The sequence below is a fragment of the Drepanopeziza brunnea genome (genome assembly GCF_022702325.1).
Source record: "Drepanopeziza brunnea f. sp. 'multigermtubi' strain 214-2 chromosome Unknown ctg16, whole genome shotgun sequence".
NCBI lineage: Eukaryota > Fungi > Ascomycota > Leotiomycetes > Helotiales > Drepanopezizaceae > Drepanopeziza > Drepanopeziza brunnea.
Genome location: NW_027094079.1, coordinates 248999 through 365688, shown reverse-complemented (window position 1 = coordinate 365688; position 116690 = coordinate 248999). Strand labels below are relative to the sequence as shown.

The following is a 116690-nucleotide window of genomic DNA, read 5'->3' as shown; positions in this document are numbered from 1 at the left end:
AGGTCTTCATTATCAGGCTAATATCCGTGCCGAGATATTCTTCGGTATCGGTATCACTTTGCGAAGGTTTAACGCCTTTCGTCGATTGGATATTGGGATCAATCGATTTAACATGATCTGACCGCTGCACCGGACGCTTGCTTTCGTATGCTTGTGTAAAGGTGTGAAAGGAGGAGGGAGTCAAAAAGAAAAAAAAAAAAGAAGAACGGATGCAAAGGACCGAGAGATAGAAGGCGGTAAAGATATCTGCTTATTAGTATCAGCTTTCGAACAAGGCTTTTTTAAGACTATCCGAAGACGGTCTTCTACGAATCTTTTCACGAAAAGATGGACTTTGATAAACGACAATTCGATCAATCTAAACCTTTCTATTCCAGTTGCGATCTCATCGTGGGTTACCTTGGATTTTAATTTCTAAAAGATCCCGACCTGGACCGAGGCGGGATAGGAAAATTTGCCTTTCTATCGTGAAAAGGAAATCAACCGACTCTTGTATCGTAATGATTTTTCTGTATGGGAAGATGCACCGTACTGAGGTAATCAATTAATCAAGTTTGAATTATAGGTTGTTATTCTCTTCTTATATTTTAAAACAATAAAAATAGTATTTTCGCTATACTTTCATTATACTTTTCGACCTGACTAGTCCGTGTATTGAAAAGAGTGTATATGAGAATTGCCGTGTACATGCTAGAATAAGCGAAGAATGCGAAAATCGGACTTCCATTAAAACATATGAAAAGATACGTGCATTACTATCAACTTCAATTTGATAATTAATAATTTTGTAACATATTAGATTAGATCATTCGTTTTCAATCTATAAAACGCTGGTTTTCATTACGGTTGTGGTTGTTAAGATATTCAAAGCAGAGGAAAGTAAAGTTGAATTATTTAAGATGGTTTTTTTAATTATATTTTCATTGCGTTTTAGTATATTAGGTCACTACAAATGAATGCATCTTTATACTCTTTGTACACACTCGTAAAGTAAAGTTTTCTAAGCATGTAGAATTTTTATTTATTTATATTAGTAGTTATTGTTTAATAGGTGGTATACTATCACTATCCCGCCCCGCCGACTTGCTATAGCAAATCGGTCAGATCTTTCGAATTAAATCTAAGATAACCGACGACTAATTCACTTACGCCGTCATTTATCAGATACGATCTTATCTTAAGTCTTGATAGTAAGTAGTCTATTAACCGTATTAAATAATAGTAGGAGTAGACCTTACAACTTTTCGGGCCCTTCTTTATTAAAAGTCAAACACCATCCTACATTTAATCTCTGAAGACCCTTTTTAAACAAGAAGCCTTTCGAAATAAATTGTCTGGTTACCTTCCCCTCTTGACTTCCCTCCTTGACCTTCCCCATCACCTTCTGAAAATCCAAAAACATACAACAGCAGGTATTCGCTGGTGGTCACCCACCCAACTACTAATCTGCCGATCTGAGGCTTGTGTATGGCAGAGCGAACGGGATGCCCAATTCTCCTCAGTCTATGGTCGTATGTGCCAGACATTCCTGGACTTAAATTCATAATCCTAATTCTGCCATGAAAATATCTGTGCCCTGCTAATTGAACACGACTCTTCGTACAATAACTCAATAGGGCCTTAGCAGCCTGCACCTGCCTTACTCTCCTTTGTACTTTCTTTTCCTTCGACGAGAGGTCTTCTTCTCACTGTGATCCATCCTATCTGTAAGGAAAAGGCGCAGACGACAGTAGCCCTTTTGCTGCACCACTGCGAACTGCTTTCTAGGGCTGTCATGTATATTGACTCCTTAGCTTAGCACGTCGCCGTACCTGATGGGAGGTCCCAGGGCGGCAAGGCTTCGCTTGTTACCCGCCACCCGCCCGACGATAATAAATACAACAGCAAGTCAATAGGGCCTTTTGAGTCGCCCACGGGTTATATATCACGAAGGGGTTTATGCAAAAAAAAAAACTATAGGCGTCAAAGCCGCGTCTATTTTACTACCTAGGTTTTAAAATCAGGAAGTGGATGGTATAATCGGATTACACTACCTATTGAAACTATCCCCTATACAAATTCCACTAAGGATACAAGCACCACTCTTGATCACACTCTACCTCTTCCAAACCCGAGATCCATTTTCGCAACAGGCTTCTCCTTGACGACATTGCAAATCCCATCCCCCTTTCCCTTCTACGTCTCCTTCTTCTTGTGTGAAATTCGGGTCTGCAAACCCTCTCCAGTCTCGAGCCCCATCATCCGAATCTTCAGCGCTGTGAAACCCACGTGAAGTTAAATCATGCAAACAGATTCCCGTGACCGGAAGCCGAGCTTTCGAAAACCTGCCGACGAAAGCTACTACTATCTATCGTTAAGGGTTTTGTCGTTTCCGCAACGCGCTATTTCAGATAAGACCTCAGGCTTGAAAGTCTAATGATCCGCGGGCGACTAGAGCCACCCTTGCCGGCCCCGCCGTCCTGGGAAGGAGACCATGTACTACGTACGTACGTATCTGTATATCTAAGGTAGGTATATGAACACAACCTCTACTCTATCTAATCGCTCGAGGGGTTTTCGCTTTTGCAACTGATATAATCCAAACATAATCCAAATCTAATCTAATCTAATCTAATCTAGCACCATCTACCAATTTAAATAAAAGCTCGATTCGATATAAAAAAAAACAAAAAAAAAAAAAGTAGGATCCTGAAACCAATCTTCTCTCCCTTCCCTCTCTCCACCCCCACCCCCCCCCCACACCCTTTCCAATCACACCTCCCCATCCAACCCACAACAAAACTCCCATCTCCAAGCCCAAGCCCACCTCAACCCCCCCCCCCCCCCCCCCCCCCCCCCAAACAGCAAAACAAACAAAAAAAAAAAAAAGTCCTTAATCCCTCCAAATCCCATCATGCTTGCTCATACACCGTATACCGTATATAAGCCCGGCAGAAACAATCCCGAACCCAAGCTCTCTCTTCCATCCCTGCTTCCTCCATAGAAAAGAAAAAAAAAAAAAAGAAAAAAAAAAAAAAAAAAAAAAAAAAAAAAAGAAAAGAAACCCCCTCACCACCCCCCGCCCCCCCAATTTACAACTTAAAAATATAGTTTCTTGTATATATTAAACCACCGTCCTCGAAATTATTAGAATTAGATAAAGACCGGCTAATTTTACTTTCTTTCTAAAAGTATTGATAATTGACCCTTATCAGTTTATGAGTTTGAGGACGGAAAAAAAAAAAGGGTTGATTTTATGCATCGGTGGTTGGTTGGTTACTTACGTAGTAGTAGTACTGTACCCTGTACCTACTACTGTAGCTAATAAATAAATAGATGAGGAGGAGAGAGCCGAAAAAGTCGAGGGGCAAAAACAGGTAGAAGAAGAAGAAGAAGAAGAAGAAGAAAAAAAAGAGGTAAGGTAAAGTACATAAAACTGCTGCTGCCAGCTAGCATCCGGAGATGTAGGTAGTAGGTGTATCCATCCCATCCCCCGCGCCGAACGCCAGGTCGTCATAAATCCATGTCCCATCCATCATCCTTACCGCTCAGCATTAACCCCGCTACTTGCAGCGCGTGATTATTCCCCCCACCCCCCCCTCACAGCTTCCCCTAGCATTAATTACGCAAGTATCGGAATTCTTTCTGCCCTGCCCATTATCTTCTAGTTTTTTTCCCCCCTCTCTCTGGGTTGTTCGGTGTGTGAATTGATGCGTGAGAGTCGTTCGTTTACTTCGTCTTCTTCATATCGTCTTCCGGATCATAACTCCGGTCGTCCTCGCCCTCGACCTCCTTGACCACCTTCTCCATCTCCAGTGCCTGGCGACTCCACTCCGCAGCCGTCATCTTCGTCTCGCGCTTGAACAGCTCCTCGTTCGGCTTCCGGTAGCTCCCTCCCAGCCGATCCCACAGCGTCGTGTACTGCCCGTAGTTGTAGTTGAAGTACAGATGGTGCATCGTGTGGCACGCGGCACCGTTCAGGATGGCGGAGTTGGCAACGTACTCGCCGTCGTGGATGAAGACGGTCCAGACCTGGACGAAGAAGAAGAGGGCCAGGTAGGCGAACTTCTGGAGGGGGAACACGAAAGGGAAGATGTGGTAAGGGAGCGATTGCGCCCAGCCGTCGACGGGGTGGAAGGCGATACTGGCGTACGGCGTCGGCATGATCCACTTGTGGTGCGGCTTGTGCAGGGTCTTGTAGCAGAGCGGGTGGTGCAGGCCGCGGTGGATGAAGTAGACGAACATGTCGGTGAAGAGGATGAAGAAGGGGAACTGCAGCAGGTTGTAGAAGCGGAAGGGCTCGTCACCCAGGAGGTCGTAGAGCTGGGAATGGCCGCGGACTTCGGCGAGGAAGAAGGGCATGGTGAGGAGCGACATGACGGGCATGGCATCGGTGGCCTGCTTGATCTCTTGGCGGATCTGGTTCTTGAGGAACTTGGGGTGGTTGAAGGTGGATTTGTCGAAGACGAAGATGTAGGAGAGGGAGGAGACGATGAAGTACAGGGCTGCGCCGGCGATCCTAGGAAGAAGGGGAGACGAGGTTAGCAGGTGGTCGAATTGGCCGAATTGGCCGAATTGGTCGAATGAAAAAATTGAAGGGAGAAGCAAGGGAGAAGTGAAGGGAGCGTAAATACCACATGATGAGGAAGAGAGAGAGGGCCTGTCGGAAGATATTGTCTCGAGGGACCTGGCTCAAATATGCGGCATCTCGCGGGGAGAAGGAGAGCAAAGTGCTGGCGGGCTGGAACTGCCATTGTGATGCCGCTTTGATGTCCGGGAGCGTCCAATTGCCAGCGCCGCTGATGGGACTGAAGGTCGCAGGCTTCAGAGGAGCGACAGCAGCATAGATATTATCAAAGAGAAAAGTATCCCAGAACTCAAGTGCGATGTCCATCGTGGCGGTCGTGGCGGTGGTGGCGGGTGGTGGTCGCAGCTTATTTTGAGTTTTCAAAATAAGAAGACGGGACGGGGGGAGACGAGAGGTTATTTTCGAAGTATATCTGGTGAGTCCCGTACTTTCGGGTAGCTGGGCGTCCACTGTCAGTACTGTATAAGTTGGGAGAGTAAGTGAGGCTCGGCGGGAAGACAAACAGCTCGCGAACGAATTTGTATCCGGCTTAGATTAGGTACAAGTAGTGCGACGAGTGAGGCGAATATTGACGTTGTCGATGTGGATATTATTGTTGACGTTGACGTACACATTCCAATCCCAAAGACGGACGGCGACGGGAAGAGACCGGACCCGGAAATCCTTGGTACAAGAATCATTTGATCACTCTCATCATTTATCCATCGATGAATCAGGTCATCAAGCAAGCAACTAAGCAACTAAGCAAGCAAGCAACCAACCAACCAACGATCCATCGATCGCCTCCTATCCGTCGAGCCATTTCCACTATTTCCAGCATGTCCAGCATTTTCTGTGCACATTTGTCGGGCCAGGCGTTGGGACCTGCGCTAGAGGGAGCTAGTAGGCTAGTCGGGGTGGGCATGAGCGAATGAGCGGCGAGAGCAGGCCTTTTTTACAGTGGGTCTCGCTTTTTAAGGTGGGGCTGGGCGGTGGTGGGTGGCAGAAGGTGAACGTTCGTGCGGCCCGCCTTGTCCCGACCGAACACCGAGAGATGATCGGCGAGGAGGGAGCGAGGTATGGATAGATGGATACCGGTAGAAGGATAGAAAGATGAAGATGAAGATGAAGATGAAGATGGATGTCAAGATGGAGATGGAGATGGATATAAATATAAATATAAACACCACCCGAAAATTGTACAGATACATATACATATGCATATCGACATAGATATACAGGTGCAGTCGGAAACGAAATACGTACCCGTAGTATGGTGGTAATTGCCTGGGCCCTTGTCTAATCTGATCTGATCCCGGGCGCGGCGGAAAGGGAGTAAACAAACAGTACCTAGGTACCTTACGCAATGATGCAGCCCGTCGGGTCGGAGATAAGCACCCCCCAAACCCCTATCGATTATTTTCCCTATTCTTCGGTCATCATCGTCTTCGTCCTGTTCCACTCATCAACGCACATCATCCGGTCCCTACACCACACACACACCTGACACGGCGGCCGTGGCGGGCCATGCGGCTATGCGGCGATGCTATAGAGCGAAAGTTGCCTCTTCCGAGTCATGCGAGCATATCAGGTGATGTTACTCAATCAGACGGTGATGCTTACCTGCATCCAGAGCAGCTGCCAGCGCGTCGGATGCTGGATGCTGGATGCCGGATGCCGGATGCCGAGGATGTTGTTTTCTTTTCCCGTCGGCTCGTCTTTTCTCCGTATCGCTCTCTCTTTTCTTTTCCTGTCTTTCTTTTTCCTGCCTTTGTTTCTCCTTGCCGAAGATAGTTGCAGATGGATACTCCGTAAGCGTCGGTTCTACTCCCCCCCACATGAGCCCTGCACTACCCACAACCCCCTACCGTGGTAGTCGGCGCATTTGAATCATCGTTTGGGAATGATTTGTCGCTTACGTAATCCCAATATCTGATTCTATCTTTTAGCGTGAAAACACGATTACAAGTACTTGCATTCTTATTTAGAACGCTGAGAATCGTAACCAGCTAAGGAAATTTCATTTAGTATGACATGATTATATAAAAATCAATAGTAAAACATAATATCCTCCTTTCATATCAGACCTACTTCGAGGAAAAAGCCAAAAGACAGTGGAGTTTCGGAACGCAATTGTATTCATATTCCAACCTCGTCGGCGCCCTTTGTCATGGCTAGTAAAGATTAGTGTAGTTATACTCCCCAACGTACGCTACATAGTGTCAAAGAAAAGACGAGGAAAGGAAGAACATAATATAGTACATGGCCGAGGTACCTATACCTATGCATCTGCGGGAGCAGTGTGTCATGTGACCTCAGCTGACTAATCCAAACCCAACCAGAAGCCCTAGAACCTTCCATGACCGTAACACCCTTTGAATAACCTTCCATTATAACAACAACTAAATAACTTAATAATTACAGATACCATAATATAGAGGCAAGTAGGGGTCATTTCAGCGGTCCTCTGACCCTCTTCTATCAAAGACGGTTGTTAGATTGCTTAAATTCAGTTCAAAAACAGCTTAGCTAATAGACCGTCCTATAGCCGTCCTACAGCCGTCCCCGTCTAATTCTTTAGAGCGGGTTGAGCTCGCTTGAAGATTCACAAGCGATCTATTGATCGCTCATATTTTGCGATTGATTCAAAATTTAAATACGAATTCTGTTTGAGAATATAGCTCATTAAGCGAGATCTCTGCCAAGATATATCTTCGGTATCGCACTTTACGAACGTCAACGCTGTCGTCGATTATACGTAGTATATTAAAATCGATCGATTTAGCAAAGTTCGTCTGATAAGTGATAGGGTCTCCCGCGTCCTGTCCATGTTGGGGTGGGGGTCTACCGAAAGGCGGGAATAAGGGGGCAGCAGAAGAGCATATATTAATCATTTGCTTACTAACATAAGTTCTCGCGGACAGTTTTCAGTTCGGGGACGGTCTTGGGACGGCCTTAAAAACTGTCTCAAAACGCCCGGAAACGGTCTCAAGATAGTCTTTTCGTAAGAACACCGACGTTTATCAATAACGATCTCATCGATTGAAACGGTCTTATTTTAATGCCACTCTTGTAACCAAAAGACGAGCTCTTACAAGCGACGATTCAATTGATTGAAATGTGTCTATTTTAAGTATAATTCCAATGATTTACGTAGTAAATAGTTTGTTTTCCGAATCTACGGAGTACTCGATCTCAGGTATCGGCCGGGGGTGATCCACTACCCTAGCCATGTCAACCTTTTACTCCGTAGGACCGTCTCCAAAAGAGATCGTCATCGGATAATCAGCTGATTGTCCAAAGGCCTTAAGTAGCTTCCCCTTTCAAGGTATTGCACGGATTAAATACTTGCTTAAAGATACTTTTCAAGGCTGAATCCCTAGAAGTTGATTGGTTGAAGCCCTGATAAGATCCCCTGCAAAATTATACTTTTGTCTTTTATTGACTCCGTAAGGGGATAAAAACGACAATATCATACCGGTGTTTGCACCAGCTACCACTTGGGGGGGGCTGGAATTGTGATAGGGCGTGAGTGGGGGCGCCGGACAACCGGCGATTACTCCGTAGCAATATCCTTGTTAGATGCTGAATTGAGACAGAGAAAGAGAAAGAGAAAATGAAAAAGAAGAAAGTATGCCAAGGAAAGACGAAAGAAAAAAACAGGCAAGCGAGGGTGGCTCTAATAATTGAAGCGAAAGCCACGCGTCTGACTGATAAATTCACCCGGGCGAGGCTAGAGAGAAGTGTCCAGTTAGGTATCTATCGTTGCTGTCACGTTACTCTGCAATGGTCAGTGCGCCTTGGCATGGGTAAGGTGAGTTAAAGGAGAAGGGGACTTTAGTTCGTGCGGGTAGAGAGGTGGAGAGCCTCACTTTCCATATACCACACGAGACCTTCAAAGTCAAAGGAATCACTACAGACCAGCTCTTGAATTCCATCATCCATCAGCCATCTCTCATCCTGTCATCTCCCATTCTCTGCCCGACCGACATCAAAACCCTTAATTTCAACTCACCCTCGACATCACTTATACTCCTTGCCCCCGACCACCACTCGCGTCTAATCGTCGCCTTCATCAAACCCCTCTAGTGACCGCGCCCTCATCATCCATCAATCTCCTCCTCTGCGGATCCTGCGGATTGCGATCGCACCCCTTGAGCTGGTCGCAATATTCTTCTTGATTAGGATCCGCCCGTCTGTGTATTAACCCCAACCCCCCCAGTTTGCGGCTCTCGAAACTCCACCGCGATCGCGACCGCGACGACCCAACTATCATGTCAATGTACAACCCCCATCGCGGTCTGGGACCTGCGCCTGGCGGACCTGGAGCCCAGAATGCTCGGCTGAATGAGCTTCTGGACGGCGTGCGAGCCGAGTTCGAGACCCAGGCGCGCTCCAGCCAGGAGTTCGAACACGCAAGTAAGTGATCAATCAGTCCGAAGCCTCCAGCGGCATCGCAGGGCTTGCACGCACACTCGGGCTAACCGCCTATCCCCAGTGTCGGCACAGATCAACGAGCTTCATACGATCAGAGAAAAGGTCTATGCGATGGAACAGGCCCACATCGCGATCAAGCAAAAGTAAGAGAGGCACCCAACAATCCTGTCAGGTGGGATATGCTGACCCGGCCAGCTACGATGAAGAGATCAAGCGTCTGCATCGCGAACTTGAGGCCCGAGGAGGCAACCCCCGCGCCCTGGGTGGTCCTCCCCAGAACCCGTCTTCGCAAGCACCACCCCCAGCCATCGGCCATGGTCCCAGCAACCTTTTTGGTGGTATAATGGCCGGGCAGGGAGGACAAGGAGCACCCGGTCTGGCGCCTCCTCAACAACAGCAGCAACAGCAGCAGCAGCAACAACAACAACAACAGCAGCAGCAGCAGCAGCAGCAGCAACAACAACAGCAGCAGCAGCAACAGCAGCAGCAACAGCCAGATCAACACGGTCCTCCGCAGCATCAGATGCCCCAACCTCCCGGACCGCCAAGCCTCCAGGGTCCTCCTCCACCTCCACCACAACAGGCCCCTTTCCAGGGCGGGTATCCGGGCATTGGACCCAATGGTTACACTCAACCTCCTCCCAACACCGCCTCGCCCGGTGCCGGTAAAGGCAGACCCTTGAACCGGGGCCCAGGTGGACCAGCGACGCCCCAATTGAACCAGCCCATGCCATACCCAGACCCGAGATCTGTCGCGTCGCCTCAAGTTGGCCACCCAGTGCCAAACCAGCATGGGGCGCAGTTCCGAGTCGGGAATGCCCTCGCTGAGCTCGATCTCGAGCGCCTCCCAGCACACCAAAAGAAGGTCGAGGCGGACTGGTTCGCCATCTTCAACCCCGAGGTTCCGCGCGTGCTCGATGTGGATCTCCTCCACACCCTGCAGCACGAGAGCGTCGTCTGCTGTGTCAGGTTCAGTCACGACGGAAAATATGTCGCGACGGGTTGCAACCGTTCCGCTCAGATCTTCGATGTCAGTTCGGGAGCCAAGATCTGTATCCTGCAGGACGAGTCGGTCGATTCCATTGGCGATCTCTACATCCGAAGTGTCTGTTTCAGTCCCGATGGCAGATATCTCGCTACCGGAGCCGAGGACAAGTTGATCCGAGTAAGTAGTTGCCGCTCGCGTCACCGATTAGGCTAACATCTGCAGGTCTGGGATATTGCGAACAGAACGATCCGAAACACCTTCGCCGGTCACGAGCAAGACATCTACTCCCTGGACTTTGCTCGTGATGGCCGCACTATCGCTTCTGGCAGCGGCGACCGAACGGTCCGCCTGTGGGATATCGAGGCTGGTCAGAATGTCCTCACGCTCAGCATCGAAGACGGCGTCACGACCGTGGCCATCTCGCCCGACACCAAGTACGTCGCAGCTGGGTCCCTCGACAAAAGTGTTCGCGTCTGGGATGCCAATACCGGCTACCTCGTCGAGCGTCTCGAGGGTCCCGACGGCCACAAGGACTCGGTCTACTCGGTCGCTTTCGCCCCCAACGGCAAGGACCTGGTCTCTGGCTCCCTGGACAAGACGATCAAGATGTGGGAGCTCGTTGCCCCCCGCGGCCAACACCCCAGCAACGCGCCCAAAGGTGGCCGCTGCATCAAGACCTTTGAGGGCCACAAGGACTTTGTGCTCTCCGTCGCGCTCACCCCCGACGGAGCATGGGTTCTCTCCGGCTCCAAGGACCGCGGCGTCCAGTTCTGGGACCCGAGAACGGGCAACACACAACTCATGTTGCAGGGTCACAAGAACTCTGTCATTAGCGTGGCGCCGAGCCCGAGTGGGGGCAGCTTTGCGACTGGATCTGGGGACATGAGGGCCAGGATCTGGACTTACAAGCCGTATCCTTGAATCGCTGATAGGTGGGGGAGAAATGAGGGAATCTGAGATTCATTCTTGGGATGACTTTCATGGCGAAAGGCAATGAATGATTGGCGTTGGGGCTTGGGTGTTCTTGTGACCAGGCTGACGAATGCTGTATGGCTGGGTGGCTGGGTTTTCTTTTTGTGGGCTGAAGGGTGGAGGCCTGGAACGAAATCCATGTGTGAATTTTCGGCCGTCGTTTCACGTATAGTGGTAAAGGATTGTCGATAGGGGGTGGGTGGACATGATTGTGGGGGAGCGTGGGGATCGATTGGTAGGCTGGTTGTATGAGCGCGGGGACGGTATAAGTAAGCTAGAGTATACAGCAAAAATGGAAGAGTGTTCTTATTCATGAGACCAAGTCTGAGCAAAGCCACCTGGACGCTGTTCGGCTCAGCTGGGAAATGTGCGGTGTGAAAGCGCGCAACCGTCCGGAACTCAGCACGCCCGGCCGACAGGGCATTTCCTCGACTGGGTCGACCCAGCGAAGGAGAAGCAGCGTGATAAGGCAAGGCCCGACGACCACGGGCAGGAGGAAGACCTGATTAGCTTGACACTACGGTACACCCACTACTGCATCAGGGCAAAAATGCTACAAGGGGGCTGGCTGGCTGGCTTTTGAAAGGCGAGGCGAGGCGAGGCGAGGCAAATCAAGTCATGATATATACACACGTACATATATGTATATCTTATATATATAGAGAGAGAGAGAGATAGAGAGAAGGGGGAAGGGGGAAGGGGGGAGGGGGAAGGGGGGTCGGGGGTGTGTGTATGCGTGTGTATGTATGTGTGTATGTATGTGTGTATGTATGTGTGTGAGAGAGTGAGAGAGAGAGAGAGAGAGAGAGAACCTACAAAGAAGGTCTCAATCACGCGTAGAATCTGAATGTATAAGGAGAAGAAGAAGAAGAAGAAGAAGAAGAAGAAGAAGAAGAAGAAGAAGAAAGGTATTCATTTGCAAGACTTTAGTTGTGAGGTGGAGAGTGAGGGGGATGTTGTGTTTTGTTGTGTTTTGTTGTATTTAGATTTAGGGGACAGGCAAGCAGACAGGTAGGCAGGCAGGTAGACAGGTAGACAGGCAGACAGGCAGACATGAGAGGGAATTATGTTCCGTTGAGGAATCGAGGAGGGATGGAGGAATAGGTAGGTAGGTAAAGAAAAGATCACGTCGCCACTTTAACCTACCTGTATGATAGATACGTAGAACGATTGACGGCTACGGATGAGGAAATGTCGACGAAACAACCAGTCGAAACGAGGAGGGTAGGTAGTTACTCCGAGGCAGCCAGAATCATTCATGACAGCGATGATTAGCATGCACATTTGATCAAGAATAAAATACAGTACAATTGGTCTGTAACTTATAAGGGTATACAATCATCTCCGATTCCCCTTTGAGCAACACAGATTCATCCATGCTTCCGTCTCCGCCCTGGTTCAGCCTCCAAAGTCCATCCTCAGGGCGATACTCGGCTCCCCGCTGCCCTGCTCCGTATCTTGCACCACCTTCTGCCGTCCCTTCAGAATAACACTCTCCATGAAGCCCTTCTGCTCCACACTCAACCCGCCCACCACATTCCGAAACGCCCCCTGGTCGCTGCCCGCAAGATCCAGTAACCGAGCACTCGTCTCCTTGTACACGCCTTCGCCTTCACTGCCGGCTCTCGCGAGCAGCATCGGCATAACCACTGACATGGCGATTGCTTTTTGAGGAGCGGGGAGGGAGACAGTGTATAATACAAGGGCGTGAGTAATAAGAGCGCGGGCAGATTCTGGGTCTTCGGCGCCGGTCGAGGTGGTGAAGGCTATGAGGCGTGGGAGCAGGTAGCGGGCGATGCTTTGGTCAGCAGGGGTTTTGGGAGAAAAAAGGAGGAGAGTGCGGATGCAGCCTGCGGCGACCTTTGCAGTCTGTTTTTTCACTCTAGTTAGCATAAATTCGAGAGGAAGCGATAGGGATATGTACCATGCGATCACTTAGACAGTCAATGAGTTCGTCTAAGTAGCGCGTGACAAGAGGCTCGCTGGCCGACATGTAGTTTACGCCGCTGGTGAGAAGGACGGTTGATGCTAGAAGAGTGTTCTTGACACAGGGAAGAGAAGATTCTGATTCTCGTTTTTGGGCATGAAGATAGATGGATAGGAAACGCTTCAGACATCCTTGAACTTGGAAAATGCTGGCGTCCGGCTTCCCGTTCTTCTTTGGGGGTGAGATGCTGGTCATGAATCGCTTCAATATCGGAAGGGATTGTGGAACGACTACTGCCTGACAACTTGCCGTGCCCATAATGGTGGCGAAAATGTGGATGATGCAGGCGTGGAGGTCCGTTTTGATAATCGAGGGGAAGACTTCGGCGGCATCAACGAGGGCGTTCAGAGAGGTGCGAACAAGACTGACAGCTTCGTCTGTTAATTGTTGACGAGTAGCTTGCCTAGCTTCGATAAGATTCGGGAGAAGGCCCGCGAGCACAAGAACGATGATGCGAGTCAATTCAAATAGCTGCTCAATATCTTCGGACAAATCACCGTCTTCTTTGTCGGAAGCTTTCGTCGCAGAAGGGTGAGAGATACAAAGTCCCCGTGCAATCTGTACGATAACACCCTGCACATCCAAGCCCTCGGTGAGGACAAGTCGATCAAGTAGATCCATAGTCTCGGAAAATATTGCTTCTCGATAAATGGCATTACCTGAGACACTGGGGTGCAAGATCTTCTTGAGCGCTTGGAGGATCTCGAGTGTCTGCTCTTTAGTGGCGAGAGCATCGTTCCCTGGTCGAGCAACGAGGGCCTCAAAAGCGATGCCGAACAAGACGAAGAAGAAAGCCACGGGCTCGTCGCGGTAGTTGATATCATTACCCTTGGAATGGCCATTCGTATTGGGAGCATCCGCCTCCTTGCCATCAAGTGCATCAAAGACAAATTCGCTGTCTTGCTCAATAAGACTGGCAATGGCATCTACAAGCTTGAGCCAAGAGTCTTGGTAGAATTTGAGTAGGGTCTCCCGGTTCAAGGCAGCATAGATAGTATCCAGACTTCCTGATAGGGATGGAGGGCCAAGACTCATGCTGATATCTGGCTCGAATCTAAGTCGAGCAAATTCTCTCAAAGAGGCGAGCCAGAGTGGAGTGAGAGTTCCGATATATGGCTTCAGAACATCGACAAGGTAGAGCTGCTCGGTACTTGCCACTTGAAGCTCAGCCCAGCCGGAATAGACAGCCATCTTTACCATAACTTGGGCATTGGAGCTGAGTCCTTTCAAGTCTCCAATTGATTGTACTTCAGACTCAGTCGAGAAGTTCTCAAGAGCAGTGACAAGAGTCTTGAGGATACGCCCCATTCGATCAACATCGGTAACGATTCCAGTCGCGATGAAAGCAGCGCAGACATTAACAGCTTCAGACGCCAGCTCTGGCGAAGAGTCGGCCGCAAAAGCAGGAGTGAGGGCGGAACTAATTTGAGCTTGGTACTGCTCCAGAAGGGGCGCTTCGGCAAAATCAGGATCGGGTGTCCTGCCAAACATCTTTAGGACCGCATCGATGATTTTCAACCCCCAGACTCGAAGCTCTACAACATTGGATGTCGAGGCAGAGAAGGCCATGCGAATGACATCTGCGATCTTGCGCTGCAGAGCCATCTGTGCCGGCGATGGCTCGTCAGCATCGGGTGGCGTTGCTTTGCTGACAATCGCGAACATTTCGGCTAAACAGCTCATGGCAAAAGTACGGACTTGCCAGCGCAACGGCTCCTGGCCTGATTCCGCCGCGTTTGCTCCATCATCCTTCGCGGCTCCGGCTGAAGCAGCAAAACCAGCCACTTCTTCGTCTTGCAGGTCCGGCATCGCACTGGCCTTGGCAGTTGGTGCAATGGTTTCCGCAGCTTTCGATCGGGTCATCGTCAAGACGGTCTGGCATCTTTGTAGCCATCGTGCGGTGTCGGTCAGACAGGATTGGCCGAGCCAGTTCCGAATAACGTTCCTGATGCCATCGTGATCTGGGGCTGAGTCCAGAGCTAGCCATAACTGGTCCTCGAAACCTGCCTCTGCGGCCTTTACGACATCTTCAGAATTTCGCTTCATCAAGTTGTACAGACCGTCAATCGCGATGTCTCTCAAATCTGGAAACTCAGAGTTGAGGTCTTTTTGTAAAAGAACAACGTAGTCTGCAAATACCATATGGCCAGGAGCATATAGAGCAAGATGCTCGAGGCACCGAAGACTCCCTCCTTGGATCAACTGATTATCCTCCTCTTGGAATTGGCCAACAAGAGTGTAAATAAGTTCTCTGGGTTTGCTCATGTCTTGCAAATCCGGACCCAGCACATTGACTAAAGAGTCTACACATTGAGCTATGACGACCGTCGTCGACAGCTCCAGCTCCAGATTTGATGTCGCAACTGATGCGACTTCCTGGTTATGTGTATCTCCAACATACAATTGACCGATCATACCAAGAGTGCTGGTGACATAGCCCGAGAAATTCAAGCCTGCGGAATCCGCCACGCCGGATAGCGCTGCCAGTGCCCAGAAGTGGACGGTCGGATGTGGATCATTACACAGGGACATCAGTATCCCAAGGATAGTCTTGAGATGAAATCCAGCTGCCATGCTACCAACCTGGGAATGGATAGCGCCAAGTGCCATGGCACAACCAGCTCTTGCGCTTGGCTCACGGTTCCCGACGATTGTGTCGACGAGGTATTTGATCTCGCCATTCGTGAACGAATTTCCAGAACTATTGCAGAGCCGAGCTAGAGCTTGGTACCCAATACTCCGAACGTACTGATCTGGGTGGATGACAAACGTATGCAATATCTCTTGCATGAGCTTCTCTACAGCAGGGTTTGTCAGGTCTCCAGCAGGTGACTGTGTCTCCCTTACAGCAACTTTCAGGGTGCTGAAAAGTGCAGTTGCAATGTTGACATTCATCGCAGCTTTCCGGCCAGGATCTCGTTGCAAGGAACCGGCAGACATGAAGGTGGCTACTTGCTCTAGGATGCTTTCTTGGATTTTAGGTGGTGTCACAGGGAACGCGATCGCAAATAGTTTGATGGCGATGTTGACGACTTCAGTAGCTGGTGGATCGGGCATAGCGTCCCCTTTTCCTATTTCACCTAGGTATAGCGCCAATGAATCGTGTTCTAGCGAATTGCAAATTGGAGACTGTAAGACGCTCGCAATCGCACCATCGGAGCCACTTTCCTTCATCCAGTCATCCTGAGTAGCACTCTCGTGCTGGCCTGCCAGACGCTGGACCTGGAAAGCCCGGACTAGGCCCGTAACACCAAAGCCGCAGTTATCACCCACGTCCCAGACTGTCTCGAAGTTCCCTGCAGAACTCGCAATGGATGTGCTCAGGGAACTTGGAGTGTAATTTTCCGGGTCCGCGAAGAAATACACCGCGAGGGTAAGGAGATTGGATTGTAGTAAAGTCTCACTCCCGCCAGGGGGACTGAGAGTCACGAGTTTTGCGTAGCACTGGAGAACTCGTCGTTGCACCATGAGATCCAAATCGAGAAGCTGCAGGGACGGGAAAAGGCGTTGCGTGATATCTTCTGTAGTCTTTTTGGAAGGCAGACTCTTCAAGAACGCTGATGTGTTTTGGAGCATGGCGGCTATGCGCTTGGAGACATCCACAGTCAACAGCCTACTGTTGAATTGGAGGAAAGCCAAGATCGAGCCCAGGGCGCATTCTCTCACATGGGTGAGAAAAGAAGATTCGAGATAGCTACGCTGCGAGGTGTTATCCTTTGCCAGAGGTTTTGGGAGAGCATTCTTCCACAAAAGTAAAAGTTGCGAGAGATGTATCTTGACGAAATTTGGTCCTAATGACATGAGACCTCCAATCAAAATCCAGGCCACTTGGATCTGGGTACTGGATATTCGTAATTCTGACTTGCTACTTGACTTGAGCAGACCTGTGGCAAGCGACAAGACACGACTGTTGACATCGACGGAGCCGTAAAGGGGTTGAAGCGGTGCTGTGCTGATCATCGCAGACAGTCCATTCGCATAGCCAACACATCGCCGCGGAGAATTTCTTCCTGTAGTGAGAAGCGTCAATTCTCGGTTAACGCTATTCATGCAAATGGTGAGGCAAGGCAGCAGCTGCTGGGGACAAGCGAGCGTAAATGTTCGGAGACAGAACGAAGTGTACACTTGGACTGTGTAACTCGGATGCTGGAGAACTTGCAACAAGCCATCTCGACAATTATCCGCAAACGCATTCGATGCGGACCCAAGCGTCTTGATTAGAGAAGCTAGCGCGCTCAAGACCGCAATCAAAGCATGCTTCCCAGGCTCGGCCCGCTCCTTGATGACCTGCGGATAGTTCTTCAGGATATCGTTGATCAAGGATTTTGCAGCATCAATTTGGCCCGGTTGTCCCAAAATCGTTTGCCCAATAACGTCTTCAAGAATTATCTGCACGAATTTTCGGGTACTGAGGAGCCGATATCGGTTACTCGTTATATTTGGGTGGCTCAAAACATCAATGGTCAAGCTGTCCACAATTTTCATGTAGTTCGTCTCCACGTTCCTCTCGCTCAAGCTCTTGAATATCCTCGTGTAGCAGACAGCTATTCCGGCTCTGGACCTAGTACTTGTCGAGCTCTTGACATAAAACGTTGACAGTTGTTTCAAAATCTCCGGCAAGGTAAAAGCGAGGACGTGGCTCTTTTTCAGCCCAGGACTTTCTGGAGACTGCATTTCCTCGTCGTCATCCAACTTTTTGGTACTGGTCCTCTTGGGCTTTTTAATCTTCGGCATTTGAGCCTCATGCGCCGATTCCTCCGAATGATTCTTGACCAAGGCCTCCGCCAAACACTCTCCCGCCGCTTGGCGTACAAGGGGGCTCGGCGAGTCGATCGTCTTGAACAGCGTAGATTTGAGATTGTCAAAATCGGTCGAATTTTCGAAATAGACCGTATATTTCGAGAATGTCTTCAAACACTGACATGCCGCCATTTGTACCAGCGCAGACTTATCAGCAGCAGCAACAGTCCTGGCCTGCTTCCACACGTCCCTGGCAATACTTTCGTCCATGCTGCCTTGAATCATCTTCACGACTTTACCTAGGGCCTTGAAAACCGCAGCTCTTAACCCTGCGTTGTTCGCCGCAGGCTTCAAAAGTTTCAAGAGGGCTGAGCATGCCAGTGAATGCAGGCCAATAGCGCTGTCCCCAGCTGCACCAAAAACATCTCCCAGACAGTAAACAGCTGCCTGTTTCGTCCGCAAATCGGCCTCTGTCTTTGCCTTGCCGCTGCTGATGATATTGACTAAATCGTTGATGCTCTCAAACAGCAGCTTCCGGTCCCCCTTCCCGAGTACATGCGCAAAGCACCGCCCAAGGTTATTCCGTATCACTCTCGTTGGTGGCGGCGCATTCAAGTTAAGGATTTGCATAAACTCCCTTTTGAGATAGAGCTGCTGCGCGGTGCAGTCGTCCGGCTCGAGGCTTTCGACATGTTTGGTGAGAGAGGAGACGAATGTCAGGAGGTATATGTCCTGCTGCTCTGAGGGCAAGGCTTGCAGCTTCTTGATGTCGAGTTCGGGGTTGGTTGAGGGCTCGCGGAGTGTGGGCGCCGAGGGATTGCCATAGTGGGAGCTGGGCCGCGGAGTCGAGGACATTGACAAGTCGGCTTGGAAGTGGTGCACGATGGGGGAATCTGATGTGTGTTGAGTGAGGGCTTGTCTCCTATTTCTTGATTCGAGGAGCAGGAAGTATCTCTAATCTGTTGAACTTCGGCAAATCAGCGGCCGGAGCGTTGGGAGGATTAATTTTGCTTCCGGGAACCGATACATGTGGATGGACAGTGAGTGCTCAGAGAAGATCTGCTAATAGTCACATACTACACACAGTATGTCTGCGACGTCTAGAGGCCTTCGGTCATTCGTATCTCGAGAAGTCTCAGTTTGTTCACGATGTCTCTTCTCCACCAGCTCATCTGTTCTATCAGGCCACAACAGATGGTCAAAGATCAAGCACGACAAAGGTGCTGTAGACGCAAAGAAGAATGTGCAGCGCTCTATATTCTCGAGAGAGATAGCTTTGGCATCTAAGCGTATGGTTCAAATCTCCACTGTCCCAACTATCCACTGAACCCAATGGCAGTGTACGGTGGGGATCCAAATATGAACCCTCGACTAGCAGCTATCCTAGTCAACGCAAAGAAAGGTACATAATGTTAGAATCCCTCAGATTACGAAGCCGATCGGAGTCTCACACATACTAGCTGGCTTTCCCAAAGCCTCCATGGAATCGGCCATCGCGCGAGGCCAAGGGAAATCCGCCACCGGCGCTGCCCTCGAGAACTTCACACTCGAAGTCATCGTGCCCCCCACGGTCGCCATGATCATCGAAACCGAGACCGACAACAAGGCGCGCACGATGATGGACCTGCGACACCTGGTGAAAGTGCATGGCGGCACTGTAACACCCACCACCTACCTCTTCCAAAAGAGAGGACGTGTAGCGTTCTCCGCCGACGATGGGAAGACCAGCGTCGACGATGTGTTGGACGATGCTATTGAAGCTGGAGCGGAGGATGTTGAGGCTGATGATGATGGTGGCATTGTCGTGTGGACGGAGCCGAATCGGACGACGGCCGCGGCAAATGCGCTGCACAAGAGCCATGGGTTGAAGGTAGAGAGTGCGGATATCATCTGGGATGCCAATGAGGATACGAAAGTTCCGCTGGATGGAGAACATATGGATGCTGTGAAAGGGTTGAGTGCGCTATTAGATGCGTTGCAGGATAATCCGAACGTGCAGGGTGTGTATGCCAACGCTGCGCAAGGAAGCTTGACGGACGAAGTCTGGGAGGAATTGGTTGGGAAGTTGGATGCATAGACGAAGATCGTGTGATGGATGTATTTACCAGTTGTATAGTATTGTACAAAAGCTATGAATGGATACCAATCTTCTTCTCTAGTTGGTTCCTAGACTTCGGAAAAGAGTGGTGCTTGTGCCACGATCCTGAACGCCTTCAATGCATAACGAACGCCCGTTCTAATGTCTCTCTCCCAAAGATGCCATCCTCAAATTCAATCCGCGCCAGTCATTCCAAGCTAGAGCCCTAGACAACCTCAATTCCTTTTGAGCCCTTTCTCGCTTTGTATTGCAGCCGCTCCAACACCCTGCATCCCATAGACCCTCACGCGCCCTTCCCCCCGACATCTCCACCTTCCTCCAACCTCCGATTCCTCAGCTCCAGCCTCTTCCGCCTCAAGCGTTCCAGCTCGCTGTGAATCTCGTCCTTCTCAAACGGGATGCGGTTCGTCTGTTCCGGCCGGGGCCAGAAGTCCGGCACCGCGAAGCGCTTGTCGAGGTTGATGCCGTAGTAGTACATGAATGCGATCGGGAACATCACGTACAAGCCGAACTGCAAGGTAGGTACAATTATCTCTTGTTAGCGATCATGCAAGAGACGACGAAGGCAAGAGGCAAATTGGAAAGTGAGAAGGGAATATGTACTTTGAAGACTTCCAGATTGGGACCACCCATTTTGCAATTTGTGTGCCCGTTCGTATGGGAAATTTGGCTGGGAGAGCAGTTGGTTTTTTTTTACAAGTAGTTGGGCGGGTGGGAGATCAAAATTATTATGCAATCTCAACTCGTTAGATACCTACAATTGTCAATGCAATTGTTTATGCCTTATATATCAGACCGCAATGATCGTGCTTTGAACAGTCCCCTGTCAAACGTTGTAAACAAAAGCCGAGGCTTGATCGGTTCAAGGAGAGCTTACAGTACCCCACGGCGCTCTTCAACTTCCAACTTCACTCCTTCACAATAACACCCTAGTAGTGTTCTTTTTCCCTAGTTTATAACTTCGTTCGTTTTGCTCAAAGAAACAACGTAAAATGGCTTCAGCAGTGACCCTCGAGTACCAAGGCAAGGTAGCCATCATCACAATCGATAATCAGAAGAAACTCAATGCTTTGACACAAGACCAATACTATGAAATGGCCTGTCATATGAGGGAAGTTGCTACGAGGACGAGATTTTTGTCACTATGTTAACTGCGAAGGGTAAGTTTGGAATTATCGTGTTATTTACATGCGTTCGCTAACCCTTATTCTTTTCCCAGGACGGTTCTTCTCGGCGTAAGTTCATCTACCTCTCGTTGCTTCTGATCAGCAAAATCTCGGTACTAACAAGCTGCAGCGGCGCCGATGTGTCCATTTCCAATGCCCAAGCTCCAGGAACTGACAAATCCCGATATTGGCTTAAAAACTTCGTCTCCAACAACCTCAACATAACCCAAGCCTTTTACACCCACCCTAAAATTCTGGTCACAGCTCTTAATGGACCAGCCGTGGGTCTCTCAGCCGCCCTCATCGCATTCTCAGACTTCATCTACTGCACGTCTTCCGCGTACCTCTTTACCCCCTTCTCCTCCCTCGGCCTCGTAGCCGAAGGAGGCGCCTCCCGCGCTTTCGTGCAGCGTCTCGGCATCAGCAAAGCCAACGAGGCGCTTATCATGAGTAAACGCATCACGGCCAAAGAGCTGCTGCAAGTCGGGTTCGTGAACAAGATCTTTGATCTTGAAAAAGGCGAGGAGGAGAAGATCAGGGGACTGGTGTTGGAGGAGATCGGGAACCGACTTGGGGACCATTTAAATGGGGATAGTATGACGAAAATCAAGGCGTTGATTCGGAAGCCTGAGATTGATGCTATGGACGCGCAGGGTGTGGCGGAGGTATTTGCTGGTTTAGAGAGGTTTAATGCGGGCATTCCGCAAAAGGAGTTTGACAAGATTGCCAGTGGGCAGAAGAGGCATAAACTGTAGGATCTTAGATGAGGGCTTCAGAAAAGAATGATATTGGAAATCTTCATACCGTACGAACCGGGAATCGAGGAAATTCGCTTGTAGGATGCAAATAGTCCAGTCGCATTTATTCGCCGCGACCAACGTGAGACCCCCTTGTCCCAAACGCCCATATGCTTCCCTCGCGGAGGAATCCTCACTTCTGCTCATCGTTCGCATCCCTCTCGGAGTTAGCCCTCAGCTTCTCCTCCTGCTTCTTCCAGTGACTGCCCTCTTCGTAATCCTTGCTGATGCCCAGCGCGCTCCTGAACCGATTGTCTTGCTTAATTTTCGCCTCTGCCAACTCATGCACTTGATGCATCTTCAGTCCCTTCTTCGCTGGTCCATTGCCTTTGTCGCTCTCTCTCATAAGGTTTCTTCTAAGCGCTTCTGTTCGGTCTTCAATTTCGTCTTCGTCAACACTATCATCAGATGTCAATACCGTAGCGAGATCAACGTGAAAGGCATGTAGAGGACGGGAGAATAGGCAGGTATACGGACCCCTCATCTTCCAACAAGTCCCTTAACTCAAACACCTTGAGCTCAATCTCGCGCTTCCGGTCATGCTCCAAGATGTCCTTATCTGGCTGTCTCTGGCGGTGCTTCAAGCTGTCCAGGTCGGTCGAGTATGGCTTGTCGCGGGGTCGGAGATGCGCCAAGTTGCGCTGGACATAGCCCGAGGTACCACTTCCTCTTGGAGTATTGAGACCAACGTTTGAAGACATTTTAGGGCTGTTTTTGTAAGATATGAGACAACGTGATGCTTCGGGGAAGTATCTGAGGGCTGATTTCGCCAGAGGCTAAGGACGATATGGATTGAAGGTTATGGCGGTGAGGGATTAGCGTCGGCAGAATAGTGTCCGCCAATAAATTGCCCCTCTTCACACAATCGCAAGCTCCAATTCCCCAGCATGAACATCCCTCCTACTTGATTTTTTATTTATTCCTGATCACGGAATATACATCTTCACAGATCTATGCAAAATCGTACAAGATGCCAGCAACAGACGCCTCAGCTGGTCCCAGACCAGAACCAGAACCACTTACCAAGCTCCCCTTCGAACCAGTCACCAAGTCACATATATTGAATTGCTCCTACGATTCCTGGCACCCAAAGTACGCTCGCTCCCTCTGAGATCTCCTCATGTCTAATATTCTCAGATACCGCAACTCAGCCCTCAAATCCCGCATCATTCCCCTCACCCCCGCCTTCCTCTCCTACCTTCGCGAAGACGGCATCGTCCTCCCAAGCGAAACACCTACCTTCCCACCCCCATCAACATACAAAGATGACAGTACAATTTCCGACTGGGACGAAGATCCAACACCAGATCCCTCCCTTGTCTTCTCCGCTATTCATCAACAAATCAAAGACACAATCGCTGAGTTCGGTGGTCTCGTCGCCCCGAAGCTTAACTGGTCTGCTCCGAAAGACGCGACATGGATTTCTATGAAGAAGAATAGCATGGAGTGCTCTACACCGAATGACATATACTTGCTCCTCAAATCTTCGGACTTCGTCACTCACGACCTCGAGTACGCTTTCGACGATTGCGCAGAAGACGATACGGTCAAGCAAGAAGATATAAACTACGTTCTTGTTCTACGGAAATGGTTCAGAGTCAATCCATCTTGCGAATTCAGATGCTTCGTAAAGAATAGACGAGTAATCGGGATCTGCCAGCGGGATTTGAATCATTTCGATTTTCTGTTCCCACTGAAAGACAGAATACGCGATACAATACTGGACTATTTCGAGAACACATTGAAGGAATCCTTCCCAGATAAGGACTTTGTTTTTGATATCTATTTACCGAAACCCTATGACAGAGTACGACTGGTAGACATAAATCCCTGGGCACCCCGCACCGATCCTTTACTCTTCTCCTGGTTGGAACTCCTCACGATGCCACTACCCAAACCGCTGCTGGGAATCCCAGATTCAGATTCAACACCTTTAGAAAAATCTAGCGACGAAGACACGACGACTGAGGACGAGGACGCAGAGGAAGTCGCTTGGAAGCCGGAGATGCGGTTAGTGAGGAAAGATGACCCAGAAGCATACAGTTTCGCCAGCCCGCAATATAGTGCGCATAAGCTGCCAAGAGATGTGGTGGATGCGAGTCTGGGTGGTGAAAGCGCGATGAGAGACTTTGCGAATAATTGGAAGGGCATGATGGAGGGGGGTGTGGGTATGCAGGGGCCTGGGGAGGAAAGCGATACCGAGGACGAGGACCGGGTCATGGGATTAATGCGGGAGTGCGCACTAGATGGCGGTAAATGAAATGAAAGCTGCAAGCCATAAGGAATATGTAATTGACCTCACCTCGTCGATTCGAGGGTATCATGCTAAGTGATCTTGAATTAAAGACGGCGGTGTTTTGGCCTAACCTGTCTTTTCAAACCACCAATATCCTCTTGACTTGATACCAATAATGCATAATATAATGTTACGCACCGATAGATCTAAAAACCAATTTTTTTTAAAAAAAACGAAGCAGCTGGTACAGCTGCTTCGCGAATTCAATTCGTGAAAAAACATTCATAATTATCATTGTTATTGTTGATCTCGCTTACGAAGCGAGAGAGCCCCTTTTCATTCCATTTCCTTTGCTATCTCCTCAAACCCCATCCCATCCCATTCCATCCACGCCGGGTAGTGGTGGCGCTAATTGTTGAGTTGAACCAATCTATCCAGCATAGTATCCATTTACTATTATTCATACAGAGGAAGGACATTATGCCATTTTAGCAAAAAGGAGGGAAAATCGAGCAGAAGATCTAGTCGAGCCTAGAAACTGTCTCTTAGCGTTCCCGCCTCTTTTGAAAGATAGCAAGCAAGCCGTTACAAATAAAGAACATTTTCTCTTATTCCTTCTTCGAAATGCTTTTAACAAGCGTGCTGGAAGCACTCCTTCAAGCCCCCTACTCCTAGTCGCTGTGGCTTACACTTGCCTTGCTCCCTGGCTTTCCACCTCATCAAGAGTCTTTCTTCCTGTGATCCATCTTATCCGTCGGGGAAGGGCGCACTTGATGGCAGCCACGCTGCACCACTTTGAATGCTTTCTAGGGCCCTCTTCTATGTAGCTCCTTAGCTTAGCACAGCACGTCGCCATACCCCATGGGAGGTCCCAGGGCGGCAGGCTTCGCCTGCTACCCGCCGGACGTAAATCAATACTACTACTACTACTCCTCCTCCTCCTCCTTATCGGTCCTTTTATCTGAATAATTTAAAAGGCGATTCAGCAACGAAGATAGCTCCGGGTCAAAAATCATGCTATTCCACTTTCGCCGGATAATTTCCGAATCAAATCTCATATAACCTCCAAAAACTCAAAAAAAAAAACAGAAAAAAAAAACCCCCAGAACTCTCTTCTCATCTCGTGTTTAAGTTAGCCTCGTTCATTAAACCCCTTTCTTCAAAGCTCTCTATTTTAAATTTGAGTACAACCCGGTACAAGTACGCGGCCACTATCCCAAGATTTCTTTTCTTTTTCGCAAATCGGTCTCGGCCGACGACGAATACCTCGTGATAAAAAAAAGTATTCCCGAACATTAATCAAGACATTTACCAATAAAAGCATGGATTGTGTCGTGTGTTTATCGTGTTTCGATCGCGGCTCGTAACCTTTACTTATCGTCGAGATGTGCGGAATCGACGTGGAATTTCGAGTAACAGAACGGGTTCTCTTTACGTATTCCGAAAGATAGAGAGCGGTTATCGATCGGGTCGAAAAAAAAAGAAGATAAAAAAAGAAAAGAAAAAAAAAGAAAAGAGGAAGTCGAATTAATTGAAAATAAACCAGAAAAAAAAAACAAGATTAATTGAGAAAGATTTCAAATTCGCCGAGATCGACAACCTCTTTTAATCAATCAATAAATCGGAAAAAAAAAAAAAAAAAAAAAAAAAAAAAAGGGGATTCAATAGTCAAAAGTAAAAAGCTTCGCACAAACTCTATCGTATCCTATCATATCGTAAACCCAAGACCCGTCTTTGAAATGCAAATGCAATATATTACCTATAATATCAAGCAGCGCGGCTGCGATCGTATCGTACCGTATCCCATCCTATCCTATCCTATCCTATCCTATCCTATCGTATCCTATCCTATCCTATCCTATCGAGTCTCTTTTCTTTTTTTTTTTAAAAAAAAAAAAGACAAAAAAAATCGCGAAATATTATCATCGAGTCAGATTAAGACCGGGTCGTAATCGTCGGCTACCTTGATTTGAATTTGTAAAAGATCCCGACATGCAAGTCGGTCGATTAAAATTAAGGTAGCCGAACGTTACCTTCTTCAACAATTTTTTTTTTAAAAAAAAAGTTGCTTCGATTGGATTTTACTTTCAGCGTTTCAGGTTCTCTTTGTCGCAGAAGAGAGAGAGAGAGAGAGAGAGAGAGCTGAAGGTTCGTAGCAGGCATCGCGTATAGCTGAAGACTCGCAGCCTCTTCTCAACAAGCTAACAGATAAATAAATAAATATCTCGCTCGTCAAAAATATACGGCTGAATTCTACGAACGTTCAATCAAGCATGTAGTCTGTCACCTGTCTATCATATAATAAATAAGTTTATAACGAAGTTAAAGACCGATTACCTAGCGAGAAAAGTGAAAGAACTCTCACGTTCCTTGGCTCTACTCCGTATAATTCGCGGTGAGAATTAAGATTTTAATTTTAGGATATAGCACATTTTTTATCTTGAAAAAAGGAAAAGATAACAGAGAAATATTCAAATAATAGCTTCTTTCAGTTGATAACATACCCACCATCCACCACCTAGACGTTTTTTTTTTTTGGATCATTAGCCAGGAGCGTTACAAAACCCAAAACCAATTCAACTCAAACATCCCGGACATCATCAATATTCAATATAAGAAATTAAACTTACGAGAGCGTGCCCCTGCACGAAAGTAGCCTTGCTACTGCATAGGAACAGACAAGCGTCTGCGACCTCCTGCGCGCTCCCCATGCGATCCATCGGCGCAATCGCCACCGCCGACTCTAGCACTTTGGCGAGTGCCGGATCGCCTTTTGTCATGGGCGTTCTGTTGGCGGGGTCAGCTGGGGACGGGATTTGCATCAAGGGGGCCCAGATGAAGGGGGGGAGGGATTGCATACGCGATAACACCTGGACAAACGCAATTGATTCTGATATTGTCCTTCGAGTAGTCGATGGCATCGCTCTTCGTCAGTGAGATGACTGCTGCTTTGGAAGCGCAGTAGGCCGCTATTGCTGTTAGTACACTGATCATCCCATCCCGTCCTCTTCGTGCCTGGATAGTAGTCGGGAGGGATGGAGACTCACGTGCATTCGGCCTCGATACCAGGCCCAACTGACTCGCAATATTCACAATGCTGCCTCTGCTGCCTAATCTTCCATCATGCGTTGGTAATGGTTCCTGCTTCAACATCTGCGTCAGCTCCGCCCTTGATGAGAGCCATGTTCCGCGATAGTTAATGTTGTTGATGAGATCGAAATCGTAGGCGCTTATTGAGGTCGAGCGGTCATTGTTGCCAATTACGCCTGCGAAAGAAATAAGTATCGGTCGTTCGTCTCCCACCCGTCTTCCTCGGATGTAGCATTGGAGATGGTTTTGATGGGTGGTATAGTGGAAACGGGGAGAGGGAGAAACGTACCGGCAGCATTGACGGCATAGTCCACCCTTCCCCATTCGTTGACGGTCGCTTGCACCATGGCCCAGACTTGCTCTTCCTCCAGCATGTCGACCGGGTAGACGAGAATTTCAGCAAAGCTCGAAACTTCCTTCATGTACTTCTCGGTCTTCCATAAGGTCAGATGACTTGCAGGCAGTGGCAAGAAGGTTCAAGAGGTTGTTGGACTGACCTCGACGAGGCCATCGCGATTTTTATCACATATTATCTGCAAGGTCGGGGAGTTTCAGCAAGTGCTCTGCTCTTCTCTGCTCGCCTTGAGTGTCTCGGCAGTAGCTGGCTAGCTGGCGAGCTGGCTAGCTATCTAGCTACCTCTCAGGAGTGAAACTACTCCCCAAACACTAGAAAGGGAGATGGAAGAATTACTGGCCGATGATTTGTCTTACGATTTGCGGACATCCCTCGAGGGCGAACGAGATGGCTACTGCACGTCCGATCCCTTGTTCACAGTCCCGATATCAACATTCTTCCATTAAGCGAAGTAGGTCATTTCATGACCGAAAGGATGAATGAAGACAAGAACGGACGTAAGAAAAGCGGAGGGCCAGCGAAGGCCATTGGGAGATCAGTCAATAAGTCGTACCTGAAGCGGCTCCTGTCACCAAAGCGACGCCGGGGAATAACGTCATACTTGGACGTGGAAGTTGGTGTTTCGGGCCGTTGTTTTTTCCACGCAGGATCTTCGAGGGGGAGAGGTGCAAGGTAAGGAAGAAGGAAGAAGGAAGAAGGAAGAAGGAAGAACGACGATAGGAGATACAAGATACAAGATAGAAGATGGAAGATGGAAGATGGAAAAAGTAGGAAGCCAGAAATGCAGGAACAAGCGCCAGAGTGTACAATGCATGCAACGGGGGGGATCGGGTAAGATTCATCTTTTGAAAAGGGCGAGGACGTGGCTGGTGATTTGGCTTTATTGATAACCGCTTTTACGTTTTCGGTGGAGGATTAGGGGATGGGGCATTGGGGGATTGGGGGATTGGGGACTGGGGGACTGGGGGATGGGGGATGGGGGATGGGGATGGGGATGAGGATGGGGGATTGCAGGAATAATCGATGTACGGGATGAATGTCGTGCAGTGTCGGAGAAAAGAATACCCGCCTGGACTCGACTCGACTCGACTCGACTCGACTCGATTCGGCTGCCCGGCGACGGCAGAATGCAGAATGCAGAATGCAGGGTGCAGGGAGTGAGAAAGGGGTGCCCTTATCTCGGCCCCTTCCGAGCGGTGAAGAAGGTGAAAGGGAAGAACCCAACAATGATTTGCTTGACATAATCACACCGGTCCGGTCGGGTTCCACCGCAGACGCAGATTGGAATCATCGCGAGGACATCTCGGATGCAGGATTTCGAGGATGCGGATGCCATCTGCTTACTGGGCCTTGCTTGATACTCTCTGTATACCTGTATCACCTGACTTACTGCATCGGACCGTCATTCAACCACCACCCATCCTCGACCGGCCATCTTCTTTTGCCTAACTTTTCGGGCAGGGAGCGGCCAGCCCATGCCACCACCACCACCACCAGCACTCCCCTCGGCCCGCAGGTAGGGGATCACCCAACACTCCCTCTCGTTGGCATCTCCTCCTCCTCCTCCTCCTCCTCCTCCTCCTTGGCCCTTCATCCTGGGCATCACATCCTTGATAGGCTTACCGTACTGCAGCAGCGGTGTCCCCTTGGCCAACGCAGCAAGCTGCCCACCAGTAATGTCGGTCAAGGCGTGCATCCGCGTCTTGGGATTCTTATCGGGTGTGGCGGCGGAGGGTGCGGCGCGTTGGAGATGGGAGTAGACAATGTATTCCGGGCATTCTTGTACGCTGACGTGCGCGAGGGGGGACGATGGGTGGATATAGACCGCTTTCTCCTCCTCCTCGTCTCGCGTGACGTGAGAGGGGAATAACGTGACATATGGCACATCGATGGCTCGCCGGGCCTTACGCCCAGTTTCCGGGGGGTTGGGTGACATATCGGCTCGCATCGCGATGTGGTCAATGAAGCCAGCTGCGACCATTTGCTTCAGTGCCTTGACTTGCTTCGAAGTGGGCGGTGGTAGCTTATCCTGGAACTTGAGCCCAGCAAACGCTGTAATATTGTCCCGAAGAAGAGCGGTGATTTGTTTTTGAAGCTGGACGATTTCCTTCAAGACTTTATACCGGACAAAATGTGCTTTACACCAAGCCTCCGTCGGCTCGTGTGCAAACTCTCCCACAACTTGAAGGAGCTTAATCGCATCAGACTTGTCGTCCAGGAAGCAAAAATCCTTCTGCACCTTGTTGAACTCGCGTCGGATGTTATTGCGAACATCCTCTTCGAGCCTGTCTGTAGCCGTGAAGTATGAGTCTTCATCTCTTACTGCCGCAGCAGGTACAACCTGATTTTCCGGGATGAAGAAGTCAGGTGCAGAAAGACCAGCCACGAGTGCGATGGTGTATGGTAGGCAGTCATGCAGGTGTCCAACAAGTAAGATTCGCGCGAATCTGGGCGCCACGGGGAATATTGTCATCGTTGACCCATTCGGCGTGATCTGTCCTGTGGCTGATATCGCGGATAGGTACGACAGAAGTCTCTCAGAGCTAGCGAGGCTTTGTCGCTCAGGCGGCGTAGGAAACGGAAAATTGACCACATGCTGAAGGTTCATGGCTTTCAGCTGCAGCACAATACCTTCAATTGGCGATCGTAGTATTTCTGGCTCGGCAAACTCCGGGAAGTCTCGCTCGTAGACAGCCGAAGAATACAGCCTATAGCAGTGACCGGGCCCAGTACGTCCAGCACGACCAGCACGTTGGCTCGCACTGGCTTTGCTGATCCAGCCTACTTCATATGTCTGGACACCAGTATTTCGATCATATTTCTTCTCCTTTGATCGCCCGCAATCGAAAACGAAACGAATGCCTGGAATTGTCAAACTTGTTTCCGCAACATTGGTGGCCAAAATCACCAGTCGAGATCCATCTGGCGGCGGCTGGAAGACCTTCATCTGCTCTTTCGTGGGCAGCAGCGAATACAGGGGTAGTATGTGCATCTTGGTCGGGCCTGTGTCAGCTTCCTCTTCGATGTTAAACTCCTCGTCATCGAGATTGATATCAACATCGTCCTCGTCCTCATCTTCCTCAAAATCGGCATCATCGCCCTCAGCCGTGTCACCAAAATCAACATCTTCTGCCTCAAGTGGAGCGTCTCTCCCAGATATTCTCACTTGAGGCCCTGTCGCCGTGTGGCCAATCTTGAACGCCTCTTTCAGCATTTTACTCAATTGGGTAATTTCGTTCAAGCCAGTCAAAAATACAAGAAACCCTCCCGGTGGGAGTTTCTTATGCCCTCTGCTAATCTTCCGAAATGCATCCTCGACGTAATCGTGATGTGTCTTTCGTGCAAAATGATTCACGACTGGGTACTGCCTCCCTTCTGCTTGAAGTACGGGAGGGGGTGTCGAAAACAACGTTGCATTTTGAGTGAAGTCAGTTATCCTCAATGTGGCGGACATGATAATGAGCTTCAAGGGCTTGAGAGAGGCGTCCTCTTTGACCATCTCCTCGCGCAACTTGACGACTCGGCTAAGCATTCCAATCAAGATATCGGTGTTGACAGTTCTCTCGTGAGCCTCGTCAATTATTATCGCAGAATACTTTCGTAGAGCAATGTCCTGTGCAACTTCCCGCAGAAGAACACCATCAGTCATAAACTTGATGGCCGTATCCGCACTAGTGTTGCCTTCAAATCGAATCTGGTAGGCTACACGATGCCCATGGTCTCCCATTTCATCTCCAACACGCTTAGCCATGCTGACGGCCGCTACCCGCCTAGGTTGCGTAACGCCGATCATTCCTGGTGTAGGCGACCCTTTTGATCCATACCCAGCTTCGTACAGAAACTGGGGAACTTGGGTGGTCTTTCCAGATCCAGTAGCACCATAGACCACTACCAGGTTGTTGTTGTGGATTGCTTCCATGATCTTTTGCTCTTCAGCAACAACTGGGAGCTTCAACCGCACCTCTTGGATCTCCGTGGTTCTGTTTACGGTAACACTGTATGCCTTGCGGCTGTCATTGGTTGTGGTTCGTAGCTCCAAGGGTAAAGGATCTTGCTCCGGTGCTCGAGGCTTGAAGTCTGTGACTTTCGGTATTTCCAGTATATTGGCGATGTTAGGGGTCGGCTGAAATCCAAGGGCTTCGTTCACTTGTTGCGTTGCCCATGCCTTGAAGGCCGAGGATCTTGGCTTCGAAGAAACGTCTTCCTCTCCATCATCTGAGGAAGAATCTTCTGAGTCCCCACTGCCACTATCACTAGACTCCGAATCCGAGCCTGACGACGAGTCCTCGTCCTGGCTCTCCTCGTCCGAGGCATCTGATATATCTTCGTATCCGTTTATGGAAGGTTCGCTTTCCGTGTCCATCTCAGAAGCAGAACTGAATCCTTCCCACTCCGGTTCCACAGGCGCTTCGTGCTTGAACGATAGCTTCGAATTTACCCCTCCTCTCCGTTTCCGCTTCTTCAATATAGGTTTCCCTTCCTCGTCCATCTCTAGAGGCCTCTTCAGACCACCACCCAGGGTTACAACGGGGTTCTTCGGTTTGATCGGTATCGTAATTGGCTTCTTGAAAAGACTGCCGCTTGTCTTCGTCTCGGTATCTTCCTTTTCGGAACCGCTCTCCTCTTCTGGTTTATTTTCGTCCCTTTCGGTCCTCTTCTCAAATAGAAGCTCTTCATTATCTCCGTCGATATCAATTCCTGCCTGGTTCTCCTTCAAAGCCCTCTCCAGCCTTTGCCTCTTCGTTTCCCGTCCCTGCCCTAGCCTACTGCTGCTCTGGTAAAGACTCGTATCCGTCTTCCCCTTCGCCAGCCGCGCAATCAGTTCCCGATTCTCATCCTTCCTGAGCTTCGTTTCCAGGTACTTCTCCAATCGTTTTGCCTTCTTCCCACTGATCTTCGGTCCCTTCAGCTGGATTTCCTCCTTCATGCGACGCTTCTTCTCCTCGCGCTCCGTCTGCGAGGCGGGGACGATTTCCGCCGCATTGGAGTCGATGGTTTGCTGCTGGGAGTGCGCCTCATTTTCTCGTCGTTCCCTCTCCTTGACCTTGTGCTTTCGTTGCCGGGGGACGAATTTGGCCATTTTCGCAGGGTATTTCAGAACATTTTCTGTATCCAGGTAATTACCGGTACATCAGGCGAAGACAAAAGTGCCCCGTATGCTCCCCACCGAGTCGAAAAAAGTATTTCCGGGGTGGTCCTGCCGCGGCCGGCTCAGGGCGGTGAGCCAACGAGGCTTCAGCCTTGCGCCCAATCTTTAAGAAGTCCTCTCAGACACCCAAACAGCTTCAGCCTCATCGCCACTATGTCTGTTCCCGGAATATCTCGAGGCCTCGAGAACGTCGATATCGGTGGTGGAGTAGACTCATCTCCGTTCCCTGCCAAGAGCAAGTATCATGCCGGACTTGTCAGCGGGATCGGAACGGATGTCTCTTCTATTTACTTCTCCGACAAGATCTTGATCACCATCTCCCAGGAAGGACGGCTGTCACAATGGGTACGTGCCATTCATAACGATTGGAAGAATGACACTCACCGAGTTTCCACAGGTCCAAGTCCCTCTCTCCTCAGCATCTCCGACGTCATTTGATACTGCGTTGCCATCAGATGGCGAGGACATGCTTCCACTGGGCCACTTGACCCCCAAAACCCTTCTCGGTGCGGGCGGCGAGCAACGAGAAACGATCGGCCATTTATACGCTACTCACATTGCAAGCTTGATCGCTACGAGGAACCCGGAAGACACGAGGACGGTCGTGGTGGGGTTCGGCTTGCCAAAAATCGATGTGGGCAGGGATGCCTTTTTTGATATGCTGGAGTTGGTACAGAAAGTCATCTGAAAATCATCGGCGACGGCAATGAGACAGTTGCTCGCCATAATTTTTTTCAAGATTTGGCAATGAGACTCAGAAGGCGATTGGGTGGCCGAAACAAGATCATACCAAGTTGAATGACTGACGAGCACTACGAGCGATGATATCTTGTGAATGCAGCCTTTAAATCTCATCTTCGGCCATCTAAGCTGCAATGATGGCTGCACTAGGGGCTTTCTCAACCTTTTCCCCAAAGTTCTTTTTGAATTGATTTTCCTCCAGCTTGAATCTCAACTGACACCAGTCCCCACAAGACATAGGCTCGTACTTTGGAGGGTTCTCCTCCGAGGTACACGAAGGGACTACACCTTCAACACAGTTGAAGTTCAGACCTAGAGTCGTGTAAGCCTTGTTGTTGCTTGTTGTCTGTATTGACTTACCGAAGAAAAACGGCATTGAGACTCGCTCTACCGTTGATCGGTTATAGACCCTGTGGACTGTGCTCTTATAAATGTCGTTGCAGAGTCGCATCATGAAGTCACCGATGTTCACAACGATAGTGCCCTTGACAGGAGTCGCCTTGATCCACTGGCCGTCACGATTCAAGACTTGAAGGCCACCCGTCATATCCTGCCAGAGCAGAGTAAACAGCTGCAAGTCGGTATGACTTCCCAAGCCAACAGAGTTATTCCTCGTCTCTTCCTCGGTGGCTGGGGGATAATAGTTGAAAACGCCATCAGCACCCGGATACGTTGTGCGGCTGTCGAAATAGTCTTCCTCGAGATCGAGACTCAGAGCAAAGACTCTCACCAGTCTTCTGGATAGAGTCAGGCAAGACGCCCAGTAATGGAGAACCTCGTCTTTGAAGCCCGGAAGATGGGAAGTCTCCTCCCAGACAAATTCTTCGCCTCGGATCCAGGGCTTCACTTCCTCCGGTGTTGCATCCAGATCCTTGGTATCCGGATCATATTGAGGAGAATATCTCCAGCCCAGCTTTCTGCAGTCAGCTCTGTCTCTGAACTCGTTGGAAATACACCTTACAGTTTCCTTCACATCGACACTCTCTCCGGGGCTGATATTTGTGCTTCTCGGACCAATATACCCGTTGAAATATTTCGATCTCGACTTGTGAGCTCTCATTTTCTGCTCCGACGACTGCCTGAAGAAGCTTCGTTGTTTGTTTCAGCACGACTATCTGAAAAGTCAGATGGCCTTTACTCACGCTAGAAGCTGCTTCTTCGCATCAGCGATAGTCTTGTCGTCGATTCCATGGTTCTTGATGTAGAAAAATCCGGTGTTGACCGCCGCCGCCCGGATCTGCTTCGATAACTCCTTGCGGTCGTCAAACCGGTCCGAAGCCAAGGGTGTCAAGTCGATGATGGGTATCTCTTCCGCGGTACAGTCTCGCGGGGGGGTGTCCAAGACGTCGCGGAAGATGGGTCCATAAGCAGTGCGTAGCTCCAGCTTGGAAGTCGACGACGACGGCATCGTCGTTTTGGGTGTCGACATATTGTCAGCGAAGGTCCGGAGTGGATACTTCTTGCATACGAATTATTCGGACACTGAGCTGTTCTAATATTTGACAGACAGACTCGAGCTGACGATGTCTCGCAATACATATATATATATATATATATATATATATAGCGACAGGTCGAGATCTCACTGTACTGCCTTATAAGCCGCTTGCTTGCTTCTCTAGCAGCTAGATCTTCTTCTTCTTCTTCTTCTTCTTCTTCGGTCCTCGCCGGCGACCGCGGTCCTACAGTAACATGAGCAAAGTCCACACATAAACAAACAAGCCTTATCGGCGAGGAGTCGTCGCCGCTACACCCCTCCTCCCACTCTTAGTCTATATTACCCGAGGACTAAACTGCAAGCTTGACGCATGGCACGTGACAAGTATCCCTAGAACGAATGCTCACCCTTACGATATCCCGGACCACGAACAATAACACACATCGAGGATTCAAAAACCGATCCAGAACGCAACTCGCTCATCTTTTCCATACGTACGTAAATCCTTTCTTCTCAGCCGAAGAAAAAGAATTTCTTTTTTTATTAAACCACCCATTTAAAAATTAAAGACATACCTCATCCTTCCCACCTATCCATCCATCCATCCATCTACCGGTATCTATCTTCTCCCACAAACCTACAAATAAGCAAGCACCCATCCACCCACCCACTCCTCTCATCAATAACAACAACACAACATAACACAACACAAACCATACAAACCATCAAACCACACGAACCACACGAACCACAAAATCTAAGCGCTAAGTACATAATCCATCATCCAGGAAAAACACACACACGCACACACAATGAACCCGCGGCAGAAAGATGACGAAAAAAAAACAACGAATACCAAGAAACCTGGCGCTCGGGATCTTGGTGGTACGTAGCTACCGGTATCTGTCCACCTATCTACTTCTACTTATCTACCTACTCTACCACTTCCACCGTCCATACTTTTTAGCGTTTCTTGAATAGCGTTGGCCACGGCTTGCGGGTTCGAGGTTTATTTCATACGTGTGGAGTGTACCGTATTGCCTCTCGCCGCTTGCTGATCAGTGGTCTGAGCCCAATAAGTATACAAAGCTCTTGGTTGGTGCAGGGTATGGGATTCTTGGAGAGTTAAAGTGGGAGTGCAGAGGCGAAAGGGGTAGGTAGGTGGTGATCAACAGTTCTCAAATAGCGTAAACGAGAGCAGAAATCGAATTAAAATTAGAAAATACAATTCTCTGCTCGATTGCTCTTCTCAATCTCAATTGCTCTTCTCAAGTTTCCAGTTTCTCTCCACCACTCTATTCCTCTCAGCATTCAAACACCGTATGCACGCACCCCAATCAAAATTCCACCCAGCGAACACCACCATCCCATCTTCCCAACATCAATTTGCCAGTCCCGCCACCCAATACCAGACGAGCGTAATGATTCCAAGCACTAAATCCCTCGCCCATGATCCATTCGTTCACTCAACCACGAGCCTCCTCCCCTTTGAATTTCGCCATAACATAGCCCGCGGGCCCCTTGGGGCCCTCGGGAGAAGGCTTTCCATCACTCCCACACGAAACTTCCGTCCGAATCCGCGCTTTCCTTTTACCATCTCTAAAGCCACTAAAGAAGTCCTCGTGACGCTCATCAGCAGGACTGGGGGTCATCTCGCCTATCAGCGATTGCTGTACGACCACAACCTTCCTCTCGATCTCGAGCTGTTCCAAGCTCCGGCGAAGGCGATCATTGACTTTTCGGATCTGGGATATCGCCACCATCAGTTTGCGACATGCAAGGATTGGGAGGAAGTATCAGGGGCGGGTTTTAGGGGAGGCGTTACCGAGTTGCGAATGGCGAGCCTGTTTCCTCTTATGGGCGTAGTTTCGGCCGCTTGCTCGTCCTCGGGCTCCACGTCTGCCCTGGACCCTCTCGAAGCTATGGAAGCAATGGATGATCTGGACTGCCGTCTAGAACGTCTCGTATCTAGCCGAGAGATAGGCCTTGGGTCTGTCTGCTCCGTGTGATGTCTGGTGCTGTGCTCTGTTGGCGCTAAGATGTTCAGACTGTATTCCGGAACACATGAATCCCTATTGAACTTGCGTTGCCGAATATGGCTCCAGCCGTGACGCCAAAGGTCATGAATCGGGGGTGCATTGGCGACGAGGGTCTTTTGCACTGTCAGTAAACAATCCTCGTCGTTTGAAGGTATGAAATGGTGGACGCACTGCGATAAAGCATTGGACCTGTCCGAAGATCAGCAATGTGTTCTCAAATGAAGAATTGAAAAACTGACCTGCGCCCATATGAACATATTCACAGACCCCAGGTTATCCAGAGCAACAATAATTCCAAGGGTCGAGATTGCGATCAACTGGGAGAAAAAAAAAGGATCAGCCGCTCTTCAAGTCTCACAGTATGAAAGGGAATCGTACCAAAAGACTACCGATATACACAGCCAACAGCTGCAACTGCATTCTAGGCCAGGCTTAGCATTCATATTACTAGAGTCGATTTGATCTATGTCCTACTTGCGTGACATATCCGATTGTATAATGAGCTTGAGGGGGATAGCCATGAGGAAGATGTTTGTGAAAGCATCTAACTATCACATCAATTAGTAATGGTCAACATCACCCAAAAGTGTTCTTACCGCTCTAAGTAGAACCGTCTCGTCCACCTAAATCCGATTAGAACCTGACATGGAGAGAAAGGCTCAACCCACAGCTTTCTGAACACAGTCAGCAATCCCCTGTATATCCCGAGCTACGGGCAGCTCACAGCACAATCTGGAGCACTTGGGAGCACCCGCCAATAGTCCGAAATGGGTCGACATCCGATGAAGAACGCGAGGAGACACACTATCCAAGTGACAGCGAGAATAGCCGCGAGGATCCTGACACTGAGCATTTCGTTCGTCCGTATCGCCAGTCGAGTGTAGTAGATCAGCTATTCAGCATCAGAATCAGTATCACTCCTCCTGTCATAGCCCGCAGTATCCCGCTCACTATACAGGCCTTCAAACACCACAGATACGTCATGAAGAGAACCCGTTGGACGATCACCAGCTTCGATGCAAGTTCGACTATGGTCCCGATCAGCAAACCCCTTTTCGCATTGCCCGCCCGTATAGAGCAACAGGACAGGGAGGGAGGAGGCCATCCCACTTCGAGCAACCGCATCCTCCTTCAGGTCCTCGGGTTTCGTCTGCGCAACATTGATGCCGTTCCAAGCCTGCCTTCTCATCAGCCACGCTCTGCCAAATCCCCCACCTCCACATCCCTTTCTGCCACCCCTCCCCCCTGCCTATCCCATCCTCAATCTCCTTCTCTTCTTGATATTTGAACTCCCGTTTCGTCTCGTTCAGCCGAGTCAGTCATAGCGGGTACGCACCACAACCGGATACGTCGCCGTCAGCGCCACGTAGACCCCCATACCGCCCAGCATGATCCAGTCGTCCCACAGGAGCTTCTCGTGTCTCAGTCTTCGCAGGAAGAGCCGGAAGAGGATAACTAGGAGGGAGAGGGCCGTGAGGATTACGGCGCTGTTGGCCGTTGCTGCTTGCTCCATCGTGCCCCGATCAGGCGCGGGAATAAATGGAAGGAGGGATACAAGAGGGAGATGCGTTATGGAGGGACGAGGTTCATGATGAGGGTAGAGAGAGTTGCTGGAGGAGAGATTGCTGAATTGTGTAGATGGTGGGTTGCGGTTGGTGGTGGGGAAGGAAGGTGCGTGGGGTGTGAAGACGAGCCTTGATCTGAGGAACTGCGCTGTTGTGGAGAGGTGAAAAGGAAGGTGCAAATAATGCAAATAGAAAATGGATGGAAGCTGAGACTCAGGTATGTTTAATACATATGTGTATAATGCTCGAAGCGCTCGGCTAAAATCAGATCGCAACAAACAACATAGAAAGAAGCGAGAACGTGGGCGACAGGTTCTCTCGATAGCCCAATAAAACTTACCAAGAAACGGAGAATACTCTGAAGTGACAACGTAAATAAGGTAGTTACTTGCAATCTTGATCGGAACAAGAGCAAGCCACTGTGCCAGTCTAGGACGCTTTTGAGACATACCACTCAAAAGTCTCGTACTCCCACGCCGCCTCGAATCCGAGCTGCTCATAGAATCCCCTGATCACAACCCAGTCGATCAGCACACCTTCCAAGCCTCTACTCTTCATATGTTCGATCGCGTTCACCAGCAACGCAAGCCCCACACCTTTCCCTCTCGCCTCTTTGCCGACCTCCACACATGATATCACCCCTGTCTTCTCGCCAGATGGGAGCAGGCTGATGAACGCGACATCTTCGAGGACGACGGCGGACGGCGAGCACATCAGTGTCCAGCCAAGTTGAGCATTCGTTTCAGGATCGAGGGCGACCATGATTTCGTGGTGTTGATTGGCGGCTGCAAGACGCTCGTAGACTTCGATCCAACCCTGCGAAGAGAGTTAAAGACTTGGGGGTTGAAGGGATGGACGAAGCGAGAGGACTTACGATACTCTTGAAGTTTGCGCGCTGTTTTGTAATGCATTCATCGTAGAGCTCTGGCGAGCAGGGAGTGAATTTCATATTACATTTGGCAACTCGGGCTAGGATCTCAGGAGGGGCGAGCTATCCTGTAATATCGCGGAAGAGATCACGGGCCATGTGCTCTGTAGGTTGGCAGAGATCAAGAAGATTTTCAGTAGCTATGTCATATGCTATACGATCAATGGATCATCATCCACGTACTCCCGTGCAGCAAAAAATTCTTCGCCTCCTGCGGAAAGTCAATAGGGACCGCAAGCCAGAATCGAGGAAATACAGATCCGAGACTCTTCAGTACCAACCCTGGGTCAACGCTTCCCCAGCCTTTTCAATAAGAGTGGTTCAAAGTCCCTTGCCTCGATACTCGGGTAAGACGCCGACTGCTGTGATCTTGCCGTAGTTGCTGTCGCCCAAGGAAAAGAATAAAGAGATCACAAATCCCTTCCCATGAATGAAATGGTGGCCGTGATCCTGGCGTAGGTATTGCGCGGGACGCTCGAGTTTCATCGGCCATTTGGGGAAGATTTGTTCCCAGAGAGCCCACAACTGGGGATGTCTTCGTCTACTTCGTTAATGAGCGGATATCATCCTTGGTAGGTGTTATCCCGACAGGGAGTGAGCCCAATGGGTCGGATTTGCCGAAGATAATGTCAACTGCCGACTTGAAAGCTGGAATTGTTGGCTCATAAATAGTGATATAGTTCTTGATTTCATTCTCCTCTTCGAGATAATCATAAGGACCGCAGGTAGCAATCACAATTAGTCTATTCCCTAGTTTCTTCCCAAGGGCGAGTCCATAGTCTTTTTGGTACGGGCTCAAGCTGGCGTTTATCGTTGCAAAAATGACAGTGTCTGCTTCTTCGATAGATTTCTCGGTTTTAGCAGAAAGTGGAACACCATCGTAGAGTCGGACGCCGATGATCTCTGGATCTTGAGCAGAGAGTATGTCGATGTACGTTGCTGGTGGTTCTCTCGTCTTCGCCTCGCCACTTTCAACTGCACCACCCCCAAGAGGCGGGTCTCCAGGACTGACAAACACGATCCTCTTACTGGAGTGAGCCGAGATAGGAAATGATCCGGCAACGCTTCGAACGACAGTTGTACTCTTGGCATAGATCTTTGAAGCCAGTGCAGTTTGCTTGCTAATTCTAGCTTCGGCATCAGAAAGGCTTGATGGAGGAATGGTGGCACTTGAGACGTATTTTGACTTTAGCGCTTCCACCCTTTCAACGGATGCTTGGATAGAGTCTTGGGACAATTCTCCCGACTTCACGGCTGCAATAACTCGCTCAATCGCCCCAACCTGAGCCGACATGGTATGACATATCATGACACAGTCGGTTCCGGCCTAGTTGATGTAAGCCTTCTTTCATGTTATAACACCCAAGGTTAGTTACCTTGAGCGCCATCACAGCACTCTTCTCCGTTCCGAAAGTAGCTCTCACGCCGTCCATTTCCAGGCAATCACTGACAATCATCCCAGAATACTTCATCTCCTCTCGAAGGATCCTAATCGCGTCCGGGTTCAGACTTGCGGGTAGCGTCTTCGAAGAGTGATCATCGCGGAAATTCGGATCTCCAATGCCTGGCATGGCAATATGCGCCGTCATAACAGAGTCCACGTTTTCGGAAACTGCTCTTCTAAACGGCACCAACTCACAGGCGTTCATCTGAGCCTTACTCTTGGTAATAACAGGAAGACCGTAATGAGAATCGACAGCAGTGTCTCCATGGCCCGGGAAATGCTTCCTAGATCACAGGGGAGTTAGTATTTGCCATTTGCGGATGTTTCAGAAAGGGATTTGATATTGCCTCAGGATCATATCCTTTGGCCCCTATTTCCTTACACGCAAGCAATGACGCCTCCTTCCGAGAAACCTTTCATCTGTGCAGATACGAATCTGCCAACAGTCTCTGGATCGTCGGAAGGAGACCGAACTCCAATGACCGGATTCTTGGGCTCTGAATTGACGTCGGCGACGGGAGCGTAGTTGGTGTTGATCCCGAAGCTCCTCAACGTTTCAGCCGTGGCAAATGCGATCTCGTATGCATTCTGGAGGTCCCCAGTGGCTCCCAGCGCCATGGAACCGGGAAGCTGGGCTGCCACTGGGGACTTAATCCGGGTGACCAGCCCATTTTCTTGGTCAATGGCGATGAAGAGTCCTTGTTTGTGACCGGCCTCCTTTGCCGTCTCTTGAAGAGAGTTAGTGAGATTCAGAAGTTGGGTAGCACTCTCGACATTCCGCAGAAACAGGATGACTGCTCCGACTTTGTGTTCCTTGATCAGCGTCTTGATGTCTTCGCTAGCCACGTGACCATGGAATCCCACGATGAAGAGCTGCTTTCTGTTAGCATGACCGTCCACATTTTGCTGTGCGTGTATCTGTCTATTCCACAACCGGAAAGGAAAGGAAAGGAAAGAACAGCTTCTCGGCAAGATTGTAACGTAAACAAAAAAACATACCTGCCCAACCTTTGCCTTCAACTGTTCATCAGTCCAGGGCGTACTCTTCGAGCTCTTCGAGAAAGCCATACTGGGTGAAGCTTTTTGGTCTGTTCTTCTCGATCGTGCCCCCGGAAGAACTTTGGGTACCGGTAGCTCAGCTGTAGAGTTTAGACCTTCCGCTTACCGGTATTCGGACGACGACTGTGTCACGTGTGGTAATGCTGTGGAACATCCGCTGACGTAAGTAACCACAACCAGAGTCTCATTGCTCCGACTACATGTTGACTTCCAAGTGAACGCTCAGTCGCAGCTCAGTCTTCACCTCTCACCTCGAGTCCTCATCGCTATGGATGCCTCTGATTTTGCAGCAAAGCCAGAAGCATATGATGCACTCTCCGCTTACCAGATCAACTAATTTTTCGCCATCTGTAAGCTTTTGAGGAATGGAACCGATCGTTCTGCGGCAAGTCTACTCAACTGCCCTGTCTCTGCTACGCCAGTGCAAGGTGCGACCAGCTACACGGTGTCCGGAGATAAGGATACGGATCAGATCGTTCGGTTTCGGCGCTCCCAGCTACCTGTAGGACGAACTGAGCATGCAAGGAAACTCTATGGAAATTTTGTACCCCAATGCGAGTCCCGCGGCATGTTTGGCCCGGCACACGTCTATGTGGCCAATCTTTTCCCGGGACCAGCTTTTTGTCTTGTGAGGAACCAGTTATTTTCTCGTGATCCTATGATGGAACAACGTCTAGAGCAAATGGTGCAAGACTTTGCTCGGTATGTCAGATGTCACATCTAAAGGAGTTGGTCCTTACATGTCTCGTTAATAATAGACTTGTGCAGATTCTTTGCTTCGGCGTGGACTAACAAATCCGCCCACACATTAGAGCCGCCTCCTGGTTTAATTGTCGAGTACACCAAAATCTAGTATGATGCCTCTCCAGAACTCCCGCCCCAACCTCAAACCAAGCTTGAAGATGTTCGCCAGGAGCTTCCACGCCTCTTCCAATCTGGCTATCCTATGGTTCTCCAACATGATGATCTTGCAGTAAACAACATCCATGTGGATGATGCCTCTGGTTGTATCACAGGAAAGTGTTTACTAAAGGCATTCCTCTTCTTTTATCACTTCAAGTTTCTCCGAAATATCACTAAGCAGATGAAGACTAATTTTCCATGCACATGGAGGAATTTTCGATTGGGCTGATGCTAAGGTCTGCCCGTTCGGCGTGTCCCTTGCGAATATGAAGATCGTTCTAGGTGTCCAGACTAGAGACAAGTGGCACTTTCATCACAACCATCGTCTCCTCCGGGAACTCTTCTGGAAGACGTTCTACCAAGAGACCGGTCCAATTTCAGACGACGATCGCCGTTCAATCGAAGTTGCTAGGCTGTTCGGGTTGTTCCGTGAGTATGGCCTTGAAGAGAAAGAATACGCAATTGCATATCTCTCTTCGCTTTACCGACTTTGATGGGGAATTCTGTACTGGCATAATAGAAAAGAGGGAAGTCCGCTGCGTTGTACTTTGGGGCAGCTCACGGAATCTGCTTTGCTGTGATAACGGTCATGCTTGTTGGACTTGGCTCAGCAGCAGACTACGGAACCTTCGGCCGCTGGCTGCTCCTGGTTCTCACCCTCGTCTTTTGGATCTTTCAACAAGGCTAAATAGCGATTCTTCGCCTGATCAGTGGCTTGCTGCGATGGCATATGTTAGTACTTATTGGCGCAACTGACAATTTATTGAGGAGCTACCCATGTCCTCTATGCGGCGTTCTTCCCGAGACTTGCTCGCTACCAACGACACGTTCGGAAAGCAGGAGAAGAGGACCTCAATGAAGGAAAGATCAACCAAGCCAAACTCGATAAAATTGATAATAATCTGGAACGAAATTATATCAAAAGTATTTCGACGGCGCACTTGAATATCAGATATTTGCTGACCCTGGTCATCGATCTCTCCTTGCTTCTCCTAACGCAAGGCAATGCGTATGCTAATAACTGTGCACCGTGCTTGACCAGCTCTTGTAAGTGCTCCAAACGAGAAACACTGTTGTTTATTTTCTTTGTACTGGGTTGTCCTCGGGAAACAGCGGTTTATTTTACGTGCGGGCTCTGTAACTTGAGCGAAAATGTCTCGGGAAGCCTGCCCCTTTGCTCGAAACGTTTTCTAAAACCACTTTCTTTCAGAGTAACCCGACCAGGCCCCAAGATCCCCAAAGCAAGCAACTATCCACCATCGGGTGGAAGCAGGTGTGGCTTGCTCTTGAAGAGATCAGACATCTACCCCACCCAGACTTTCACCTACCTATTAGCTTTCTTCCTTTTGGTGGATGGTTTCAATACGACGGAGTCTCTCATCGGCATCATTCAGAACAACGTCTTCCAGTTCTCCTTCTTGGAGATTACCTATCTCGGTATTGCTGAAGCAGCCACTTCGATTATATCCACTCTCGAATTCTGGTACATCAAAGAATGCTTCGATATCAAGACGAAGCACATGTTCATTGTCACCAATTTTTCAGCGTGTTCAACCCGTTCTATAGTATGCTAGGACTCTGGAATGATAAGATTGGGTGTCATGACATCCGAGACTTCTGGATCTATCATATCTTGTTTGGCTGTTTCATACCCCGTACTATGCCTATGCTCAGACAATGATAATGTCTGATGTTACCCCACGCGGGTACGAGAATATGTTTTTCGGTCTCTTTGGCATCACGAACCATATTGTGAGTTTCTTTTCCCTCCCGAGACATTCTATGCTTATCCGGATTTAGTCGAGTATCATCGGACCGAATGTAATTCAGGTGAATATCAACTCTTCGAACAACAATTGTGTGGGCTTTTCTTTTCTCTTCATACTGTTCGCAGCAGCAGGCGTAGTCATCATCTGGTTGATATCGAGAAGGGCAGTGAGAGCTGTAGGCAAGATGTTGAAGACAGAAAGCTCATTCGATTGGGCGAGGAGTCTTCTATTACAACCGAGCAAATTGTCGAAGGAGTAGCTCTAGGCGAATTATTACCCGAGGGCAATGGGAGCGGCGACAACGTGGAACACATTGGCGTCAAATTCTCTGGCAAGAAAGTTGACTGAACCCTAGGCAGTCTATGCGGCGTAGGCATAGGCCTTATGTCCCGAAATATTGATGCTCCCGATGGCAAATATTTACTCTGCCTGGTCGCTTGGCTTCGGATGTGCAGAATATTCAAAACAAAGATCAGAACGTGCAATCTTTTGGTTAGTCTTGTTTTTGATCCACTTCTCTTTACCGGGATGAGCCATTTTGTGCCCAAACCTTCTTTCAAAGACACCAATAAATAGATAACTTTCTCCAACGGGCACATTAACATCATGCCATCCGCTCAACCTTCAAGACCATACAACTCAAAGATGGACCACCTTACCACCGAAACCAAATACATTTTCCAGCAATTCAAGCAAGACCGCTCAAGTCTGCTATCACGTGAAAAGGAAGAACGCAGCGGCGCGTAAAGCCTCATCCTTGCCCTATAAAACACCTGCTAACTCACAGCCCAGACCACGAATTCCGCCAATCTCTTTCCCCTACAGCCAAACAAGCATGCGACATAGTCTCCTGCATTCGTCTCAGGGAGCACGAAACGATATGGAGCCGCTCAAATGCTCACGTCGGAGAGGACCCAACCCTCGAATCCGAGGAGCTGTTCCCCGGCATGATCTTTAACTCGGCTAAAAACCATATGGAGAGGACTCAACTATGGAAAATCGTGCAAAAAATGCCTAAAGGCTCGCTTCTGCACTGCCATATGGCTGCCACTGTTGATTTGGAGTGGTTATTCAATGTAGCGATCGAGACGCCTGGGATGGTCATCTCGGCGTCTGAAGCATTAGTCGACGAGGATGCATGGGACAGAGCTGTGGTCAAGATTGAGTTTTCGAAGACCGTCACGCTAGATGACATGAACATCTGGCACTCAACGTATCAAGCTGATTCCAAGCTCCCTCTTGGGACTGTAGCAAGTATGTTTCCAGCTGGTGGGAAAGCCGTGTTCATGAAATGGATGAAGGACCGTTGCTCCATAACTCAGACCGAATCCGTGCAGCACCATCTCGGTGTCGATGATATATGGCGAAAACTACAGTCCGCATTTGTGACGATCACACCCATTGCTTACTATGAGCCGATCACCAGAAGGTTGATCCGGAAGTTTCTGAGAACGGCCTATGAGGATGGGATCAAATGGGTAGAGGTTCGAGGTATGACGAGGAGCTTCAGGCTAGAGGGGCAGGCGGAGTTGACAGAAAATCGGCTGGAGTTGGTGAGAGTCTATAAGGAGGAGATTGACCGATTCGTTTACGGAGCTCCAGAGATCGATCTTGGAGTATACCACGCCCTGGAAGACAGGCTTTTGCATCTCGAGCAGACTATCTGCAGTGAAAAATTTCCGGGTTTCTCTGAGCATTTTGGAAAACTTGCAGAGTTCATCCACTGCCACAGCGGCGCCCTCGGAAATGCGGTCGATGAGGATGCAGTCAGAGTCGTAGAGGGGGAGATCTTCGGCCATCTGACGAAATTGAAACCAGAATACGAGCGGTATTTTGTTGTGGGCGTCGAGGATAGCCCGTCAGTGAAGGAAGCAAAAGCATTGGTGCAGGATGTCTTCCATGTGCTGGCACCTACCACATCAAGCAGCAGCGGAAAAGGTCGGGGCTTTTGGGGCTGCCGCATAATCTGGGATTGCCTCCGTAGCTTCGACGACGCCGCCATCCTGGAAGGCAAGATTTTCCCCTCCCCCCCTCCTCCTCCTCATCTTCCCCCTACCCTCTCTTTTACTCTCCCAATAGCCGTGTTTCCCGCTGACAAAACAAACACAGACATGAAGCTCTGCCTCCAAGCCAAGAAGCTCTACCCGGACACAATCTCAGGCTACGACCTCGTTGGCCCCGAAGACGCAGGCCGCACTCTGCACTCCCTAGCACCGCTCCTCCTCTGGTTCCGCTCCCAATGCGAGCTCCAAAATCTCACAATCCCCTTCTTCCTACATGCCGGCGAGACCACCGGCTCAGGGAACTCTACTGATCAAAACCTGTACGTCCCAGAACCACCCACACCCTCCCAAAGTCCTCCAACGTAAAAAATGACTCTTATATCTACCCAGCTACGACGCCCTCCTCCTCTCCTCTCGCCGCCTCGGCCACGCATTCTCGCTATACAAGCACCCCCTCCTCATCGACATGGTAAAAGAGAGGCAGGTGCTGGTGGAATGCTGTCCCATCTCCAACGAGGTCCTCCGCTACACCGCAAGCATCACCTCGCACCCCCTCCCGGCTCTCCTCTCTCGCGGCGTGAAAGCCAGTCTATCGAATGACGACCCCGGGATGATGGGCCAGAACAGCGGGGGCTTGTCCCATGACTTCTGGCAGGCGCTGCAGGGCTGGGATGATCTCGGGTTGGCAGGACTGGTAACACTAATTTTTTCCTTTCCTTTCCTCCCCTTCCTGAACATTTCCCGGTCGACCTAGTGATTTTGGACCAGTTTCCCTCGGTCTCACATTGCTAACTATTGCGCATTGCGTCGGTCACAGGCCTCCCTAGCCCAAAACTCCGTGCGCTGGTCCGCATTCGAGGACCAGTCCAACGACGAGTGGCACGCCGACATCACCTCCCCGGGCGGGCTTCGCGCGCAGAGAATCGAGGCCTGGGACGCCGAGTGGGAGGACTTTTGCCAGTGGGTCGTCGACGAGTTTTGCTAATCCTCGGCTCACTCAGATGGTCCTCCTTTCCATCCTTTCAGTCTTATTCGGTATAAGCGATTGATTGCGTTGTGTTGCGGAAGCGAGTTTGCGTTGCGAACCGAGTATGTTTTTAGATTGTATTGGAAATAAACTTCATAACGACTAAAGTTATAATATTGAGAATTTTAATATTCCGAAGGAGCTTTTTTACGTTGATTTATGCATTCAGGGGTTTTAGTAATATAGCTCTTTTTCGTTGTTGGCATTTAAATTATTCATCGTTGAAAAAAAATTAAAGGTTTATTATTTGATTTTCTATCGAAGAAAGCCGAAGATGGCGATTTGTATTGGGAATAAATCAATAACGAATAAACCTATCATGATAAAAAAATAGATGCACGGGTCGGCTTAAGCGAACTTTATGAGATATGTACAAAGACAATATTATATGTCTCTATCATGTTATGAAAGTAGTATTCATTATGCAAAAAGTAGGAATTAAAGAGCGAAAAAGAGCGAGGATAAACAAATAAGCGAACATTCAAGAATATCAACAACTTTTTGATCCTGTTTATAATATAAATAGATAGCGGGAAATGCCCGTCGCTCTACGAAAGCGCAATATCGCTACGCTTGTAAGCCTGCGATTTACTAACTTCTGAGTCCGTGCAGTCTTACCTTTTTGGTTGATCTTGTTGCTTTGTATACGACTCGAGCCGAGATGGTTATTTTAACTGCCGCCACTGCTGGCCGACTAATTATCAGTATTTATTTCTAAGGAAATGTCGGTAAAGGCATCAAGCTTGCGGTTACCTTTTACGGAAAAAGTCCATGCGCGCGGGAGGACTACCATTATGAATACCGAATATCTCGCTTATTACCTCTTGACCAGTTACCTATGCGGGCAGCGCCGAAATCAAAGTCTTTATAGATAAATATGACTATTATATCTACCCGTGAGAAGTGCTTTGATATATGGTAAGAAGCGATCAAGGGTCTTATGCGGGTGGGAATTGTAAGAAGTGTTTACGAGGTGAGAAGTGCTTATAGGATGAGATTCGGGGTGTGAGAAATTATCCAGAGGCGATCGGAGGAGGCATTGCTGGCCCGCACATAGGGCTGAATACAAGCTGAACGACTGATACTGTTATTAAGAAGAGAAGAGATGGATTGTCTTGTTCCTCCGTACGGAGGCAACGAGAAAACGATGTATTTCCTGCAAGATATGGTCCGTGCACCTAGCGTTCGGCAAATATTAGAAGGGGCTTATAGAATACAATGTAATAGTCAGCGCACTGACTATTAAAGCATCGGAGTTTTTCTACTAGTACTCCTAACTACCCAAGGCGCGAAAGGGATCGCGAGATTCGAAGATAAGAATCCCATCATCTTGATAGCAGTGTCTGTCTTGCTATAATGCGCCATCCTGGCTCATTCTTATATGTTTCTGCTTCAATACCAGCCCGCCTTTTGGAGCTATAACTTTAAAGACTTCAAGGTACACTCATTTCTGGTCCTTATGATGCCGAAAGGGCTTTTAGCTTACGCGTTCCTTCCGAGTAAGTAAAGTCGCAGGTCAAACGAAACCGCTTTTCATGTTCATAGCAAAACATCTAGAGGGGGGTTTTTTTTGTGTGCATTTACTTCCACCAATTCGTATTAAGGACAAGCAAGCTCTGTGGCTTTGCTCGAACAAGGAAGGCCTATCAGATTTTAAATATCAATTTTTTTCTCCTTACCGCTTTTCCTTTTCCCTCGCCTTTGGCATTTCAATTTTTTCCAGTATTTTCTTTACCCGGAAAAAAAAAAAAAAAAAAAAAATTGAAAAATTGAAAAATTGAAAAATTGAAAAATTGAAAAATTGAAAAATTGAAAAATTGAAAAATTGAAAAATTGAAAAATTGAAAAATTGAAAAATTGAAAAATTGAAAAATTGAAAAATTGAAAAATTGAAAAATTGAAAAATTGAAAAATTGAAAAATTGAAAAATTGAAAAATTGAAAAATTGAAAAATTGAAAAATTGAAAAATTGAAAAATTGAAAAATTGAAAAATTGAAAAAAAAAAAAATTGAAAAAAAAAAAAAAAAAAAAAAAAAAAAAAAAAAAAAAAAAAAAAAAAAAAAAATTCGAACCACATGACCCTCAAGTTTTCTTTCTATCCTATTTATCTCACTCCTTCCTGCTCGATTTACAAATCATAAGATGATCTCATAAGATGAGATCTCCCAGATCTCTTTCTTTTCACCGAGTAAGAAGCGCCAAATGTGCTTTCCTCTACAGCCGCGGTCAAAGATGGCCGCGATCAAGCATGGCCACGTTTAATCTAGTATACTTTCTCTACCAAATACTATGACAACTACAGCTCGAGAAATAAAAATAAAGATATATCGCAAATGCAATTCCTTTAATACATTTCTATTCAACAATTTGCCTACGCCACGCTAATGCTAAGTAAAACGAATGCAAAAGCCAATGCTGATGCCAGTGCCCATGCTGTAATAAGGACTAACTCTCTTTGTACACCAGAAGCGCTCTTCCACCAACTCACACCGGACAGGTGCCATTCCATCTATTTAATACCTGCCGTCGCTTGTGGCAGCTTACCCACCCGCGAGTACTTCGCCGCCATAGCCATCATCTTCGAGAAGTTATTCGCGACCAACATCTCCCTATTCTCAAATTAGCCTTGCTCCATTTCCGATCAAACATACCACGGTATAAGCAGTTTAAGGGTATGCGATTAGCGAAGGGGAATGACATACGTGTAAAAACTATGCCGAGCATCATGCTCTTTCACGATGTTATGCGCCAGCTCATGCGCGATCACAACCCACCAATAAACGCCCGCCTCCCCTTTCGCTTCTCCATTCTCACCGCCACTACCCTCTTGTATCTTCTTCTCATGCAACTGACTGAAGAACCTGAAGTTGCAGAAAATCGCGCCGCCGGAATTGAATGCGATAGTGCCGCCGCTCTCATCGTGGAAGATGTGCATCGCTTTCCGCGGCAGCGCATACACGTCGCACACATCCTGTAGAATGAGGGAGAATGTGTTGAGGGCCGAGACGTTGGCTGCAAGGAAGGTGCCCGGGTCTGCGGACATGGTTTTGGACACGAAGATGCGCATGCCGTTCGAAGCGTCGGCTAGGAAAATGATATTTTGAGCGGGTGTGGAGTCGCAGTAGGTAGCTTGCTCTTTGATAGCCTGCGTCTCTGGGGGCGAAAACAGGGTGGATGAGTTATAGGGGCGGGAGGATTGAATAGCATTATGCAGATTCTGCTGGATCTCGGCGGGATTGGAGACTTTTTCCGTGGCTCCTGTCCCATCATAGGGAGGCGGAGGTGGTTGACTAGACGAGCCATCGTTACCAGTACCACCTCCGAGAAAGCTTTGCAATTGTTCTTGCACTTCGCTGCCACCACTACTACTGGTACTGTTGCGTGAGTCGAGACCTAGCTTCTTGGTGAAAGCTGAGAAGATACTACTGCCGCCACCACGGCTTTTCTGGTCGGCTTGACGAATGGGACTGTTGTCCGGGGAGTCTGAGCCGAAGGCGCCTGGCATGTTGGGCACATTTTCTTCGCGACCAGCTGCCGCGGCTATCATCTGACTTTGATTCTGTTTTTGCCACAGCGCCTCTTGCTCTTTGATTTGTTGCTGTTCGATTGCCATCTGTTTCTTACGGTCCTCTTCGGCCATTCTTTGCTCAGCGGCTTTGGCTCGTAGGATACGTTCTACATTGTAGCCACGGGCTCGGAGCTGATGCAAACTCAGGTTGAGGAATTGCTCGAAGGTCAGATAAGTGCTTTGATTGGGTCTGTCCAACAGTAACTTGCAAACAGCTTGGCTAATTTGATAGGTGTCGTAGTTGCCAGCAGTGACGAACAATGTCCAGCCTGTTCTCTTCTCGTGTTGCACAGCTGCGGAGCGTTTCTCGTTATGAGAAAGGCTATGACCCCGGAGAGATCGTCGGAGGTTAATTGACGATACAATCTGAACCCAGAGATTTTTCTCCAGCCAACGACCATCGTGCTTGATGTTTTCGCGGGGGGTCTCGTGCAGAAAAAGCTTTGCTCTCTCCAAGACATGAGTGCGGAGCTTGGTACCGGTATCTTGAGTTGGCTCGCCCAGTCGGAGGTCTTCCTGGATAAGACTGCGAAGTGTCTGGGCACCCAGAGCAAGGTAGAAATCCTCTAATTTCTCTTCTTCAGGGGCGCAGACAAGAGAACTTCTGAATAGGCGATAACCAGCGTAGTCATCGTTCTGTGCGTTGTTAGTAGTGATCTTATAGTCGATACTGGCACTTACAATGATGATTCTGCTAGCCGACTCCATTCTTTGATGCTTGATAGGTGCATCTTCCATGTCCTCAACGTCTAAGTCGTCATCCATGAGATTCTGTGGCTTCTTCGATTTCTCTTTGTCCTTGCTTGCCGAAATCTCAACCCATCCAATGAGAAATTTGGCGGTCTTCATCTGACCGAATAAAGTTTTATTTTTCTTCAGCTGGGGAAGCTCGTCCGCAAAACTTCTCAGCAGACCGAGATACTTTTCGGGACCTTGCAGAAGACCAAGAAGGCGCGCCGGTTCTCTGCACGCAAACTGCGCCAGCTCTACAATAGTAGGTTCGGGTTTGGACCCGCATTTTAGTAAAAATGCGTTCGCCTCGCTCCCAAAATCTACAAAGTCGAACACTTCGCCGTAGGCGGATGAGCTCCCCAGGTAGCATTGCCGAGGTGTCTTCAGTACAAAATGGGTAACATCAGCTTTCTCATTCAATGACCCGCTTGACTCATTCTGAGCCACGACAGGAACAATGCGAGAATCAGCAAGCAAGGTAACACCTTGCGAAGATATCTCGCCAAGACGACTTGTGAAATATCCAAACAGTGCTGATGCTTCGCTCTGAGTTTTTGGTGGGTTGCTGGTGAGTCTGGTTATACAATGCGAGATCGGAGGATCCATGGCCACTCCAAATTTCTGTAACCTTGAGTCAGTTTTCAACTCGAGTGATCAGTAAGTGACTCACATTAGCATGCGGAACCAGACCTCTGGACAAGATACTGAAGCCGAGGACTTTGCATCGCTCATTTGTAAAACATTCGGAAGGAGATACCAGGCGATCTCTCTCTCCGTAAAGAGGCAAGAATTTCTTGTTCGACTGGTGAAGGTCGAAAGCCCCATACCCCTTCAGGTGATGATTAGATACAAAGTAAGTCATGGACTTGGACCGCATTTCGGGTTCTTCGGATGCCATCAGATCAATGAGTTCAGGGACAGCTGGGTACGATCTCAGGCCAAGATGAGTTAGAAATCTACCCTCAACGCTGTTTGCTCGGTAGCTACCGGGTGGGCCAGGCCATTGAATGATAGGCAGCCTGAGCCCTCGCAGGTCATCGTTCGGCTCAAAAAGCTCAGATACGCGGTACAATCTTGCACTGCCTACTGTAGGCTCCAGGCCTTTTGGTCCTGCTTCAGCAGGGCAGATTTGTGAATTTTTCAGTCTCTGAATATCTTCCCTTGGAATATCCTCTTGGACAGAGGCCAAATATTTGATGACTTCCATGTGCCTATAATTGACCGCCCTCTCTCCAGGCCTTGATGCGGAACTGGGCGCAAGTAAACGAGCAAAGATTGTCTCTAGATCAACAGTCTTCCGAACACCAATTGCTGCGAAGAACTTTTCCTTGACGCCCGGACACGAAGTGACCGTGGGTAGATCTTCGAAGAGCTTAACGCTTGCGAAGAAAGATTCCCCAGGTCTCTTCATACCAGCCTTCGTCGGGATCACTGCAAGAGGCTGAAGAAGTGCAACAACGGTCGTCTTGGAACCTGGACTCAGGCCATCCCACGCCTTTGATAGCACTTGGAGAACACTGGCTGAAAATTGCGGAGAATTCGTCAGACTTTGCTCTTTCGGTCTGTGGGAATTGGTTTCAATGAGGAATCGCAGCCAAGGAACAATCTCTAGCGGCTCCCAGCCCAGAGCTTGAAGTTCATTCACAGATGACGTCCGAGTGAATTGGAACGGCATCGTGGATGGTGGTAGAGGAAGCTCGGCCGGGATCTTGCTCACGCTCAGATAATTGGTAATGGTCCCCAAAGCGATAACATCGCCTGCGCCATCAGCATCTCCAGTCATCGCAACAGCGACGCCCATCAAAATATGAACCGTTGATCTATCCATATCTCCGGTGATGGCCTTCTTTCCAGCCCAGCCGATAAACTGTACCAGTTGCCCTTTGGTCAACGCTTTGGCTTCTAATTCCTGCCTGACGTCGTTGAACGTGATCTCAGTAATGAGTCCGAAATCCTTGAGCTTGTTGACAAACGGTCCTTCAGCTACCGCCTCTGGGACGACTGGAATACCATCGACAAAGCCACTGAGATCTTCCGTAGCCAGTCTAACTTTCGTAGTTGGCAACACACCTCGCGAACTGTAGATCTCAATGGACGGCTTCTTGTAGGCAGTCCAAAAGGCTTCTTCAATGAGCTGCGATACTTGAGAGCTTGGCGTTGATTCTCCAAAGGTAAAGCTCTTCAAGGTATGGAGAGCCTCAGGCATAAACTGTGCAATTTCATCCTTTGTAACCTTCGTGCCGTGACCAGCAAGCTTCACAGCACGGCTGATCTTGGTGGAGAGATCGGCCATTTCGTTGGCGAAAGCTATTCTGGCCATGATACCCGCAACTCGAAGCATTTCTTGGTTCCATGTTCTGACCCATCTCGCATTGAGATCTATAGATTCCCGCTCGACAGTCGGAATGACTGACGGTGCAGACAAATGCATGCCCGCTCCGGTAGTTTGATGAGTAGGAAACCCAATAAATATACGGCCACCGGGTTTCTTTCCCGGGAGGACGGAGGAGAATACATCCACGCTCTTCGCCACCAAGTTGTCTTTAGAAGATGCTGCCGTTTCGTCATATGAAGATGTGAGAATCGCGAGCTTCGTGATCTTCGGAGGCGGCTTCTTGGTGGCGCGCTCGAGCTCCACAGCAAATTTCTCATGGACCGAAGTCTTGACAACAGCAGTGGTGACTCTCAGAAATACATTCGCAGTAGTCATCGCAGTGAGATCTTCAAGTACAACCTCTTGGAGTGCCTTCTCCTCCTTCATAGCCTTAGTCTTGAGCTGTGCATGACTTGTGCTTGCTGTTAGCCTCGAGAAGAACGATCTCAAGGATGGCACATCTGAAGAGCTAGTGCCATATGAGCTCTCAAAGCCTGGTCTTGACATAGTTGTGGACATAGCTGGTTTCCAACCAACAACGTTCATGAATGTGGCATCCATCTGCACACTCTCCCGATCCATACTTTGTACTTTCATAAGACCTTCCTTCGTCCTGGTCTCTACATCCCTAGCAATAGGTACCTCGAGACTCGGAGCCGCCTTCTTCTCCAGCCTAATGATCGTCCAATCATCCACCTGTAGCTCCAGTTTCTGCAATGCAACAAATGTCAAACTTGTGGCGAGAAACTGACAAATAGACAGAAGATTCGGCATTGGCGTAGTAGTATTCCGGTAATCCAGCACGAAACTTGTATTTGGGTTGCTCTGTTCGGGTGGCAACTGCAGCCTCTTGGTAAACAATGAATTGGCCTTCCAGTAGAAAGCCATAGCTTCGTTCCCCGAGCTGACAAATGGCTCCTCACAGTCCGCAAATACACTGTAGAACCCTACTCCGAAAGCCCCAATCTTTGTCTCGTCCGGGTTTCCTTCTGCTATCCTCTTCAGCCTCGACCAGTCGTTGACTCCAAACGCCTGCCCATTGTTGGTGACCAGTAGCCGCCGTAGGGTGTGATGTAGGAGCACATGTTTCAGTATCTCTGACTGGTTTGTGGTATTTGAGGTCGGGACGGAGGCGGATGGGAGTGTCTCGAATTTGATGGTAACGGTGGTAGCTTGGGCATCGGCGGCGTTCTGGATGAGTTCCCGCAGCGTAGTCCATTCTCCGGAGTAGCGTGCAAGAACTTTGTCAATAAGGGCTCGAGTATTGACTGTAACGGCCTCCTCGTCATCACCGTCCTTCAGAGCCGTTGCTCTGAGCTTGGTGAAGTCCATCTTGGTAGTAGGAGAAGTCCTAGCTTTTCTGCTTTATGAACCTGACTGAGGCTATTCAAAATGAGCCTAATTATTTCTTTGTCATTGATCGTCCGTATGATATGATGAGCAAAAAAAAAAAATTCGACTTAATAGGAGGGATTAAAGGGAGACGTGAGACCATGTATCGAGTTTCGAATGCTCGCAAGGCTGAGCTAAGGAAAGGCTACCACTCACGTGGCCAACGACTAGCACCACTAGTGCGCCACACGGTTACAACCCTTAACTTTAATGCAACCGCCACTACGGAAGCTACTGCTTAGCATCTCAATGTCGAGCACTCTGACGATTGCCCGGCTCACATCTTTTTAAGCGGCGCATGAGACTCCTCTCCGCTATTCGTTTGCCGCGGGTGGCCTCCAGCAGAGTGGCTCATTTCGGATCATGACTTCGTCTTACATTCCCATAGTCAGCCCTCGGCATGAAAGGAATTATCTTGGAGATCAGACAGAAGTAAACAGACAGAAGGTGACGATTACAATAGATATGTCATCATTTCAGCGTCGAAAATATCCTCTTTTTGAATGGCAAACTGTTTTCTTCTTTAACGCCAGACGCCATCGCTAAGTTCTAGAGCTTTCGAATCAGCGCAGCCACATCACTCTCCCCTTCTCCCTCTGTACTCCCTCCGCGGTGATCGGCTTCTGCGTCGTTCTGGTGACCGGCTTCTTCTGGGCCTTTCCCGACCACTTCGTTCTCCTCGTTCAGGCCTTGGCCGCCCTCTTTCCGGGCTTCTGTCTCGATGTCTTCGCTCTTTCCTATCAAAGCTGCGACTTCTAGGTCTCCTTTCCTCTCGCTCCCCATTATGCCGACGCTTTCTGTGCCTGTCGCCGCTCCTTGATCGATGTCTCCTTCTCTCGCCATCTCGAGATCGGTTTCGATGTCTATGTCCTCTCTCCCGACTGCGACTCCTCCCCTCCCTTCTTCTACCATCGTCCCCTCTGCGTTCCTTCTCTGCGTCCTTCCTGGTCAGCCCTCCGTCGTTCGGGCCCCTGAAGTCGCCTTCCATTCGGTCCCCCCCATCTGCCATTCCAACAAATCCACCAAATCCAGCCCCTTTCCCCTCCGTGTCGCCTTCCTCTCCTACGCCTGCCTCCTTCACAGCTCGGTTGACCTCCCCAACACTAATCGCATTGCTCCCCGTAACATTTCTATCTGCAACGGGTAGGCCCAGAGCCCTGGCGAGAGCGTCTTCCTCGGCCTCCTTGATCCGCTTGATCTCTTCCTTCCTCTCCCTCGTTTTCCTCTCCTCCGCCGTCTCTCCGTTCTCGCCCTTCTTGTCGTCGCCTTTGGCATACCAGCTTAGATCTTTGCCCTTTTGCCATCGTCCGACGGGTGCCATGATAGAGTGACCAAGGTAGTTCTCGCGGTGCTGTGAGGTCTGCACATCGTCCCAGGAAAAGTTGACTCCACCCCGCGATCCCTCCTTGCGGATTGAGGAGAGGAGATCCATAGCGGGGGAGTATGGTGGATTCGCAAACAGATTCTTGCTGAATTGTTGGTTTGCACAAGGGCTGGTTACACCGCACTTGGGTTCTTGGGAATCCTGTCTGCGAGGGATGCAGTTGTAGAGATGTGAAGCCCGACAGCTTTGGCCTGTACGTCTCTATGGTCACGTGTAAGGACTAGCAGGGGTCTACCCGATTTTAGGGTGACTTAGTTCACAGCCTTGTTGACGCTGACGAGAACCTCGTCCACTCCGACTACAAGCCCCGGTACCAAAGAGTTTCGTCAACCCGACAATTCTGTCGGTGTCGATTTCGACCTGGGTTTTGCTTGATCTGCCTGATCTTGCGCTCACTCACAATGGCATCCCAAGACCTCCCCTTGGACGAAATCCAATGGAAGTCAACGGTCCTTGCACAGCAGATGCAAGGCGTGCACGAAAACTCGGTCCTCCACTACTTCTCTCACTCGCCATTCTTTGACCAAACCTCGAACAATGCCATCTTGGCGTCGCAAGCCACGTTCAATCCAAACCTGTTTGAAGTTCTACAAACGCGAGCTGCCTTCGAGGGCCGACTCAAGACGATGTCGGGATTGGAGTTTGTTATCGCAGAGCAGCCAGAAGAAATGGCACCCGGGACTGGAACCGGAATTTGGGTCATTAGGAAGCAAACCCGGAGAAAAGTACCTTCCGAAGAAGACGAGATCACAATACACTCGAATTATTTCGTTGTCGGCGACAATATCTACATGGCATCGACGGTGGCAGATATCCTATGCAACAGAACCGTACGCCTAAGTAGTCTCAGTTATAAAGTTCTTGCTAATGGTAAATAGATGGCGATCATATCTTCTCTGAACAAAGTCGCCACTTCCATGACAACTCTCCCCGACTTCAGTCCAGCACTTGGCCATGTCTACATTCCACCACCAACAAGTAAGCGCGGAAAGAACGTTGAGCCACAGCTGAGCCGAGCCAGTAAAGAGAACACACCCCTTCCCGAACCTCTACAGGCTTCCCAAAAGCCACCCCCCGCCGCTGCTACAATAGGTAGTAATTATCTCGATAACCGAGTCCTCGAAGAAGCAATCAATGCCTCTATGACGTATGGAGATGACTACATGGACGCTATTCCCGTTACCGGACAGCCTGGGGACTTCCACTTCTCGTCAACTGGAAGAGAGGCTAAAGACAAGCTCATGGTGCCAGGACCTGTCAAAGGACCATTGCATGTACCAAGCAAGACTGCTAAACCTGTACCTGCCCCGTCGCCTTTGAAGACGAACATTCCCGCAGAGAGAAAGGGTAGCAAGGCAGAGAAGAGTCCAAAGACACCTGGGATGGCGAAGCCAAAGAGAAGAAAGAGCAAAGCCGTGGGAGCTACGCCAGCTGCGAGTCCGAAGGCATGAACAATCCGGCGCTAAGATTCTTTGAACTTATGGGCGTTTAGGTGTGGGCAGGATATACCCTTGTTTTTTGTATGTGGCTGGAAGTCCTAGATCAAAAGCACATTGGTTGCCGCGGATTTTTGGGAGCTCGAAAGAATTCCGGCGGAAGGTCATTAGAAAGTGTCGTTGTGGGAAGGCTTATTGCATCACGCAAAAATGCCATTATTGTGTTCTAAATCGTGTAGGATATTCACCTCGTCACCTCGTCACCTCGGAATCTTGCCATTGTTGACTTTTGAATTCCGACTCGTCATAAGTAAGGTAAGCTGTTTCAATTTTCAGATCTCGTTCTAGCATCCGTTCTGCGCGTCGTATAGCTTTCCTCAAAGCAGGTCGGTCCTACTCTATGTTATTTAATATTCCGCTTTTGATCATATCCTATAGATCGCGTCCTAGCATTAATATAACTGTATAAAAATGCAGCCTTAAAAACCCCTGATCATGCTATACCGCAAGGCCAACTCTTGTTCCTTTCCTTTCTCCCCTCTCCTCTCTTCGAATATAGTCTGGATCGCGAACCTGAAAATATTTTCCTCATGCCCTCTGCTTTACAACATCACCACTGCACTTTTCTCTTTTCCTCTTTTCTTCTTCTCTTTCACAGTCCTTTTCAATCTCCCTCAACTCATATCATATCCGGATACCATAAGCATAAGCACCGGCACTCCCACTGACCAACCAGCCCTCTTCGTCGCCCCCTCCTATCGAATCAATGAAGCAAAACAATATATATTTATAGATATATCTACATATCTCCTACCTAGATCAGGATAGATGTTGATCTACTCTACTCTACTCTACTCCACTCTACTCATCTAGTGTAGCCCGGTCTGGAATAGCAATCAATCAACTACCTAGTAACTGTCAAAGAAAAAAAAAACAATTTTCATCAAAAAAGAAGACATCTAAAATCCCTCTCGGCAGCAGCGATATTGCAGGATACGCTTAATTAGTCCCTTCTTCTCTCCCCAACTTCCTTCCCTCCTCTCCTCCCCCACTCCCCCCTCTCCTCCTCCTCTCCTAGCTCGCTAAGAAAAAGAAGCAGGCGACGACGCACAACACCACATCCTCCCGTTTTCCCGCACACACCATATCTTTCCCGTTCTCCGTTCTCCGTTCTCAGACGCCCTTAAGCGAAGGTAGACAAAACCAAACCAGACCAAAACAAACAAAACAAAACAAAAAAAAAAAAAAAAAAAAAAAAAAAGTTCGTGTTTATACTCTTAAAGGAGAACGCGGGCTACGTACAACTTGTTCCTTTTCCTCTCTTTCCCTCTCCTTCTCCCTCTCCTTCTCCCTTTCCCTCACCAACAATTCCTCAATTTCAATTTCAACTTCAACTTCAACTTTTTTTTCCAAAAAAAAAAAAAAAAAATAATAATAATAATAATAATAATTACACCCACCACTAACCAGCGAAGCTACCTAGCTACCTCACGAATCAAATAACTCAAATCGATAGGATTATAATACTGACTACCTCGAATCTGACTATCAGTAAAAATATAATTAATAAATAATAATAGCTACATATGATACCAAGACCTAAAAAACCTTATTATGTCGCAAATCTACTGCGATTTAGTTAGCTGGTTATATATATATATATATATATGTATACATATATATATCTATAAATGTCCCCATCTCGGCTACCACTTCCAACTTCAAAATCTAGAACACGGTAAGAAAAAAATATACAATCTGAAGGCTCAAACCCTGGCTCGTCGTATACAAGTGCCTGATGCCGTCTCGTCAGTTTCCCCCATCTTCCTTCACGGCTCCCTTCGCATTGCCCCTTCTCTCTCCAAGGAAGCAGAAGCACAGCCCACTAGTCAAAAGACACAATCCCGCCAGCACAGCGTTCATATTCCCATAGCCGAGCGTGACGCTCAAGTACCCAGCCATCAAGGGCCCGAGAGCACGACTCAGACTCAGGAAGATGCTGTTGATCGCATACAGCTGAGCGTACGGTCCATTCTCACCAAACCTCCCTGGATTATGCATGTGGTACAGCTCAGTCACGACGCTCGCTTCCACAAAGCTCGGAGCAGAGATAAGTCCCAGTCCAGCTCCGGACGATGCGACGCAGACGCAGAATCGCACAATTTCGAGGGCGCTTCCTGGCTGTGGTCGGAATAGGGCCAGAGGGAAGGCAAGAAATGCGAAGCTGGCGGTAGCTGGGAATTTGGCGCCGTACTTGTCGACTGCTTTTGCTCCTGCCGGGGCGAGGAACAGATACGGCAGAGCGAGAGATAAGAACAGTGAGCCGATCTGGAAGGAGTCGAAGCCAAAGAGACCCTGAGCTTGTGGCGGAATCGTGGCGTCAAAAATTGTGAGGACGACCGCTTGCATGAATGCTGCGCCTTGGGACATCAGGAGCCGCGGATTGGACATGCAGTAGATCATGGGAAATTTGAGCACGATTGCTGGCAAATCCTCGGGAATTCTGTACTCTTCCAGAGCGTTTTGTGAGATGAGGGAGGCAGTTTCTCCAACTTCTGCAGCGCCATCGTCCACGAAGCTCGAGTCTCCCGCGCCGTCAATTTTGTGGATATCATCCGCAAACCGAGGACGTGATCCGTACTTGCTGGCGGCTTTCTTGTCGACAACTAGTAGCCGCATGAGAAAGTCGATAGCCAGGAGTCCAAAGCCAATAGCAAACACGCCGTTATCACCATACATCTTGTATGCCCACCCGCCCAACACGGGGGACGCGATGTTGCCGAGCCCATTGATGCCTAGTATACTCCCCAGGGTGAGTCCCAGCTTAGCACTTCCAACAGTATCGAGGATCATTGCTAGGCCGACGATCCTGGATATCCGAGTCAGCCATGCACACAAATCTGCAGGACGCCCATTGACGGGCAGAGATCAAACACAATTTCGACCCCCAGGGAGAGACAAACCAAACAGTAGCACCACTAATCCCTTGCAAGACCCTCGCCGCCACCAACCACCCAATGCTGCGTCCGACATACAACATCACCGTACTCGCCCACAAGGCAGCTAAGCCCACCAGGAACGGCCCTCTCCTCTCACCAATCCTATCGACAATGATCCCCGCCGGAATGGACCAGAGAACCGAAGCACCCGCATGACATGCAAGGAGGAGGGAGCTGTACTTCTGAACATCCGAGTGCGGGATCCCTAGGCGGCTCTGCAGGAGGAAGGGAAGGATAGGAACGACGAGGCCGTAGAGGAAGAGGTCAGTGAAGAGGCCGATGGCGATGGTGGATATTATGAACGGCGTATTGGATCGCCAGCGGAGCCCGATGGGTCGAGCTGTGGCGACAGCCATGGTTGGTGGTGGTGGTGGCCTGGTGGTAGATGGGTTTGGCTATAGGGATGTCGAGATTCCTGTCTTGTCTGTTGGACTGTGGGAGCAACGAACGGAAAGACTAAGGTAGTGTATCTGTTTGTACCCGAGACGTAGAACTCCCAAAGGATTCGGACCTGGACCTGAGAAAGAAGGAAAGAGCGTTCGTTCGTTCGCTCGTTGGAGCCCTGGCCTGGCCTGCGCAGCTCTCCCGCACCAATATACCAAAAAATGCAATACAGATGCAACACAATGCAAAAAAGCAATCTAGATAGCGAACGTAAATCTCCAAACCCTATTGACCTTTCCAGCTCTCGCTGAGCAGTGTTGTTAGAACGAATGAATGAATCACCTGCTATTAAGCGAGGCGGGTGTACTGCGTCAACACCACATCGATCGAGGAACACCTTATCTTGCCTCTTCCATTCCTTGTGGAACTGTCCCCACCAGTCGTCCGGGGAACAATGCTAGCATGATACACAAGCAAGGGATGTCCGGGGACGATGATCCGGTATATATATCATTTTGCTGATACTGTGATGCCAGACATTGAGATCATGACGTCCTCGACTAAATTAGGATGCGAGCCACAAGTTAGCGAGACAGTCGAAAACACCGGCTTCCAGATATGCTGTTCTCAGTTAGTTAGGTCAATGTTTTGATCTATGGGGGATGAAGTTGGCTACAGAGACGTGCGATGCTGCTGAATCGTGATTGCTTCTGAATCGTGATTGCTTCCGAAAAAGCAAGTGGAAGAAAGTTAAAGCCAGCTTCTATCAGATCCGAGGCGAAGATAAGCAGAACCCTAATACTCCCCATATTACGATGTATCAATGCCTTCAGTGGAACTCGAGAATTAACACTCACTGATGCAGTAAAGCATACTCACTCAAACTTCTTGCCAGTAGGTATATACCTTAACCTCCCAATGCATCAACGGCTCCCGGCCCACCCACTCAACACGCACTTCTCTCCCCTGCGTAACCTCTCTCCAATCGCCCCTCCCCCTCTCTGGCCAATTCGGAATATAATACTCGGCACCAGGGGTATCTTCGTCCGTAAAACTGGCCACAACAACGACGGGTTCATGTCCGGGTGCGCCGCGCTTCCACGCCATGATCCTACCGCCGCGGCTGGAATCCACATGAGAGAAATCAGTATCGTTGTCTCCAAGCGCAGGGCAAGTCGTCCTCAGCTTGACGAGAGTGGAGACGTAGTCAAAAATACGTGAACGCCAACCCTCGGATTTGCGCTCGTAGTTGACGGGGTCGTCTTGCTTGTGTGCGATGTCACGGTCCATCTGATCGAGGAATTCCTCGCCTGCGAAAATCATCGGGATCCCGACCGCCGTTAAAAGGAGCGCGAATGCAAACTTGGCACGCCGTTCCATGTCGGAAACTTGATTGTCAGAAAGAAAGTTGAAGAGTCGCTCTTTCTGGGTTCCGTAGCCTTCGGTGTCGTGCGAGGTGATATAATTAACTGCTTGGGCTCCGTCCCAAAATGGGTGTTCGGGATCTCGTCTGCAGTCAACCATCCTGCGGACCGTTGACTCAAAATCATAGTCCAGATACCTGCCCATGATGACAGCTCTGATACGGGCTTGGAAGGGCTCGTTCCATATTGCCTGAAGGCACCCTGTTTGAATGAGATCGAGTGGACAGCTGAGTTCTTTGCCGACGACAAGGAACTTGGAGCTGGGTGACGTTCCGTGCGTTGCTTGATACACAGCCATGGCGTGCTGTTTATAGGATCTCACAAAGTCGTAGTTGGCAATGTTGTTGACACTGTCGAGCCTCAGTCCACCAACACCAAAGTCTGATATCCATCGCTGGGCATGAGCTTTGTGAAATGCCCAAGAGGGATAGACGTCGTCAACATTGCCTGACCCGAATTAGAATCATGCCAAGCGTCAAAGGCGTTCACAGGGTCTTCCTACCTGACTCTGGATCATATGTATTACTCGTGTTCTGAAGGTAGCGCCAGTTCCTGCCACCATAGCCGGCTCGGAGCTGGCCATCGCTGGCATGAGGGGTGTGCGATTGCCAGCGTTCCGGGTTACTGGATTCGGCTGTTGATCTTGGGTCAATATGAAATTGGTCGAAGGCGATGTAGATATATGGATCGTGCCCAAATGCCATGACCACATCGGTGAAAAGCCGGATCTTCTGAGAATGAATTTCTTCCACCAATGATACCAGCATGCTTGAGGTTCCAAGGTCAAAGTCCGTAGCAAAATAGTTCGCGGTTGCGTAGCCCCATTGCCCTGTTGGACTTGCGTCTGCAGCCGGCAGTAGCTCAAGGGCATTTATACCCAGGTCAGAGAGAATGGCTCCGTTGGCAACCGCGGAGACGCCCCTGAAATGCTCGCCGGGGGTGACCGGGACAAATAGTGCAAGGACGTCCAGAAAGGTTCCTTTGTCCACTTCGACATTGCCAATTGTTGAGTACCTCGCCCACGAAGTTGGCAATTCATAGATCACTAAATGGTTGTTGTCCGGGACATTTTCTGGCGGAGGTACTGATAAACAAGATCAGAATATGCCACAAGTGTCTATAATGAGGGAAGGAACTCAAGAAATCTTACCAGCCACCTGACCTGGCTCGGTGCCATATCTGTCGCAAGGCCATAGCTTTCCATCCCTGAACATGACCACCGAAGCTGGTTGGGCCTTGTCTCCAGTGGGTTGCGTGACCCTATAGTCAACATCGTACGCGATCGGGTCTGTCACTTGTACAATCCCCAGGTTCTCTGGAGATGTATCCCGGACCTCGAACCAGTAATGGTACACGCCATTGCTTAACGTAGGTTTGACCTCATTTGGGTCGAGCTCCCAGAGGTCTGTAAGTGTGCTCGCGAGTGGACCATGGAAGACTTGAATGAAGGCCGGCGGTATAGTCGGAGGAAAGGTGGAGGCTATAGTTCCGATGATAAGCTGAGGAGGTCTCGGTACAGGTGGCTGTCCGGGGATCCAGAGGACGAATCTCGACCTGCGTCGTTCGAGTAGGTCGTAGGACATTCTGGTCTTGGGGATGGGGGAGCGTAAGTGTAGTGCCAATGCAGTCCTCCAATAGAGATAGCAACTCTAAGCTAAGGATTTCAGGGGAAGAGGACCAGGTAGGAGAAAGATTCGGGTTGTATTAGGTTTTGGTAGAACTCAACCAGAGAGTTACAGGAATAAAAGTAATTATATAAGGATATGATTGCATAAGTATATAAAAAGGTACGAGGCTACGTTCACCTTGTGCAGGCAAGTGCCACCGATGCGGGTGTTGATATAAGTAAACATCGTGGTCATGAGAGGACGAGAACGAGAAAAAGGACAAGGGCAAGGTCACTTCCAAGTTCAGCCGCCGCTGCCCGTCACGGAGATTCAAACAGCAAAGCATGACACCACCAATTCTGAAGTCGCAATAGTGGCATGTCGATGTTGATGGACCGTGGACTATGGAATGACAGTGCGTTGTACAAGGAGATATCGATGCAGATGCTGGAGACCGGACTTCCGAATACCCCTCATTCAGGTAACAAACAGTTCCACACTTGTGCAACCTCATATGCACTGAGCATTAAGTGGATTGGTGATCTCAATGGTATCTAATTCATTCTAATTTTAGATTTCTGAGGTTAGGATTAACTCTAATTTGAATGTCGGTATTCAGATGCCGTCCAAAGCTCGAAGTAAGCTAGATCAGGTATTTATGTGTTTGGCTTCCTCGGCTATTTACATTCTCCATCAGGGGCTTCAACCTCACTTCTCAATATCTCGGTACCGAACTTCAAAGACACTCGTACAAAGCTTGCTTATACGTAGGAACCTATCCGCATACAGTGTGGGGGTTTCCACTGTGGAACTCCGTTTACCAATACCCATATGGTCTCTGGTCTCGACTCCCAACGAGCCATTAGACCTATGATCATGTCATAATCAGCTGCTCCACCCACTTGCATATAAGCATCTCGCACCTACCGTATCTATCGTTTCGATTCTAAGCTATCTCTCTTCAATCATTCATATACTCAATCAACTCATCCGGTCTTACCATCATGTCTAACACAGCAGGAGGTAGTCCACCAGCTCCGCCAATTATCGCGCCCTCCGTTTCAACCTTGGACGCACTCTCTGGAACGATTCAAGCTTCAATTGCAAGATTTGATAAAGCAAAGAACCTTCACGAGAGAGCAGTAGCTCTACAGGAAATTCAATTAAGCTCCTCAAAGCTTTGCCAAGCAACAACGCCCTATCAGCAACTGTTCGCGGAGATTAATTTCCGTCCCAATCTTAACGTTGCTATACGAATCGGCGTTGGGATGGGTCTTTTCGTAAAATAAGCAATATTCCCGCGAGTGCCTAAAATTCTGACTTTCCCAGAAAGCTTTACCAACTTCCGGCGAGCCCTCTACAATCGCAGACCTCGCCCAAAAGACCAACTCCGAGGAAGAGTTCCTCTTACGCATAGCACGCACTGTAGCTGCATTCAATATTATCCACGAAAACGACTCTCCAAAAGACTCTCTGCCATCCTACAGCCACACTCCTTACTCGCGCTTTCTCACCTCTCCTCCCGCTGAAGCATCCACCCGCCACCTCTTCGATGAGATGCTTCATGCTCAAACGAATTCGGCAGTCGATTACTATCTCAAGAACGGCTTTAGAAATCCTACCGATGCGAAGAACAGTCCGTTCTCCTTTGCGCATGGAGAGACGGACAAGGGTGTCTTTGATATCCTGGAGGAGCATCCTGAGAAGATGAAAGTGTTCAACAGCGCCATGACTGTAGTATCTATGATTGAGACGAGCGAAAATTTTCGAGCATATCCTTTCGACCGATTGAGTCCGAATAAAGAGGGAGTAGTGCTCGTGGATGTTGGAGGTGGCAAGGGGCACGTTATCAATCAGATCCGGTCAGCGTTCCCCAACCTACAAGGAAAGTTCGCATTGGAAGACATGCAAGTCGTTCTCGACGGAGGGACCGTGGTTCCCGCAGACGTGGTCTTGCAGCCACACGATATCTTCGAGGAGGCCCAACCAATCCAAGGCAAGATTTTCCCCAAACTCCTCCGTTATTTCCCCCCGTTTTCCCGATCATAGCCTAAGTGACGTTAATCAGGCTCCAATTATTTCTTGAAGAGCATCCTCCACGACTGGCCCGACTCCTCCTGTCTTCAGATCCTGGCCAATCTCAAAACGGCGATGCGAGGCTCCCCCACATCGCGGCTCCTCATATGCGAGCTTGTCCTGCCAGACCGCAATCCAAGCGTCAGTCAGGTCCTACGTGACATTAACATGCTGGTCATCGCTGGGAAGGAGAGAAGCAAGTCGCAGTGGAACAAGCTGCTCGGTGAAGCGGGCTATGAAATCATGGAATTTTATGGATCGGTGAGTGCCTATAGCGGCATTATTGAGGCGAGACTCCGACAGTAAGCAGATTGACCGTGATATAGCGTATGATGAAACGGTCACCAAAATCCCACTTTGTCACTTGCAGTTCGAGATATCATGCCGTGCAAGTGATATTAGCTCACTGTTGTCATTTTTGCTCGTGGCCGTAAGAAAGAATTATCTCGAGAAAGTACGGCTTGAGATAAATTCCTCTACCAGTTTCTTTTCATTGAACTTAAGAGCGATGTAATAGCGTCTTTTTGGCTGAATCGTCTCGTCTTCGAGTCTCGCTTGCACCCTATCGACTCGTTCGCATCCATCTATCCCATCGCTTTGCCCTTGCGCCCGCCCAACTGACAAACAAGCTTATTGCGCTAGACTCAATTCCTTCAAGACTGGGTTACTTAGGTCCAGACTGATATAATGTAATAAAGTCTGATCGTGAGATCGAGGCAAGTCTCTCAAATATGTACGAAGCTTGGCAATCTACTTGGTTATAGCAAGTCGTTGCTTAGCTATTGGACTTTGATAAATCGGCACTATGCGAAACTACAGTTAATTATCGGTTATTTCTGGTATCGGTGATGTAGCTGCCAGAAGATGCAGATTGTGAGAACCCTTCTTTGCTCCGCACGTGGCATATGGCCAGTCAATATGTTGTTTTTAAAATCAAAAAGCGATAGCGGATCTTGGTATCAAAAATGTATTACTTAATATCAAAAAAAGCATTACCATTACAGTCACAAGTGGGCTTCAATCAGAAATCCAAGCCTTTTAGAAACACTAATTACATATTTGCTTGCCCATCAAACTATCCTAGGCCGGCAATTCTTCACTTTGTCCACGATTCGCAACTCAAAGTTCCTGACCTTGCCATCCTCGTCCTTGGCCGTCCAATATTCACTCATGGCTGCACGCAGCGCCTTGAACCGAGTCCGGATCACCTTTTCATCATTGTCCGTTCCCCTGCGACGAGCAACCCACGGAACCAGAGTCAAGACCCTCAAACTCGGAAAATGATGAGGCGATATTGGAAGCCAATCCCAAAATTTCCCGCCCCGCCGCCCATCGAGCGCCGAGGGGCCCAAACCGCTCACACTCGCAACCTTCTCAGTGACCCAGAACAGCGCCCACGCGGCCGGGACGTACGTCAGCTCGAGCATCTGGATCTGCTGCATCGTCGCCCGCATGGCCTTGTCGCAGCAGTAGCCGGCCCTGAACAGCCGGTCGCTGGTCGAGAGGCTGACGCGGGGGAAGCAGACGACGTCGCGGCCGGGGTTCCAGTACGCGGCGCCCAAGGTGCCGTCCCACAGGAGGCGGTAGTCGCGCTGCGTCTCGGCGCGGCTCTCCCGGTTGACCCAGAGCGTGACGGGCGAGGCCACCTCCACCGCACCCGCGCGCGCGGGGCTGCCGATCCGGATTTTCCGGCCCCGGACCGGCATGCACATCTTCCAGATGATGAGGCGGAGCTCCGTTGGCAGCCGGGAGAAGGCGTGGAAGCGCAGAATGACCTCCTGAGGGAAGAGGCGGCGGTCTGCGTCGGGGAGGGTGTGCTCGAGGTCGGACGAGGTTCCTTGGAGGTCCTGGGTGGAGATCTGGTGTCCTGGATCGGTCAGAATGTCGTCCAGAATGGCTGCTGTCCGTGATAGAGAGCGCTCGGTATGTTTATGCCTGGTATCCATGTTTGTTTGAAGTGCTAGGGTCGCTGTGTTTGGAGTTCTGGGATCGCTGTGTTCGAAGCTTTATATGGTGGGAAAAGAAAAGAAAAAATTTAATTCAGAATACTGGTTACACGAAAGTTGATTAACTAACTTACATAGCAGCAAACCGTCTCTCTCCGTCTCTCTTCGTCTCCTTAGCGTAACTGCGGAGCTCAGCTTCGCTAACCGAATAAAAGCAAGTACAACAAATAAAAATATACAATAGTGCGAAGCTGCAAGGCAAGCATGTTAGGAGTGCTATATCTTGAAATGCACCATTAACCATCTCCTATCCTAAGCCTTCTTTTTTTAGCTCTAATCCTTTTTCCCGCTCTTTCTGTTTTCTTTTCTCCGCCTATTTTAGCTAGGTATTTGTAGCACGTCATCATACCCCTCGGGAGCTGGTCGTAAGTCAAACTCTGTAAAGATACGTAATAGACATCAAAAATGTTGGTGTTTATAGCGTGGAGGAGTCACTGCAAGACTACCGCCTTGGCGCTAAAGAAGGCGCTTAAAAGTCCTTAGAAAGCCTCTTCCCCTCTTCAGAAATCCTCGGCTTCTATCGACCTTATAACGTCCCAATCAGGTCTCAAAACCTCGTCTTTTTACGCAAGGTCCTCATTCAGCTCTAGCTTCATAAGCTAGCTGTTTGAGAGCATTGTTTAGAGCTTGATTTGCCAAATACGAAAAGTCTCTCTTTCTTTTCTATAGTGCACGAAGACCGAGCAATAAACAATACTTACTAACACTCTTACTTCTCCGTCTCAGCCTAATACCGCCTTCCCTCATTTTCATTTTGAAGATAAAGAAAAGAACCCTCTTCACCCCCCCCCCCCCCATTCAGAATGCCCTTTCTTTCAATATACATGTATATTCCGATCATATAAGTACGTAACGAATAACAATTATATTTTCAATAATTCTCATCACATCTTTCGGCTTCCATCTATCAAGCGCTCTTGTATTAGTAATCAATCCCGACGCTAAATTGCAAAAAGGTCACAGTACGGCATCGATATATCCTTATAACATAGCAAATCATCGACGAATATTGGGCATCAAGTTCGACAATTTCTTTACGTACAATCAAATGAAAATAAATGAAACCCCCTTTTCCCTCTCATCTCCCTCATTTACTAAAGAGGAAGAAAAAACCACAGCAAATCTACACTATCACATCTAGCTGGAATCCGAAACATAAAAGAACACTAAAAAACTTCATTGTTAGCGCAATTTATATATTCTTGATTTTCTATTTCTATTTCTAGTCCTTACGCCTAATCCCCAAACTCCACCCAACCAACTAGAGAAACCGAACCCAAAAAATCCAAAAATCCACCACCGTATCCCAGAGACTTTTCCGCCTTTCCCTCTTTTTTGCCCTCCCTTCCCAGCCCACCCTTCTTCCTTCTCCTTCTTCTTCCACATCCATATCCGCGAAGTCAATTATTTTCCTTTCCCTTCAACCCAGCCGACTTTTATATTCCTAAAACTATCACTCTCACTCTCACTCTTCCTACAAATCTCTCTCTCTCTATTTGTTCATCCGTCTATTTCACACCCACTATTCTAAGAAAAAAAGAAAAAAAAAAACCATCACTAGCCATCATAATTCTTTTCCAACCCCCCCCCCCCCCCCCCCAAACCCGCCCGCACGCCTCAACACAAAAGAAAAGAAATCCGAAAAAATACCGCCGACGCCGACCCCAACACAGAAATCAATCAGAAACGAGAGAGGATGGATTGTGGATTGAGCGGAAACGGACGCCGAAAATGTCGAGAATGCGAATGTCGAAAATAACGAAACTCTGAACGCCAGATCTATGCTTCTATTCTATCCTGTCCTGCTGTAAGGTACGCCGGTCGCTGTTGATGCTTGCTGATGATGATGATGATGATGCTGATAATGATAATGGTGATGATGATGCTGATGCTGATAATGAAAAAAAAAAAAAAAAAAAAAAAAAGACGCCGATAGAGTTGGCGCGGATGCTGTGTAGCTCGATATCTCGATATCTATCTATGTGTGTGTGTGTGTGTACGTACGTATCAGTCTCGTTCGTCCATTGGCGTAAAACATGCTCGGAAAAATTATGAAAACGCGATGCGATGCGATGCGATGCGATAGAGAAAGATGGAGTGGCGAGGAAAAAAGGGGTCGATGTTGCGATGTTGCGATGTTGTTGACGGCAGGAGTCGATCGGTTAGGCGAGATACATTTGCATATATGTAGGTATATATTTGGCGAATCCTTGTCCGCAAGCGAGCGAGCGAAGCGACGTCCCTGCCCGATCGGGCGCTAAGCGAGGATGATTGGCAATCTAGTTGTAGCCGCCGCGGCCGTCCTCCTCCTCGTCGTCGTCGGGTCCCTTGTTGTAGCCGCCGCGGCCGAAGTTCGTGGGTGCGGACGTGGTGTGGGACTCGTCGTCGTCGCTGTTGCTAGAAGAGGCGGGGCTGTTGTAGCCGCCGCGGCCAAAGTTGGCGATTGGGGAGGAGGAGGAGGAGGAGGGGGTGAAGCTGGTTGAGGATGCCATTGCGTTGGAGGTGTGGCTGTCGGTTGATGGCTTGGATGGGTGAAGTATGGTGTGTTGAGGAGTTGGGGAGTATAGAGTGGTTGGCTGGTTGAGGGTTGGCTATATAGTGTGAAAGATTGAGAGTGAAGTACTGTGATTGAAGGTTGCTAGTGTAGGAAGAAGATGCTGATGATGATGGAATGAAGAGAAAAGCAGAGAGGTTTGAAGCCCTCTATATACTTTCCTTCCCCTCCTCAAGCTGTCCTAATTGTAGCATACACAGAATAGTGACTTGCTGCGCATCCCGTCAGTCAGTCAGAAACTGAGCAGAGTATCAAAAATACGCCAAGCCCGCTTAGCTGCCTGCCGCGCAGGGCTGGACATTAGAAAAGGGTTACAGTCATCAGCGTCATGTAATCAACGGACGATTCCGGCAGGGATTATGGATGCTGCTGGAAGTCTCAAAAGAACCTCTCTTACAAAAGCAAGCGTGGGACTGGATCGGGCAACGAGCATGCAGATACAGTCGACCCCAAAGTGCGTTCCATAAGGTAATCAGGATATTGGAACCGTGAGCTATGGCCAGAAGTGATGGCCTAAAGCAGTCCGTAATAGCAACCAAGAAAAATCTACCGACACTCTCCAAGATGCCACTTTTGCTTGATTCTTTGCGGGATATTGCGAGGTCTTGCTGGAATTTCAGGCTGGCAGCTGGTATAAATGTACCTGTGCTCCCTAGCCAGCCCCAATAGGCACCATCGGCACATATCCCGTACCTGCAGCTGGACCCGGCTAATCTCGTGGGACTCTTAAAATGTACCTACCTACGAAACCGCGGCCACAAGAGCGGTTTGTTCTGCACCCTCAATCGGACGTTTTGCATCCGGAGACTACGAAGCCAACGTCTAAGCGACACCAGGCCTCTCGTACCCAAGCGAATGGCTGAACTGAAGCTTTCGCTTCCCATTCCCGCGCTGACAGGGGGAGCAGATGGGTATATGGAGTCGACCCCAAATTTAGAGATGCGCTAGTTCGAATGGCTAGAAAGAGAGAGAGGGAGAGCAGAGCGAAGCCACTGACAGAAATACACCGGGGAGTTAATGAGGGCTTGTGGTTGGGGGACGGAGGGGAGAGTGTGGCTGCGGCTGTAAGCTGACAGGTTGTTCGATGGAAAGCCTAAGGATGTTTTTGTTTTGGTGAGAGGTGATAAGCGACATTCTAGCGGGTTTCTGGAAAGGCTTGGCGGACCTTGAATGATTTATTTGGCACTGGATTTGATTGATTGATTTACTGAGATTCGCTGAGAATGACTGAGAGTGAGAAGAAGAGAGAGAGAGAGATAGGAAGGTTCTAGGAGATCTCTTTGCTTTCTAATCAGCTACTAATCAAGCCGAGGTGACGTTTACTCTACTGGAGGCCTGACTACCGCATCAGTGAGTGAGAGAGAATGTCCGCCGCGTCTATTCGGCGACGCTGATAAAGAGGAGGAGGACGATGACTCTTCCGGTGAAATTCTATCCGTAAGCTCGTTCGTCTGCCCGAAGCCTAGAGCGATGATCAGAATAGGTATGTACGATGTTGATAATAAGTGGCAGTGCGAACAGCAAGTTCATTATTACCAAGCATGATTTGCGTAATCATGACCGCACGTCAAAGGTCCCAATGTACGTCTGTCTGTCCGTTCAGCTTATCGAGAAATTGGAAACCAGCACGCGCAGAGAGGATAAGCATTAGAAATCAAAACAAAAGAGTTAGGCATAGTTCTCGCACGTCGCTATCATGATAGGGCTCGACCCGAGTCGAGTCCGATCTACGACCCAGTTCTCCTCAGATCAAAACATTCAGCCCACAGACATACGGATAAGCACACGAGCCAAAAAGAAAGAAACCTCGGTACCAATCTCGGCCTCCTCTGATCTGATCTGATCTGATCTCGTCTCACGTCCTACCGCATCGGCACTTTTCTCTCCAGCTGCCAGCCAGCCTCAATCCCAAAATCAACCCATAATTACCCCAACTACCAAATCTATCTCTCGCTTGCACTTGAAGCTACTCTATCCATCCACATAAATACAAACAAAACAAATTAAACAGCCCCCAATCCATCCTAATACCGCGCGCGGGGTACGTAGCGCTATTCGTACACCATCATAAAGATATGCATAAACATATATAATATGTGTTAAACAAAAGTTGTCATTCCGCAGCCGGCCGACAGAAGCTCTCAAGCTCTCAAGTATTCAATCTAGTACCAGCACACATCCATATCCACACCCATCCAGCCATCCATCCATCCTTCCTTCCACATCACACATAATTACCCACGGAGAAGCCGACATGAGATCATATATATGCATCCATCAAGTAATCGCCGACGACTCACTCAAGGGGGTAACCTACGGAGTATAGGTAGCCGCGGCTTCTCCGTATTATGCATGTGCGTCTGCAGGGAAAGAAAGCGTGGGGGGGTGAGGGAAGGGAATGTTCACTCCATAATAGCTAAGGAGTCATCTCGAAGCAGGAGGAAGAAGGTAGAGAGAGGTAGAGTCTGAGTAGAGTAGAGAGAGCATTCGATCATAGAAAGATGGCGGAGTCTGCCGGTAATGGGAAGAAGAGGAAAAAGAAGGAGAAGAAGATAAGAAAATTAAGAGCTAGGAATTGAATAGCTAGCTAGCTAGCTATTTACTTGCTCACCATTTACAGATCGAAGCCGTTTGATCACATCACCGGAAAGAACCACGTTGTATCCTCTCAGTCTTGGGGGAGGGAAAGGCTGAGGATAGATGGATGGATAGATGAATGGGTACTCAGCTAAAGTGCATTATCATCTTCTCTCGGTTTTTCCCGAAGCTCGGATGCCCCGTGGTGAAAGCCACGGTAGCGGTAAGAGCCATTACTTTACGACACGCAGCTGAAAAAAGTCACCGCACCCGTCTGATGACACTTGAATCCCTTAAACATCTTTTCGAGCGCGCTATCCGGGATCTCCATTACCCTAGTCCCATTGCAATGTCACCACATCCTCCTCGTGACATTGCTTCATTTGCCGACGCAAAACCTCTCAAATACCACCCCCAATATCTCCTCCACATCCCCTACGCAGCCCATGGTATCGCGGCCCGTAATCTGCGTTAGACAATTCGCTGCGTTATCCAGGTGGTGAATCGCAATTGCCGCATCTCCGCCTCCGTGCCGAGCGTAAGTGATGAAAGAATCCAGGTGTTCATGGCACCTTTGAAGTAATTGTCGCTGACGTTCCGTGGCGCCTATGAGATCTTGCATTTCGATTGGTACCGAAGTCATTTTCTGGAGATGGTCTGTGAGAGTCGAGAGGAATGTTGCGATATTACCGGGGTTTGTGGCAACTTTGGTGGCAGACGGGGTCTGGAGTGCCGATATTGGGAGGATCGGGACGACATTCGGCTCGGGAAGATATCGGACTTTTGATCGTTCCAGAATTCGAAGGCACTCTGCCAGGTCAGATTCACCAAGGGTTTCGGCCTTATTGAGAACGACGATTGCAGGCTTCTGTGCTCCTCCTCCTGCAACGATTGACCAAAGTGCGGCATGGTCCTGGGACATTTGGTCTGGTGATAACACGAAGACTATCATATCCGCCGTTTCGGCTTTCGCAATTGCCCGCCTACGCAGGTTAGCATGCTTTTGAATGTCATGAAGTTCTGGGAACATGACTGACCTGATTCCTTCCTCCTCAATCTCTCCAATATCTTCAGCCTCTGATCTGACTCCAGCTGTGTCCGCAATCGTACACAAATATCCTTTGATATCCACCGTAGCCTCTACAATGTCCCGCGTCGTCCCAGCCTGTTGATTCACTATCGAAGCTTGTGTTCCCAGGATCCGGTTGAACAACGAGCTTTTGCCAACATTAGGAAAGCCGATCAACGATACTTGAACTCCTCTCCGAATCATCTCGCCACACCGGGCTGCTGACTGATGTTCTATGATTCGAGCCTGAATAAGCAGGATCTCCTCACTACGAAGGGTTAGCTGTAATTTTCAAAATACCGAGATATTCTCGTAGCTTTGGGAGAGAGTTACTCACACGACACCGGACCACACTTCTTCCAGTCCCTCTAGGTCCTCGCTCTCGCCGAAGTCTACGTCCGCCGCCAACTGTGCGCTGGGTAAACGAGTAAGCATTGGTGGCCATAAGCGACATGATAGCCTGGGAGAATGACCTACCGTTGCAATTGGAGATCCGCCTGCAAATCTTGATAAACACGACTAAGCTCTCCTGACCGCCCCCTCAAAGCAGCGCGCCGCTGCTGTTCTGTCTGTGCCGCAAGCGTATCGCCCAATGCCTCTATCTGCGCCAGATCCAGCTTTCCATTTGCAAAAGATCTTCTGGTGAACTCGCCGGGCCCTGCGGCGCGTATGGTCCGAGAGTCAATCTGCGCAATGGCAGACATGACCGCCTTGACAGTCGCTGCTCCTCCGTGGATGTGTAGCTCCAGCATGTCTTCTCCCGTAGATGACTTCGGTGCGGTAAATCGCAGGACAACGGCGTCGGCGTCGAGGACGTTCGCAGGATTTCCTGGTTCACAGAGGGTCCTGACTGCAACATTTCGAGGCCTAGGGAGAGGTCTCGCCGGACAGAGCGCGTGGTAAATCTTGGAAGGTCAGCCAATGTCACCACTGGTGATGGGTATATTGGGATTACCTGATCGCAGCCAGGCCCCGATATTCGCACAATCGCTATCGCCCCCCCTGATCCGGTTGAGAGCGCATATACAGTGCCATCAGACCGATCCAGGGCAGTGCTATGGAAGCACTTCGCAAAGTACTGGGGAGATTTGGGGACTCGAGGAACATTTGGACGAGACTTCCTGGGCGTCAAGTTTCTACTGAATACAGGGAAGTGCTGCCATCGCTTATCTGTATCTGAGAATATACGACTGGCGTAGCGTCTCGCATTCCGAGCAGACGCATTCCGGATCATGGACGGTCGTGGCGTTGCTGGGATGCGGGCGAACTTGAGAAAGTCAATCGCGACAAACACGACCCGCAACAGATTTATCCCGTATCCACGTGACTGACGGTAATCCCGAGTCATGCACCGAAAATTACGACGTTGGAACGGGCAGATTTTCCTCGATCAAAGTGTCGAATTAAGTCTCGAAACTCCCCGAGTTCTAGTAGGTTGTCTGCTTGCAAACATCCGAGATGCCATGTGGCGAGCTACACATCCTGGGTATTAGCGAGGAAGCCCGGCCCTGAAGTACCGGTACGGTATCAACAACATTTTCCCACATCTCGCAATTTATGCTTTGGAGTCGACCATCCTCCTAGGTACCGGTACTGTACTGTAGATGACTAATTAGATACTGGCGCGCCAATCACGACGCGCGAACACCTCTTTGCATTTTCCGATCATCACCTCGACATCAGCATTGAGTTCAGCCCGCTCTTTCATCAAAGGATATATACGAAGTACCGGTACGTGCTTTGTTCGATCGCATATCACTGCGACCAACTCGACTTAGATAACACCAAAGAGCTATATTTGATACTAATACGGTAGCCATCTTCTCTCAACCTCGTCGGTCAGAGATTTCCCGATGGCTCGATGGCGGGCCGTTCGTTAACTCCAATGTCTTTCAACCATGCATAGTCACATCGAAGCCGCATATTCCGCGTCATTTCCCCAAGAACAGCTCGATGAACCCCGCAAGATGGAATGGAGTTACGGGAGTCAGAAGAACATGTTCCAGTGTGGGGCTGTCGTATTATTCGCGCCGGAGAAATCAACCGCCGCTCGCTCCATGCAGAAACTCAAATGCTCTCTATATATATAGATTTATTTCGTACTTAGAAACGTGTACGTCTGAAGTATTTTCTCACGATCTAAGCAGTAGACCTGTAGGCACTTACAATGAAGCTTTCAAGTGCTACGTATGCTCTCACTTGTGCGGCAAGCTTGGTGGCTGGTCAAGCTCAATGGCCAGTACACAATAACACCTTGAACTCCGTCGTTGAGTGGGATCACTATAGCTTTATCATCAATGGTCAGCGACTCTTCATCTGGTCCGGAGAGGTGAGTAGTTTGAGACCTGCATGGAATGAACAGGTGAGCACTATGACTATTCACGGCTAACAGGATATAGGTTCACTACTGGAGAATTCCCGTCCCAGAGCTGTGGATTGACATTCTCCAGAAGGTAAAAGCTGCCGGGTACGCTGCCGCCCCGTCGCTCTGCCAACGAGAGCTGATCTCTGTAGCTTCAACACCGTTAGTTTCTACGGAAACTGGGGTAAGACTGCCCTGCCTACCCTACCCAACTTCCCAATCTCCAACGTCTCACAGCTTCTAGGATACCACAGCGCCTCAGAAGGCTCTCTGGACTTCGAGACGGGCGCCCACAACTTTGAAAAGCTCCTCGAAATTTCAAAAGCAATTGGCCTCTACGTCCTCTTCCGTCCCGGGCCGTACGTCAACGCCGAAACCAATGCAGGCGGGTTGCCAGGATGGGTAACCACAGGTGCCTACGGGACACTCCGCAACGACGATACACGGTTCACAGAGGCCTGGACGCCGTACCTCAAGAAGTACTCGGAGATAGTGGCCAAACATCAAGTCACGAACGGTGGCAACGTGTTCATCTACCAGATCGAGAACGAGTACGGCAATCAATGGATCAACGTAACCGCCAAAACACCAAACGATCCCGCTATCGCATACATGGAGCTCCTCCAGAAGTGTGCAAGAGACGCTGGAATAGACATCCCGCTAGTTCACAACAATCCAAACGTGAACACCAAGTCTTGGTCCAAAGACTACGGCGCGGGTGTGGGTGGAAACGTGGATGTCTATGGACTGGATTCATACCCTTCGTGCTGGAGCTGCGATGTGACGGAGTGTACGGGCACGAATGGGAACGTGCCGGATTTTTCGCTATTTGGCTACCAGAGCAACTTCCAGGAGGTGGCGCCCACGCAGCCGAGCTTCCTGGCCGAGTTCCAAGGGGGAAGCTATAACCCGTGGGGCGGCCCCGAGGGAGGGTGTGTGAACACTACGGGCCCGGACTGGGTCAATGTCTATTATCGGCATAATGTGGCGCAGAAAGTATCGGCGATAAACGTGTACATGAGTTTTGGGGGCACCAACTGGTATGTCAACTCCATACATGTCACCTGCTGTCGCTTAATTCTCGCTAATCTCGACACTCAGGGGTAAATTTGGCTCGATGAAATGCTAGACCACCTGCTCCGACTAACAATACACAGGAGCTCTGCCATTCCCACTGGTGGGAACCAGCTACGACTATAGCGCACCTATCAGTCAGTATCCGCCCCTTTCCTTTCTTTCCCACGTTTCCCTATCTAAGACGTACCGCCTAGGCGAAAGCAGGACCATCCGACCCAAATATCACGAAACCAAGCTCTTCGCGCAATTCCTCCGCGTCGCCCGGGACCTCACCAAAGTCAACCTGATCCGCAACAGCAAACTGTACGCCTCCGACCCCGCCATCTTCACCTCCGAGCTGCGCAACCCAGACACGAACGCTGGATTCTACGTCACAGTCCACTTCTCGTCCCCTTCGCGGGATCTGACGCCGTTCAAACTGACCGTGGCGACGACGATGGGAAACCTCACCATTCCCATGTACGCGGAAAGCATCGTGCTGAACGGGCGAGAATCCAAGATCGTCGTGACGGATTTCGCCCTCGGCAAGCAGAAGCTCGTCTATTCGACCGCCGAAGTCCTGACAGTCTCGACGCAGGACGAGACGCCGCTGCTCTTCCTCTGGCTCCCAGCGTCCGAGAGCGGCGAGTTCTGGCTCTCGGGCGTGCGTTCGGCTTCTCTGCTCAAGGAAGACGGGTGTTCGAACTTCCAGGTCAACGAGAGGAGCGGTGGCCTGGTCATCTCGTATAAGCAGCTGCAAGGCACGTGTGTAGTGAAGTTCGACAATGGGTACCGAGTCGTCCTGATCGACCGGTCGGCGGCTTATGGGACCTGGTTCCCGAGCACGTCGAGTGATCCTTTCACCCCTGAGGATTCGACGGTCATCGTACTCGGGCCCTACCTCGTCCGCTCCGCGGCAATCTCCGGCGAGGTTCTGGAGCTGGAGGGGGATTGGACGGGCAGCACGTCCATCGAGGTTTTCGCTGCTTCCGCCATCTCGCGCGTCTCGTTCAACGGCGAGAGCGTGGAGGTGTCTCGGACCGGCTACGGGAGTCTCGTGGGCACGCTCGGGACGTCGATCCATACTATCGAGTCTATCCGGGCCGGACTGCCAGCGTTGACGGGATGGGAAGTCGCCGATGGCTTCCCCGAGCGGCTGGCCGAGTATGACGACTCCAAGTGGACGGTTGCGAACCATACCAGCACGGAGAACCCGACGAAGCCAGCGACGTATCCTGTGCTGTGGGCGGACGATTACGGTACGTCGCTCGCGTCGTCCCTCTCCCCGCTGATCTGATATGATATGATATCCAGTGCACGCACGTATGATACTGATCTGATCCAATCCGTGACCTAGGATACCATTACGGAGCCCTCATCTATCGCGGCCACTTCCCCTCCCCATCCAACACCACCACCACCACCACCACCACCATCACCGGCGTCAACATCTCCGTCATCGCCGGCATCAACAGCGGCTGGTCCGCCTTCCTCAACGGCGTCCACGTCGGCTCCTGGCCCGGCTCCAGGGAGATCACGCAGTCCTCCCTCGCCCTCTCCTTCGCCAACGCCACCCTGCAAGCGAACAACGTCCTCACTCTCCTCATCGACAACATGGGCCACGACCTGACCTCGGGCGCGACCAACCCGCGCGGCATCGCGAGCGCCACACTCCTCCCGACCGAAACCGCGGCCCTCTTCACCGAGTGGAAGATCGCCGGCGCCGCCGGAGGCACCAGCAACATCGACCCCATCCGCGGCCCCTACAACGAAGGCGGCCTCCACGGCGAGCGCCTCGGCTGGCACCTCCCCAACCTGCCCGCCTCCTCCTTCCCGGTCACCTCCTCAAACTCCTCCGCCGGCTCCAGCAGCACTACCTCGCTCCGCCTCCCCTCCAAAGCAGGCCTCACCTTCCACCGCACCACCATCCCCCTCACCCTCCCCCCGAACCTCGACATCAGCCTCAGCCTCCGCCTCTCCTCTTCCTCTTCCCCCTCTTCCCCCCTCCCCCCCCTCCGCGCCACCCTCTACATCAACGGCTACCAATTCGGCAAATACATCCCCCACATCGGCAACCAGGTCTCCTTCCCCGTCTTCCCCGGCATCCTGGACTACTCCGGCGGCCCGAATACCCTAGCTGTGAACGTGTGGGTGATGGCTGATGCCGAGGCCGAGGGGGGAGACGAGGGCTTGGAGCTGCGCATAGACTGGGACGTGGTCGCCGTGGTGGAGAGCCGCGTGCTGGCCGAGGTGGTGGCGGGGACGGATTACTTGCGGCCGGGCTGGGAGGATCGGAGTGCGTATTACTGAAGAGGGAGGTGGGGGGGGGGGGGGGGGGGGGGGGGGGGGGCGTTTGGGTTTACTTGCTTGCTTGCTTTCTTACTTAGGTGCCTTTTGGCCTGTCATGAATAGGGGGAGTCAAGGAGAGGAGAAAAAGAGAGGAAAGGAGGGAAGGAAAGAAGGGTGAGAGGGGGTGAGCGAGAAAGAAAAGAAAAGAAGTGCAGTCAATGATGAATCCGGTTTCAGATTAGATGTGAAAGAAACGTCCCTTGCCATTTCTGTTCCTTTCGTTTCATTTCAACGACGTATGTGAGCTTGCTATGTACCAGTTCCATCCCGATCCAGCATATCTCGCCACCTCCCGTCACCGACCACACCAAACTCCAAGGCCAAAACCAAGCACTAACCCCAACTCCCAGTCCCTAGAGCCACCTTCTTCGAGCATGAACGAAATCGCTATATCCAAACTTCCAAGGCCGCGCCTCGCCAATCTACTTCGTCAAGCTTGACAGCCCCTCTCCCTCCTTCCTTACTACTTTCCTCGGCAGCACTTCAACCTTGCGACTCAGAAGGCCTCTCAACTCGGCACTGACGACTTTCGGTCGCTGTTCCTCTAACTCGCTACTCTTATCGTCACTCTTGCCCTTGCCCTTGCCTTTAGCCTTCCCCTTGGTATTTGCATTGGTATCGTCCGGGATTGACGTGCTCGGGCCCGGGGAACTCGGTATACCACTGTTCGTCCCTCCAGCCGTCGTCGTGTCGGTACTCGACGTATTAGCAGAAGCGGATGCACGCGACGATTGCGTGCCGCCTAGCGATGCATTCTGGTTGGTGATCCGCTGGCGCAGTTTCGGGGCTGGGAAGTTTGATTTTCGGTCGATGGATTCGACGGTGCGCTGGAAGCGACGGAAGAGGGCTTCGGCGCGGATGAGGGTAGATTCTAGGTCAATGGTCGTGGAGAGTTCGTTGACTATACCACAGGCGTCAATAAAGTTCCAACCTTAAGAATAAACGTAGTAGATACAGAGTGGGAGCGAGGCGTACCATATTTCAGCACTTCGTCAAAGTGCTGGAGGTGCCCCATAATGACATCGCGATGTTTCTCCAAGATCGCTAACGCGATAAAGAGGTGGAAACCGCTGCTTAAATAATCCGTCCAGAGCACTTCCCACAGGTGCAGCACGTCTAACCAGGGAAACTCGCGCTTGTACCAGACGAGCAGCATCCGGAAGAAGAAGAAGAAGTTGGTGGAGTCGGCACTTTGAAGGTGCATGTAGAGTTTCGGGTCCATGAGTTGGACTAGGTTGTCGAGTGTGAGAAGTTGCTTTCGCATACCGCTCTGATCACGCAGGAAGTTCCGCTCCATGCGATCCATGAAGTGCTGGAAGCCCCAGAAGGCGATGGCGTCGTCTTGCATTACTGCGTATATCGGGGCGAGGAGGTCGGACATGCCTTGTACGTAGCCGAGATCGCGGTTATATTCGTTGTATGTCAAGAGCATGTCTTTCATCTGCTCCAAGTGGACGTTCGTCCCTACATCCGCAAAGGGTGATGAAGGATCTGGATGTGGTGTATCTTCCCCTGCGAAGAGGAGAATCGTACGATCGGTCCGGTGAACATCTTTCTCTATCGCGGAGACCCCGTGAAATGGGACTTGTCAGTCTATCCTGCGGCCTTCAAGTGGATAATTCAGAGTGACAAACCTATCCGACTCTTCTGCTCACGCCACCATTCGCCTTCTTCACCATCTCCGCCAAGATCTATGAGTCTGTCCCACCAAGCGCCTTTCAGCTTGACGTACTCGTCTCGAAGTCGGGCAAGCTCTGCTTTCCGCTCTTCAGCCGAGGAGTGCCAGTCGTAAACTTCGAGAAGGAAGAGCCAGGCTTCTTTCCGGACCCCATCATCAGGGTCCAGTCCACCATGGAATACCCTCTCCTTGACTTCATCAACAGTGATAGACAATCTTCCAGTTCTCTGATCAAAGAAGCTGTTCCACTCGTTGAGCGTGACAGTCTTGCGTTGCTCCTTCATACTCAAAGCTCCCATCTCGGTATCCAGCAGCTCAAAGTCCCCAACATCAGTCTCCTCCATCTCCAGCACATCCCGTGCAGTCCAGATCCGTTGATTCCTATCTTTCTCACTCTGCTCTGCGATCCCCATCGCCCACCGCGCCAGATAGATCCTCGCACTGTCGAACTCCTCCTGCAGGGTCTGGACTTCCGGATTCTTCAACAGTCTCCTCATCTGCGGCGGCATCTTCGGATTCTCAATCACCGAATCGGCCGTGCGCCTCGTAAACGTAGTGACCTTACTGAACTTCTCCATCAAGTTCCATCCCGCCTCCTTTACAAATTTCGTCACGGGATCCATGGCCGCATCCCTCGGACTCCTTGAGCTCGAAGCTCCGACCCCAGTACCCGCCGCCCCGTTGACTTGCGCTCCAGTGCCCGGCGGCCTCACAGCCGCCGCTGTAACAGGCTTCCCACCAAATGCCTCTTTGTCCTCCAAGCTCGGCTCAACCAGGTAGATGTTCGGCTCGGCGCCACTCCGCTCAATATCCACATACCGCCTCAGCCACCTCAAGACCTCATCCCCACCCCAGAACATCTCCCCGTTCGCCCCAAACGGATCAAAGTTCTCCCTCGCATGCCTCTTCTTCTGCAGAATCGTGCTCTGGCACTCGCTATCGTGGAAGAACAGCGCCGGGAACGAGTCCCCGGCTCTGCTGTTTATGATGACGCTGCCGAACCACCATCCTAGGCTCGGCGGTCTGACCAGCAGACTGTACACGGCGGAAACGGGGATGGCGAAGGCGTAGTGGCCGAGGGAGGCGGAGTGCGTGGTTGTGGTGGGGGGAGGGGGGACCAGGTAGGATTGTTTCGGGGGAGATTCGCCTTCTGCCAGATCGACCTTCACGTAGGTCTCGCGAGAGTCACCGAGTGAGTGCTCAGGGACCCAGGCGAGGAGGAGGGAGGCGGCCGTTCTCGCTTTGGCAGAAGAGGAGGAGGAGGAGGATGAAGGGCGGCCATCGGGGACAGGCTTCTGCTGGAGGAGGGCGATGTAGCCGGGGATGTTATCTTTCGCGGAGGGGGTGGGGTGAATGTAGACCTGTAGGGCTTGTTAGATACATCATGATGCATTTGATACTCCTCATATCTCTTGTTGAAAGGGTCCAGAGAAGAGCTCCTGGGAGCCTGAGGGCCTTGAAGTTGCACAACTTGCCTTGCTCTTCGAGTAGAGGAGCTTGACTCCCCTACCCGACGCCGTATGTGTAATAGTGTTGTAATCGCCCTCCTCGTCGTCGCTCATGGCATAGAAGCTGTTCGAAGGCGATGCCGTCCGGGGCGCGGGGTTCTCTGATGACGACGTCATTGCCGCTATTCAGACTCTCGCTGTTGTGCGGACGTTACTGATGATATGGATGGCTGTAATATCCCTAGTCGCTCTGGTTACATGGGAAGAGGAAGTCGGGACATTTTGTGTAGGTGGTGTAGTGATGTAGTGGCCCTGATAGTGTTATGCTATTACTCTCTTATAGATGTGGCTATACTTCTTCCGATGACCTATGACGTTGGACGTGGCGTAGCGGGGCAAGGCAAGGCAAGGTTATTTACTTATGAGACTATGCTAGATTAAGAAGTATATTACGTCTGGAAGTAGGGAATTAGGTGCAGGCTACAAGTACAATGGCATTCTCTTGATTTCGTCCAAAAAAAAGAAAAAAAAAAGAGTACTTCTTTCACGAGAAAAAAAGTACCTCTGTTGCCTCCAGCGTCGACAAGGAAAAAAGAGACTCGCTCAGTAGTCATCACCACCTTCTTCGCTTCGCTGCACCACCTTGACTCTCCCCAACAAACACTTAACCCGTTCTGAACGAGGAATTCATGCAACCTCTGATAGCCCAGCTGCAGAAGCTTAGTTATACAGAGTATAGCCAGTCCTGCCTACGCCTACCAGCATCTAACAACATCCAAACAGGAAGATCCATAATAGAATCCAGAAGCCAAAGCAACTCTCTCTCCCCCCCTCGGCGTCAGCAAAACATAGGTACACTCCCTCCTCTTACTAATTGATACCTTGCACACTCAGAGATCAGAGTCCAATACCATCACTGTCACTAAATCTCCGTCCTTGAAAACATCATCTCCTTGCCTTCACGTCTTCCACGCACAGTCTACTTTATCGTATCTATCAATCGATTCCCCAAACCCCCGCATAAAAACTCTCAATCCATCCAATCCCACTCCCGCCGCGCGGAACATACCGCCTTCCACGTCCCCGAACCCTACAACTCGCTCTCAATCCTTCGAGGGCGTTCCTTCCTTCGAAAAAAGTGGGGGGGGGGGGGGGGGGGGGGGGGGGGGGGGGGGGGGCAATCGCGTTCGCCTCTGCTTGTTTAGGATCGGAGAAGATGATGCGTGATGCGTAGTGCTTGATCTCGAATCTCAAGTCTCGCATCCGGAAAATGGTTTGACTGACTAAGCGCAGAACAGGTATTCATAGCCAGCTAATCCTGCCGACTGAAAAATCAGAGAGTAATCAATGAAGAAAGAGAAAGGGGCGGTTCGTTACGCCAACCATTACATTCATAATCATCTATTTATCTATCTACGCTACACACAACTCCACAGCGTCCAAGATCTCCCGGCTCTGTCCTTGTCGAGAAAGCTACCTACGAGCAAAGATCCAGCTTCGCTACGCCCGGATCGTGGTCCGAGACTTGGTCGGGGAAGCTAGCCCAGGTGTTGACGTGCACGTGCTCGTACGCTGCCGCTGCCGCCGCCGCCGCCCCCGGGGCCAGCAGCGCCGGGCTGACGAACATGTGGTCCAGGGCCTGACAATTCATGTCGAACATGTAGGAGTAGCGCTCCTCGGCCGGGGTGGAGACGGCGTCGTCGAGGTCGAGCAGCTGGGAGACGGAGGTGAAGATCTCCAGGGGCTGGACGAAGGAGACTGTGGGAGGGGGGAGGGACCGAACGTCAGCACGTTGATTTGATTTATTTTAATTTATTCATTTATTTATTCGTTGTAAGCTGGGCCATTAAGGGGAGGAGCAGGGGAACCGAACCGAATCGAATCGAATTGACTTACATTCGTTAAAGTCGCCGGCGGCAATGATCTTGGCGGACGGGTCCGCCGCGAGGATCTGGGCGATGAAGGTCGCGGTGAGGTTCGACTGGGCAGTCCGGGGCGCGAGAGCGCCATTCACGGGCGGTCTTGCGTCTCCCATCAGAGGGCTTCCGCCGCCCTTGCTCCCTTGGTGAACGTTGACGGTGAAGAAGTGGTTCTGGCCATCCAGCGTCTCCCACGCGGCGACCAGCGGCTTGCGGCTGGCTTGGAAAGCCGCGTTGGTTGGGTCGATGCGTCCTGGGTTGAACTTGAGTTCGGGACCGGGCAGGACCTCGTTGGCATCGAGAGCCCCTCCCGGGTTGGGCTTGCGGAGTCGGATCGTGGCCGGGTTGTACAGGTAGGCCTGCCGAATGTTGCCGCCTGGTTCACCACCGTCCATGCCATATATGGGATCTATGTCAGTCCATGCGTACTGGACGCCGGAGATATTGTAGATGGCGTTGGCAAGGGTGGCGAGAGTGAGGTTGGCAGAGACGACATTACCTGCGACAGTGGGGCCAGTGTCGTCTTGAATTTCCTCCAGAAACATCAAGTCGGGGGTTTTCAAGAGAGTGGCGATGTGATCTGCGATCGATGGAAGCCAAGAAGATCCCGGGGCGAGGTTCGCAACGTTGTAGACGCCGACTGTCAGACCGCTGCAGCTTCCTTCGCTGACGAGAGTCGTGGCTGGAGCTACGGCGGGCAAGGCAGAAGCGACCGTCTTGATTGCAGTTCGAGGAATGATAGCCTGTGGCAAGATCAGAGCTCTGTTCAAGATATTCCGAGACGCAGCTCAGAGAGCTGGGGGCAACAAAGACCAGCGAACAAGTTGCACTTACGTAGTACCCAAAGACTGCCGTCACAACACCTGTGATCTCCTCCAAAGTATCACCCAGCTTGACAGTCAGGGGATTGGCGGTACCGTCAAGAGGGCTGACGATATAAATCGCTTCCGGGTTGGAATCTAGGTCTCGCATGGTCAATCCACCCCGCTGGTTCTTGCCGGAGGTTTCCCATGGCCCGACAACCCAGACATCGCCAAACCTGTTAGATTTGGTAATTGCCGTAGGGGCCTTGACAGTGACGAGCTCTCCCGTCAAGCTCTCCCAGAAATCCATCCCGTAATGAAGCGGTTCAAGAATCGGGTTGACGACAGAGATCAGACTCTGGTTATTAGGCACCGAGTACACATCCCCATCATCAAGCGACGAGAAGGCCTCGGTCGGAGGTTGGAGCGACGGATCCTCTCCAATCACCCGAGGCGTCACCTCATTTCCACTCGAAACGACCACGATGTTACTCGGGGCCGTCAATTCGGTCAAGAACAGATAGTTCGATTGCGAACGATACTCGGTTACAGTCGCGTCCAGAGTGACAATGTCGCCCACAGTGACATTCCTTTCACCAGCAGCGCCAAAAACGTAGATCGAGTTCGACGAGCGGTCGTCCTCTTCAGCGGTCGTTTGGCGAAGATAGAAACCGGCCGAGCTCTTGGCGGTTACCAGCCCTTGGACGCCACTCACAGCTTGATTACTGTATGGCGAAATATATCTGATGCCGTTGATCTATGCATAGCGTTAGCATGATTGTTCATGGCTTATAAAATCCATGGCAGAATCAGCTTACCTCGTTGATTGTCACGGCATTGGCAACGAGGGGGTTGAGGGCGAGCGCAGCCGTGCTGATAACGAGGGAGAAGCGCATCTTCCCTTCGCTTGACTTGAGGAGGAACCAGGAAGCGAGAGCTGGCGACCAGAAGACTCGGAGCTGTAAATGTTGATATCACCGAGGGGGGCGGATGTTGCAACTGAATACGTCTTCTGAAAGTAGTCGGTTTATGCATGCTTCTCGACTTATAGGGAAAGCATGCTATTTAATCACGCGTAGGTCGCTTGCATGACCTGAACATATACCTAGCCCGACCATGTACGGAGCATGATATTTCGAACGCTTGCGCAACCGCAACGCCTATTGGTTAACCAGTGTCGCCGTCTTAATATCCAAGAAGCCCGCTCCGAATCCACCCATACTCCGTATCATACTCCGTATGCTAAACATCCCTCGTTATCGCTAGATACCGAGGCAGGAATCAGTCTCCGAGCACCACTTTCTGACTGTACGTACTCTGTAGTCGGTTTTCCTGCATGTTATCTGGGGCAACTCATATTGAGGCCCTTGGCAGACTCGGCAGACTACCCTGCTGAGGAAGGTCAATGGTCAACAAGCTTGCGGACTCGCGGCGGGAAGTTACTTAAGCTTACCCTGCCCAGCCAATACACTGATACACTGAAGATTAGGATACGCACATCTCCGCTTCACACAAACTCCGATATCAGCTTCCTCTCTCTTCCTCGCTCATCCCGCGTTCCCTTCTTCACTTCGCTGCGTCGGATCGAACAACTGGCCCCCTCAAGAAATCTTTCACATCAGCAATCATCAGATCTTGCACTTTGAAAAAATTCGCGATCTCTATACTGAGGGGGATGGATGATTGAAACGGTGGTGTGGCCGAAGGGAAAATCGGGAACTCGATGGCCTAAGCGAATTGTGTATCCCTTCCTCTGTGGTCAAATCCAACTCAGGTCAGGAAACATCATTGATGCCCTGCAATGATCTTTCAACATTCTGAGCTGCCGTCCTGCTCGGCGTCGTCATAGAGATGTTCTGCGCAGCGATGTTGATATATATATCACAGGTCGCATGAAGTGATGTTCGTCTGCGCATAAATCACACGTCGTACGCAGAATAGCATCTCCGGATTCTGTTAGCCAAAGTATCATGACTGATGAGAGGAGGAGACTTATCATCGGTACTAACATCGTGCATCCCGATTCCTATCACAGGTCACGTTCCTCGTATACATACCTGCTGGGCCTCGAGGAGACGCCATCGTCCGTGCTATCCACCGTGCTGTTCTCGATCATAATATGGCCTGAACGGGACGTATCCCAGCCGTCTAAAAACTATAAGCATTTTTTTGAAAAAGTGAAGCCTATGGACAAGAGAAGAGAAGAGAAGAGAAGACTTCACCTGGATTTGCGACTGGTTCGGACTGCTGAATTAAGTATGTGAGTTGGCGTCATCAATGAGCATATCCGAGCTATCGCTGGTAAAATTAGATCAGCTAGGGATTTTGATCATTTTGATTTTGCGACCCATGCTGCTACCGTCTTGCAGGCCCCAGTATCGTGAACAGGATGATACAGAAAGGTTTCCGGTCTGGAGTTCGGGGCATGGCATTTTTACTTCGTATTTTTTAAACGTCCGACCCCGCAATGAGGGGTCTGCCTCGGTGGGAAATTTTCAGAATCAGGATCATAGCAACAACTAGCCGCGGCCGGGGACATTTAAATATAGCTGCCTTCTTGGCTTAGTTGGTTAAAGCGTCGGTCTCATACCTTGTATGATCTGCTTGTCCACATCCAGAGTTATCCGAAGGTCGTGAGTTCGACTCGTGAGTGCCATTGTTTCCCATCCCCAAGACCCATGTTGCTGACCATTGACCAGTCACAGAGGGCAAAAGTTCATCGTTACCTTTTGCTGTTCTTTTCTTCCACGTCTTTGATCTCTTTTATATGTTGTTCTCTTCAAAGTCTGTTTCTTTCTGTATTGTGTTGTATCCGCTTCATACTATGTTTATCGATTTCGCTCTGCCTGACTAGCCAATCACAGTATCGAAAAGCTAGTTGCATAACGTCTGCACCTTTTCGAATCGATGAATCAAAACTCTGGTTTGATCTAATCAAGAAAGAAGCCCCTTTTTTCTCTCGTTATCAACGGCCGCTCGAAAGCAGTTGGAAGCTGTAGGCCCGGAATCGCAAACGGGCGTCGAGAAAGTCCCATTAGCGGCCAAACGGGCTCTGCTCTGACAACTATGTATCCACTTCTCGAGAAACACAGGCTCAACAGGCTTCTGAACACGATTTCAGAATATCTGCTCTACACCTCTCAATTCTTTCTTTTCCTCCCCCGCAATGCTCTATTCTAGCAATAGCGGCATTGGTACGATTGGACCAAGGCCCTGCCGGGATGGTGCACCGAACACGCAAACGTCCCATGGCTCCTTAGTGACTCTTTATCTGTTTATTCCTTCTTTAACTAGGCTTCTCACATATAAGACCCAGTTTCTCATCGTCCAAATCCTCTGGTTGCCGAAGAACCAAAACAGGAAAGGAAAAAAACCCCGCAGCTTTCCTCAAAAGGGGCCACTACACTCTTCCCAAACATCCAGCAATCATCATTCTTTAGCGGCCATACATACCACTCAAGGCCAAGAAGCGAGAATGGCTTCTCAGCAGCCGCTCCAACCTCCTTTATCCCGGCAGGAAAACAAAACCAACTACTCCTCCAAAGCATCCAAAGGCCGCAATCCACCCTCCCCAGCAGCGCCAGACGAGGACTCCGGCTACCTTCTCGTCCCGGAGTGGTACAGCGAATACGAGATTTTCGTCAATTCGTACGGCCTGCGAATGTGGGACGGCGAATACCCCTCCGTCGGCGAGATGATCCAAGAGGGCTCCTGTGAGGCCGACCGGCGGCCAGAGCGGTTGCGTGAGGAAGGGGGTGAGACGGGCGGTGGACACGCTGGGGATGGACGGAGTGAGGATGCTGCTCGGGGAGGTGGCTGCGAGGCGAAGGGGGATAGCAGCTACTGTGGGTGTGATGATTGCGAGTCTGATGCTGCTGCTGCGCCTGGGGAGTGCCGAGCGGTAAAGAAGGAGGAGGAGGAGGATGAGGATGAGAAGCAGGGCTGTGATAACGACGCGCGACAGCCAGCCGGAGTCCGTCCAGCCCGTAGGTGCCCAACTGGAAGACCGAGTGAAAGAGTCGACTTCTGGACGAGACGAAAACGCTCAGCAGGATCACGGCCCAGATCCTCTACCTTTGGATACACGAGACGCGCGAAGCGCTGATTGCGATCTGGAAATTGCAAGCCAGCTTGCCCATTCATTAGGTGCGCCCTACTCAAATGGACTTCCCCCCTTTCGAAGCATGCAACCGCTACGCTCGCTACGATAAGTCTAGACCCCGATACAATATTATAACCCCGCGTTTCCCCCATCCCCGCCCCTTTCTTCTCTTTCTTTCTAGAAAACCCATGCCGAGCTCGTATGAAGAAGACAAACCACCAATATATTTATATATATATATGTCCATTCCCTTCCTTTCCCTCTACATCAAGTTTCCCATCGGTGTCGCTCTGCTCGCCTCAGAAAAAATCTCACAACTCACAACTAACTCACAACTCACACACAAACCCCCTTCCTTCCTCATTCCTTAACCCTTCCTCAACCCTTCCATAACACCACCAGCAACACCAACCCACAAAAACCAAACCTCCTCCCTCCTCCCTCCTCCCTCATCCACAAAACCCTCAACGCAATCCCATCATTTCAATCCCATCATTTCAATCCATCAAATCCATCAAATCCATCAAATCCATCAAATCCATCAAATCCATCATCTCCATCATCTCCATCGAATATACCCCCTCGCCCCCCCCCCCCCCCCCCTCCAAAAAAAAAAAAAAAAAAAAAAAAAAAAGGGGGGGTAGGAAATCGCCAAATCAACCATCCAAGCGAACCGAACGGAGCTTACACCCATAGGAACGCTCCGCCTCGCAGGGGGTGGAAAAGAGATTCAGAGACAAGATTCCGTCCATCCGTGCTTGCATTACGTCTCTTCGTCAGCCTTACTGGCAGGCGACGGAATAGGTTTGTTTAGTCCTTGAGCTGGTGATCGTGAGCAGGGGCATTGTGTAGAGCTGTGTTAGCTCAGATGATCATTGAAAAGTCTTTGGGGAGGGGGGAGTCTGGTTTCTCTCACAGGGCAAGGCCAGTTTGGAGACGAGGTTGGTATGCGAAAGATGGGCAGACTCAAGGCAGCTTGGGTTCACGTGTCACAGAGATCATAGAGTCGGTGGCAGCCTGGCAGGGAAAGTAAAAATGATGAGCATACACCGTTAATTCAGTAAGAACCCGGAAGGCTATCATCAAAGGCAGGAGCCCAGAAAACAATCTGTCACCATCCTCACCATCACCCCCTCACCTCCAGTTTCGAATCGATACCTGCAGTATGCCCCGTTCATACATTCTTGATCCAGCGCAAGGCAAAGAAACACCCCAAACCTGCATCAGATGTCCTCGACAGATCTAGCAATCGCAACCATTGGGATCTGCAGGCTCCACACTCTTGCTATTGCTCTTCTTCCTTTCCGCCGTCTCGGGCAAATCCACAAGAGTAATATCTGCACCCGTCTTCATCTTGATCTTCAATCCCGCGATCTGGGAGCTATCGATCTCGAAATTGGGCGACTTGGTAAGATTGACCGGTGGTGGTGCAGGCTCGTATGACTTGGTTCGGTAGAAGTGCCCCGACTTCTTGGGTTGCAAAACGGGGGGGTCGTCAATTGACTCCTTCTTCTTTCTGGCAGCTTTTCCCTTCAAAGCTCCCTTCTCCCTTTTGGCAGCCCCCTTCTCCATTTTGACAAGCTCCTTCTCCCTTTTGGCAACCTCCTTCTCCATTTTGGAAAGCTCCTTCTTCTTAGCGGCTTCGCGCTTCGACTCCTGCCTCTTTTTCTTGGCTTCCTCGGCCTTGCAATTCGCCTCGTTCTTCAAAGCCTCTTTGAGCTTCCGAGCATCCTCTGCCTTCTGTGCCGCCGAAATCTTCAAAGATTCCTTGGCTTCTTCCATTTTTTTGGCTTCCTCCTGCTTCCGAAGCTCTTCGTGTTTCTTGGCAGCATCCTCGTGGATTCTGGCGGCATTTTCGTGGTCGACCATGCCGCCTTTGGCTGCTTCGGCTTCCTTCTCCATAGCTTTGGAAGATTTGGATCTGGGGAGGATGTGTCGGGATTCTTTGGTGGACTTGGAGTCGTGCTCGGGGGCAGCGTGCTCAGATGACGGAAGGAAAGCCATTCTCTGGGCTGGTCAGAAGTCGTAGTGCGGCGTGCTATTCGGTGAGGGTCAGCACTGCATGGTGGGAATGTGTTTTGAGCCTTACTGTCTGCTTTTTGTTCAGTGGCTTTTCTTAGAACGTGATGCACCTGGTATCAAAGATTTTACTGCCAGTTACGTGACATGGGCGTCGGGGATGTGGATTACTTCGAGAAGTAATGCTGGTGTTAGGGATGGTGATGGTAAGAAAATAATGCTCTTGAGGGTGGTAGAGAAAGAGATGAAGATGGATTGAGGAGAAGAAAGTAGAAGTAGGAACAGAAGCACAGGAGGCAACTGCGCCTGATTTCAAACCCGGGGAAAGAGCAAGTGCCAACCAAGTGCACGTTTCATTTCTCTTTGGTGCGGAAGGGACGACTTGGACGAGAACATACGTGGTCGAATATATCTCCGAACGACTACATGTAATTGTTGGGAGATTCATCAAGCTCTTATTATGTTGGCAGCTGGCGGAGGAAATCCCACATACCTTAAGCTAGCGGCTACGCTAACTTACGCTGACCCGGTCCATTGGTTTCCTCTCAAGTTCATTATCGCACAAAAGAAGACGGCCTGCAAAGTGTATGTTTTATTTGCTATTGTACTATGTAGTCCAAGGATCTAATGACCTAGTCTGATATAAGTAGGCTCACTGCTTTGTTTACTGCTCTGTTTACTTCCTTGTGTCGCCAAGAGCGCCTTCGCTAATCTTTAGCGATGGGGCTCTCCGCACGCTAACTTTTAACGTCCGTCATGACTCGGATCAATCAACAAGCACCTCCTGCAAGATGTCTGCAGCCGCTTTGTCTATCACTACGATCTTCTTCCCTTTGGAGATGGCTTCTTCCTCAATTCATCGATATCTACCAGCTGAGCCGAGTGCCGGCGAGTAGTCGATGCAGTAAGTAATGAGATCATCGGCCTCATCAAAGCAGGTATTCAAGTACTTTGTCTTAGAAGCTAGGTATATGTATCTCTTTATGTATCTCTTTCCATGCATTGTACTGTTGGTTTTTGTTTCCGCCTCAAAGATTTCAGCGCTCGATATATACACATATATAGAGAACCATTATGAAGTTCGCCCTTTTCACCCTCTCCAGCATTTTTGGCTTCACAGTCGCACAGAGCAGCAAGAATTTCAATACAAACCTTAACAGCACCCTCAGCACGAGCGGTCCGCGGAATGTACGATTTGATACAGGAACATATGGACCACCAGTCGAAGAGTTCCACTACTACTACGATCAATGGCCAATTGGCCTCGCCGTCTCCAAGACCGGCAGGATTTTCGCCTGCTTCACCCGCGGAACATACGCATACACCCTGGGCGAGATCGTGAACCAGACTGCCGAGGAGGCATATCCCTCTCTAGCCCTGAACACGCCTCCGGGAGGGCTATACACAACCATGAACGGGATAAAGTTTGGGAGCAACGATTCGAATACGTTCATATCCGTGCAGGCACTGTTTATCACACCGGATGATACTTTGTGGGTGCTGGATACCGGCAGACCTTCGATCAACGAGTCTCAAGCACCGAGCATGCCGTATGCTGCTCCAGGTGGCCCAAAACTTGTCTCCATAAACCTGTCGAACAACTCGATTGCCCGGACCTATACCCTTCCCGCAGACGTCCACTATCCCGATTCCTATATGAACGATGTGCGATTTGATATGCGGTCTAACGTCACGGAGTCTGGTGGAGGCATTGCTTATATTGTAGACTCGAGCAATGAAGGCAGGACGGGTTTCATCATGATCGATCTTGCGACTGGAGAGAGTTGGAGACAATTGAGCCAGCATCCGAGTACACTGAGGACATTTGGAGACGTGCCAAGCTACCAGGGGATTCCTTTCTATTTTCGCCAGAAAGGAAGCTCATTGGGATATCAGCAAGAGGGTTTGGATGGAGCAGAGCTGAGTTTATATGGCGATGTGAGTTCTTCTGCTCTCTCTCATTCGGACTGGAGTACCAAATACTGACATGGACCAGGTCATGTACTACTCACCACTCACAGCCAACTACCTTTTCTCCATCGAGACAAAATACCTGCGAGCAAATCCCTCGAACGATACCCTCTCCGCAAAGCGGGCGTTCGATAATGTGAAGAATCTCGGCCAGCGCGGCGGGGACGCTAACGGGTTCTCTGGTGACAATCTGGGCAATGTGTACATGCTGATGCCGGAACAAAATGCCATCTATATCTACAAGTCAGTCCCTGCCTCCCCTCATCCCACTCCTCCCTCTTTCTCCACGACCATTCTAAACCGAAGATCCAGTGACACTACTCTGCAAGCCAAGCCCTACGTCCGGGACCCAAGGATCATCTGGCCCGACAGCTCGAACGTGGGCTTCGATGGATACATATATTTCAATATCAACCAGTTGCCGTATCAGCCGGACTGGAACGTCGGAGTGGATGGGAGGCAGCACCCGGGATTGATTTTGCGGAGTAAGCTGCCGGATGGGGCGAGCAAAAACATGTTGCTGGGACCATCGGCGTAGTCCAGTAAGGAAAAAACAAAATAAGTCTTTACTCTAGCAATTTTTGTGATAGGAATAGATTTTACTTTCTTACTAGCCGTGAAGATTCCCGTCCGTGGGCTCATCTAGGCCGATGCTGATTGAGTTTGATAAGTCCTCCGTGGTATACAAGAATTCACCATGATGCTATTCTTTGTCGTCGTCCTTGATCATTCCGTCTACAACGTCCACTGCTACTGCTACCGGTATCAGAAAATCTGTCGCTGCCATCATCTCCGCGACTGAGTCTGGGAACGGTTTGTCTCGTCTCTTTGTTAGTTGACCCGTTTTCCAATTTGCAATTGGGTTTTGTTCTGCCATCTAAGGTCTTCTTAGTATTTATCACCTCTGCCGTCGCGAGGTCTAGAGCTTTGAGTTCTTGTTTTCTTTTGGATGCTATCCGAGAACAGTTAGTCATAAGCGTTACTGTTGCGCTTGTAGATGCGCTCGCTAGTTCTTGTCTTTTTGCGTCCCTTCCTGCTAGGCAATATTTGTCGGTGCTCTCTATATCTTTTCGTCTGTTCCTTTGAGTGGAAGGGGAATTTGTATAAAGCGAGGGACTGGTTTGTATTGAAGTGCAAATGGGCATCTTGTACCGATGCTTTTAGCGATACAAGCGAAGTATTCTTGGAAAACAGTCCCTGTATAATAAGTCCCGTATTTATGATTCCTTTGCGTGCTAGTGTTAGTGCTTCATGTTGAAGTGAAACTGTGTATAAAGATGGTGGTGGCTTTGCACTAGGCGGTTTGGTTCCAAAGGGTTTGTCGTAAAGGGATAATATAAAATGTAATAGAACTTTTTTTCAAATCAAGAACGAACATTTAGAAGAAGCTAGCACCTACATCTGGGGTCTTGACATGAGGTGGATACGGATAATATTAGCCTGTGTTGACTATCGAGTCACATCTTGCTATTTGACTACCGGCAAAGCCCGAACGAATCGAGTATAAGTTCTTCTCGCATACCCCCCTCTCTCCTTCACAAAACGATACCAGATCAGATGTAGATCTCTACAGTATGCTGGTTATAGTTACCGCGTTACGAAGGACCCTCGCCTGCGATTTTGCACCAATTTTGATCGGCTTTGTCACCACCAAAGCGGTGAGATGAGGAGCCAGAAACGGCCTGATAGTAAATAGTATCTGCCGCATTCTCAAGACCTGTCTGTTTACTCCTCCAGTCCAATCCAGTCCAATCCAATCTCCGCCTACCTCAACCTGCGGCTATCGCACACTTACAACTCAGGCATTTGGTTGTATTCAATATCATCAGCGACTAAAGATAATGCGGGACGACTAAAGCGGTACTTTCATTGACACGCCCTCGCCTCTCATCGCTAAATGCCCTCAATCGTACAGGTAGCGGAACCAGATGACTCTGTCGTTCCAAGCAAGGAGCAAATCCAGAAGGTCTTAAAGAAAAGCCATGATCGCTGGCAGCAATATGTCAAGCAGGCGACGGATAAGCCATCGATCTTGCTCGATTGCTTAGAACTTGGTACTTTGTTGGACAGAGTCCCGGCAATTTCTCATGTTCGCCTTCGAATGAATGGACAGATGGTGTTCGGCCACTCAGCATGGAATTGCAAACACCAGGAGGGCTGCGATCTGGGAGAGTTCTCCCAAGATGTACCGCCTATGATACTAGGCATCACACGCCCTACGATATGCACGACAAGAGGGCTCAAGCTTTCGTCACTGGAGAGATCAAGATACTGATGAAAATCATGAGGCCGGCAACCGCCTTGCCATCTTGATGTTTGCTTGGGCATAAGTCTTTTCTGTGCCACTGGTTGAGCTTCGGGCCGGCTCGGTTCGCTACACGGACATTCTCGCACCTGTCGTTGATGATGCCCCGACCAAGCAAGCGACTTCTCGAGACGTGGTCGTTGACACGGGAGACGCTGATCCCGCGGCGGTTCGTTGATGGCGTGCAATCTTCGCGCGTGGGCAGGGCTGGCACGCTACTATCCACACAGGCTCAGCGTGCTTGTCTCCCTGGTCGGATCAGCTATCAAGAGATAGAAGGGGTTTTTACTTATCCGTGGCTGGTGTGGGACCATGGTGATAACAGCGATTCATCATCGTCAGCAGATTCAGTCGGCGTGAAAGAGACAACAAATGACAATCTCTCTATTGGACTGTTATTAGAAGAACCAGATGATATTCAAGGAAATAGAGTCGATCCGATCGAGCAAACTAGTGCCGGATGAGGAAGCTGGGATATATGTTAAAGGTAGATCTCCAGGCAGTCCTGAGCCGTGACAGGTAGGTGTGCTTGCTGCCCCTTGCCGCCCCTTGCTCTTGCAGCGAGTGCCTTTATCTAAGCTGCAGGATGCAGTTTAGTCGTCGACAGAGTAGGTACCGTTGTACCTAATCGTCGGCTCGCTTAAGTGGGCCTCCTTACATCCTTTCAGTCTTAGTCGGCGTAAGCGATTGCGGATCGGAAGCGAATGCGGATTTTTTAAATATGCTGGAAATTCTTTTATATTATAGCAATTACTATTACAATTAAGAAATATTTATATAAACAATAAATTCTACGAGTATATCTTCTTTCGAAACATTTAAAATCGTATTATCCGATGAAATATTTAATTATCGATTATTATTTTTATTAAAATCTGATTCGTCTTTTACTTTATGCAACGAATCGTTTAAATCTTTATTACTATTAGAATTGTAGCTATCGCTATTAATATTAATATTAAAGAAAAAGGAAAATATCTTGCTTTATAAAGGAGTCTTGAACAGTATCGGTTGTAATTATTAAATTTTCGTTATCGAGAAAAAGTTTAAGTTGAGAGAGAGTTGGTCGAGGAATACTTTTTTACGAAGCCGCAAAATTTGACGCTTAAAAAGCTATTGCAACTACCAAATCTCCTCCGAATCGAGAATTAAAATAAGTATTACATCGTCGTCTTTAATTATTAAGCTTGCAGCGTTTTCGTACAATCCTTTTACGCTCGCGCTTAGCTTTGCGTAAATCAATTCCTTTACGATATTTAGCATTTCTTCTTTTTAAATCTTGTCGACGATTTCTTATTATTTTGCACTAGATTCAACATTTTTTTTTTAGCTTGCTGCTTAGCAGCAAGCTTTTCATCGATTTATAATATCAAACTCTGGGTATATAAATACGTTTTCGGCTTATAATTAATTAAATACAATTGAATTATGCGATTGTAAATTGAAAAGTAATGTTATACGTTGTATTTTGTATATAAAAACTTCGCAATAAAAGAAAAATTCGCATTCGCTTCCGATCCGCAATCGCTTACGCCGACTAAGACTGAAAGGATGTAAGGAGGCCCACTTAAGCGAGCCGACGATTAGTTGAATCTCAGGCTCAGCAACCTTTCTTTTAGCCGCCGAGGTTTAGTAAACAGAAAGTTTAAATGGGCGGGGTCGCGGCAAATTCCTATACAGCAAGCAGCCTGCTGGGGCAACCCTGCTTTCCGACGGACTTGAAGATGAAGAAGAAGAAAAAGAAAAAGAAGAAGAAGAAGAAGAAGGCTTGGGGACGATTGCTCCTGGGCTGGCATGATAGGTATGATTGTCACGCTGAGGAGACTTTGCTCACCCGGCTGAAGAGAGCTGGGAAGAGGACTAAGGCGAGCGAAGGAAAAGAGAGAGAGGGCGTGCGAACAACGGAAAGAACGAAGCGGGCTTAGAGTTAAGTAGGCTTTTCCCTCAACAAAATCACTCTCCGACTCGACATCTCCGGCGCGAGAAAAAAAAAAAAAAAAAAAAAAAGAAGGCCGGGAGGGTTGGGTTGTTTTTCAGGGACAACGGAACCGGTTGTTTACACAGAGAAGCTCGCTCCTCCCTCCTCCTCGAAGCCTCCTTCTTCTCTCCCCGCTTCTCTTCTTCCTGCAGAGCAAAGATTACACGCCCGCTGATTCTACTGGCGTCCGCGTCTCTCTCTTTTTTTTTTCCTTTCTCCCTCTTTCTTTTTTTTTTCTTTCGCGCGGAACCTTTTTTTTTTTTCGCCAAGTTACTACCGGTATAATGTCCCTATTCCTGTGTGTGTGAGAAGCGGTGTAAGTATTACTATTACTATTACTATTACTATCACTCCGTTTATAGTAGGTATGCATTAACGGAAACTTTCTCACCCCCTTTTGGAGAGAAGTGAGCCCGCGCCCGGTGCCCGGTGAGGAAAGTCGTGGTGCAGTATTTAACTCCGTACATACGAAACACATACACACCTTGCGACTTCGAGGAGGTCTGGGTCGGTAGGTAGGTATGATTGTAGATATGATTCGGGAATCGAGAATCATAGTAGTATATCTCTACGGAGTCTGCTTTTTGCTAATTTTTTTGGGGAGGGGGGGGGGGGGGGGGTTTCGAAAAGACAAAGTGCTTTTGAAAAATAAGGTCAGGATGTAATGAAAAAAAAAAAAAAAAAAAAGAAACTACAAAAGATGGAGGATAAAAAGAGGGAAAGGAAAGAATGGGAATGGGACAGGAACAGGAAGTGTATGTAGCCTTTTGAGGCCGAACAGTGAATGTATGTTGTATATACCCTTAATACTACTAATATCGGCAGCTCGCCAAATATAATATAATTATAGCTGTCACTATGAATGACTCCTGATAGACAGCTATAAAAAACACAATCAAGCGAGCAGCTAGCTCGAGACATGATTCACGATCTACTGTTCCCCCTTTCCCAAATCTTTCCTCTCCTCTTCTTGCTCACCTCTCCTTTCCTTTCCATTCCTTCCTTCTCCTATTCTCACTTCTCTTCTCCTCACTACCTACTAACCACCCCCCCGCGAGGCCTATACAAAAGCCGCAAGCCACTCGACAGCCGGCATAAAGTAGGCGCAGTGGATATGGCCGCCGACGGGAGCGGTCGAGTCAAAGGCGTGCTTGACGTTGGGCACGAGGGTCGTGGCGATGGGGATGGCCTGGGCGTCCAGGGCGGCGTGGAAGAGGTGAGCGTGCGACGTGTCAAAGACGTCGTCGGCGGTGCCCAAGAGCTGGTAGACGGGCGGGTAGGTGAGGTGCTTGGCGAGGTGGAGGGGGCCTGGTGGAGGTTTGGGTGTTGGTATGGATATGTGCATATATGAATTTATACATATATATATATGTATATGTGTATGTATGTATCAAACTGGGTAGATATTGAACTGAATAGATATTGACCGAGTTTCCGAAAAGGTGGTAGAGAAAAAAGAGATCAAGGGACATTCATAGAAATAAATGACTTACTAATCGCCTCAATCTCCTCCTTACTCGCGGATCCCTTCTCCGGCAGGCCCAACGTCCCATCGGCGTCCCGGACGAGGCCTTTGACCAGAAAATCGGCAATAAGACCTCGGGAGAATAGGTGGATGGCGAGCAAGCTCCGCGGCAGGATGTAATCGTCGCCCGGCAGGCCCGGCGTCGGGATGGGGATCTCGGTCGGCGGCGCGTCGTATCGGGTGCCCGCGGCCAGCACTTCGGGCGTGCAGGGCCAGTTGCTGATGTTCAAGTGCGCGAAGCGGTGGAGGTAAGGAAGGTGGTGCAGGTTGGTCGGCCCGTACATAGAGAAGATGGCATTGGGCTTGGCCGTCCATAGTTGGGGCTAGGGAGAGGATCTTTAGCATCTGGTTCGGCCTGGTTTGGGGGAAAAAAATTGATTTTTTCCCCCCAGAAACTCGGAAAATGGGACAGAATTTGATGGGATATAGAATGGGATAGGATGAGATGGGATATGAAAACAAAACGAACCGTCAACAGTGCGAGATGGGCTCCCGCCGAACAGCCCACCACCACAATCTTCTCTCCATCCACCTCCACCCCGTGCGCCCTCGTCTCGAGCGCCAAACTCTCCCGCAGCCAGTACTCCACATCCCGCACGTCGGCCAGCTGCCCGTCCAAGTCCGTCTCGGGCCTCAAGCGGTAGTCCATGGCGGCCACGACGAAGCCATGCGTGAGGAACTCGACGAACAGCGGGCGCGAGTAGTCCGACTTGTTGGCCCCGATCCAGCCGCCGCCGTGGATAAACAGCATGATGGGATGCCTGGCCGCCTGGCCGCCATCCGTCGTGATCGCGTCCACGTTCGAAGCCGGCGGGAAGTAGAGGTCGATGGGGATGCAAGTCTCGCCGACGGTTTTGTAGGTGCAGGTCTTGTCGATGGGCAGGGGAGGCGGGCGCGTGTCGGGGCTGCTGATGGCCATCTTTTTTCTCTCTTTTTCCCTTCCTTTTCCTTTCCTTCCCTTCTTTCTTGCTTGCTACCTTGCTCTCTTGCACCAACAAGTAATCATTCGAGTGAGTAAGCATACAGATAGGTAGGTAGGTAGGGTTGGTAGTAGGTGGCTTCTTCTCTGGACAAACGAACAAAGTTGAAGAAGCTATAGCGGACATATATAGGGAAGAAACGGAGAAAGAGGAGCCGAAAACGGACGTTGCCTCGGTCAGGGAGGTCGTCGTTGGATATGTAAGGAGTGTGCAGGTTTCCGAAAGGGTGGTCAGCCCGTCGACGCCAGCGTGGTAGAGTGTTGCATTTTTACATAGCGGGCGATCTCTCTTTCTCTATTTTCCCCTTCCTTTTTCTTTTTCTAGATGAAGAGAGGTCTGGGTTCGGGGTTGAGATCCGGGTCTGTTTTTGGGTCTATCTGTGTCCGTGTCCGGGTGACAAGTAGAAAAATGAGAAGTGACACAGAAGAGAACAGATTTTTTCTTTTCTTTTTCTTCTTCGAACGATTTCCTTCTATGAAACGGGCGCACGGGATTTTCTTCGAAAGCTCGATGGACAAACGAATCAATAAATGGATAGACCGAATGCGCTGCCAGCAAGGCGCAAGGGAGCAAGCAAACAGATCGGACGAGAATCCACGAGCAATTCCCTTCCTTACCTGGTGCAGGGAGCGAGGGTGGGATGAAGGGTGGAGGAGTAGGGATGGGGGCTGGCCGAGTCGGGACGGTGAAGGTTGCGGTCGATGTCGAGGGGGATTCGAGGTCTCGACTCGATATAAGCGATCGGAAACGGGGGTGATGGGGGGATAATGGATGGTGGATGGCGGATGGCGGATGATGGTGGCGGATGGTGTGATGGCCGAAGGTTCCATGCCGTCGGTGCGACCAGAAATCCTTACTTCCCGACCCTGTAGAGTCAGGTCGTCGAAATAAGAGGATGGGAGAAATGTAAATAGTTGTACAACTTAGAGTAGCAGTAAGTAGTTGTGCCGTTGGAAATTTAAACGAGGATGCAAGAGGTGTTGATGGAGAAGAGGGAAGCGAAGCTTCGCTAGATCCACCTGGCGCTAGTCTGAAACGCGTATGTCAACAATCGCTTGCCTGGCCTCGCCTAGTCTCGCCCCCTTGTTTACTTAATTGCACCCTTCACCTTCACCCTTCCACCGTTTTTCCAGCCTTTCTAGCCCTGCCCTGACCTGCCCTTCCTTCCCTGCCTTCCCTGTCTTCCCTGCCTTCCCTGCCTTCCCTGCGCTACGGTCAACCCGGATATCGGGGACCGGATGGGACCATGCATGTTCTGGATTCTGAACCCGATTCTTGAGAGGGACTTTTTGCTTCTTCCTCCTTTTGCTTCTTCCTTTTCGACCCTTCTTACTATATATAATCCCACATCAATCTCGTATAGCGCGACAGAGTACGGATTGCAGTGCGTTCGATATTTTCCGACGTGTCAGCCCGGCACTCAGCACCCTGTCCCCCCGGCCGGCACTTATGTCGATGGATCCGGAGCCCCTCCCTCCTTCTTTTCTTCTTCTTTCACATCTCGGTCCGATCACCTCTGTGCATGACACAAAAGCTGGTGACGTTGTTCAGTGAAGGGGATGAATATTCGAATAAGCAAATACCCGGATCAAGTACCTCCCTTAACTCAAGCATGGTTTCCCACACCTCGACAGTAGTGGACTTCGCATGCCTCAACCTCTCAAATTACGTAGTAAGTGCAGCTCTACTTACTACCGTACGCATGTCAGCGCAGACAGACGTCTTCCGTGCGCGGAGCCGGCCTTTAAAGTAAATCGAAAAGCTGGGCCGATCATAGCAAGCAAGAACCGAAGCTAATCGCAAAGTCAAATTATTAGCCAATCGCAAATTGACTTCAGAATTCAAAAAGACACTGACTGACTAGGTATCGTTATGATTTGTGGTACGCACCATTACTTAGGGCTCTTGAGATAGTTGTAGTTTATTACTAAACACTTGCTTAGCACTTGCTTAGCGAAAAAACATCTTATGTAATCCGTTTATTTTAAACTGGAACCTGCCTTATATTTCGTGGGGGTTTCTTCAGACCCGATAACGAGATCCATCGACTTCTCAGCCTCGACTCCGGAATCTGAAGCTATTTAAACCGTTATATCTATTTTCCTCTTAGAGCGAAAGTTTAGGTCCTTTGATTGGTTTATCTACAATTATTCAGCAATGTATTTTATTAGCCTTACTTTAACGCAGCCAAATTTTTATATACCTACTCACCTGTACACCACTTCTAATAAGATAATGGAACAAAATGAGGTTGAGGCTACGAAAACATTTGCTCTACTACCTAATTGTCCTAGGTACATGTCTGAGGCATGGGAAACTATCGGCCATTACCTAGATGACAAAAGTAGGTAATACACACGCGCTCACCAACTTGGCGCACAATCACCATCTCGCCTCGTCCTCTCTTCCAGCCCTACCTCACTACCTCCCTACTTACCTCCCTCCTTCTAATCCAATCCCTCTCTCAAGTCTCTAACAACCACAATATCAAAAAAGTCCTTCCTTCCCCTCTAGCTCTCGCAAGCTTAAGAAGCGTCATTAATAGACACCCTCCCAGATATCTACACACCACACACACATAGTGCAATTTACACATTCCACCCTCCCTCCCTCTTCCTATTTCCTCCTATTTCCTTCCTTCCTTCCTTCCATCATCATCTTCTTCTTCTCTATTGTCCGACCACAAACAAAATATACACATACACAAAAGAAAAAGGGGGGCAGAGACCATTCAAAGTACCATAAGCTCATCGTCCACAATAAAAAAAAAATAACCTCAGACCCAACCACCCAACTACCAACTACTAAGCCCCTCTATTTTTTCATATCTATCTATTTTAAACGACTACCAATTCACTCCCGAGAAGTGACGGAGAGAGGAAGGGCAAAGAAAGCAACCAAACCAACCAAACCAACCGAAGAAAACACCCCTCTCGTTCTAACTACCCTCCTACTTTACTTCACGTCCCTGACCCAGCTTCACCCCGTCACTCTCTCGATAGAAGGGACGAGAAAAGCCAAGCTAAGATACAGCTTCCTCTTCTCAAGACGAAGGAAAGGCAAGGCAAGCTGATCGGTCGGTCGGTCGGTACTCCGATACACGACGAACGGGCTGAAAAGCTGCTGGCTGGGGGAGGAGGGAAGGGGAGGGTTACTGGGTGTATGTATGCGTGTATACCTATGTGTACTGATAATGTACACTTACTTACTCACTTGTATAGAGACGAGAGAGAGAGAGAGAGAGAGAGAGAGAGAGAGGTGTATAGCACTGGCTTCAAGACAAAGAGCGCACAGGAGCAAGTTTGAGACGGAAAGTTCAGGACACATAGAAAAGGAAGAAGGGCAGTTCTAATTCATGTTTTTTCGGATCATCCATCCTATGCGACCCAAAGCTGGCGGTCCTGGGTCCTGTCCAAAAAAAAAAAAAAAAAAAAGTAGATATAGTGGTTGTCCTTATCCCCAAACTCCATGCCACCATGCTGCTGCTTGTATCCACAAATGCATTCATCCAGAAGCCCATTATCACACGCACCCGTCCTTTCTTTCCTCTCACTTGTACCCCCTCGGTCCGCTGGGAAGTCCCATGCCGCGTCTCCCGGCCCCAGGTCCGTTGGGAAGTCCCGGTCGTCCCGCAGCAGGAGCAGCAGCAGGAGCAGGAGCCCCATATCCCCCACCCATACTACGACCGCCCCCATATCCGCTATCATCGTAGGACCCCGGACCCGCACCCGCACCCGCACCCGACCACGGCGAGTTAGAAGACGCAAACGGCGACCCTCCCGCAGCGGACTCGTACGAATGCGCCCGCTGAGCCTGCGCCGGCGCCCGCAAGCCTCCTCCCCCGAGCAACTTCTGCTTCCGAGCCTCCTCCCTCGAAACGTGCTGATAGCTGCCGGCCCGCTCGCTCGGCAAGCCCTGCACCCTCGTCTCCTGCGCAGCCGCAACCGGCTGTTGTTGTTGTTCCCTCGCAAACGGACTCCCCCGACTCGCCGCCATGCCGCCGGGCGCGCGTCCCTGGCGCAGGCTCTGCGAGCCCGACTGCGGGGCCGGCTGCGCGGGCTGCTTGTCCCACAAGCTACCGAAGCTGCCGCTGCCGCTGCCACTACCGCCGGCTTGGTTCTGGAGCCCGCCGTACCGCGAACCGACGCTCGACTGCGCGTACACGGGCTGCACGACGGGCGGAGGGGGCGCCTTGGGGTCGGGGGGCAGCCAGGTCGGGAACGCGCGCCCTTTCTCCGTGTAGTAGGCTCGTAGGACCCGGCAGACGTGTGTGTCGTCCTCCGTGTCGCCGTCGTTCTCCGTGGGCAGCAGATTCTGGCGGATGGAGGCCACGCGGGACGTGGTCGTCGTGAGGAGAGATGAGAAGTAGGAGGTCATGGTGGGCGGGTTGTTTGCGCTCAGTCGACTATGTGTGTGTGTGTGTGTGTGTGTGTGTGTGTGTGTATGTGTATGCGTATGTGTATATGTCGGGAGAAGCGTGTTGACTTTACTGAATTGCTTCGGACGAGAGTTTGGAGATCTGAGGACTGCGGACTGGATTTAGGGGGGAGGTTGAGTTGCGGTGTGATGTTCTTGAAGAAGGAGCTTCTGTTGTTGAAACGATGGTCGCAACATGGCACAACCCCACCAAGTACTTACTCCGTACCTACAAGCTCGAGTCAGCCTGATGACTTTGGCATTTTCATGAGAAGAAGAAGAAGATATATTCACTTATATCGCAAACGACCTTTGGGCTTCACTTCACTCCAGGTCTTGAATTTCATGGTCAATATGTATCGTGAATTCTTGACCACATATGCCCAGTCTCTCTCGGACATTTATTATCCCGAATTATAAATAGGTACAATTCTTCTCTCTGTCTTCCTTTTGCCTATATTCCATGCCACCAGCCCCTGGAAACCTGCCCTCCTTATTTATTCCGTTTTGTTTCATGATCCTCACTTCATAAGTATATAATAATAGAAATTCCGAGTGCTTTTCTTGCTGCGCTGATGCCACTGCCGACTGATGGATGGTCTGGCGGAAGCCCTTTGTTTACTTTTTCTACAGCTTTGAAAAGACGCATTTGCGATATATTGTAGGCTGGCTGTTAACAACTAGCAGCTGTCTATCGTCCTCACGCAACTCTGCCGCAGAGTTCAAGGCCGGTTTGGGAACCTGATTAACGCTATCCTTACCAAATCGTAGCAAATATTCCTTGTCTAACTGTCTAACTCTAAGCAGCCAAGAAAACGGAGACAAGACGCTTTCACGAGCTTGCAATCTCTATCATTCGAAAGAGCTCGAATGCCGTTTGACTCCAACTCCAGCTCCAGCTGCCGAAGAGAGCTGCCAGTGCCAGGGCTGCCTCGCGAGTAGAGACTATGGGGCCCTGTGCATCATGAACCGGTGGATCCGATCCAACGCCGAGGCAGAGAGCCCAAGTCGAGCTGCTCGTTGACAGACCACAAAGGCAAATATAGCAACCTGGAGACAAGAACTAGGGCCCCTCCCCGAGTATTCGGGAACCAACCCGGAACTCGGAACAGACCTTGGGTCCAGCTGTAGGGCGCGGCCGTCGGGACCGGACTGGTGGTTTCGTTGAGTACGTTGTCTGAGGCTAAGATGATGCCGTAGAAGGAGTCGAGCCACGCTCGGCCGGTAGACCATGTTGCAGCATGTCTGTGTTGCTGCGGCGGCCCGGCGGCGTTGTCTGTCGCCCATCCAGCTAGCTTACAAAAATTCAAAAATTCCGGAGGAGGAAAGTCCGTAGCGCCTCTCTTCCCCTCGTCCGACCTTGATACAAGCTTCACCCTCGCTGCTTACTGATCTACACCTTTGTACTCCCGCGTCCGGATCATCCTCCCCTTCTTCATCGATGTCGACTTCGCGGAAGTAAATACTCCTCTATGGGGAATATATATATATATATATATATATATTTATATATATATATATATATTTCATTATATTGATGAAGAAGTTGTCGGCGCCAAAATGGTATCCCCGACGAAGTCTCTAGTCGCGATGCCGGTATCAGCTGTGGTTTGTTTGAGGACCGAGCAATAAAATAAGAGAAAAGTCGCATTGCAAATCCGGTGCCGAAAGTGTATAGGTATGTAGGCCATGCTGACGATGAAGAGTTTGCGATGCACTTCGTCCAGTTGAGAGCGTAAGCCCGTAGGCTCGTACGGCTGGCTATGTCCAAGCCTCTAAAGTGTAGGTTGAATCTGGTTCCTTCGCTGAGATATCTTTTAATGATAATATTTGCTATAAGAAAAAAATGAATTGAGCAGGTGAAGGTTTGAATTGGGTATTTACCAATACGTAAGCGAGCTGGGGATGTTTAACCGATTTAACAGCTATATAATTATCTTGGATAAGAGGTCGATATCAACGGGTTGGTATCAACAGATTTGGCAACTCTACGCTGTCGAGGATATTTATAGTGGTTTAGAGGGCTATGAATGACGAAATAGTGCTAATAGTGGTAGACAGGCTTGCAGCCTTTGGCGTCTTTGGCATGGGCGGAGAAACCGTCTCTTCCGGTCGGTCGCCTGCTTCTAGCAATGGATTAGTGGCCTATACGCCGTCCAGGGGTCTGATCGGAGCGTGGAAGACATGTTCGCGTCGCCGAATGTCATGGTTTCCAACGACGAGAACACAGCTTGTGACTTTGGCGAGGCCAGCTAGCTAGCCGTCAAATTGCCGGACGTCGATACCGTTCGGCCAAGAAATACAGCGACTTTTCAAACCCAAATTTCCTTGCAGGAAAGGGCATCGGTGTCCTTAAGATGTATATCGGTCGAATCGACTCCGATCCGACGGCACGGAAATTCCATACCCGCTAAGCTGTCATCGATATCTGGACGCAAGCACAACAAGTCTTACAAAAACTCGGAGTCACGTTTCAAGGAGTCGACTATCCTATCATAACCAAGTTCGGGAAACCAGACTCGAGCGTCTCGGAGGCGAACTCAATCGCGCCCCCTTCACAGCGATGGGATAGACATGTGTCGCTTGATGGCCTACGCCTAGGACGATTTCCTCACCGAAAGCGAGCGTAAAGATAGGCGTCATAGCTAATATCAGGACGTCGCGCAATCCTACATTCGCAGCGAAGGCGTTCGACAATGGGAGTCTGTTTAGATACGCTAATGCTTTTGAAAAGACAAGTCATCAACCGCCGCCGAGGACACCGCCTTTGGCTACGAACAGCATCTGGCTTGTTGGTAGGAAGGACAAGCTTGGAATGGTCCCGCCGGGGTTGACTTTGGAAGTTGACGTTGTTGGAGCTAAAGAGGGGAAGAAGATCTTCGGCTTTCGTATGGTTTTCAGCAAGACGATATCTCTGCATTGAGCATTTTTGTCGATGCTAATAAAAATCCGAGGGAAGAAGGTTGACTTGTTGAAGAGAACTCTGAGAAGCACGGGATAGCTTACATATAGATAGGTATATAGCCAGCCTCCTGCAGTGCCAAACTAAGTCCCGCACTACGTCCTAAGCGATCCTGTGACTTGTCCTTTCGAGCAAGCCTCCCTCTTCTTCGTGTCCCGGGCAGAGGTCTATGAGTATCGATTATGAACCCGCCATTCCCATATCGCCATCACCATAGTCGATGGATCACAAGAGAAGTATTTGAAAATCTTCTACAGAGCAGCAGAACCAGTGGAATACAATCAGCCAGCGCCGTCCACCTTTTTTCTTTCTCTTCCTGTCAGTTTTGGTACTTGTGTTCCGACTTTTCGATGTTTAGTGTTGCGTTGAGTGACGGGAGAAGATCTTGTGACGTGTCCGACGTGACGGATCGGGGCAAGTCCATCTACGGGTGGTTGTGCTCCGAGTTCGGGAAGTGGAGGGGGAGGTGGTAGAGAATAGTTACATCAATCACTGTGGCGCACGAAAGGAGGATATTGCTTATAAATTCAATATATTCGAAGATATAGAAAGATATAAGGAGGTAAGTATCAGATAGAATAACCGAAGTACTTTTTCTACGAGTATGCTACATATGCGCAAGGAGATAGAATCCGCAAGGGGAGGCTTGTGCTCCAAACCTCTACCTTTCTGGAAAGTTAGATGGATGGATGGTCGTCTGTATCTTTATCTTCGGGGTGCTGGTGTTCGTTGTTCTCTTTTGCGAGTAGACCTTATTCTTTGCTTTGGCTTCAAGCTGTTCGTGCCCGGAGATATACCCAAGTAACAATGAAGCGGTCATTCATTGCTAGCTCGTAATCTTGAGTCCATTGTTAGGCTTCTATCAGAGGAGAAGGGGTGTCACAAGCAGAATGTGGTGACAGTCTCGAGAACAGGGCATAATACGAGATCTAGCAAGAAGATGTCATGGTGAGGTATGCATGCTCATGACTGAAAAAAAGCAGGAACAGGAGCAGGAAAAAGATTTAACAGAGCAGAAGTATTATTAAAATCTCTCGTTTTGAAGATTCCTGTTATCCCGGAGCCTTTCGTACCGTATACGCTTGGAGGAAGGCAAGAAAGCAGATGACAACAACAGGCAAAAAATCTCCTGGTCTCGTCTCTGATCACTTAGCCTTCCATCATATTAGCCACTCCCTTCACTCGTACTTCATACCCTAGATAGCTTAAGAGCTACTTCTGGTAGGAGGTAGGAGATTGAGTCATTCGATGTCCAAAAACTTGAATTTGCATTTGCTGAAGTTTGACAGCCGGACTGACAGCCCACCTGCGCTATGTGGCTTTCGGAGGAGAGCCTGTTTCTTAGGCGATTTGTATCTCGTATCCGTTCGCGCATCGGGCTTCAGTTCGTGCAAAATAAATCACTTGTGAGTCGTTGGCAGGTCTGGCTACCGTGCCAGATGGGAACAAAAAAGCTTGGCACGCTCTCGCTTAATTCTCAAGCAGGGTCGAGGCCGGTTTCTTCGCCTCCAGATCCAATCTATTTCACTTATCAGAGCCTCCAATGTTCATGTAGGAACTCCTCGTGGCAGGTAGCTCGATCTACCCGTCCGGTCTCGTCCGGTCTATTGACTACGACGAACACAAAGCCTCTCGCGTGCTACAACATGGGACGCCCTGTCGTACCTACATCGGGAGACAGCATTTTCTGCTCGTCATCGCGTCTCGCCTGCGTACCCTACGAATACAGCTGGCTCGGCCATCACCAAGATCAAGTTCAAGATTGGTTCTGCGTGACACGGGAATATTATTCGTCATCCTCTCCGATCTAGAGCATCTCAGCTGAGCCGAGGGGATTCGCGAGACGGTCACCCGGATTCTCATTCAAAGAACTCCGCGGTAAACAAGGCGACGGAAAAGGCGAGATCAAGATATCGATGACGGCTATGTGAACGGAGCATCACCTCCGGTTGAGGCCAATTGCCTCCAAGAAGATCTATATAACCCATCTCCCCATCCGCAAAACAAACTCCATCCAAACACACACACACACATTCCAGCCGCCTACTTCACTTCCTTACCTACCTACCTACAATCCACCGATCAAAAAAGAACAACATCCTCTCCCGTCTCCACCAATTCCCCAGCTCCAGCTCCAGAAACCTATCCCCCCAACCGACCGCCACAATGCAATTCACCACCGCCCTCACCGTCGTCTTCCTGGCCGCCACCACCCTCGCCGCCCCAACCGCCCTAGAAGCCCTCGAAGCCCGCACCGGCGGCGGCTCTTGCAACAACTCCCAGCAGCAAGTCTGCTGCACAGGCGGCGGTATCCTCAACCTGAGCTGCCTCGTCGGCGTCATCCCCATCCTGTCCCCCGCTTGTAGCGGAGGCAGCTACTGCTGCAGCAATGCTGGCAGCTCTGGTGTAAGTGCCCCCTTTCCATTTCTTTCCTTTCCTTTCCTTTCCTTTCCTTTCCTTTCAGACTTCCGCACCCTTTCAATTGCAGACTGACACGATCGTGCTCACCAGGGATTGGTCAACATCAACGCCCTCAACTGCGTCAAGGTCGGCTAAATCGCGCCGAACCCACCATCCACAAACCGCGCCTCTGCCCAGCCTGCCGACTCCCTGCCGCGCCATCCTTCGATCCACGGGCTTGAGTAGCTCGGACGATTGAAATCGGCTGCTTGCTGCTTGCTGTTTGCTGGGTGCTGGGTGCGAGGAGATGATTCTTTCCCTTTCATCATCGCGTGGATTCGGGGCTCGCCTCCGTCCGTAGTCAGTCCCTACCGCACATCTGTTACGAGCTGAATGATTCTACGTTTTTTCTTGTTTTTGGTTTTTGGTTTTCAATTTTCTTTCCTGGCGATTGATTACGCATGCATGCATGGACGGACAGATATGTTTGTGAAGCGAAGAAGTAAGCGAGGAGGGAAATAGTTACCTTATCTATATATCTATATATCTATATCTACGACGACGACGCACTCCTCACGTTCCAATTCGTCCGTGTGTATGGTACCTACCTGTCTCTCTGCCTTTGCGATCGCCTGTCTGTCCAGTACGAAGTGCTTTGGCAGTGTAATAATCATAATCATAATAATGACATAGCAAAAACAATCAAGCCCATTCTCCACCGTCACCCCAGCCACACTCTCCTACAAGCAGAACACAACATGACGAAAACCGCAGACGGAGAAGAGCTTCTCAGTGCCGACTATTCATCAGTATATAATAATTGGGTGAGGAGAGACGGCTCCGTCGGACTGGACTATAGACATCTAGAATCTAGAAAAGTCTTGCTATTTACTTTACTTACTTACTTACTTACTCACTTACTTACTTACTTACTTACTTACTTACTTACTTACTTACTTAAGGTACTTACTTGCTACCTCGTACGGTTAACCTACAACCTACAACCACGTACCGGATCAAATCAAGTCAAATCAAATCAAGTCAAATCAAATCACACGGATAGAAAATGAAAATCTGAATTGATAATTAGTCAGTGAACTCTTAAACTCCAAAGTCCTAAACTCCCAAACTCCAAACTGAAATCTTAAATCTTAAACTCCAAAGCATATCTCTCTGCTGTTCTCTAATGGTAGGTGAGATACTGTAGAGGTCCGAGTGGAGCGAACGTAGATAGATGGATAGATAGGTGGATAGGTAGATAGATAGGTAGATAGATGGATAGATAGATAGATGGATAGATAGGTGGATAGATAAATAGAACATCAAAAGAAAGAAAGGGTCTCTGTCCTTTAGGTACTTACCCACCTATGATTTTGTAGACGGACGATCTGAGTTTTGGTTGGACATATTTTATTGTTTTCATTTTTAGAGCAGACGAGAGCAGAGCAGAGCAGAGCAGAGCCCTGAATGATTGAAACATACACTTCTCCTCTCCCTCCCTTCCCCTCTATAAACTCGAAGGAGCGCTGAGCGAGCATACGCTGGCTGCCATCATCACATCACAGGTGGTTAACACTTTTTTATTTTTTTTTATTTTTCGGTTTTGGTTTGATTTTGGTAATTAGCATGTATTGTTGCTATGCTACTCTGTAAGGCAACAACGGTACAAAACTCCGGACAAGCACTTATGAAAGAAAGCTGAAAGAAAGCCGAAATTTCCGCCCTACCAACAACGCCTACACAATACTTAGTGTCCCATAGGCCCCGACGCCGTGCAGGAAGGTATCCCCAGCTTAAGCTCGCACCAATGCCAGCTCTCGCGGTGGTCCCTCGAATTCCTCCTCGATCTCGATTTCCCTGCGGGCTTTTTTGAGCTGGGACTTGGCTTTCGGGTCCACGCCTCTCTTCCGCTTCCCGGGCATCTTGAGCTTCTTGGCCGTTTCACCCTGGCTGCTCTCGCTCTCGCTGTCGTCACCTTCATCTTCCTCGCCAGTCTCGGCCTCTTCCTCGCTTCCTAGCCAGTCCTCGAGGTCTCCCAGGTCCTCTTCGTCCTCGTCAAGATCACTGACGTATTCAACCTGACCGACACCCTCCTCGTCCTCAAACTCCGCTTCATTCTCGAACTCATCCTCTTCAATGCCCTCATCCATATCCTCATCTCTGGTGCCCTCCCCACCTCTTTCAAGGCCCTTCAGCACCTTCTTCCAGATGGACTCGCTGACATTCAAGGGCTGGTCACCATAAGCGCCACTTCTCAACCTTTCAATCAGCTCCCTCTCAATAGCCCTCTCAACCTTCGCGGCACTCAACGCCTTCCTCTCCCTCGTCTCCTCCCGTCTGCGCACCTTCGGCGCCATGTTCGGCACGAGCTTCTCACCCAGACGCTCGTCCTCCTTCGCAATCCTCCTCATCCGGATGCCAACCTGCGTTAGGCGCGTGAGCCTCTGCTTGCACTTGTGTACCAGGAACTTGGGCCAGTAGATCAGGCGGTCGTCAACCTGGTCCAGCGCCTTCTGGTAGTTCTGCGACAGCTTGATGCGCTCCCAGAGCTTGCTGGGCATGTGCGCGCGCTCGATCGTCTTCATGTAGAGGTAGAGGGTGCCGGACTCGGGATGGGCGCGGACGGTGGCATAGCGGGAGTTGGCGAGGGGACAGGATTGGCGGTTGCAAAGACCCGTGACGTTGTATTCGTTGCGACAGAAGTTCTTCTCCTTGGTAGTCCTGGGAGAATCAGGATTGAGGTCAGAGAATAAAGATGGGCGGCTTACTTGAGCTTGAAGGAGCAGAACTGCTGATTGATGACCTGCCAGACAATCTCGTCTGAAGACATGGCAGCAGTCGAGCGTGGTAGGATATGCTGGGAACCAGATAAAGCTGTTCAAAGTTTCCACACAGCGGGGTGCGACAAGAGTATCGCGATGGTTGATTGAGGTTCGGTTGGAGAGGGGGGAAGCGCACACTGATGAACGGCTTTGGACTTTTTTTCCTATGCCCCGTTTCTGCCCAGAGCGGTCAGCGAGTCACGTGTGTCAAAGCAACTCCAGTTCTCAAGCTTAGTAATAGCCGAGTCTTAAAAGGACGAATGGAGGCGCAGCTAAGCGAGCCGACGATTACTCTTACCGAATGATACACGCCAATATGAGATATCTGAAGTAGATTACTACAAACACGCAGCAGATTGACGACTTGAAAAGTCAAACTTATTCTGTGCTTTTCCATTTTAAATTCGAAACTCAAGTCCTTGCAAGCAGTTCTTAACTAAAGTGTAATCAAGCGGCAGTGATGCCCTCGAACACGCATCCAGCGTACCATGCTGTCCTCGCCCTGCATCCCAGCAGCACACATCCAATGCCTCCAGAAGTAGACGACGAACCTGAGAAATCAATCAGGGCCAGAGAAAGTAGCACTTTGCCGGACGTTGTGCGGAAAAGTTGATGCGAAGCTCTACAGCACGTGCTCCAAGGCACGTACCAAGGTGGAAACCACTTGGTGCATCCATTCGTACAACACCGGATCCAGCCTTCCGCATGACGACCGAATTGACCTTCCCGCTGATGGTCTTGAGCTCTTCATCTTCCATGTCGGCAAGCCAGTGCGTCGTCATGGGATGGGGTGTCGCGAATTCCAAAGAGAAGCTCTTCAACCCCGCCTTGAGTTTCTTCCAGGAATCGGTTGCCTCCAACGCGTCACAGGTCGTCTTCTCTGCCGAGTACCTATAATCATGACTTAGCAGACGCATTTTTGCATGAGTGACCATCATCTTAGGCAAGGGCCGAAGAATCCGCTCCGGAACTCCAAGGACCTAGGGAAGACTCGCTTGACCCCTTTCGAAAACGCTAGATCTGGCCTACACATGCTTGGTGCGAGGCAGACGCAGATCTCAGGTGCTGGAGTATGGCTGGAGTGAAGCAAGTTTGACCTGGATACTCTCAGCCACGTTCAGGGTCTTGTTGGTGAGATTTATGCCAGGATTTATGGTGGTGATGCTGGACTTGTTGACGGGGCTGATGTGATTGAGATATCAGACATGCTAATGTATTTCGAAGTGAAACTTGGCAAGTCCGCAAATCAGAGCGCTACCGACGACCTCGAGGTACGTTTAGCGGCAGATGAGAGCCCAGTCCATGTTGGCCCAGATTGGGTGTGGCTCCCGAGTCCTAAACCTATGAGTTTTATGCCGGTGACCGAAGCGTTGCGATGAAGAGATGAACTTTGGCCAGGAGTTGAGAGGGTTGACGGCCTGGAGAACCAGAGAGAAGATATGGGTGCGGATTTCGAGGGACACTCTGAGGAGCATAGAGCCTGATGGACGACGCCCACGCTCCAAGACTGTTTGTATCTGCGGTAGAAAGACGCCGGACTTGTGGTAGATTTGGAAGATAGAATGCCCTACATGTATGCCTGTCTCTGGAGCGACAACCTCGACCTGAAATCCAGCTAGCTTGCGTTCCGTGGCAGAACGTAGATGAGAGAAGATAGGAACCATTCTCACCTTGAAGTATACCAAACCTCGCGCTCTTCTCGCCCACCTTCTTCACACCCTCATCGGCCCATCGACAATGACAGGCTTGCGATCCAGCACTCTACTAGCAAGTAACCATATCACGTTATCCAGTCTCATCGCCATCTTGAAGCTAAAGAAGGAAGGAAATCGCGTCCATCGATCCATATAATCCCACAGTAGCTCCCATGCTAGCCCCCATCTTTCCTCTGCAGCTACCACACCACCAAAACACCAAACCTCACCTTAGACCCAGAATCCCCTCTCCTTTCCTTTCATCAAAAAACATCAAAGATGTGTCCATTTCCCCTGTCGCCCCAAGAGCCCTGCATCCAGTCAAGACGATAGATAGAATAGTCAGTATAAGAGGAGCGAGATACAATGACGCTCTTCATCTTTTTCTTCAGAAGAAAATGCCGTTGAGCCCGCTATACCACGGTCGCGAACTAGTTCCCAAGATCGCGATCCAAAATGGGAAACTCTGCGTACTTTCCCCTCCCCCCCCCCCCCCCCCCCCCCCCCCCCCCCCACTTTTTTTTTTTCAACCTTGTTACTCAGGAGGTTCTTCTGGGTGAAGAGACTTCTCATTCATTCACTCATTCATCCATCTAATCTCCCGCCCGCCTTTCCTTCTTTCCTTCCTCTTCCTTCCTTCTTTCTTTCTTTCTTTCTTTCTCTCAGACTTAAAAAAAGAAAAGTTAGACAGACATTCATCTCATCTCATCTCATCTCATCTCATCGTTGCCACTGCCACTGCCACCGAGCGGTCCTCTCTCTCTCTCTCTCTCTCTCTCTCTCTCTGAGCTTCCCAGCTTCCCAGCTTCCCAAGAAGGCGTGCAAATAAGGCGCGCAAACA

At 49.7% G+C, this 116690-nt stretch overlaps 38 protein-coding genes across 39 annotated transcripts; 13 read left to right on the top strand and 25 right to left on the bottom strand.

Moving 5' to 3' along the window:
* Positions 1–3708: 3708 nt before the first annotated feature.
* L3040_008537 (uncharacterized protein) lies at positions 3709–4873 on the bottom strand (the record flags this gene model as incomplete). Its single annotated transcript, XM_007293557.2, has 2 exons — positions 3709–4498; positions 4614–4873. The coding sequence occupies 2 exons, from the start codon at positions 4871–4873 to the stop codon at positions 3709–3711; spliced, it is 1050 nt and encodes a 349-aa protein (XP_007293619.2).
* A 3947-nt stretch (positions 4874–8820) lies between these two features.
* On the top strand, positions 8821–10892 carry L3040_008536 (uncharacterized protein; the record flags this gene model as incomplete). The annotated part of the gene is made up of 4 exons (XM_007293556.2): positions 8821–8965; positions 9045–9126; positions 9179–10148; positions 10194–10892. 4 exons carry the CDS (start codon positions 8821–8823, stop codon positions 10890–10892), a joined length of 1896 nt encoding a protein of 631 aa, XP_007293618.2.
* Positions 10893–12341: 1449 nt separating this feature from the next.
* On the bottom strand, positions 12342–18525 carry L3040_008535 (uncharacterized protein; the record flags this gene model as incomplete). Its single annotated transcript, XM_007293555.1, has 2 exons — positions 12342–12812; positions 12868–18525. The coding sequence occupies 2 exons, from the start codon at positions 18523–18525 to the stop codon at positions 12342–12344; spliced, it is 6129 nt and encodes a 2042-aa protein (XP_007293617.1).
* Positions 18526–18757: 232 nt separating this feature from the next.
* L3040_008534 (uncharacterized protein) lies at positions 18758–19747 on the top strand (the record flags this gene model as incomplete). The annotated part of the gene is made up of 3 exons (XM_007293554.2): positions 18758–18959; positions 19010–19072; positions 19131–19747. 3 exons carry the CDS (start codon positions 18758–18760, stop codon positions 19745–19747), a joined length of 882 nt encoding a protein of 293 aa, XP_007293616.2.
* Positions 19748–20051: 304 nt separating this feature from the next.
* Positions 20052–20401, bottom strand: L3040_008533 (uncharacterized protein; the record flags this gene model as incomplete). The annotated part of the gene is made up of 2 exons (XM_007293553.1): positions 20052–20279; positions 20372–20401. The coding sequence occupies 2 exons, from the start codon at positions 20399–20401 to the stop codon at positions 20052–20054; spliced, it is 258 nt and encodes an 85-aa protein (XP_007293615.1).
* Positions 20402–20912: 511 nt separating this feature from the next.
* Positions 20913–21689, top strand: L3040_008532 (uncharacterized protein; the record flags this gene model as incomplete). Its single annotated transcript, XM_007293552.1, has 3 exons — positions 20913–20928; positions 20988–21003; positions 21065–21689. 3 exons carry the CDS (start codon positions 20913–20915, stop codon positions 21687–21689), a joined length of 657 nt encoding a protein of 218 aa, XP_007293614.1.
* Positions 21690–21864: 175 nt separating this feature from the next.
* Positions 21865–22432, bottom strand: L3040_008531 (uncharacterized protein; the record flags this gene model as incomplete). The annotated part of the gene is made up of 2 exons (XM_007293551.1): positions 21865–22129; positions 22209–22432. The coding sequence occupies 2 exons, from the start codon at positions 22430–22432 to the stop codon at positions 21865–21867; spliced, it is 489 nt and encodes a 162-aa protein (XP_007293613.1).
* A 269-nt stretch (positions 22433–22701) lies between these two features.
* L3040_008530 (uncharacterized protein) lies at positions 22702–23991 on the top strand (the record flags this gene model as incomplete). The annotated part of the gene is made up of 2 exons (XM_007293550.1): positions 22702–22823; positions 22869–23991. 2 exons carry the CDS (start codon positions 22702–22704, stop codon positions 23989–23991), a joined length of 1245 nt encoding a protein of 414 aa, XP_007293612.1.
* A 2464-nt stretch (positions 23992–26455) lies between these two features.
* Positions 26456–28011, bottom strand: L3040_008529 (uncharacterized protein; the record flags this gene model as incomplete). Its single annotated transcript, XM_066157099.1, has 8 exons — positions 26456–26485; positions 26598–26754; positions 26828–26936; positions 27015–27233; positions 27347–27491; positions 27555–27590; positions 27769–27821; positions 27966–28011. The coding sequence occupies 8 exons, from the start codon at positions 28009–28011 to the stop codon at positions 26456–26458; spliced, it is 795 nt and encodes a 264-aa protein (XP_066010366.1).
* An 803-nt stretch (positions 28012–28814) lies between these two features.
* Positions 28815–32492, bottom strand: L3040_008528 (uncharacterized protein; the record flags this gene model as incomplete). 2 transcript variants are annotated; one of them, XM_007293548.1, is made up of 1 exon in its annotated part: positions 28815–32492. In XM_007293548.1, one exon carries the CDS (start codon positions 32490–32492, stop codon positions 28815–28817), a length of 3678 nt encoding a protein of 1225 aa, XP_007293610.1. The 2 variants fall into 2 exon arrangements, with proteins under 2 accessions (XP_007293610.1, XP_066010365.1); XM_066157098.1 differs by having other exon boundaries at positions 28815–31061.
* A 222-nt stretch (positions 32493–32714) lies between these two features.
* L3040_008527 (uncharacterized protein) lies at positions 32715–33249 on the top strand (the record flags this gene model as incomplete). Its single annotated transcript, XM_007293547.1, has 2 exons — positions 32715–32906; positions 32959–33249. 2 exons carry the CDS (start codon positions 32715–32717, stop codon positions 33247–33249), a joined length of 483 nt encoding a protein of 160 aa, XP_007293609.1.
* A 177-nt stretch (positions 33250–33426) lies between these two features.
* Positions 33427–34731, bottom strand: L3040_008526 (uncharacterized protein; the record flags this gene model as incomplete). The annotated part of the gene is made up of 4 exons (XM_007293546.1): positions 33427–33614; positions 33663–34215; positions 34264–34390; positions 34445–34731. The coding sequence occupies 4 exons, from the start codon at positions 34729–34731 to the stop codon at positions 33427–33429; spliced, it is 1155 nt and encodes a 384-aa protein (XP_007293608.1).
* Positions 34732–36206: 1475 nt separating this feature from the next.
* On the bottom strand, positions 36207–38292 carry L3040_008525 (uncharacterized protein; the record flags this gene model as incomplete). Its single annotated transcript, XM_007293545.1, has 12 exons — positions 36207–36485; positions 36566–36892; positions 36951–36968; positions 37019–37096; positions 37158–37200; positions 37254–37327; positions 37376–37402; positions 37448–37453; positions 37504–37671; positions 37731–37807; positions 37890–37956; positions 38116–38292. The coding sequence occupies 12 exons, from the start codon at positions 38290–38292 to the stop codon at positions 36207–36209; spliced, it is 1341 nt and encodes a 446-aa protein (XP_007293607.1).
* A 481-nt stretch (positions 38293–38773) lies between these two features.
* L3040_008524 (uncharacterized protein) lies at positions 38774–39293 on the bottom strand (the record flags this gene model as incomplete). The annotated part of the gene is made up of 2 exons (XM_007293544.1): positions 38774–39160; positions 39219–39293. 2 exons carry the CDS (start codon positions 39291–39293, stop codon positions 38774–38776), a joined length of 462 nt encoding a protein of 153 aa, XP_007293606.1.
* Positions 39294–39813: 520 nt separating this feature from the next.
* L3040_008523 (uncharacterized protein) lies at positions 39814–41784 on the bottom strand (the record flags this gene model as incomplete). The annotated part of the gene is made up of 4 exons (XM_007293543.1): positions 39814–40599; positions 40649–41000; positions 41099–41589; positions 41716–41784. The coding sequence occupies 4 exons, from the start codon at positions 41782–41784 to the stop codon at positions 39814–39816; spliced, it is 1698 nt and encodes a 565-aa protein (XP_007293605.1).
* A 191-nt stretch (positions 41785–41975) lies between these two features.
* On the top strand, positions 41976–44795 carry L3040_008522 (uncharacterized protein; the record flags this gene model as incomplete). The annotated part of the gene is made up of 3 exons (XM_066157097.1): positions 41976–41989; positions 42671–42724; positions 44615–44795. 3 exons carry the CDS (start codon positions 41976–41978, stop codon positions 44793–44795), a joined length of 249 nt encoding a protein of 82 aa, XP_066010364.1.
* A 258-nt stretch (positions 44796–45053) lies between these two features.
* Positions 45054–47435, top strand: L3040_008521 (uncharacterized protein; the record flags this gene model as incomplete). The annotated part of the gene is made up of 5 exons (XM_066157096.1): positions 45054–45186; positions 45240–46457; positions 46557–46770; positions 46841–47144; positions 47268–47435. 5 exons carry the CDS (start codon positions 45054–45056, stop codon positions 47433–47435), a joined length of 2037 nt encoding a protein of 678 aa, XP_066010363.1.
* A 2552-nt stretch (positions 47436–49987) lies between these two features.
* On the bottom strand, positions 49988–55484 carry L3040_008520 (uncharacterized protein; the record flags this gene model as incomplete). Its single annotated transcript, XM_066157095.1, has 4 exons — positions 49988–50087; positions 50181–51682; positions 51728–52399; positions 52449–55484. 4 exons carry the CDS (start codon positions 55482–55484, stop codon positions 49988–49990), a joined length of 5310 nt encoding a protein of 1769 aa, XP_066010362.1.
* A 609-nt stretch (positions 55485–56093) lies between these two features.
* Positions 56094–56976, bottom strand: L3040_008519 (uncharacterized protein; the record flags this gene model as incomplete). Its single annotated transcript, XM_066157094.1, has 2 exons — positions 56094–56407; positions 56454–56976. The coding sequence occupies 2 exons, from the start codon at positions 56974–56976 to the stop codon at positions 56094–56096; spliced, it is 837 nt and encodes a 278-aa protein (XP_066010361.1).
* A 353-nt stretch (positions 56977–57329) lies between these two features.
* Positions 57330–58379, top strand: L3040_008518 (uncharacterized protein; the record flags this gene model as incomplete). Its single annotated transcript, XM_007293538.1, has 2 exons — positions 57330–57758; positions 57807–58379. The coding sequence occupies 2 exons, from the start codon at positions 57330–57332 to the stop codon at positions 58377–58379; spliced, it is 1002 nt and encodes a 333-aa protein (XP_007293600.1).
* A 1794-nt stretch (positions 58380–60173) lies between these two features.
* L3040_008517 (uncharacterized protein) lies at positions 60174–61719 on the bottom strand (the record flags this gene model as incomplete). The annotated part of the gene is made up of 2 exons (XM_066157093.1): positions 60174–61233; positions 61328–61719. 2 exons carry the CDS (start codon positions 61717–61719, stop codon positions 60174–60176), a joined length of 1452 nt encoding a protein of 483 aa, XP_066010360.1.
* Positions 61720–62312: 593 nt separating this feature from the next.
* Positions 62313–64754, bottom strand: L3040_008516 (uncharacterized protein; the record flags this gene model as incomplete). Its single annotated transcript, XM_066157092.1, has 5 exons — positions 62313–62368; positions 62424–62542; positions 62694–63618; positions 63674–64255; positions 64322–64754. 5 exons carry the CDS (start codon positions 64752–64754, stop codon positions 62313–62315), a joined length of 2115 nt encoding a protein of 704 aa, XP_066010359.1.
* A 1028-nt stretch (positions 64755–65782) lies between these two features.
* On the top strand, positions 65783–67160 carry L3040_008515 (uncharacterized protein; the record flags this gene model as incomplete). The annotated part of the gene is made up of 3 exons (XM_066157091.1): positions 65783–66058; positions 66108–66774; positions 66847–67160. 3 exons carry the CDS (start codon positions 65783–65785, stop codon positions 67158–67160), a joined length of 1257 nt encoding a protein of 418 aa, XP_066010358.1.
* Positions 67161–67924: 764 nt separating this feature from the next.
* Positions 67925–68800, bottom strand: L3040_008514 (uncharacterized protein; the record flags this gene model as incomplete). Its single annotated transcript, XM_007293535.2, has 1 exon — positions 67925–68800. One exon carries the CDS (start codon positions 68798–68800, stop codon positions 67925–67927), a length of 876 nt encoding a protein of 291 aa, XP_007293597.2.
* Positions 68801–71139: 2339 nt separating this feature from the next.
* Positions 71140–71879, bottom strand: L3040_008513 (uncharacterized protein; the record flags this gene model as incomplete). The annotated part of the gene is made up of 3 exons (XM_066157090.1): positions 71140–71451; positions 71611–71626; positions 71812–71879. 3 exons carry the CDS (start codon positions 71877–71879, stop codon positions 71140–71142), a joined length of 396 nt encoding a protein of 131 aa, XP_066010357.1.
* Positions 71880–74370: 2491 nt separating this feature from the next.
* On the bottom strand, positions 74371–76408 carry L3040_008512 (uncharacterized protein; the record flags this gene model as incomplete). The annotated part of the gene is made up of 5 exons (XM_066157089.1): positions 74371–74974; positions 75029–75328; positions 75398–75475; positions 75538–75965; positions 76016–76408. 5 exons carry the CDS (start codon positions 76406–76408, stop codon positions 74371–74373), a joined length of 1803 nt encoding a protein of 600 aa, XP_066010356.1.
* An 819-nt stretch (positions 76409–77227) lies between these two features.
* On the top strand, positions 77228–80788 carry L3040_008511 (uncharacterized protein; the record flags this gene model as incomplete). The annotated part of the gene is made up of 7 exons (XM_066157088.1): positions 77228–77389; positions 77460–77527; positions 77575–77606; positions 77667–78462; positions 78611–78633; positions 78694–79737; positions 79836–80788. The coding sequence occupies 7 exons, from the start codon at positions 77228–77230 to the stop codon at positions 80786–80788; spliced, it is 3078 nt and encodes a 1025-aa protein (XP_066010355.1).
* Positions 80789–81249: 461 nt separating this feature from the next.
* L3040_008510 (uncharacterized protein) lies at positions 81250–84130 on the bottom strand (the record flags this gene model as incomplete). Its single annotated transcript, XM_066157087.1, has 4 exons — positions 81250–81728; positions 81803–82384; positions 82462–83866; positions 83981–84130. The coding sequence occupies 4 exons, from the start codon at positions 84128–84130 to the stop codon at positions 81250–81252; spliced, it is 2616 nt and encodes an 871-aa protein (XP_066010354.1).
* Positions 84131–85430: 1300 nt separating this feature from the next.
* On the bottom strand, positions 85431–88757 carry L3040_008509 (uncharacterized protein; the record flags this gene model as incomplete). The annotated part of the gene is made up of 10 exons (XM_066157086.1): positions 85431–85711; positions 85850–86615; positions 86707–87432; positions 87494–87634; positions 87910–87937; positions 87992–88007; positions 88061–88067; positions 88129–88145; positions 88608–88619; positions 88685–88757. The coding sequence occupies 10 exons, from the start codon at positions 88755–88757 to the stop codon at positions 85431–85433; spliced, it is 2067 nt and encodes a 688-aa protein (XP_066010353.1).
* Positions 88758–90150: 1393 nt separating this feature from the next.
* L3040_008508 (uncharacterized protein) lies at positions 90151–90780 on the top strand (the record flags this gene model as incomplete). Its single annotated transcript, XM_007293529.2, has 1 exon — positions 90151–90780. One exon carries the CDS (start codon positions 90151–90153, stop codon positions 90778–90780), a length of 630 nt encoding a protein of 209 aa, XP_007293591.2.
* A 1239-nt stretch (positions 90781–92019) lies between these two features.
* Positions 92020–92781, bottom strand: L3040_008507 (uncharacterized protein; the record flags this gene model as incomplete). The annotated part of the gene is made up of 1 exon (XM_007293528.1): positions 92020–92781. One exon carries the CDS (start codon positions 92779–92781, stop codon positions 92020–92022), a length of 762 nt encoding a protein of 253 aa, XP_007293590.1.
* Positions 92782–93870: 1089 nt separating this feature from the next.
* L3040_008506 (uncharacterized protein) lies at positions 93871–95305 on the top strand (the record flags this gene model as incomplete). The annotated part of the gene is made up of 3 exons (XM_066157085.1): positions 93871–94734; positions 94793–95010; positions 95080–95305. The coding sequence occupies 3 exons, from the start codon at positions 93871–93873 to the stop codon at positions 95303–95305; spliced, it is 1308 nt and encodes a 435-aa protein (XP_066010352.1).
* Positions 95306–97007: 1702 nt separating this feature from the next.
* On the bottom strand, positions 97008–97408 carry L3040_008505 (uncharacterized protein; the record flags this gene model as incomplete). Its single annotated transcript, XM_066157082.1, has 3 exons — positions 97008–97104; positions 97162–97287; positions 97362–97408. 3 exons carry the CDS (start codon positions 97406–97408, stop codon positions 97008–97010), a joined length of 270 nt encoding a protein of 89 aa, XP_066010351.1.
* Positions 97409–100110: 2702 nt separating this feature from the next.
* Positions 100111–101494, bottom strand: L3040_008504 (uncharacterized protein; the record flags this gene model as incomplete). The annotated part of the gene is made up of 3 exons (XM_007293525.1): positions 100111–100358; positions 100544–100898; positions 101045–101494. The coding sequence occupies 3 exons, from the start codon at positions 101492–101494 to the stop codon at positions 100111–100113; spliced, it is 1053 nt and encodes a 350-aa protein (XP_007293587.1).
* Positions 101495–105104: 3610 nt separating this feature from the next.
* L3040_008503 (uncharacterized protein) lies at positions 105105–105932 on the bottom strand (the record flags this gene model as incomplete). The annotated part of the gene is made up of 1 exon (XM_007293524.1): positions 105105–105932. The coding sequence occupies one exon, from the start codon at positions 105930–105932 to the stop codon at positions 105105–105107; it is 828 nt and encodes a 275-aa protein (XP_007293586.1).
* A 5167-nt stretch (positions 105933–111099) lies between these two features.
* On the top strand, positions 111100–111489 carry L3040_008502 (uncharacterized protein; the record flags this gene model as incomplete). Its single annotated transcript, XM_007293523.1, has 2 exons — positions 111100–111339; positions 111445–111489. The coding sequence occupies 2 exons, from the start codon at positions 111100–111102 to the stop codon at positions 111487–111489; spliced, it is 285 nt and encodes a 94-aa protein (XP_007293585.1).
* Positions 111490–113126: 1637 nt separating this feature from the next.
* On the bottom strand, positions 113127–114163 carry L3040_008501 (uncharacterized protein; the record flags this gene model as incomplete). Its single annotated transcript, XM_007293522.2, has 2 exons — positions 113127–114054; positions 114102–114163. The coding sequence occupies 2 exons, from the start codon at positions 114161–114163 to the stop codon at positions 113127–113129; spliced, it is 990 nt and encodes a 329-aa protein (XP_007293584.2).
* Positions 114164–114718: 555 nt separating this feature from the next.
* L3040_008500 (uncharacterized protein) lies at positions 114719–115093 on the bottom strand (the record flags this gene model as incomplete). Its single annotated transcript, XM_066157081.1, has 1 exon — positions 114719–115093. One exon carries the CDS (start codon positions 115091–115093, stop codon positions 114719–114721), a length of 375 nt encoding a protein of 124 aa, XP_066010350.1.
* Between the last annotated feature and the right edge of the window lie 1597 nt (positions 115094–116690).